Here is a 116,166-nt window from a genome sequence, read left to right on the forward strand (position 1 = left end):
TGACAGGTTGGGCACACATAACCAGATTATAGAGAAATCCCTGGTAAAGCATCACTTCAGGACAGGAGTGTTGCACTATTGGGTGGCTACGACAGCTGCAACTCATAGGTCTCCCACGCATGAGCAGAGGCGTTGGCGTCGACGTGGACTCTGCCGTGAGCAACACATGAACTAATCAGCACATCTAGAAAGGTCAACGTCCTGTGCTGTGTGTGGAAGTATCTAAATGCATTGTGAACACAGATTTGGGGAAAGTGCCCATAAATCACCTACAGGTGGGGATGGATGGACATGTGAAGACACAGTCATGGCATCCATTTTGGGGCGGATGAACTTTGAACTGGCAGTTGGTTTAGGTATGGGATGACAGTCTATGGTTTACCCAATCGTTGGTTTGTTTGGTTATAGGAAGGTTGGTTGGGATGGTCTGACAACACACAGCAAGCAAACAACCTCCCTCATTTTCATAGCTAACCAGAGGCGTGTTCCATATTTGCCTCAGCAGTGAATCACAGTACATCAGCGAGTCACCATTGTCAAACGTTCATGTACTCCATTGCTTCCTCCCTGCTCTCGATGAGCACTGAATTCAGACGATAAGAAAGAAAGTAGACAGGAGAAAATAATGCATCACACCTGTTTTCCTCCAGGGCAGAAAGTGCAACAAAAAAAGCAAGGTACTCTAGCCAGTCACGATCTGCTTCAGAGGAGAGTGTGGCTCAAACCTAATTACACAGATTAATGTCCCGTGGAAAGTGACATTACCTAAATGGACCCAGAAAAAGAGAGTGAGACTGCGCACATCAAAACCCCAACATTTTCAGTCTAAATGCTAATGGATGTCTCAAATCAGCCAGATTAAAATACACAGATATATCTTCGAGGTGCCTTGCTCTCTCCTGAGTCAGATAAGATTTTCGAGCACTCTTTAATTCCAGTGCACAGGCTACCTCAGTTGACAATGACTATAAGCCCTGATGACGTCCCCCTCCCTATAGGCTCCACTCTGTTTTAATTCGTATTGAGAAATATTTAGGGGCTGGCTGAGGCCACTTAATATCATGTTTACATTGCCTACGTTACCCTTCTCATATGTATATACTGTACTCTATACCATCTACTGCATCTTGCCATCTTTATGTAATACATGTATCACTAGCCACTTTAAACAATGCCACTTTTATATGTTTACATATACAGCATTACTCATCTCATATGTATATACTGTACTCGATACCATCTACTGCATCTTGCCTATGCCGTTCTGTACCATCACTCATTCATATATCTTTATGTACATATTCTTCATCCCTTTACACTTGTGTGCATAAGGTAGTTGTTGTGAATTGTTAGGTTAGATTACTCGTTGGTTATTACTGCATTGTCGGAACTAGAAGCACAAGCATTTCGCTACACTCGCATTAACATCTGCTAACCATGTGTATGTGACAAATAAAATTTGATTTGATTTGAGGCATGCATCAAAGCACAGGCATTGAAAAGTTCCCCCTCTCCCCCCCCCTCTCTCTTTAACCCTGACTCCTCCTCCATGGTCTTCCTATTCTTCGTCATTGTTTCTGCAGTCCACATTGATTAAATGGAAGGCTTAATCCTTCTGTAACCCCACACATTTATAGACAGTGGTGTCAGCCTATTGTAAATCTATGTGCAGTACATGGAGTGGCTGCAGATGCAATTCGATTGGTTGCCAGCGCCTGTGTTTACGGCTGCGTGTCAGAGCACGTGCTGGTCATCAGGCTGCAGGAACCGGCTTCTTAAAATAAGACCTTGTCGCCCTGGACAAGAAAGCGGGAACTGGAGTTGACAGGTAGTGTCGTGAGCCAGACACGGCCTTCAGCTGAGCCTGCCAGAGCTGAGGCACCCAACACCCCCACACACACACTTGCTTCCTGACGCGCACAGCAGGCGTGTACGCTCAAATACAAACACGCACACGCTGTTGCCAGGCGTTAGGGAGGCAGAGACAAACACCTTGTGAGCTCTGCCTATGCCATTCACAACGCCCTCGCAGCTTCACTTAAATGTGTTGACACTGAAATCCCTCCACTGCTTGGGGTACATTCGATTTTATGTTTCAGTCCCTGTAGAGGGACTCTGCTGGCTGTGGGATGTCTGGGTCTGAGAGCTGAGAGACATCCAATGCAGAATAACAAAAACTAAAGCCATTAATATGACACTGTTCAAAGCTCCCATCCCTTGTAGGTTGGCACTTAATTCATACTGTCTGTGATGGTGGCAGGTAGCCTAGCGGTTAATAGCGGTGGGCTGGTAACCGAAAGGTCAATGGTTCAAATCCCTGAGCCGACTAGATGAAAAATCTGTCGGTTGCCCTTGAGCAAGGCACTTAACCCTAATTGCTCCTTTTAAGTCATTCTGGATAGGAGTGTCTGCTAAATGACTAAAATGTAATGGTGTATCTGAATGGGTGTTATTTATGATCAAGCCCTTGAATGGCAAATATATCATTACCCTACACACACTTCATCAGAGGCGGCGAAAGCCTCTCCAGGCACAGACAGCTTTCCCTCTACCTGTCTGTGACATCCAAATGACATTGGGTTTCACTCACTCAGATAGCAGGTGAAAATAATGTATTCTCTGATTGGATCAGCCAGTGGTGGAGGGGAAGGAATGATGAAATATTTCAGGCACGTTGGCTCCAGCCTGCCTAAACTGGTCAGAGGCATGGCAAAGCCAGCCGTTCTAGCTGGTGATCCCACACAAAAGGCAAACACCCCACTCTGGGGCCAATTGGCCACGCCCAAAAGAACAGCTAACTTAGGGTTACTGGGGAGAGCCCACTGTGTTGTTGTTGTTGTTGTTGAGGAAGCATGGCTGGTCTGGGTAGACTAGAGTGTAGAAACTCCACCGAGTGTAACAGAGGAGCCATCCATCCACCCTCCCAAGCTAAGCCCGCCAAATGATTTATTGAGCAGAACTTTGGTGACATTCTGAATTCCTGCTTCAGTTAATGTATGCACCTTTCTTAAACCCCTTGATGCACCATGCAACACCCTCCCCCTCCATATAAGGAGATGATTTCCCATGGATTCATGCATGACACAGCTGCACTGTGGCCTCCTGTGCCCTTAATCATAAAACGGATGCCTAGCTGACTCAAAACCAGCGGTGTAGCCTAACCTGCTCAGACAGACACTCTGGCATCCTCCACAAGGAAATTAAGGCTCAGGGAGCGAAAGAGACCAAGTCCTAGCAGATGCACTGTCTTATGAAATATTAATCACACAGCAATGCTTTTCCAGTGCAGCACACAATTTACTCTATCCAGGGGACACATTTAGTCCAATATTAAAACTGAGAGGCACAGACAAATATGATGTTGGCATCCATATGTTGATGATGTAAAGAATATTTGCTGGTCTGTGGTGTGTAATGAGGAGCAACCAGACACTGCACTTGACACATTTATGAAATTGCTTATTCCATTTACTAATAAGTACACAACCATTAAGAAAATGACTGTAAAAAGAGTTAAATCCCCTTGGATTGATGAGGAATTGAAAAATTGTATGGTTGAGAGGGATGAGGCAAAAGGTATGACAATTAAGTCTGGCAGCCCAACTGATTGGCAAACATACTGCAAATTAAGAAATCATGTGACTAAGATAAATAAAAATAAAAATGTACTATACTATGAAACAAAGATAAACGATATAAAGAATGATAGTAAAAAAGGTTTGGAGCAGCTTAAATGAAATTTTTGGGAAAAAAGCCAACTCTGCTCCATCATTCTTTGAATCAGATGGTTCATTTATCACAAAACCCACTGATATTGCCAACTACTTTAATTACTTTTCATTGGCAAGATAACATGCCAGCAACAAACGCTGACACTACACATCCAAGTATATCTGACCAAATTATCAATTTTTGAATTCCGTGAAGTCTGTGTGGAAGAGGTGAAAAAATGATTGTTGTCTATCAACAATGACAAGCCACCGGGGTCTGACAATCTGGATGGAAAATTACCGAGGATAATATCGGATGATATTGCCACTCCTATTTGCCACATCTTCAATTTAAGCCTACTGGAAAGTGTGTTCCCTCATGCATGGAGGGAAGCTAAAGTCATTCCGCTTCCCAAGAATAGTAAAGCCCCCTTTACTTGCTCAAATAGCCGACCAATCAGCCTGTTACCAACCCTTAGTAAACTTCTAGAAAAAACTGTGTTTGACCAGATACAATGCTATTTCACAGTAAACAAATTGACAACAGACTTTCAGCACGCATGTAGGGAAGGATACTCAACAAGCACAGCACTTACACAAATGACCAATGATTGGCTGAGAGAAATTGATGATATGATTGTGGGGCCTGTTTTGTTAGAATTCAGTGCAGCTTTTGACATTATCGATCATAGTCTGCAGCTGGAAAAAACGTATGTGTTATGGCTTTACACCCTCTGCTATAACGTGGATAAAGAGTTACTTGTCTAACAGAACACAGAGGGTGTTCTTTAATGGAAGCCTCTCAAACATAATCCAGATAGAAGCAGGAATTCCCCAGGGTAGCTGTTTAGGCCCTTTGTTAAAAGCAATTGTTACAAACGACATGTCACTGGCTTTGAATAAGGCCAGTGTGCCTATGTGTAACAGTATAACTTTACACCGCCCCCTCGCCCAAACCAGGGACCCTCTGCACACATCAACAACAGTCACCCACGAAGCATCGTTACCCATCGCTCCACAAAGGCTGCAGCAGAGCAAGGGGAACCAATACTTCAAGGTCTCAGAGCAAGTGACGTCCCCAATTGAAACGCTATTTAGCGCGCACCACCGCTAACTAGCTAGCCATTTCACATCCGTTACACTCACCCCCCTTTTGACCTCCTCCTTTTCCGCGGCAACCAGTGATCCGGGTCGACAGCATCAATGTAACAGTATAACTTTAGACCGTCCCCTCGCCCATACCCGGGCGCGAACCAGGGACCCTCTGCACACATCAACAACAGTCACCCACGAAGCATCGTTACCCATCGCTCCACAAAAGCCACGGCCCTTGCAGAGCAAGGGGAACCACTACTTCAAGGTCTCAGAGCAAGTGACGCCACCGATTGAAACGCTATTTAGCGTGCTCCACCGCTAACTAGCTAGCTATTTCACTTCCGTTACATATGTATGCGGATGACTCAACACTATACATGTCAGCGACTGAAATGACTGCAACACTTAACAAAGAGCTGCAGTTTGTTTCGGAATGGGTAGCAAGGAATAAGTTAGTCCTAAATATTTCCTAAATGAAAAGCATTGTATTTGGGACAAATCATTCACTAAACCCTAAACCTCAACTACATCTCGTAATGTGGAAATTGAGCAAGTTGATGTGACTAAACTGCTTGGAGTAATTCTGGATTGTTAACTGTCATGGTAAAAACATGTTGATACAACAGTAGCTAAGATGGGGAGAAGTCTGTCCATAATAAAGCGCTGCTCTGCCTTCTTAACACTATCAACGAGGCAGGTCCTACAGGCCCTGGTTTTGTCGCACCTGGTCCACTGTTCAGTTGTGTGGTCAGGTACCACAAAGAGGGACTTGGGAAAATTGCAGTCGGCTCAGAACAGGGCAGCACAGCTGGCCCTTAAAAGTACATGGAGAGCTAACATTAATGACATGCATGTCAATCTCTCCTGGCTCAAAGTGGAAGAGAGACTGACTTCCTCACTACTTGTTCTTGTAAGAGGTGTTGATAAGCTGAAAGGTCTGTTTGAAATACTAGCACACAGCTCGGACACCCATGCATACCCCACAAGACATGCCACCAGAGGTCTCTTCACAGTCCCCAAGTCCAGAACAGACTACGGGAGGCGCAAAGTACTACATAGAGCCATGACTGCATGAAACTCTATTCCACATCAGGTAACTGATGCAAGCAGTAGAATCAGATTCAAAAAGCAGGTAAAAATACACCTTATGGAACAGCGGGGACTGTGAATTAACAAAAACATAGGCACAGACACATGTATACACACACATGATAACATACACACTATACACACGTACATATGGATTTTGCATTGTAGACATGTCGTAGTGGAGTATGGGCCTGAGGGCACACACTTAGTGTGTTGTGAATTCTGTAATGGATGTATTGTAAGGTTTTTTAAATTGTATAACTGCCTTAATTTTGCCGGACCCCAGGAAGAGTAGCTGATGGGGATCCATAATACATACAAATACAGACTGCCTGAGCACACAACATAAAGTTCCGCTGCATCCTCCCTCTGCTCTGGCGCCCCAGGCCCCCTGATGGAATATTTGTGATAGGCTATTTCTCTCCATACACCTTCATTTGTCTTCTGTTTTGCAGTCTCACTGTATGGCAAGCACATGGCCACTGGCTCTCCAACATGGCCGACTCACTGAATAACGCTGCTTGGTGAGATGAAGGCTGTCACATAGTGTGAAATCAAGAGGTGGTTTCCAGAAGAGAAAAAAAAGATGCTGTAATAAAAAGGGATTTTCCTCTGTGTATTTCATTGGTGGCAGACATTGTGTTAGATGAAATGCATTGGCATTTCAATGGACAGTCAATTGGTGGACAGTCAATTGGTGGACAGTCAATTGGTGGACAGTCAATTGGTGGACAGTCAATTGGTGGACAGTCAATTGGTGGACAGTCAATTGGTGGACAGTCAATTGGTGGACAGTCAATTGGTGGACAGTCAATTGGTGGACAGTCAGTTGGTGGACAGTCAATTGGTGGACAGTCAATTGGTGGACAGTCAATTGGTGGACAGTCAATTGGTGGAGACAGTCAATTGGTGGACAGTCAATTGGTGGACAGTCCTGGTGTCAATTCTTCTTCATGTGCTTGAAATGTCATTGTTGCCAAGTCACATGAGTTCAAGACAAAGATTCAAAACAATGGGCTTTAAATCGCACAGATTTACACAAATCAAATGCAAGTGGCTCTGAGCTCTGACTGGGCAAATTACTGCGGGAAACAATTTCCGAACCGTACTCTAACCCTCTTAGCAGTGGGGGTGGGGTGATATCCATGGTTGCTAAGGGCAACGGGGTGAGATAGATGGTGTGCATTTGCGGAGCCGCAGCTGCGCGTCTGTTAATACCAACGCGACCCTCACGTCCCCGCGCAATTCTCAACACTGGGTTGGCTGCTTCAAGGCATGAGGATGCAAGCGGGGATTTAGTTTCAGTGTCTTTTACCGTCTGGAGCAGATTATTACCTTTCTCCCGCACACAGAAACGGATTTAGACACACGAAACAAGGTTTGTATATATTATTCGTTTTTTTCTTGTAGTCTATTATAGTGTTTGTTAAACGCGGAATTAAATACATATAATGATTAACTCCTGTGATTTCCATTTACCGTTTAATTAACCTTTATAGTCATACAATATGGCTATTGTTGATGAAACTCTTGGATGGGGAGCTCATCTTGTTTTTTGTTGGAGGATCTCAACGTTAAGGGACTGAACAGGCTGTTGATGGCTGATACATGCTCGCTCTACGCATATCAACTCTGGGTACATAAGATAGCCTACATAAATTAAATGTTTTTTTTCTGACATTGCTTTGTTTCGATAACCATTTGTTTGGGAAGACAATTGTGCGCACAAAAACAATGTAATTTAGTCCCCGAGGCTCCTCATTCAATCAACTTCCACGCCATTCGCTAGACTGCCCCCTCACACATTATAAGACAGACTGCCCCCTCACACATTATAATTAAACGCATTCAAGTGTGAATTTAAACGGGGCTAAGTAGGACCTCAATTCCAACATACAAATGTAATCTCTCAGGAGAGGGAAAAACTGGCGCTTGGGATGGAGGTTTCGAGAATGTGTAGTCTAGTCTATCAGTTTCACCACAACAGACAAGCGCTGCATTTGCTGGGAATTTGGCGCTTGAGTTGTTTTCCTCTGAGGATTTCATATTATATTAATCACGTCTGTGTTGCTTCAAGAATTCTCTGAATGTAATATCGCTTCATTCATCGAAAAGATGGCTATAAATATTTTTTTTTCTCCCGACATGACTTTTGTCTATGATGATGCATTTACGCATTATAACGCGACCCAGCTTTCTCAATAGGCAAGCCCATCTATTGTTCTGAATGCGTCTTGGCAGCAACTTGGAAACCATTTCTGTAGTTGTGGTTTAATTAACATGTTGAATTCCCTTACATAGACTATATAGCTCAAACATTTCGAGAGGAAAATATCAGTAAAAACATTTCGATAGACGGGGGGGAGTTTTGAATCACGTTAGCAATGCAAATGAGCGTTTGAAAAGGACGGGCACCTGCTGTCTCGAGCATTTGCATTGGCTTTTTCACCAGTGGGTCGTCGACAACATTAGCGTGAGCAACAGTAGTGGAATCGGTGGTTCGCCTTCAAAATAAAAGTCCCCCAATTGAAACGTATTCAAGTTCGACTAGATACACAGCCGTGGGAAGTAGACTTGGAAAGTCATCTCCCAAGCTAGTTTGTTATGCGCAATACTAGCTCATATTTGTGTGAACTCTACATGGGTGTCACTGAGTAGGCTGATACCCCATTTCATGGGTACACAATCCATAGGTTAGGCTGTAGGGTGCATTATGAATATCCAATACTCATAATAAACTAGTTAAATAATGGTTTTTAAAAAATAGTAGGTGATTTTCCACAGTCAAAGTCCCTCAATAAGAGCTAAGATGCTAATATGTATGTAAACTCCACAGAGTTATGTTCTGCGGGTGTCACTGAGTAGGCAGATACCCCGTTTCATGGATGCACAATCAATAGGTTGTACAGTACAGTGTATATGGCGGTCGGTGCCATTTAAGATGAGGGAGGATACTTTTTTTGTAGCATGTCCTAATTTATATTACAGTATATTGGATGACTGTCATTCATATTCCATTCACCCAGCTCAATGTAACATTGATAGGTTTAGCCTACTACATGATACTCAACTTTTCCCTGTACCCATCATGAGGTTGCTACAACCTAGTCTATGAATGAAAGTTTACAATGTAGGTGCACATCTAGCTGATCTAGGGTGTAATCAATAGTCCAACAGTTGCAAATGAGTTTCTGTTGGACAAATTTAGCTATGTCCCGGTTTCCTTCCATTTGCTTCTGTTGAAGAAGCGTCTTTCAACAGAATCGGCAGAATGAATACACCCTTGATCACACGCAAACACAGATCACTTTCATAGAAGGGACATCAAAACATCATGATTACTTTGCTCGCTGAATACGGTTCCTATGGAAAGTATTTAAACCCCTTGACTTTTCCCACAGTTTGTTACATTACAGCCTTATTCTAAAAAATTTTTTTTTTTTTTTTAATATTCTCAGTTTTTAGATTTTTTAGGAAATGGATTAAAAAATAAAAAACACAGAAATACCTTATTTACATAAGTATTCTAACCCTTTGCTATGAGACTCGAAATTGAGCTCAGGTGCATCCTGTTTCCATTGATCATCCTTGAGATGTTTCTACAACTTCTTTGGAGTCCACCTGTGGTAAATTCAATTGATTGGACATGATTTGGAAAGGCACACACCTGTCTATATAAGGTCCCACAGTTGACAGTGCATGTCAGAGCAAAAACCAAGCCATGAGGTCTAAGGGATTGTCCGTAGAGCTCCAAGACAGGATTGTGTCGAGACACAGATCTGGGGAAGGGTACCAAAAAATGTCTGCATCATTGAAGGTCCCCAAGAATGCAGTGGCCACCATCATTCTTAAATGGAAGAAGCTTGGAACTACCAAGTCTCTTCCTGGAGCGGGCCACCCAATCAAACTGAGTCAGGGAGGTGATAAAGAACCCAACAGAGAGATCCTTGATGAAAACCTGCTCCAGAGCACTCAGGACTTCAGACTGGGGCCAAGGTTCACCTTCCAACAGGACAACAAACCTAAGCACATAGCCAAGACAAAGTAGGAGTGGCTTCTGGACAGGTCTAAATGTCCTTGAGGGGCCCGGACTTGAATCCGATCGAACATCTCTGGAGATACCTGACAATAGCTGTGCAGCAATGCTCCCCATCCAACCTGACAGAGCTTGAGAGGATCTGCAGAGAGGAATGGGAGAAACTCCCCAAATACAGGTGTGCCAAGCTTGTAGCGTCATACCCAAGAAGACTCAAGGCTGTAATTGCTGCCAAAGGTGCTTCAACAAAGTACTGAGTAAAGGGTCTAAATACTAATGTAAATGTCATATTTCCGTTTTTTGTTTTTAATACAGTTGCAGCTGTCTTTGACCAGGCGAGAGAACCTTTCCAAGCCAAACCTTCATGTCATGACTGCTAACCGCTACACACAGTCTACATCATGGTCACCATATTAGCTAACATGTAGTCAACATAGCTACGGGGACTAACGTGTTTGTAAACCTGCTACAATCATGCAGTACAGTATACAATCATTAAGCAGTTTAGCAGTTACGGGACCGGTGACAATAAATTAATTAAACCAAACGCTTACCTTGACTTGGAAGAGTTTCATTGTTGGATAGCCATGGCCAGCTAGCTAACATAGCATCCCTCTCTGTTTGAGCCAGGTTTTGAGTAGGTTAAACTAGCTAGCTGTATTCACTAGCTAAGTGAAAGTTTGAAAATACAACCGAATGTAGCTAGCTAGCTCCCTCTCTCTTGCTCTCTCTCACTGGCTTCTCCTTAATTTTGGAATCATTTAATTTGTTCAACACTATTCAATTATTGTCTTTCTCTCCCTTTGAGTCAACTACACACCACATTTTATGCACTGCAGTGCTAGCTAGCTGTAGCTTATGCTTTCAATACTAGATTCATTCTCTGATCCTTTGATTAGGTGGACAACATGTCAGTTCATGCTGCAACAGCTCTGATAGGTTGGAGGACGTCCTCCAGAAGTTGTCATAATTACTGGGTAAGTCTATGGAATGGGGTGAGAACCGTCAGCCTCCTAGGTTTTGTATTGAAGTCAATGTACCAGGAGGAGGACAGAAGCTAGCTGTCCTCCGGCTACACAATGGCACTATCCTATAGAGTGCTGCTTTTCTACTGTAGAATTTCATTGTAAAATTGTGTTTTAATCAATTATTTGGTGACGTGAATATATGTAGTATAGTTTTATCTAAAAATCCTAACTTTTTTCACTATTTTTATTTTTATGAAATTTACTGAGGAGGATGGTCCTCCCCTTCCTCCTCTAAGGAGCCTCCACTGAAGTAGCAATGGTGGAAAAAGTACTCAGTTGTCAAACCAAATGTCTTATATTAAGGAAACCAAATGTTTTTTTTAAATTAACGGACAGACAAGGGCTTACTCCAACATCCAGACATAATTTACAACAACAGTATTTGTATTTAGTGAGTCCGCCAGAACGGCGGCAGTATGGATGACAACACGTAAAGTAAAGTATAAATACACCACTGTTATAAGTAGGCTATGCAGTGCAATTTCAATATATATATAAAAATTAAAAAATTGGGGGGGGCAAATTAATAATTGCATTTTTGTTTACTTTATATAACAACATTCCTAAAAATAAAAACATTATCTAGTTCCAACTGTGGAATGATTCCACATTTTTTTAAATCCGTTTGCTTCATTTTATAATGGGGGACTTTTATTTTGAATGGGAACCTCCGATGCCACTATTGTTGCTCACTTTAATGTTGTTCACGACACACTGGTGGCACCCCACCCCCTCTCTCATTAGAATGATCTTCTATTTCGGCAGCGCATGATTGGAGCTCACAGCTGAACTCAATCGCAGCGTCTAAACCCCCTCGCGCTCACTGCTGGTTTAACGTAACAAAGGGAGAAGAGTGCTCAGATGAAAACGGGACAAAAAGGCTAAAGCGCGCGATTGTCCTTGTGGCAGGACATGTAAGCGTGGTCTCCACTCCCCCCACAGACGCTCGTTCCTTTTCACCCAGTAGTATCCTAACTCGGAAATCCGATTAAAATGTGTTATTGGCATCGTGCTTCTCTCAAAATACAAACAGTTGTATTACAATGTATGTTATTCTACTCATTTTACGTCACATGCATCCATAGGGTCCGTTTGATTAATCGAATATTCCAAAGTATGTGACTGGTTTACATCAGCAGGTGCCCCTCTGGTGTTTTAGATTGGAGACGAAATAGATTCGTTCAAATTCTCAGCTGGATGATTTATAGAAATCTGTACTAATCTATAAAAATAGTATAACCATGGATGACATAGCTACGTTACAAAATAACCCACTGCCGACTGGAAAACAAGGTCAGCACTCCACAGCACATGATGGGAGATAAAGGGGTTGTCTGTGGTTGAAAGGGGGGAGGGGGGACTCAAGTCTATAGAAAATCATGGCCAGAGAAAATAGGGCATTTGTTACTTTCTGTGTTGCCAATAACCTTTACTGATGTTATGATGCAATTATAAACAATTTCCCTGATAAACATTATCACGGTGGCTTATTATGTCTATAAATGTTAAAATTAGCTATGCCTCGTGTAGATTTTCGTAAAATAAAATACAAGAAATCCAAGCTCTGTTTCTTTGTCATTGTCCTTCATGGAGATTTGCTTTAGATGTTCTATTTTTCACTCGCCTCTGCTGTCATTGCATGTTATTGTTCAACCTTACTAGGATGTCAGCTTGTTTTTCCTGGATACTAAAGCCCAGACATAAACTCTTCAAATAGTGCTGAATTGTAAACAAAACCACAGATCCTATTTTCTAAACAGCAATGCTCTCTAGCATCTAGGTGACAGGAGTCAGACCCTTGTGGCAACATGAGATTATCTGGAGCATGTTATGCCATGTGTTTATTCCCCTATGACTGCTCTGGGCCATTCATGTCATTTCCTCATTCTTCAAAATGGCCATCACCCCTCACATAGCATTTGTCACGTTACATTATGTTGGTTTGTGCTTGGATGCATTGGCTTTAAAACCATTTGAGCAGGCCTTTACTGTTGTAGAGATGCACTGTGTATTCTATCAGCTCTGTCTGGAGTATCCAAGACTAAGTAATGGACTGTCTGTGTTGTTGATTTATACATTTAATCCCTTCTCATTTAATTTCCACCAGGTTAGTGGCCCTCATTCTCACTACAGAATATGATGCAGAGGCCCTCCTCTCCAAAGGGAAGTTGGATGGGAATACTGCCATACGTGTCAGCTCGTGATCAATGAACTCAGTCCATTCAATCACTAAAGGAACTAACCTGAACTACTGAAGAAAAAGTGGGGATATAACGACACAGACATCTTTTTGCGGATATGGCGGCGACAGATGCATGTTCAGCGCCTGTACAGGAAGATGGCACCACCACCACCGAGACTAAAACAGAGGTGGAGCCCAAAATCTCAGAGACTGTCACAGAGGCTGTCACGGAGGCTGTCACGTCTCCACCCGAAGAGGCACATCCAGCCGGGGAGACCAAACAGAGCACAGAGCAGCCGGCCGATGGCAAAGCTAAACAGGCCTCTGAGAATATTTTCTCTTCCTTCCTGAATAAGAGTGGGCTGGGAAAAGTCATGGGAGGGAAGAAGAAGAAGGAGCAGAGCACAGAGGCTGTGGAGGCTAATGGAGAGGGCAACACAGAGCAGAAAAAGGCCTCTGACCAAGCAGAGGAGCCGGCAGCCAATGGCACAGAGGCAGCGGCTGAGGACCAGGCTATTGAGAAAGCTCCGGAGAACCAGGTGAAGGTCCGATCCAAATCCTTGGACAGGTTAGAGGACCCTGGGGCCCTCAATGCCGCAGTGGACCAACTGGAAGATGCCCCGGCAGCAGAAGGATCAGAGAAGCCTGCATCTAGTGCAGCGACCAAACATATTAAACGCTGGCATTCCTTTAAGAAGCTTATGGCCCAGAAGAGTCACAAGAAGAGCACAGAAGAGTCTAAGGAGGCTGAAGGTAGCGAGGGTGCATCTGGGGGCACGCCTGGTGACTCAAGTACACTGGACTCCAAGGCTTCAGAATCCAGTGGCCAGAAACGGTGGAAACTGAAAAGGTCATGGACATTCCAGGGACTGAAAAGAGACCCGTCAGTCGTAGGCATCAGCAAAGCCGCTACGGGTGAGAAGGCGGAAGTTGAGGAAAATGCCACAGAAAACGATGAAGCAGCTGCGCCTGAAACAGACGAAGCCAAGGCACAGGTAGACGGCGAAACACAGGAGAAGACAAACACAGACGGAGAGGAGGAAAAGGGAGCCACCGCCGCCCCACACAAATCAATGAACCAACACGCAGATGACATTTGGACCTCCTTCAAGAAACGCGTGATCCCCAAGTCCAAGCGGTCAGCAGACACGGTGGCTGCCAGCGGGGAGGAGGAAGGTGCTGCCGCATCTGAACCGGCCGAGCAGACGGAAGAGGCAGGCAAAGAGCAGGCCAAGTCGGCCAAGGCCAAGCGAACACACTTTAACCGCGCCGTTTCGCTGAAAAACTTCATCATGCGAAAGGGGAAGAGCACCAGCGTGGAACAGGGAGACGGAGCTCCGAAGGAGGGTAAGGAGGCGGCAGATGGGGAGGCGAAAGACACAGAGGACGAGGCTGCCCCAGCTGGCACGTCTGACAGTCAGCAGGCGGCAGACGGGGAGGCGAACGACACAGAGGACGTGGCTGCCCCGGCTGGCACGTCAGACAGTCAGCAGGGGGAAGCTGACGCTGCCCAGGGCGAGAGCAACTACAAAGGAGAGGCTCAGGTGGCCAATGAGCACACAGTCGCCGATGGAGAGGCAAAGGAGCCCGCAACGAGCACACCGTCTGGTCCTGAGCCAGAGAAGGCCAACTCAGCTGAGCCTGCAGCACCGGCAGAGCCTGCGGCAGAAGTGAAAACCAACTGTGAGAATGGTTGCTCGAACGGCACGCCCGAAGAAGACGCCACACACAATCATGAAACGACCCTGAAAAAGGACGGACCAACAGACGAGGCCAAACAAGAAAACACCAACTCGTCGATGGACACCAAGATCCTGAACCTCGGCACAGGAAATGCAGTAGCCCAAAGCGGTGAGTTTGCAGCAGAAATAGACTGTGGTGATGATCTCCAGCAAAACGGAGCTAACATGATGACAGAGGGCAAATTAGAACTAGGGACTAGCTTTGAGTTAGAGGCCGGGGGGGAGGGACCTTCTCAAAATGGAGGGTCCCATTCTGAGTCAGGGAAGACCAATGCTGAGCCACATGACCAAGAGGAAGCGCGGAAGAGGATGCTCTATGAGGCGGCTGCATCCATCATACAGACAGTTATGTCAGCGGCCACTGAACAGTTAGAGAATGAGAAGAACTTCCTGGACAATGGTCTGACGTGTTCTCATTCTGCCAATAATGGGAATTACCCCAGATTTCGTCATTGAGCTTTTACTCATTGAGCAGGGTTCCCCCCCAGTTATGGTGCTGGGTGAAGCTTTAAGTGGAAGCGTAGTGTAGTTATGTGATACTGAAATCCATTCACCTACTTTGATGCAACACGCTGAAATCCCTTTAAGGACACTCAACGCTGCAGTAGGTAACATGAAGCATGTAAATAGTCAGCAAAAGAAACACTGAATTTAAGGATTATACTCATAGGTGTCCATGTCACAGCACACAATAGAAAGGTCACTGTGTATAACAAGGTCTCTTCAATCTTGTAGGGAAAGCGGGTCAACTGACATCAATGTTTTGTCAATCAAAGGATTAGTACGTTTTTAAAAAAAGTGTCACTTGGGCTGTCCAGGAACAAGATTAAGCACCTTTCTCCCTGAGGTACCAGTTTATCGATGAAAGTAGTTTTTACCTCACATGTTTGATTCACAGTTTTCAGTCAGCGACCATGTCTACAATATTGTTATTTACCCTATGGAGTAAGTAGAATATGCTGTGAATCTGTGTCCAATAGTCTTGAGTAATACTAACACTTAAAACCTAAGATTTATCTGTCAGCACCTTGTCTGCTACTAATTAAACGTTTTCTTTGAATGTTATGATTTAAATATATATTTTAATATATTCAATCTTTTCTGTTATCATTCACCAGAAAAAAAGGCGGGAAACGTGTGACGACACACAAAGAGGATTAGATCTGCATGGGATTCGTTCAGCGAGGAGCTTTGACCCCCCTCCCTTCCCCAAAACCGGAATAATCACATGTTTACGCCACAATTCACCTTGGTGAGAGCGATGCAATCCATATAGATGAAAAAAAATACTCCAAAGCAATAATTCAGTCATCAATCAGTGCAGTTCTTGCTTACCATTCCATTATCAATGTAAATGTTTTGCTTGTCCTCTACTAGTGAGATTTTATATTGTCAAAAAAAGGAAAACGTTACATCCTTGTCAAATGTTAATCTCTATGATCTCTCATTCCAGAATAAAAAAAAGACTTAGTTTTATATCAATTGCCATTTTATTTGTAGTTTTGTCAATAGATATTTCAAAGTGCACCCGAGAGAACACATTTGAAATGATTGCCCCCCAATGTGGATTAATGAAGTAATGTGTTCTAATCTCTTTCTGTGTTGTTTTTAGACTGTTGTGTACATGAATAAACCACCATAAAATATTAAGTCAATGTTTTTTTTTCTAAACACATCTTCTCACTGTAACGCAGTATTGATATGTTTTGTTGATCAATGATGTCACATGTTCGCTGGCAAATTGTCAAAAACTAGAACAATAAAAGATGAAAGTCGCACAACTAAAGAACCTTAATTGCGGAGGCTATTTATGCATAGAATGATGATGTACAATAAATGGCTGCTTATATATACTTAGGAAGGCATTATGGAAATGCTATTGGTCATTCATCTCTATGATAATCCTACATCCTTTTACCTAATAGCAGGTTTGTACATGATGTATTAGCTGGAGTACTTCAATTTCACATTGAATAGCGTCAAATGATGTGCTCACTCACAAGTAAATGACTTGTTTCAGAAAGTCATGTCTGCTATAGTCTTGTCACTGCCCTGGCAGTTGAGGGACATCTGTTACCGTTCTGTAAATGCACTCAACATAGAACTATCCATGAAATCACCACCATACTGTTGTCTGTAAAAAACGAAATCTCTGGGATTAAGTTATTAGAGAGATGACAGACAAGAGCATATTATAAAACAGACATTAATCCAAGATAATAGCTACATGTTATGTGACGTTATTGGCTAGCTAAACATACACGGAATGTGCATAAAATGGTAACATGCAGTGACAGACAAATACAGGGTGGCATCATTGACATGGGATGTTACCCACAAGCCACAGCCATCCAAGGAATGTAAGACCTCATTCACCTAAAAAGGTGTTCATGACATGGATCATTACATTCCTGTTCTGCCAAATGGCGAATCAATCAATCAGGACAAATAAAGGTGATATTGTTGTTTTCGTATGCGTGTTAGCGGTTCATTTATTAACAAACAAAAGCTCACAATATGACTTAAAGGTATTTTTGGCAATATAACTGATACAAAGTTGCAGCTGTAAGAAAAACACCATCATTATTGGATGTGCTGACCAGATAGTTGGTTGTTATCAGTGGGAATAGACACAATAAAACAGTCCTGCAGTGACGCTGCTCTGCCCTCAGGCAAGTCCACTGTGTGTTGACTATGTCTGGAGAATTACACCCGCTTAGATAACGGTCACTCTAAAAGGCTGCTGTATGAGGAAACAGAACAGTGAGATGTCACTAATGGAAGTAGAAGAACGAAAGAAAAAGGGTGAACCGGGGACTGTAGTGCAGTGTGTCTAACAGTGAAAGAGAGACAGACAGACAGTCAGAGAGATCAAAAGAATGAGTGTGTGTGGGGAGTGTGTATGATTGTGCTGCATATTGGAGAAAGAACATTGCGGAAATCACATTTAAATCACATTCTGCACTTTAGCTACGTAAACAGTGAAAGGCAAGATACCATTTGTAGTAAATAATCTCGAATGAAAAAAAAAACCCCAACACATATATCCATGAAAATATAAATAAAAAGGCATACAAAAAAAAGAGAAAGAAAAGTAGTCTGCTCATTACGTCATAGTTTATCCCATCGTATTTACAACCGCTGCTTACAAAGCTCATAAGGAAGGGATAACAATATCCTTCATACACAGACGTAAGGTTGTCCAACGTGCTGCACTGTCTGTCTGCAGTACGCATCGTCTCCCTTGCGTCTATTCCATTTTGGACATCTCAAATTTGGTTGTTATGGTCTCCTGTGGGGGAAATAACGGCATAGTTGGAATGACTTTCCAAAAAGGGACATGAGTGTTATCTTGTTATCTTCTCTAAAATATGAAATAATCATCATCGGAAAATATCCCTTCCATCAACACTCCTACTAGCTTTATTTGACGTGGGGGTGAAGAAAAAGCAAGACAGAAAAAGCTCCACCAAAACACCACCCTTTCCGCAACCTCTCATTGTTCAAGCCAGAAAGAAAACAGGGTGGAGGTATAAACAGGCTGATGTGAACATGACGAGCTACTACTCTTTAATAAGCACGGAGCTGGCACCCCCTGCAGTTCACGCCAGGAATAACACATTGTCTTACCTCATCAGAGTCCAGCAGAGGTGGGAGTGCACTGGAACAGAAAGGAAAACATGCTTGATTCATTTACAACATCTTCTCATCAGAAAATCAACTATCCTTTCTGTGCTTGTTTCACACATCGTCATAGAATGTAAACTGATTTCATAGCTTACCATGTAATAACCACCATGTAATACATTTATTGTCAAAATGATTATAATATCACTGTCAATAATGGTTAATGTTACTAACATTTCTGCAACTTCAATTTGCTTGCACTTACACATCTGACATTGAAGAGGGGATATTCTCTTCGACCCATTTCAGATCCTCATCCTGGGGAGGGAGCGGGGGAGAAGCATTTCCTATCACCAAGACAACTTTCTCTGAGCCATAAAATGTCATTTATATCCTATATTCTTAGCATGGGTGGTACCCTGTGGTACGAAGAAGGCCCTTACCACTTTGTTGGGCTTGGCTGTTCCATTTGCCTCGGACTTCAGACCCCTCATCTTCACCCCCTCTGGAAGTACACAAAATTAGGACAGGATCAGAATCACAGATTACCGTTGGCCGAATCAAATTGCGTTCTATCCAAAAATGGCTGCTGGGAGAGAGATCCAAGGTACATTCATTCATCCCATATATTATCAACACACTATGGAAGTGTCACAACTAGGCCAAAGAGCTCTAGCTAAGTATCAAGCCATAGAGTATGATACTGTATTTCCTCCTCCAATTAACCATACGCAGTATCAACTTGTGTTCCTGTGGGTGAAATACCAAAACAGCCTAATACAGCAGTGACCCTTACCAAATGTATCATTCATCAGCTGTTCCTTTTCCTCGTCGTCACTCTCATCGTCCACTAGGGGGCTGAAGGCATATCTAAAGGGGAACAGGACATGACATCACAGATCAGGGGCATGTTCAATAGGACACAACGTTGTTGGAACGTTCAGATAGCATATTTCTATGCAGAACAAACATTCTTCTCTGACATACAGAAGAAGGAATCACGTCGGCTCTATTCATGGGATTCCTATTGGCAACGTTCGACAACATGGTCCACTTGGGCTCAACTCCATCTCAATTCATTTGAGTTGATTTGGATCGGATTTCTCCATTCGATTGCAATTTCATGTCCTGAATTGAACCTAACTTTGCTACAGATGTCTCTGGTGACACACTGAAGGATCCTAGCCAGTGCCTCAATCCCTAGATTCGAAATCAAACACGACTTTGGTTTGTGACAGGGTTGAGAGGGTTTTGGCCATGTGTTGATTTGTTGAACTGTTTAGCTGTGACATCTAACCTCTGGTTGTTGGCCGAAGGCCTCCACAGGAACATGATGACCAGAAGGATGGTGGAGAAGAGGAACCGCCAGAAGGCATCTTCTATCCACAGCTCCTTCCAGTCCTAGAGAGAGAAGCAGAGAGAGTGAGTAAGAGAGAGATAGGAAGAGAAAGACGATCTTCCGAATGCCAAATACCAGTTCACTAGAGGTCAACTGTGTGTATGTACGCTAGCCTCTCGGATTTGCCATCAACTCGCTAAAGGGGCCGGATTTGGTCTACCAACGGGGCACAGAAAATTGGTTACAGTTCCTCGCCATCAAAATGTGCAAGAAAAAATATCATTTTCAATGCTCCCTGACTGTCTAGCTTTCATTTCAGTGATTGTTAGCGAGCTGGACAAAGTAGGTCCATTATCCTTTCTACCCAGTTTTGATTTTGGTTTTAGACATTTTTAAGTATATTTAGTTTGATTACTATTTTTACTGAAGCCACACACGGGCTGGATGCGGGCCTTATGTCAGACACCCGTGGCTTATTAAGGAATGTAGTAAACAAACACGACTCACCGACTGGCACTTTGAAAACTTGAAGGTCTTTGTCGTCCAGATAATGAAAATGACTGAGGCTGCAGAGTAAAACAGTGACAGGCCAAATATATTAGTGAATGTTTGTAATCATGGGCACACCAGGGTGTATAGTAAATGATGCATGAGATGTCTCTGTTAAGTGGTTGCAGTAGCACAGCCGCAGACAGCTCCTTACCAATAACGGCAAATATGAGGGTGTTGGTAAAGTGGCGATACAAGGAGAGCTTGACCACGTTTCTTCGGAGGCGAAGGAGCTTCATGGTCTGAGCCAGGCTGATAAAGATGTGATTGGCTGTCAAGGACTCCAACATAACCCCGGGACACACCCCACTAACAAACAGCCCACCTTTGAAATACAATTCTCAACAGAAACAGTTTACCCAATAATACCAGTCTTCTTCCATTGACTGTCAACATAACCAACACAGAAGAGTTTGCCTACCTTGTCAACTGAGCTGATATACCCTAACGTAACCCCAAGCTAATCAGGTTGTAAGGGTGTAAGTGTCTGAGGGTAGTCAGCCATTATCTCATTACTCAGGAGTTGAGCTCCCCTCTGCCCTCTATAGCCAGGTTAAGCACGGCTGGAAAACCTGGTATGGTCTTAGTCATCACTATACTAACTGGTTTTCTGGCTAACTAACTGAATCCACTAAAATACTGTTCTGTCAAACTGCAGGAGAAAATGATCGTCGGTGAGAATAAAATAATGAAGTTATTGATAGCCTTGATATAAGTGGCCCTGTAATTAAAAATGTAATTAATCCATGTGACTATGGCTCCCTCTGATGTCTAAATTAGTCTTTGTGAGGCGGAGCATATTTTGTGGAAATATTCCCTTCTGGGTTATTCCCTTCTTTGATACAAAGGCAGGCGAAAATAGAAGAAGAAGGGTTAACACCAACTACCACCAAGGCACTGGCGTGCACAGGGATTACAAGAAGTGAGAGTGCTGGGAGAGGAAGGCAGAGGGGGATGGAGAGAGCTGTGCAGAGGGGTACAGTACAGGATATCCACCAGCAGAGGGTAGTGTCGAGCACAGCCAAAGGAATAGCAGCCAGCAGCACCAGATCATCTTCAGCCTGAAAGGGACAGGGAGAGGAACGGAAACACACAGCGGGGCAGCAGAAAAGGAGGGAGTGGCAGAGGGAGGGATCACCGACACATACTCTTCAGGCAGCCATGCAGATAGATTAACACCAAAAGGTGTAGAACCAAACTGCTGCTCAGAGGGTTGGGATAAAACTGGTTTGATCAATTATGAGAGACACTGGTAAAAGGGAGGAGGATATCAGAGTAAGCTTTAGAAACACAACTCAATACAAGCATGCCCAGAGAGAGAGAAAAAAATATATATATAAAAAAAAAAAGAGTCTGAAAAAAAGAGCTCTTAATACTGACAGACTAACTACATACAGTGACTACTAGACTAACTAGCTGACTGCCAGACAGGCAAGACTGATGGCCTCCGGTAATGGCTGACCACTCCAAAAGGATATCCACCACACAACACACGAGTCAGTGAACGCCAGAACAATGTCACACAGTAGTCTGCTACTGCCCCCTTGACCCTGTGAGAAAGACAGGCAAACACTGACAGTGGAATGACGGTACTACTACACACACAAGATTCCTGGCATCCTTTGACCAAAGATGAAGATATTCAACAAAGGGCATCATGGCATTGTTTGGTTTAGCTCCATATCAAAAACTTACCAACGTGGTTGAAGAGTCTAGTTACAGATAGTGCAGGTGGACAATATATTTTGGGGGAATACTGGAGATAGCCTATTGATCAGAAAGGAGAGAGACCAGACTTACCGAATTGACCCTCAGGATTCCCTCGACAACAGAGAATATAAGGTAGAGCAGTCCCACCCCAACCACCCTGTGTAACAACGCACCAAGCCTTGGCCTAGGGAGAGGGAGAGGGAGAGGGAGAGGGAGAGGGAGAGGGAGAGGGAGAGGGAGAGAGAGAGAGAGAGGCAGGCAGGCAGGCAGAGAGAAAGAGACAGACAGACATAGACAGTGAGAGAGAAAGAGAGAGGGAGAGAATTGGCAATAGAGTTTAACACTCTCCATTGTCTTCTTGACCTGTTATGAAGAGACTGACTCACTTGACAATTCCATAACCAAGACTGGCGATGATGACGAGCACACGGGCCAGGGTCCTCTTCACTGCTGATAGGACCTCTGCAAACACTACTGCCCCCTGGACTGTTGGGAAGACACAGAACACAAATAATGCTTATTAACAGAGTACAACAGCACTTTTAGCACCACACTAGGATCTACTGCGCCTTACCCAATTCCAAACATGCCCACCAGGAGGATTTAGCTAGAAAAGCATAGATGTGTGCTTAGGTGTGTCCATGAAAAATGTGCACTTAAACCACACGTAGACTCCCTTAAAAGGCCCAGTACAGACAAATATGTCCCCCCCCTGCCCGTACAGAAAAACCACATTAATTTCACATGATCACGTGTGAAGTGACTTTTTTTCACGTGAAAACACTTTTTTCCACATGTGAAATCATGTGGGATTTTCTGTACGGGTGTGTCTCCTACTCCTGACCTGAGAGGCCGTCGTAGCGGATGCTCTGGAACTCGGCGTAGTACACGGCCTTCTCCAGCATCCCCAGGAAGATGACCCCGCCGATCCAGAACTGAATCCTGAGCAGCTCTCTCCAGTAGCAGGCTGACAGGCCCAACCACAGAAGGCCCAGCAACACATAGATGACACACATCACCATGTAGAACTGCAAAAGGGACAGTTAGTTGAGCTGGCAAGGAACTAGAGAGTCTGTAGTGTCTGATAAGCTATGTCCTACAGGCACACAGCTTAGATGCTATGTGTATGTATCATACTACATGTAATGAAGCTGTAATGTAGAGTGTTTTCCATGTAGACAACTTATCATGGCAGAATTTACTTACGATCATAAGAGGCCATTCCGAAGCTGAGATGTAGTCATGGGGTCCTTTCATACTGACTTGCACTGCAAGGGGTGAAGAACATAACAGTAACATTAGCCTATTAGCTAATGTAGTTTTAAAGTATTGGACTCAGGATTCATGTGAGTGGTGGAGATCCTTACGTTGGATGTTGCAGTTCTGTGTTGGGACAGAGTCAGTGGCAGCGCTGCTCTTCTTGATCTCTTGGATGTGGACGATGAACATGTAAGGGCCATCATCCCAGGTCTGGGCCACTGCATCAAAGTGCTGGGATGCAAACTGCTGAGGGCCCAAAAAACTAGACTTTTTTTTTGTTGCACTGAAACATGCACAAAAAAATCCCTGCTCGGGGGGAAATGCTGGTTTTAACTAATTAAATAACAAAATAATATGATCTACATGATCAGTCTCTGTGTGTAAAATAAATTTAAAAAGTGGTTCATGTGAACCTAACTCACAGCTAAAAAAATGTAAAGAAAGCAATCCAATGTTATCTGCTGCCTAGACTTTACTGCAAACAATACACTAATATTGCAGTTAGCCATGACAGCCTTTATAATAGAACGCTTGTGACCACACACATAAATATTGCACTTGGGGAAAAAAATATCTTAAAGTAGAAATAGCATGAAACAAACAGGCACTCTATTTTTGCTCTATCATAATGGCCACTATAGACATCGATCAAGTGCACAAGGCTACATGTGTGCAAAAGTAACATTTACTGAGTACAAAAAAGTATAATCCCCCTCACTCACACACACACACACACACACACACACGTTACTGTCATGTTCAACACAACAAAGACAATATATTTGGGCTACACTGTATATTATTACATTGTACACTTTCTGCCTGTGGACATCTGTTCTACAATGTGCCAGTAAAAGTGAGAAAGAAGGAAAGTGTGTGGTGTTCCTTCCACATCAACAGTGGCATCCAGCTTAAGCCAGGCCCAGCTCCAGCTACACTTGAATCCACTTGTCTACCAAGCGACGCCTCATTGTCACCTAATTCTCTCATTCTGAAAATTATCCATATTCTGTAGAGGGAAAACATTAGTTAATAGATAGTGGTTAGTTCGTTATCTAGTTAACTAGTCAATATTTCACACAGAGTGCCAGGGTCCAGTAAGCAACTAACGCGTTAAAACTTGAGGAGCGGCAAGGAGTCGTATACTAATGTTAGCTCATCTGATGTTGTAATGTTAGCTAGCTAACGTTAGTTGTCTGACTTTATTAGGAAGCACATTTTCACACCATAAACTCAATTTTGATCAGATAAGTTGGCTAATGTGGCTGGCTAACGGAAAATTCGATCCAGCTAGCGAGATACTTAACCATGCTAATAACGTTACTCTCTTGCGGGAATTCCACTACTGGTCCATATGTAGCTGCTGCTCATTCCGTTTGCTCGAAAATTGATAAATGGTTAAAAAAAAGCAAGAGACACATACCAGCTCTACTGGTACTGCTACTACCAGCAGTACTACACCTGCACCTGTCGACGACACAAGTTGCTCTGCTTCCACGAGCACATCCAATGCTAGCATCAGTAATTCTACATTGTTAGCCCAGCTAGCATGGACACTGACAGTTGTAAACCGGATGCAGCTGAAGAGCTACTGCCCCCTTACCCGGGAAAGCACTGAACGACAGATGTTGGACCATCGAAGAGGCGCAAATATGAGAACTACATTGTTTTGGGGTTCACTTATATTGGGAGTAACGTCTTTCCTCAGCCGCAGTGTGTTATATGTGCAAAAGTACAATCGTACAACTTTCACTCTTGCGCAGACATTTAAAAACAAAACATGCCAATTTGAAAAATAAACCATGGGAGTTTTTTGAGTGAGAATTAAGACGACTTTTGACTAGTAAGACATGTATAAAAGCAACAGATAACGTAAACTCGTACATCGCCTTGGTCCGTACAATTGCCCTTATTTTAGCGCCCCAAAAACGTAATACTTCCAGATCAACTGTAATGTCAATACCATTGTAAAGCAACATTTCTCCCCTTTCCAACAGAATCAATTACATGACATAAACGCTGCCCGTTTCTGCATAATTCAAGCAGGCAATGAGCCCGTCGGGTCTTTTCAAAAATGGCGGTGGGGAAGCTAAACTAATGCGTGATAGTGAGAAGGAGAGATGTTGTGTGGCAAAATTGTTTTTTTCCACTCGATCTGTCCAACTTACCACCTCTAAAATGTAAATAAAATACTATAAAGAGTTTATATAATGTGTCATTACATACCTATTTGAAGGTTTGTGTCAAATTTGAATCAGGTTTTTGGGGCGGTGCTAAAGTGATCTTATAAGTAAACAGGGGCTTTGAGAATGATGATCGCATGCAATGATGACAAAAAAAAATGACTAGGTATCCCGGTACCTGTCCATTTCTTGTTTTTAAAGGATGATAGAAGTGCTACACCTGTTGTAGAGAGATTGTAAGACAGAAATAGTTGCTTTATGCATGCTGTACGTTACGACATGACACGTCAAGATGTAACGGAGGGTCCGTTTTTTCAACTTTTCTCCAATACTATAGAGCCATTACCATATCGATCAACAATTGAATAGAAACCTAGTTCACACCCCCGATTTTGACGTCAACATAGTCGCTACAGTCCCATTAGTTTTCTTTGCAGCCTCGTTTGAATGTTGCGATTGCGCACATTTGTACGGAATGGGGTGAGTTGACTTTACTTGTTCCACCACACGTTCTCCCTCACCTCAAACTTTCCAAATGCCAGTTGTTTTTCAGTTACAGCTCATGAAGTAAGCTTCATCACCTTCTCACCCCTGTCTCTCTTCTCTCTTCAGTCGTGTGCTACATTCTGTTGTTATGTGAACGATTGGCTGAGCCTTGGATACAGCCAGTATTGCTCCAAATGCGTATCACTCGTTCGCTTACAGCTAGTAGTGATCAAACCCTCCCACAAAACTTTTCTCATCGGATCTACATGAACCACGTAAGTCACATACAGTGGGGCAAAAAAGTATTTAGTCAGCCACCAATTGTGCAAGTTCTCCCACTTAAAAAGATGACAGAGGCCTGTAATTTTCATCATAGGTACACTTCCACTATGACAGACAAAATTAGAAAAAAAATCCAGAAAATCACATTGTAGGATTTTTTATGAATTTATTTGCATAATATTATGGTGGAAAATAAGTATTTGGTCAATAACAAAAGTTTATCTCAATACTTTGTTATATACCCTTTGTTGGCAATGACAGAAGTCAAAAGTTTTCTGTAAGTCTTCACAAGGTTTTCACACACTGTTGCTGGTATTTTGGCCAATTCCTCCATGCAGATCTCCTCTAGAGCAGTGATGTTTTGGGGCTGTTGCTGGTCAACACGGACTTTCAACTCCCTCCAAAGATTTTCTATGGGGTTGAGATCTGGAGACTGGCTAGGCCACTCCAGGACCTTGAAATTCTTCTTACGAAGCCACTCCTTCGTTGCCCGGGCGGTGTGTTTGGGTTTATTGTCATGCTGAAAGACCCAGCCACGTTTCATCTTCAATGCCCTTGCTGATGGAAGGATGTTTTCACTCAAAATCTCACGATACATGGTCCCATTCCTTTTTTCCTTTACAAGGATCAGTCGTCCTGGTCCCTTTGCAGAAAAACAGCCCCAAAGCATGATGTTTCCACCCCATGCTTCACAGTAGGTATGGTGTTCTTTGGATGCAACTCAGCATTCTTTGTCCTCCAAACACGACGAGTTGAGTTTTTACCAAAAAGTTATATTATATGACATTCTCCCAATCTTCTTCTGGATCATCCAAATGCTCTCTAGCAAACTTCAGACGGGCCTGGACATGTACTGGCTTAAGCAGGGGGACACGTCTGGCACTGCAGGATTTGAGTCCCTGGCGGCGTAGTGTGTTACTGATGGTAGGCTTTGTTACTTTGGTCCCAGCTCTCTGCAGGTCATTCACTAGGTCCCTCCGTGTGGTTCTGGGATTTTTGCTCACCGTTCTTGTGATAATTTTGACCCCATGCGGTGAGATCTTGCGTGGAGCCCCAGATTGAGGGGGATTATCAGTGGTCTTGTATGTCTTCCATTTCCTAATAATTGCTCCCACAGTTGATTTCGTCAAACCAAGCTGCTTACCTATTGCAGATTCAGGCTTCCCAGCCTGGTGCAGGTCTACAATTTTGTTTCTGGTGTCCTTTGACAGCTCTTTGGTCTTGGCCATAGTGGAGTTTGGAGTGTGACTGTGAGGTTGTGGACAGGTGTCTTTTATACTGATAACAAGTTCAAACATGTGCCATTAATACAGGTAACGAGTGGAGGACAGAGGAGCCTCGTAAAGAAGAAGTTACAGGTCTGTGAGAGCCAGAAATCTTGCTTGTTTGTAGGTGACCAAATACTTATTTTCCACCATAATTTGCAAATAAATTCATTAAAAATCCTACAATGTGATTTTCTGGATTTTGTCTCTCTCATTTTGTCTGTCATAGTTTAAGTGTACCTATGATGAAAATTACAGGCCCGTCTCATCTTTTTAAGTGGGAGAACTTGCACAATTGGTGGCTGACTAAATATTTTTTTGCCCCACTGTATTTTGGATTTAAAACTATGAATTTCGCCGAAAGGTGACAAGTTTGCATCCCTGAAAGTGGTGCTGGGGAGTTTAGGAGCATAGAGTTACATTATAGGATTTCTATGTCTTGGAGAAACAGGCAGATGAGTCAAAGAACATTAGGAAATAGCTAGCTGAACAAATGTTTCCCCAGCGGTACAAGAAATTAAGAAAGACAATGAAAGAAAGTGTGTTAGTATATCAATATCCAGGCACGCTGTTTGTTTAGCCAACAGGTATGTAAGCCATACATATCTTCATTCTGGCATGGAAACACTCACCACTTCTTTCTTTGCAGCGGGGGCTGGGGCTTTCCCTGTGGCCACAGTTGCCTCTGCTTTGACAGGGGCATTTTTCTCAGCAAGTGCCTAAAAGAGAAAAATATAGTGGTTCACCTGATTTCCCCGATATGGAGGCCTTTTGCTAGGCTGAGAAATCACAGCACCCAATTGCCTTACTCAAATGCATCTACATTACATTTTCATACATTTTGTATATACACTGCTCAAAAAAATGAAGGGAACACATCCTAGATCTGAATGAATTAAATATTCTTATGAAATAATTTTTTCTTTACATAGTTGAATGTGCTGACAACAAAATCACACAAAAATTATCAATGGAAATCAAATTTATCAACCCATGGAGGTCTGGATTTGGAGTCACACTCAAAATTAAAGTGAAAAACCACACTACAGGCTGATCCAACTTTGATGTAATATCCTTAAAACAAGTCAAAATGAGGCTCGGTAGTGTGTGTGGCCTCCACGTGCCTGTATGAACTCCCTACAACGCCTGGGCATGCTCCTGATGAGGTGGCGGATGGTCTCCTGAGGGATCCCCTCCCAGACCTGGACTAATGCATCCACCAACTCCTGGAGAGTCTGTGGTGCAACGTGGTGTTGGTGGATGGAGCGAGACATGATGTCCCAGATGTGCTCAATTGGATTCAGGTCTGGGGAACGGGCGGGCCAGTCCATTGCATCAATGCCTTCCTCTTGCAGGAACTGCTGACACACTCCAGCCACATGAGGTCTAGCATTGTCTTGCATTAAGAGGAACCCAGGGCCAACCCCACCAGCATATGGTCTCACAAGGGGTCTGAGGATCTCATCTTGGTACCTAATGGCAGTCAGGCTACCTCTGGCGAGCACATGGAGGGCTGTGCGGCCCCCCAAAGAAATGCCACCCCACACCATGACTGACCCACCGCCAAACCGGTCATGCTGGAGGATGTTGCAGGCAGCAGAACGTTCTCCACGGCGTCTCCAGACTCTGTCACGTCTGTCACATGTGCTCAGTGTGAACCTGCTTTCATCTGTGAAGAGCACAGGGCGCCAGTGGCAAATTTGCCAATCTTGGTGTTATCTGGCAAATGCCAAACATCCTGCACGGTGTTGGGCTATAAGCACAACCCCCACCTGTGGCTGTCGGGCCCTCATACCACCCTCATGGAGTCTGTTTCTGACCGTTTGAGCAGACACATACACATTTGTGGCCTGCTGGAGGTCATTTTGCAGGGCTCTGGCAGTGCTCCTCCTGCTCCTCCTTGCACAAAAGCGGAGGTAGCGGTCCTGCTGCTGGGTTGTTGCCCTCCTACGGCCTCCTCCACATCTCCTGATGTACTGGCCTGTCTCCTGGTAGCGCCTCCATGCTCTGGACACTACGCCGACAGACACAGCAAACCTTCTTGCCACAGCTCGCATTGATGTGCCATCCTGGATGATCTGCACTACCTGAGCCACTTGTGTGGGTTGTAGACTCCGCCTCATGCTACCACTAGAGTGAAAGCACCGCCAGCATTCAAAAGTGACCAAAACATCAGCCAGGAAGCATAGGAACTGAGAAGTGGTCTGTGGTCACCACCTGCAGAACCACTCCTTTATTGGGGTGTCTTGCTAATTGCCTATAATTTCCACCTGTTGTCTATTCCATTTGCACAACAGTATGTGAAATGTATTGTCAATCAGTGTTGCTTCCTTAGTGGACAGTTTGATTTCACAGAAGTGTGATTGACTTGGAGTTACATTGTGTTGTTTAAGTGTTCCCTTTATTTTTTTGAGCAGTGTATTTGATTATGATTTCAGATTGTGTTTGAATTATGGATTTACCTCCTTTGGATCCTCATTGCTCCTTTTCCTCATCGCTTGGTCCTTGTCAGTGACAGGCTAAAACAGGGGGATACAGAGACAGTCATTCAAATGACGCCTTGGTGAATTACTGTGTTACTATATGCACCTGCATGCTCTATTTGTATGCAAAACCTGTCTAGCTTTAGCCCACTGACCTGTTTGTGAACTGGCTCAGTAAGCCTAGTCGGCTCCTCAAACTTGTTGAGAGAGAGCTGTTACAGAAAACAAAGCAGAGTAGCAACCATTAGACAATGATACGTCATGAACACCTCCATAATATAGCCTCGCCATGAGCTGCATTGTATACGAACATACTTACTCAGAATTACAAACACTTCCTAATGATCAGTTACAAGCTGCTATATTCAGGTCACACTTTAGTGAACAAACAAACTCAGGAAGACGACATGAAAGAGTGAGGTGGAACACATAATGAACACATAATGCTTTTTCCAACACTTTATTTCCCTGTACTGATTCCACTGGTTCTACCTGCCATTTAATATGAAGTTATTACCTAGCGAAGTGCTGTTATTTAGAAACAAATAATTAACGCATAGGTCATTAATGTGTTATTAATCTTGCAGAATGTAGACATGTAGCTCTGAATATTGCATTATGTGGCATTGCTGTAGAGTCTGGCTTTACTGTGTAAATAAAAATGTTACCATGTAAATGCCGGGATATTTCTGTAAGGTACTGTAAAATAAAGTGCCACCATGCTTTCTTATGAGACCCTCCATTGCCACATACTGTACCTCAATGTGGGTCATGGTCTGTTTGCACTCAATGACAGGGTACTGGTGGAACACATAGAACCCACTTCCTCCTTCCTGTTTCACATCTGTCGTCCTGAAGTAGCTCCCTGCCTTCAGAGGCTGCAAATCAAACAGGTATGATAAACTTAATAAGTTAATAAGTATTTGCACAAACCACACTGTCTATGCAGTCATAAAACAAATCATAAAAAGCAAATGACACCGCGCCGCCCGCCCCCCCCCCCCATCAAGACACTATTGCCGGTTGTTAAATTGAGAACATCAAACTAGCTGAAAAAAGGAAAAGCTGGAGAGTTTATGGAATACAACAGGTACATTTAGTCCAGCGTGAACGAGCCCATTCAGAGTGCAGTTAGTTTCCAAACGAGAGAGAGGAACTCACGTCGAGACCAAACACCTCGTCAAAGCAGCGGGAGCTCCTTAGGTACCAGGAGATGTTGAGTTTAACCGGAGGGTCACAGTGTTCCGTCAACCCTGAAACAGTAGACATGTTATGAAAACAACTTGGAGCTCTCTCCAGATCTGTTCCTGTCTGAGGGCCAGAGGCTACTACTTCCTCCCACTACTACTTCCTCCTCCAACAGGTTTTCCCACGCTCTTACTGTATACACAATAAAGTAGCATATTGTATACAGTAATGCTATCATACAAATATCCTGTATTGACAGAATACCATACTACAATACTAGTCAGAGGAAGGGCAATCATGTTCCTGCAATATGATATTCTAAAAGGTTCAGTAAATATCTGAGTTTTATCCTAACTTGCAGAACATAAGAGATTATAGCCTACTTACATTTCAGCTGAATGCTAGTATTGTTAAACATAGTCTTGGTGAAGAGGAAAAAGCTCTGCTTCTTTGTAGTTTCCTGTAACACAAGCGGTGACAAAATGTCAAACATCTGAGTACTGCAATAGATTTTGACAACATTTAGATAGTCAATATTCTGATTAAAAAAGCTGTTGGGTTTTAAATGATCTGAACAAAATAGCTGAATAGTTTATTAAGATATGTAGGTAGGCGTGATGGTGAGCCAATACGTCATATTTGCCCAGGGGCAGGTAGTCTATGAATCAATGGATCAGATCACTTATTAATACTTGTATTGACTAGTTCTAAACAACACCATGTTGACTAACACCGATAAGGTAAAATAATACGGATAATTTGACCGGCCTAATCAAGTGAGAATGATACAGTGTTGCATTGTTTATAATACAGTGGAAGCGGTTACAATGTTATAGTGTTGTAATCGCCGGAACCGTGCATAAAACATAAAACTGAGGCAAGCGTCGTCTCAATGCCTTCCGAAGATTGCGACAGTATATCAACTGTTGTAATAGTTTCATCTGGCTGAACTAAACAATGTTCTTAACAAGATATCATAGGGTATCTAGGCTACCGATAATGCTTTGATTGCATGATACTATACGCACAAGACAACTTACACTGTTGGCGGTCAAGGTCCATTTCCCCGGCTCTGACACTGCATTTAACGGGCGTGTAAAGTGAATACAAATGAATAAGAATAGCACTTTTGTCAAGTCCCATGTCAATAACCCTGTTTTCATGGCGCTCGCCATTTGTACCAGGAAGCAGCCACACGACAACTTCGCCCCTGCTTCCTCCTTCCTGCATCGGTCCTTGGTCTGACATAACCATGTAGGCGGTCTTCCGTGGACACCAAACGGGAGAACACAGTGTAGCTTATTTTTTACCCAAACGTTTCCCCTCGTTTCAGACATCTACATTGCATGCAATTTGTAGGTTATGCAAATCGGTCTATGTATCGAATGGAAAAATTCCATTCTAGCTAACATTTAATACGGCATGAAATCCTACATGAAAGATGTGTGTAAAACAGCATCAGTTAATGCACTGAACATTAGGCCGATGTACCGTCATTTCATCATTGTGTTACATCTATGTGAATCAAACATAAAAGTGTCCTTAAAATGTTCAGAATAAGTCTCATCCGTAATGTCATCAATAGGGAAATGACAGTAATTCTTGACATCGCCCTACGGGTTATAGGACCCAGAGCCATTCCCGACCTGTCTCTCCCTATGGTGCGCACTTCTCTACTGGGCAGGGGTGTGGAGTTCTGATGCATTGAAAAAGAACTCCTTGCAAAACAGTTTTTTTTTGTACCCAATAGGAGTGCCATCACGTCAGTCTCTGCCGACTTCAGCGAAGCATTTGATCCCTGTAAGTATTCTTCTCAAATTAAGGCAATCTGATTTCCTTCATACGTTTATCTGACTGTTTCATGTTGGTATGTTTTGTCTGTGTTTTGTCTGTTTGTGCTGCTCGCCAATACAGGCCAGTGAGAAAAGTTTTCAGAGGGAGCACCAAAACCAATAGCACATTTTTTTTCAGCCGGACATACTGTATTATAGCTTGCTTTCTCTGTTGGACCCGTTTTTTGTTTAATCGATCAGATGTTTGATGAAATTTTTCTCTCTTGACTATTGTAGATTTCCCCCGCTGTCCCTCATCAAGATGTTTCTGGCTAAAAAACTCATTGGTGGCATCCTGGATGTTGTGAGGTAGGCACTACAGGTTCTGTTGGCACTAACAAAACTCCTTTTGACCACACACACACACACACACACACACACACACACACACACACACACACACACACACACACACACAGTCAGCATACTGACTTCATTCATGACTTTGCACACAGTTTTCATTAAATAGAAATAGGTCCTTGTATTCTCCAACAGCAACATCGACCCCAGTCAATTTGTGCCATCAGACCCTGTGAGTAAAACCTTTTTAGCGCTTATTTTCTTTCATCACAAGTTCAGAACATCATAGTCTTATGAACATTTTAGAAGTAAAACTACTCTTTTGCTTTTGAACAAATTTGTGTGTGTGTGTGTGTGTGTGTTGGCTTGCATGCCAGACTGCAGTGAAGAGGGATGTGTGTTTGTGCTAACAGAACCCGTTCTGTGTTTGTGTCCTAGCCCCCACCACGCAGACCTCTGGCCTACGCGGAGCAGAATGAAAATGACGAGGAGAGACAGTTTCGCAAGGTCTTCCAGCAACTCGCTGGGGATGTAAGTACTTATTGTTTTTCAACATACTCCCTCCTACTACTCCCATATCTACTCACCTCTGAACCTACTGACCTTTCCTATCCTGTTCAGAGACAAGCTCAGATAAGTCAAGTCAACAATGCCTCTCATGCTTGATTCTAACTATGAGTCATTGAGAGATATTCATATTAGGCTTTTGGCCATCAAATACAGTGCTATACGTGTGTCATTTGTATAATTGGGCAACTTGTTGAGTGTTTTAAAGAGGCTGTTTTCATTATGTGGATATCCACAAGGACAACACACAGTTGTTAAAATAATGTCCATTAACCCACCGTTAGTGGTTTAGTGTAATGGAGTGCAGAACAACAACCAGTGGAAATGAAGTTACTGTATTGTGTGTGTGTGTGGTGTATTGTCTTTTGAAGTAGGCACAGCCAAATATCCATGGCATGGATGGTAATTTAATTTATTGGCTGATGGTACACTGGCACAATACGTGAAACCCTGTATCCCAGTTAAGTCTTGTTTGCATTCCAAACCCTTCCCTCCACCCGTTCACCCTGCTTCATCTGGAGCCGGTCTTCAGAATGTGATTCATCCATCTATTCAGACATGGTGAATTTCAGGCTTCAAATGTGCTCTCTGTCATTGCACTGCTGCCAACCAATAGAAGCCTTTTGGAAGAGTACAGTAAAGAGCTCCAGTTGGCTTAAATCATTGATTCCACCCCATTGGCTATGGTGATTTAAGCCCAGGGCTCCACAGACAATCCCCTTCTCTACAGCTATACTCACAATGATTCACTGCTGTTGGATCAGGCAGTGGGGGAGTTTTGATGACAACCCAACCCTGGTTTATTCCACGGACAGGAAGTGGGACTGGTTCCTCCTCTATGTGCCTCCTACCATTGTCTGACATGGCGGCTCTCCTGCCTGGTTAGTTTTGTGTGGATGGGGTGGGGTGTAGATTGTGTGAATCATAGACACGTTCTACTGGTATGGTCAGCTGGTAACGATTGACTTTTTAAATTGATGACTAGCCGACCTCATTGAGACCTTACTCATAAGGGGAGGGAACACACGCTGCATGTGGAATGAAACCTAAAGACATGCTGTACCTGCTGCAAATGTATCTGACAAAGTTTTGAAGTTGTTACCATCACTTTGGTTGTTCTGATATGTCACGTAAACACACAAATACAGAGAATTATGCATTTGGTCCATGATTGTACCCATAAAACACCTGTGGAAATGACTTATCATTTATTACTTCATGATAAAAATCTGTCTTTCTGCCCCTGAACAAGGCAGTTAACCCACTGATCCTAGGCCGTCGTTGTAAATAAGAATTTGTTCTTAACTGACTTGCCTAGTTAAATAAAGGTTCAATAAAAACATTTTGTTTCAGTGTCCTTTTGTGAGCTGAGTTGTGACGCAAATACATGTAGGCATGTTTACCTGTGGATCTCTTTGTGTATTATAGGACATGGAGGTGAGCCCCACTGAACTGATGAACATCCTCAACAGGATCATTGGCAAACGTGAGTCCTATTCTTACACAAACACCATGCGTGTCTACAGTATTCTTGTCATTGCATTCTTTATAGTATTTATACCTCTGTTTGCATGTACCTTTTGTTCGACAGCATGTCTATGCATGCCTTTTTGTATCTATGTGCTCTCTGTACACACACACACACACACACACACATTTTACTCATATCTAGATTCCTCTTGTACAAGACTGGTTCCATGGAATGGTTTACTTTGTTGTATTGAAGCAGTGGTCTGTCTGTGTTAATTTCAGGTTCTGACCTGAAGGCTGACGGCTTTAGCATCGAGTCATGCAGGGGCATGGTGGCTGTCATGGACGTATCCTTCCACATCTGTGTTTGTATTAGGATGGAGGACTATACTACACTATACTACACTATACTATCAGAGTAGTTGCATTTTTTTTTTACCTTAACCCTGAGCACACAGAGTGACAGCACAGGGAAGCTAGGTTTCCACGAGTTCAAGTTTTTATGGAACAACATCAAGAAATGGCAGGTGAGTTTCAGTTCTACTTTCGACAATCGGCACCTTGAACTACAATTGATTTACATGTATTTGCAAGGCGTTCATATAACACCCCATACAACTTCCAATAGTCCTCTTACTCCACTACTGTAAGAATGTTGTTTTTATAATGTCATGTTAAAACCCTCTTAATAAAAGGTGCTGCTAACTTTGACCTCTTGGTGTGACCTTACTTCCGCCTCTGTTGCAGGGCATCTACATATCAAATGACGCAGACTGCTCAGGGGTCATCTCCTCACGAGAGCTGTCCGCTGCCTTCAAATCTGCATGTGGGCTTTAGAAATCATGACAACTGGAACATGGAATTGCATATTTCGTTGTCATCATAAGGCCTTTATAACAGTGTCATAAGTGACGACAAATGCTGATGAAAGCTAGCTTTTTTCCTACATATACGTGTTTGGTCTCATTGGTGTCTCTCTCTCTCCTGTTATGTCCGTGAGCAGGTTTTCCTCTCAACGACCAGCTCTTCCAGTTGATCGTCCGCAGGTACAGTGACGAACAGGGCAACATGGACTTTGACAACTTCATTGGGTGCCTGGTCAGACTGGACGCCATGTGTCGTAAGTGAATCCTCAACATTCCCCTGCTCAGTCCGATTATGTTCTTGTTTTCAGACTATTTACTTTTCATTACCCTTCAGTAATAGTGTTTTGTGCATTTTCAGGAGCCTTCAAGACTCTGGACAAAGATAATAATGGAAAGATCAAAGTCAACATCCAGGAGGTAAATTAGTTTTCACTATTTCCTCTGCAATTAAACAGTGTGTTTTAGGGACCATTTTTATTATTCATGGATATAGACACTGAAATTAAACCTAAATAACCACACCTCTTATTGTTTTGCTTTCTTCGCAGTGGCTTCAGTTGACCATGCACTCATAAAGCATCAGGGGAAAGCCTACAAAAAGTCTGCATTCATTCATCTCTCTCTCTCAAGATTTTTTATTTCAAAGTACCATTGTTATTGTTTGCAAACATTCATTTGTCGTTCAGTCATGAATGTTAATTAAATTCATCACTAGATGGCAGCATTTGCAGCAACACCGGGAAAAGTACAAATCTAATTTCTCTCCCATTAGTCCAAATGAAAAAAAAATAAAAAGGTAGTTCAGTTTTGTTTTCCTTTTTGTCTGACAAGACATTTTTGGTCAAACATTCTGTACTGCTATGTAATATATACATTCTAGTGCTCAATAAAGGGCCAATGTTACGCAATACTTGCAGCTGTCTCATTACCATTTCTACATTTTCTGCTTTTGCTCATTAAAGAATTGACCTCTCATGTTTGAAGATTACTTTAATCTGTTTGTTGTATTGTGGTTATTTGACTGACTTTTGAAAACCAAGTCAATAATAAAGTTGATTGTTCGCAAGGACAACAACCACCGGAGCCACTGCAGAAGGAGAGGTCAGTACAGGTGCATCAAAGCTGGGACTGATGAGACTGGAAAAACAGCTTCTATCTCAAGGCCATCAGACTGTTAAACAGCCACTACTAACACAGAGTCTACAGCTTACATACAGACTCGAAATCATTGGCCACTTTAATAAAATGTATCACTAGTAACTTTAATGTTTACATATCTTGCACCACTGATCTCATTTGTATATACTGTATTTATTGCATCTTGCCTATGCCGCGCTATCATTGCACATCCAAATATTTATATATTCTTATTCCTTTACTTAGATTTGTGTGTATTAGGTAGTTGTTGTGGAATTGTTAGATTACATGTTAGATATTGCTGCACTGTCAGAACTAGAAGCACAAGCATTTCGCTACACTCGCAATAACATCTGCTAACCATGTGTATGTGAAAATAAAAGAGAGCCGCACACTCTAGGAGCTCGGATGCAAAAATGTAATTACCAACGTTTCGACAGCCAAGCTGTCTTCATCAGGGTATAATCACAAACACTGCGGGATGACTCGTTTATATAGTGTCAAAAGACACAGGTGTCTGTAATCATGGCCAAGACTGGCCTAATATCATTGGTTAATGATCAAATATTAAAATGGAATACAAACAACAAATGGATAGCATACGATCATAAATTCATTTTCGACTACACAAGCTTACAAACAATTACAATGGCTTCAGATCAAAGTCTACGTTGAGACCGAAAGGAGCAAGGGTCTTTAAGTTAGATCCAGGCAGCCTCTCGTTTTAACAATAAATTATCAAGGTCATCCCCTCTCTTAGGGAGGGTAACATGTTCGATGCCAATATAACGCAGAGACGAAATCGAGTGGCCTGCCTCCAAGAAGTGGGCCGCAACTGGGTAAGTGAAGTTAACACCTAATGGTGCTACGATGCTCTGAGATACGTACTTTTAATTTGCGCTTTGTTTTACCCACATAAGTTTTTACCACAAGGACAAGTTATAAGATAAATACGAAACTGCCTTAGTGGAGCACGTAATAACACCTTTAATTGGGATCGATTTCCCTGTTTGTGGGTGTTTGAAGGATCTACGTTTATAAGTGCCATTGCATTGAGCACAGCCATTACATTTGTCATTTCCATCCAGTAGGGGCGCAAATAGACGTTGTTCAGGAATATCTTGGGGTGGTAAATCAGAGTGTACCAATTGGTCTCTGAGATTTCTGCCCCGCGAGAATACGACCAAGGGAAGGTCCGAAAACACATTACCGAGACTTTCATCGGATTTTAGAATGTACCAATGTTTGTGAACGATTCCCTTAATTTGTTCAGAACGCTTTGAATAGCGGGTAGTTAGAACACAAGAATGCGTCTTTTTGCGAGACTGACCATGAAAAAGGTTATGTCTCGTTTTTTGAATTTTCTCAATGGCAATATTAATCTGATTATTTTTGTAGCCCCTCTCCTTGAACTTTCTTTTGGTCTCAGCCATATTTCTGTCGAAATCTGATTGTTTTTTGCAAATTATTTTGATTCGACAGAATTGGCTGTAAGGGCACACTATTTTTCAAGGGAAGTGGGTGACAACTATCGGCCCTTAACAAACTGTTACGATCAGTAGGCCTCCTGTAAAGATCAGTGTATAGAACATTATCTTCACACAAGATCAGAAGATCAAGAAACGTGATTTGACGTGTGTCAGATTGCATAGTAAATCTCAAATGATCAGAACAGGAGTAAAGAAAAGCATGGAATACCTGGAGATGTTTTGCATCACCCCTCCATAGAACAAAAATATCAATATACCGTTTCCAAATAATGATGTTAGGCAAGAAAACATTTTTGAGAGGATTGAAAATAGACTGTTTCTCAATGTAACCCACATACATTTAGCATAGTTAGGAGCCATGGGGGATCCCATAGCAGTACTCTTCGTCTGAATAAAGAAATAATTTAGAAACATGAAATAGTTCATTAGGGTCACGTTGCAGAAGAAAATGTTCCATAGCTTCAATACCGCCCTCGTGTGGAATATTTGTGTATAACGACTCAACATCAAAAGTAACTAACAAGGTATTCTCAGGGAGAGCATCAAGAGATTCAATGATAGAGATCATACTGCTTGTGTCCTTTACAAAGGAGGGGAGCTGTTCTCCGAGTGGTCTAATAAAAAAGTCAACAAAAGTAGATAGAGAGGCCGTTACTGCATCAATGCTCGCTACAATAGGGCGCCCTGGAGGTTTTGTAACATTCTTTTGTAATTTCGGCAAAGTGTAGAAAGTGGCAATTTTAGGGTATTTAATAGCCAGAAAGTCATATTCTTCTTTGGTTATCTGACCAGAACTTAAATACCCATCTAGGACAGTAAAGATATTATTCTGAAATTGGGAAGTAGGGTAACTTCTGAGTTTCTTGTAAAAGGTGTTGTCAAGCAGTTGTCTTCGACACTCATGTACATAAACTGTCCTATCCATGAGTACAACCGACCATCCTTATCAGCAGGACGAATAAGGACTGAGGTATCGGATTGTAAATCAAGCAAAGCTTGTTTTTCATCAGGTAACTTATGGAAAGATTTGGACCCCTGTTTATTCTTAAGGAGATGTCCAACATCTTTTTCCACAAGTCTGCAATATTTCTCGATAGAGTGATTGGGAATGGCTGGAGGTATAAAATAACTCTAGCTTCTAAAAGGAGTCGGAGTATGTGCAGGAGAGCAACCTACTGGTTCAATAGAAGTGTCAGAATTAGGGGAGCTAAAGTATTCCCTTAAACGGATGTTTCTAAAAAAAAAAAACTTAAACATGTCTACCTTAACATCAAAATCATTGCACTGGGTTGTAGGCACAAAAGATAACCCTTTATTAAGCAAAGAGACATGGGCAGGGCTCAATATCTTGCTTGATAAATTAAAGACTCTCAGTCCCGTGGGTTCTGCCTCTGATAGTCGTTCCTTCTTACGCCGTCGGGTGCGGCATCTCGTCGATGCGCGTGCCTGCGGCCTCCTCCGCCCTTCCGTCCATCCAGTCTCTGGTTGTATAAAAAAGTACCACTGGAAGCGGTTGAGGCGCTGGTTGTAGAGCGTCGGTCAGACGGGGGTGGATAGAAAGAAGTAAGCGGCATCCCTCCTGCGTCTGCCATGGAGAGGAGGAGCAGGACCTCGTCAGGGTTTCTCCAGAAGTAGACTTTATCCTCGGCCTTGTCTTTTTTTGTCTTGGTTGAATTCCTTGATTTTAAGTTCCTTTATTTCTGAAGACAACTTGTCCTGGAGCGCTTGGTTAGTTTATCAGTTCATTGAATATGCCATCATCATTAACAGCTATTTGTAAAGCTGTGCCTTTGTCTTTAATCGTATTAGCCATTTCAATAAAATCCTTCTTCAACTGGTCAACAATTAATGTCAACCATTTTATTTTCAAACCATGTGTATGTGACCAATAAAATTTGAGTTATTCATCAGCACCACTATTGACTTCCACCTCTGCGGACTAATAGCCTAATGTTGGCTGCCTAGTATATTTATTTGCGCACTGCATGGGAAAAAGGAGAAGCACAGTGAACAGCGACTGATGAAGTGAGAGCAACGAGAGAGCGGCTGTTCAAGGACAGGGCCACCAATTGGGTGAGGTGGTGGTGATCGGGGCATGTCATCGACTGGGAACAGAGCGGACCTTGAAAGACCATAAATCTCAACGATGATGCTGAGGGACCGGGGAGATCAATGAATTAAAAAGGTGACGGATGTGCTCTGTTCTTGAAGATTGGTGGGCAAAGTCAAGGCAAACCCAACCACTCATAAATTAAAGGTAAGTTTAGAGGGGAAATTAACTGGGTTTATCACTTTATAGATGTAGGCTTAAGTTCTGACTGCTAATTCTAAGCTTGACCCATCGCATCAACACTTATCTATTTATAGTGAACAAAAATATAAATGCAACATGCAACACTTTCAACAATTGTACCGAGTTACAGTTCATATAAGTCAATTGAAATAAAATAAATAAATCATTAGGCCCTGCTCTGGTGGACATTGCTGCAATCAGCATTCCAATTGCATGCTCCCTCAACTTGAGATACCTGTGGCATTGTGTTGTGTGACAAAAGGCACATTTTAAAGTGGCCTTTTTTAATTGTCCCCAGCACAAGGTACACAAGTGTAATGATCATACTGTTTAATCAGCTTCTTGATATGCCACACCTGTCAGGTGGATGGATTATCTTGGCAAAAGTGAAATGCAGATTTACAGTGATGTGAACAAATTTGTGCACACAATTTCAGCGAAATAAGCTTTTTGTGTGTATGGAACATTTCTGGGATCATTTATTTCAGTTCATGAAATGTGGGACCAACACTTTACATGTTGCGTTTATATTTTTGCTCAGTAAATTTGATATCAGAGGGTGTTTGAGTTGTTGATTTACCTCCTCGGTGCTTCTTACCTCATTCCAGAGACAGTCATTCAAATGACACCTTGGTGAATTACTGTGTTACTATACGCACACGCATGCTCTATTGTCAACTTATCTAACAAAACAGATCACCTGTATCTCATTTTTAATAAAAGATGTATGTATATAGAAGGATTTGTATGCAAAACCTGTCTTTCTTTAGCCCACTGACCTGTTCGTGAACTGGCTCAGTAAGCCTAGTCGACTCCTCAAACTTGTTGAGAGAGAGCTGTTACAGAAAACAAAGCAGAGTAGCAACCATTAAATCAAATCAAATCAAATGTATTTATATAGCCCTTCGTACATCAGCTGATATCTCAAAGTGCTGTACAGAAACCCAGCCTAAAACCCCAAACAGCAAGCAACGCAGGTGTAGAAGCACCTGCTTTGCACAGACAATGATACGCCATGAACACCTCCATAATATAGCCTCGCCATGAGCTGCATTGTACGAAAATACTTCAAATCATCACACTGAGGAAGACGACATGAAAGAGTGAGGTGGAACACAAAATGAACACATAATGAACACATAATGCTTTTTCCAACACTTTATTTCCCTGTACTGATTCCACTGGTTCTACCTGCCATTTAATATGAAGTTAGTTACTAGCGAAGTGCTGTTATTTAGAAACAAAGAAGTAATGCATAGGTCATTAATGTGTTATTAATCTTGCAGAACCAGACCTGTAGCTCTGAATATTGCATTATGTGGCATTGCTGTAGAGTCTGGCTTTACTGTGTAAATAAAATGTTACCATGTAAATGCCGGGATATTTCTGTAAGGTACTGTAAAATAAAGTGCCACCATGCTTTCTTATGAGACCCTCCATTGCCACATACTGTACCTCAATGTGGGTCATGGTCTGTTTGCACTCAATGACAGGGTACTGGTGGAACACATAGAACCCACTTCCTCCTTCCTGTTTCACATCTGTCGTCCTGAAGTAGCTCCCTGCCTTCAGAGGCTGCAAATCAAACAGGTATGATAAACTTAAGTATTTCACAAACAGTCATAAAACATGAATGACACTGCGCTCCCTATCGAGACCCAAAATCTTTCATTGCCCGTTGTTAAATTGACAAGGAACTAGCTGAAAAAGGGAAATGCTGGAGTTTATGGAATGCAACATGGACAGCGTGAATGTCCAGCATGAATGAGCCCATTCAGAGTGCAGTTAGTTTCCAAATGAGAGAGAGGAACTCACGTTGAGACCAAACACCTCGTCAAAGCAGCGGGAGCTCCTTAGGTACCAGGAGATGTTGAGTTTAACCGGAGGGTCACAGTGTTCCGTCAACCCTGGAACAGTAGACATGTTATGAAAACAACTTGGAGCTCTCTCCAGATCTGTTCCTGTCTGAGGGCCAGAGTCAGGGCCAGAGGCTACTACTTCTTCCTCCCCCAACAGGTTTTCCCATGCTATTACTGTCTACTCAATAAAGTAGCATCTTGTATACAGTAATGCTATCATACAAATATCCTGCACTGACAGTATACCATCCTACAATTCTTGTCAGAGGAAGGGTAATCATTGTCTTGCTATATGATATTCTACACGGTTCAGTAAATAACTGAATTTTATCCTAACTTGTAGAACATAAGAGAGGCCTACTTACATTGCAACTGAATGACAGTATTGTTAACATTGTCTTGATGAAGAGAGAAAAAACAGCTTCTTCTATAAGTTTCCTCTTACACAAGCTGTGGCAAAATGTCAAAGGTATTCATACTTGGGGCTCCCAAGTGGCGCAGTGGTCTAAAGGCACTGCAACTCAGTGCAAGATGTGACACTACAGTCCCGGGTTTGAATCCAGGCTAAATCCGGCTGTGATTGATAGTCAATATTCTGGTTTTAAAAAAACTGTTGGGTTTCAAATGATCTGAACAAAATAGCTCAATTGCTAATAAGGAATTTAGCTAGACATGAGGGCAGGTAGTGTATGAATGAATGGATTAGAATTACTTGTATTGTTTAGTCGTGAAACACAACCCCATTGCAAAACCCCCGATATGGTACAAGAATAAGGATACTTTGGCAGGCCTAATCAAGACAGAACGATAATGTTACATTGTTTATAATATAGTGGAAGCTGTTAAAATGTTACATTGTTGTTGTTACAGACCTTTCCAGAATGGTGCATAGGGTGTAAAACTAAAGAAAGGCAAGTGTTGCCTCAATGCCCCCTCCTGTAGATTGCAACAGCATATCAACTATTAAAATAGATTCATCTGGCTAAATAGAGAATGTTCTAAACAAGCTCTAAATATTTGATTATGTTTTGGTAGGACATGATGATGCGCACAAGACGATGATGATACACTGTTGACGTTTAAGATCCATTTTCCCGGCTCTGACTGCATGTAACGGGCGTGTAAAGTGAATTCAAACAAATACAAATAGCACTTTTGTCAAGTGCCCCGTCATTTGGATCAGCAGTCTTCTTCAGCAGGTTTGTGACCGTCTGAAAGGCTCGTTCAGCCTCCCCGTTGCTCTGGGGAAACCTTCCCGTTGCTCTGGGGAAACCTTCCCGTTGCTCTGGGGAAACCTCCCCGTTGCTCTGGGGAAACCGAGGGCTGCTCGTCACATGCTCAAAGCTCACTAACCTAGTGCCCTGTAACAGAAGAGCCTCATGGTCAGCCAACAAAAGCTCCCTCACTCTACTAGTGCTTTAGTGGCCCGTCCAGTCTGCTGCCATGCCTCTATTCAGTGTCTCATCACTTCTAAGCAGACGCTGTTGGCTATGTGCTGCTCCCTGAGCTCTCTCAGAGAGTGACCACTCGCAGATAAGTTCTCTATTATTGTGTCAACATAGATGTCTGTATCCTCCATCAGTTCCCCATCTGTTTTTATAATGCACACCAGATGTGCATTGAAGACTGCAAAAAAAGGCAGAATAACTTTCAACAGGTTATAGTGTATTACAGTGCAATAATTGTATCCTTTAATCCTTAATGAACATTTCAGACAGTGAGTGATCACCACGAGGTAGCCAAGCGTTACATTAAACTAACATTGCTTCTGTTCCATTCCCTTCAGTAAGCATTCAAATCATTGGTTTTTAAGTTTTAATTTCGGGAGTTTATATAGTCGGGGGCCAGAGACACACACACACACACACACACCTACCTGGCCTCTGCTTAATAAATTATCCTATGGATGTGGAACCTGACAGCTGCTTTTTTGACAATGGTCAGCTTTTCATGGATGGGAAGCTTTAAAAAAAAAGGGGGGAAAAAGCTTGTCCACATCCAGAGGGGCGTGGATAGGGTCCTGGGTGGGTGGTGTTGATGGTGGATGCTCCGATGCCTTCCTTGCTACAACAAGGACCCCATTTCTCGAAAATAGTAATTGGTTTCTGGGGTGGGACTCATCTCTTGACAGAGGCTTATGGCTCAGAACTGTGAGGGAGCACGGAGTTGCTTGTGGTTGATCACATCCCTCACCATCACTTCCTCACTCTGATGTTGCGGCTTCTCGACCGTCTCTCCCTCATTTTCTCTTTGCCCTGCCGCTCCTCCTCCTCCTGCTGCTCCTACTTCTCCTTCTCCTGCCGCTGTTACTGCTGCTCCTCCTCTCCCTGCCACTGCTACTGCTGCTCCTACTTCTCCTCCTGTTTCTGATACTGCTGCTCCTATCTCTCCTCCTCCAGCTACTGCTGCTCCTACCTCTCCCTGTCCATGCTACTGCTGCTCCTCCTCTCCCTGCCACTGCTGCTCCTACCTCTCCCTGCCCATGCTACTGCTGCTCCTCCTCTCTCCCTGCCACCTGCTCCACCTCTCCCTGCCACTGCTCCTACCTCTCCCTGCCCATGCTACTGCTGCTCCTCCTCCTCTCCCTGCCACTGCTGCTCCTACCTCTCCCTGCCACTGCTGCTCCTAACTCTCCCTGCCCATGCTACTGCTCCTCCTCCTCTCCCTGCCCATGCTACTGCTGCTCCTCCTCTCCCTGCCACTGCTACTCCTCCTCTCCCTGCCACTGCTACTCCTCCTCTCCCTGCCACTGCTACTGCTACTCCTCCTCCTCTCCCTGCTACTGCTGCTCCTAACACTCCCTGCCCATGCTGCTCCTCCTCCTCTCCCTGCCACTGCTACTGCTGCTCCTACCTCTCCCTGCCCATGCTACTGCTGCTCCTCCTCCTCTCCCTGCCACTGCTGCTCCTAACTCTCCCTGCCCATGCTACTGCTCCTCCCCCTCTCCCTGCCCATGCTACTGCTGCTCCTCCTCGCCATGCCACTGCTACTGCTACTCCTCCTCTCCCTGCAACTGCTACTCCTCCTCTCCCTGCCACTGCTACTGCTACTCCTCCTCTCCCTGCCACTGCTACTTCTACTCCTCCTCTCCCTGCCACTGCTGTTCCTCTCCCTGCCCATGCTACTGCTGCTCCTCCTCCTCTCCCTGCCCATGCTACTGCTGCTCCTAACTCTCCCTGCCCATGCTACTGCTGCTCCTCCTCTCCCTGCCCATGCTACTGCTACTCCTCCTCTCCCTGCCACTGCTACTCCTCCTCTCCCTGCCACTGCTACTCCTCTCCTCCACTCCCTGCTACTCCTCCTCTCCCTGCCACTGCTACTCCTCCTCTCCCTGCCCATGCTACTGCTACTCCTCCTCTCCCTGCCACTGCTACTCCTCCTCCTCCTCTCCCTGCCACTGCTCCTACTCCTCCTCTCCCTGCCACTGCTACTCCTCCTCCTCTCCCTGCCCATGCTACTGCTGCTCCTTCTCCTCTCCCTGCCCATGCTACTGCTGCTCCTACCTCTCCCTGCCCATGCTACTGCTGCTCCTCCTCCTCTCCCTGCCACTGCTGCTCCTCACTCTCCCTGCCACTGCTACTGCTACTCCTCCTCTCCCTGCCACTGCTACTGCTACTCCTCCTCTCCCTGACACTGCTACTCCTCCTCTCCCTGCCCATGCTACTGCTGCTCCTTCTCCTCTCCCTGCCCATGCTACTGCTGCTCCTCCTCTCGCTGCCCATGCTACTGCTGCTCCTCCTCCTCTCCCTGCCCATGCTGCTCCTACTCCTCCTCTCCCTGCCACTGCTACTCCTCCTCTCCCTGCCACTGCTACTCCTCCTCCTCTCCCTGCTACTGCTACTCCTCCTCCTCTCCCTGCTACTCCTCCTCTCCCTGCCACTGCTACTCCTACTCCTCCTCTCCCTGCCACTGCTACTCCTACTCCTCCTCTCCCTACCACTGCTACTCCTACTCCTCCTCTCCCTGCCACTGCTACTCCTACTCCTCCTCTCCCTGCCACTGCTACTCCTCCTCTCCCTGCCACTGCTACTCCTACTCCTCCTCTCCCTGCCACTGCTACTCCTACTCCTCTCTCCCTGCCCTGCTACTCCTACTCCTCCTCTCCCTGCCACTTCTCCTCTCCCTGCCACTGCTACTCCTCCTCTCCCTGCCACTGCTACTGCTACTCCTCCTCTCCCTGCCCATGCTACTGCTGCTCCTACTCTCCCTGCCCATACTCCTGCTGCTCCTACCTCCCTGCCCATACTCCTGCTGCTCCTACTCTCCCTGCCCATACTACTGCTACTCCTACTCTCCCTGCCCATACTACTGCTACTCCTACCTCTCCCTGCCACTGCTACCTCTCCCTGCCCATGCTACTGCTACCTCTCCTCCTCCTGCTGCTACTACCTCTCCTCCTCCTGCTGCTACTGCCACCGCTCCTCCTCCTGCTGCTACTGCTGCTTCTCCTCCTGCTACTGCTGCTTCTCCTCCTGCTACTGCTGCTCCTACCTCTCAAATCAAATTTATTTATATAGCCCTTCGTACATCAGCTGATATCTCAAAGTGCTGTACAGAAACCCAGCCTAAAACCCCAAACAACAAGCAATGCAGGTGTAGAAGCACGGTGGCTAGGAAAAACTCCCTAAAGTCCAAAACCTAGGAAGAAACCTAGAGAGGAACCAGGCTGTGTGGGGTGGCCAGTCCTCTTCTGGCTGTGCCGGGTGGAGATTTATAACAGAACATGGCCAAGATGTTCAAATGTTCATAAATGACCAGCATGGTCGTGTAATAATAAGGCAGAACAGTTGAAACTGGAGCAGCTGCACGGTCAGATGGACTGGGGACAGCAAGGAGTCATCATGTCAGGTAGTCCTGGGGCATGGTCCTAGGGCTCAGGTCCTCCGAGAGAGAGAGAGAGAGCATAAGTCCTCTTCTGGCTGTGCCGGGTGGAGATTATAACAGAACATGGCCAAGATGTTCAAATGTTCATAAATGATAGATTCACAGAACAGGACACCGAATGGACTGGGGACAGGAGAAGGTACATGGTCCAGATATAACAAACTGACCCCGAATAGCCCCCGACACATAAACTACTGCAGCATAAATACTGGAGGCTGAGACAGGAGGGGTCAGGAGACACTGTGGCCCCATCCGAGGACACCCCCGGACAGGGCCAAACAGGAAGGATATAACCCCACCCACTTTGCCAAAGCACAGCCCCCACACCACTAGAAGAAAGGTCTTTGTTTCTGGCCATTTTGAGCCTGTAATCGAACCCACAAATGCTGATTCTCCAGATACTCAACTAGTCTAAAGAAGGACAGTTTTATTGCTTCTTTAATCAGAACAACAGTTTTCAGCTGTGCTAACATAATTACCTCGTGAAGCTGGTTGAGAGAATGGCAAAATTGTGCAAAGCTGTCATTAAGGCAAAGGGTGGCTACTTTTAAGAATCTCAAAGATAACATATATTTTGACTTCTAAAAACACTTTTTTGGTTACTACATGATTCCATATGTGTAATTTCATAGTTTTTGATGTCTTCACTGTTATTCTACAATGTAGAAAATAGTTCAAATAAATAAATAAAAACCCTTGAATGAGTAGGTGTGTCCAAACTTTTGACTGGTACTGTACGTGTTTGGTCTCATTGGTTTTTCTCTCCTGTTATGTCCGTGTGCAGGTTTCCCTCTCAACGACCAGCTCTTCCAGTTGATCGTTCGCAGGTATAGTGACGAACAGGGCAACATGGACTTTGACAACTTCATTGGGTGCCTGGTCAGACTGGACGCCATGCGTCATAAATGACTCCTCCTCAATACTCCCCTCAGTCCGATTTATTTTCTTGTTTTCAGATGATTTACTTTTCATTACACTTCAGTAATAGTGTTTTGTGCATTTTCAGGAGCCTTCAAGACTCTGGACTAAGATGATAATGGAAGGATCAAAGTCAACATCCAGGAGGTAAATTCATTTTCACTATTTCCTCTATTTAAATGGTGTGTTTAGGTTTAGGGACCATTTTTAAGATTAATGACTGGATATAGGCACTGAAATTAAACCTAAATAACCACACCACTTATTCTGTTCTGCTTTCTCCGCAGTGGCTTCAGTTGACCATGCACACATAAAGCATCAGGGAAAGCCTACAAAAAGACTGCATTCATCTCTTCATTCATCTCTCTCTCTCATTTAAAATGTGTATTTCATATTACCATTGTTATTATTGTTTACGTCATTCAGTTGTAAGATGGCATCGATAGAGATGGCAGCTTCGCTTCAAGTCCTTTTGAAACTGTGCAGTATTTTTTTATTTTATGTATTATTTCTTACATTGTTAGCCCAGAAAACATTAACTGTTATTTCATACAGGTAGAAACTAAAACAGGAAGCGCCCGTGCCTAGGTCTATCCAACCCTGGTCTGACAAATCGGATTCCACGCTTCAAGATTGCTTCGATCACATGGACTGGGATATGTTACAGGGTAGCCTCAGACAATAACTTTGACATATATGCTGACTCGGTGAGCGAGTTTATAAGGAAGTGTATAGGAGATGTTGTACCCACTGTGACTATTAAAACCTTCCCTAACCAGAAACCGTGGATTGATGGCAGCATTTGCGCAAAACTGAAAGCACATACCGCATTTAATTATGGCAAGGCACCTGGTAAAATGGCAGAATACAAACAGTGTAATTATTCCCTCTGTTAGGCAATCAAACAAGCAAAGCGTCAGCATAGATACAAAGTGGAGTCGCAATTCAACAGCTCAAACACGAGACATATGTAGCAGGGTCTACAGACAATCACGGATTACAAAAGGAAAACCAGGCCTCTCGCAGACATTGACATCTTGCTCCCAGACAAATTAAACTTCTTTGCGCGCTTTGAGGACAATAAAGTGCCACCGACATAGCCCTCTACCAAAGACTGTGGGCTCTCCTTCTCAGTGGCTGACTTCAGTAAAGCATTTAAACGTGTTCACCCTCGCAAGGCTGCTGGCATAGGCGGCATCCCTTGCCGCGTCCTCAGAGCATGTACAGACCAGCTGGCTGGTGTGTTTACCAGCCCATCAATCCCAGCCAATCAATCCCTATCCCTGCTGTCCCCACATGCTTCAAGATGGTCACCATTGTTTCTGTTCCCAAGAAAGCAAAGGTAACTGAACTAAACGAATATCGCCCCTTAGCACTCACTTCTTCATTAAGTGATATCACCTCCACCCTACCGGTCACCCTAGACCCACTCCGAATTTGCTTACCGTCCGAATATATCCACAGATGATGCAATCGCCATCACACTGCACACTGCCCTATACCATCTGGACAAGAGGAATACCTATTTAAGAATGCTGTTCATTGACTACAGCTCAGCATTCAAAACCATGTACCCTCCAAACTCATCATTAAGCTTGAGACCCTGGGTCTCGACCCCGCCCTGTGCAACTGAGTCCTGGACTTCCTGACGGGCCGCCCCCAGGTGGTGAAGGTAGGAAACAACATCTCCACTCCGCTGATCCTCAACACTGGGGTCCCAGAATGTTTACATATCTCACATTACTCATCTCATATCTATATACTGTATACTGTATCCTTCACTATCTATTGCATCTTCACGGCTCTGTCACTGCCCATTCCTTTACTAGATTGTGTGTATTATGTTTTGTTGTAGAATTTGTTAGACATTACCTGTTAGATACTGCTGCACTGTCATTTCGCTACACTCGCAGTAACATCTGCTAACCGTGTGTATGTGACCAATAAGATTTGATTTGAATGTTAATTAAATTCATCACTAGATGGCAGAATTGTAGCAACACAGGGAAAACACAAAACGACTTTCTCTACAATAGGCCAAACTCAACTCCCTTTTTAAATTCCAAATATTTAAAAGTTTTGTGTTTTCCTTTTTTCCGGCAACACGTTTTTGGTCAAACATTCCATACTGCTATGTAAATGTAATGTAAGATATAAATTATAGTGCTCAATATTGGCATAATATTACCTAATACTTAAAGCTGTCATTTATTATAATTTAATAAAATAAATGTTCTGTCATATGTTTGTAAATAACTTTAATATTTCTGTTTTATTGTACTTATTTGATTGACTTTTACAAACCAAGTCAATAATAAAGCTGATTGTTATTCAGTTGTTCATCAGCACCACTCTTGACTTCCTCCTCTGCCGACTAAAAGCAAATCTTGGCTGCCTGTTAACTTTATTTACACACTGCATGGGAAAAAGGAGAAGGACACTGAAGAACAGCGGCTGATGATTTGCACAGGTACCAGGGCCGTTTCCAGAGCAACGAGAGAACGGCTGTTCAAAAGGGCGTGATCGAAGGAGGAGGACTTGGAGCAGAGCCAAGAGAATTAGAGAGTCCCTTGTCGGGGTGTAAAGTCGTAGACAGAGCCACCAATTGGGTGAGCGGATGGTAAATCGGGGCGTGTCATCGGACTTACCTCCGGGCAGAGCCGACTTGGAAGGAAGGAACAAAAACCTCAGAGATGATGCTGAGGGACCTTGTAGATCAATGAACAAACAGGTGACGGATGTTCCAGTTGATTGTTGGGCAAATTCGAGGCCAACACGACCTCTCATTTAAGTGAAAGGTAAGTTTAGAGGTGTGTTTAACTGTATTTATCACTTTATAGACGTAGGCCTAAGTTTTGCGTGATTTTTATATTATAATATAGGCTATGTGGAGGCTAAGCTTGACCCATCGCATTGACACTGTTTAGCTATTTATTTATAGCCTAAAATAGTTACAACAAAGTATGGCAAAATCTATTATTTGATAAGTTTGATAAAGGGAAAATCATATAGAAAATCAAAAATATCACTATCTAGTATTGATGTAAACAAACATGCAGGTTATTTGATACTATGTAAACATTACAGTAATAGGTCTTGCACAAGACAATGTGCTGAATCCTCCCATGCCTTGTAGCTGCACACCGTCCTGTTATCAATGCTCTTCCTGAAAAAACAGGTTTTGATAACATAATATTCTCTTATTAGTGTTTTAGTATAGGGGGTAGATTATTAGTCTAGTGGAGATGTACAATGAATGGTATTTACTCATCAGTGGTAATTACTGTGGCATAGCATTTTCAATGCGCCCTCCACTGGCAGTCCTCTTCAGTGGGTAACCATGATCCATGATGTCAGAAAACAGGTCATGCTGTGACCAATCATCTCTGCCCTTTTCAGGGGCCATGCAGGTTGACATTTACAGCAGGTTAACATTGGATGACTATATCTCTCTGAGCGTGTCGGCAAACACACATGTTGGCAAACAAACACACACGTTGTGATCAGAATCCGACACGGTATGATACTTTCACAAGTGTGTCAGCTGTTGAATTTGAGGGAAATCAAATATTCTGATACGTCCCTTCTGATAGGTTATGCGCTGGTTATGTAATGTTCATTGGCTATGCATCCATAGTTGTCACTCAGTTTATAGAGCATGGCTAGGGGTCTCCCTGGGTGTAGGTTACAGGAGGATGGTGGGTGGTATGACATCTTGCACTTCATCAAGCAACTGTGCACTCATGGAAGATAATAATACACGCTACACCAATGAATCAGCCTTTTAAAAGGCATCAAAAGTGTGCCCCCCGAATGGTACCAATTTTCCCCATGGCTAAGCTATGAATCGGCGTGCTTGTCTCATTTCAATACTTCTGTTTTATTCATTCGTCAAACGTGTTATGAGGACACGCTAACTTTACACACTGTGCTGTTGTCTGTGCCCAATAATGTTTGTACCGTGTTTTTTTTTGTTACCACGTTGTGCTGCTGCCATGTTGTCTTGCTACCATGTTGTTGTCATGTGTTGCTGCCATGCTATGTTGTTGTCTTAGGTCTCTCTATATATTTTTATTTTTAACCCCAGCCCCCGTCCCGCAGGAGGCCTGTTGCCCTTTGATAAGCCATCATTGTAAATAAGAATTTGATCTAGTTAAATAAGGTTAAATAAAAATAAAATTAAAATAACTACCTCTGCTTGTCATAACTGTGCTGCTTGCGACTGTGACTTTTCTTTTCATACAAAAACAGGCACGTTACACCCAATACTTCCCAGCTTATTTTATAGAGTAAGTTCTGTGTCTGAAAGATAGGCAACCCCGTTATGTCTCCTTCATGAGTTGTGGAAATGGCTGCCATTACCATCAACGATGTGATGCGTAGGTGGTGCAGTAGGAGTGCAACGGGAAAGCCTTTGGTTAAGATGTATTGTATGTCTCACTCTCATCTGTCTATCTGGTACAGCAGATAGCGTTCTCATTGAATCGTGGCAGGAGACGGGGTATCTGCGTCGAGATAAAAGAGCTCTGGTTTTTCTTTGGCAATGAAGATCTTAAAGTCTCATTCCAGGTGTGACTCCCCAGAAAACCAGCTTTTCCTGTGGGTCTCCTTATACAACAACTTCTAGCCGTCATCATATATACAGTACGTGTTGCAATCTTTACAGCCCTTCATTCCCAGACAAAACATACTGTTGTTAGTTCTGGTTGTCTCTTTTCTTTCCTTCGGTCTTTCTTCCTCCCCCACATCTCTCCCTCTTCTTCTCTCTCCATTTCTTTCCCTCCCTCTCCTCTTGCCTCTCAGCGTGTTGCCTGGGTGAGGCAGGTGGTGATTAATGGTAATTATAAGGATGCTGCTCCGTGGTGCACTGTCAACTCCCTCACAACAGAATGGAAGGAGTGTAGGTGGGATGCATGTAGGTGTGAGGGTCTGAGGAACAAGAGAGGTTTTGTGAAATGAGCAGTAATTATGTTCAGCAATGAATGGAATATGATCTGAAAGGATAGGCAATAGAGGCACAGGGTCGAGTGGGGATGGGAGGGGTGAGGAGAAAACAAGCAGGGTAGAAAATTCAGTAATCAAACTGACATGCCAGGTGAAAATGTTCAGGTTTTCAGAACTATGGGGCTCCAATTGCACCCGACAGAAAGACTGTGTAGCCACAGGGTTGAACCAACAGACCATGTTGAAATCATGATTGATCCCATGTGTCCTTAATAGTACTGTTCCATGTCCCCGAGCTCACTCAAAGAGCAATGGGTAATTAGAGGGCAAATTTCATTCAGTTAACGGCATTCCCTTCCTGAGTCAATGTTAAACCACATTACTGCGTGTAAGTTTCAGGATAATACTGCCTAGATCTTCTATTTACTGCACTCTGTACTGTTGCACTATTTTCATTGTCTTAACCAGGACTGTTGTCAAAGCCACCTGATGCACTAGCCTTGCCTCTTGGGAAAGAGGCTACTGAGCAAACCAGACTGTGCTGTCCTCCCGCGGCTGCTGTAGATGTCAGGCAAGATGGCTGCCGACTCACCCGTGAGGACAGAGCATGAGGAGCTGCAGAGGAGGGCCAACCAGGTGACAGATGAGGTACTGTCACATATCGTCTAAAGAGCACAAACTCATTTAACTTTGAAATATCAACAACAGAAGGTTCAGTTGAACTTTTAAGATCAATACACAATGTCTCCATAGCCGTTGGCTGTTGACCATTGGCCCCCACAATAAAGGGTAAATCATGCCAGGAGCTATAGAAAAGGTTACCTGCCATTACCGGGCATTGTTTTCAGAGTTGGAACATTCAGAGATTACACAGTGACATCACCCTAAGCCTCTCTCCCAGAGGGTTTCCCCTTGGGTAAAGGTTACATACTGCACGTCACAGCCATTTCCCAGTCCCATTACCTCAGCATCAGGAAATACCGTAGAGAAAGTCCCCAGCTATCTGTACAAACACATTCTTGGCACACAGACCACTGAAATGAGTCTGTTTGTTTATAGCCTAAGCCTTGTTGTGTGGAAACATAACAGGCCATTGGATCAGTACAGGATGTTTCAATCTCCATTGCAGTTCTATGAAAAACAGGGGAAGGGGCAGAATTCAATGAGATGATGTCACCGTGTGTCTTCTAAGATGGCTTACCACTGGAAATAGTTTCACAGAGAGAATAGTGTTGTAATTTGTTTACTGTTCCATATTTGGGCAATACAAATACTGTTGTACCTATAAAGACAGAGCCCTAAGACAGTGCAACATGTATAGTATTAAACATGACACACACGGAGTGATCTTGATTAGTGCCTTTCATCTGTGGAAGTGGACAGGTTTTCAGCCTCACCCTCAGGATTTGACATGTTTTCCGTCCTGTATCTAAGGTAACTCAATCCCCTAATGGTGTCCTGTCTCTCTGTCCCTTCTCATCCAGTCCCTGGAGAGTACCCGCCGTATGATGCAGCTAGTAGAGGAGGTATGGGAGTATCAGCACCTGCCACTCACTCTGCCTCTGTTGACCAAATCCCTAATAATGACACGTCATCGTCATTATAATCACATTATCTCTGGTTGATTTTTGTTGTTGTTGTTGTGGGGGGGGGGCTGCCTATTGATAATGAACTACATTTTAACTGAAGAGTCTTCATTTGATTCAGTTGAAATGCAAAATCATGAACAGCAACATTATGGTGAATCTAATGCCATTTCTGGTCTCAACAGAGCAAAGATTCAGGAATCCGGGCCCTGGTCATGCTGGACGAACAAGGAGGTAATGGAATGGACGTTATATAATCGTTTTCTCTCATTGGAAGATGTGGACATAACATCAAGGTCAATCGTACAACAGCAACCTTAGATGGTCCTTGTTCTTGTATATATATCCATAAGTGAGTGCTCATGTTTTTGTCAGTATACTAGATGTGTGTAAGCTATGTGTGTGTTTGCTTTTGTGTGTATGTACTGTATGTGTGTGTTCCCTTCTGTGTCTCTCCTATCCACCCTGCTCATGCTCCCCACCTTCCCCATATGGCCAGAGCAACTGGACCGCATCGATGAGGGAATGGATCAAATCAACAATGATATGAAAGAGGCTGAGAAAAACCTAACAGACATGGCCAAATGTTGTGTCCTGTGCATCTGGCCCCGCATCAAGTAGGTCTGGCCTGCTCTGAGGACATCTGTCATCTGTGTGTCACCTGAGTGCCCGCCAGGCCAACCCGGCAACTAGACTGTCTGTCTGTCCATCCATCCATCCGGCCTCTGCTCCAGGCCATGATTTATTTTGTTTTGTGTTTTGCTCCATTGTGAGATTGGGTGACTAGAAGTCTGCACCAAAGTTAACCACAGGAAAATGATGGTCATGTCCCAAAATATGTGTGTTTTACAAACGGTACATCTTCTACCCACACAATACCAGGCATTTTATGGACTTGTGCGGACCATTATTAAATCATTTGTGTCCTGTTCTCAGTTTTGGAGTTTGCACCATATTTGCTCAATTGCATTATATTTGACCGCCGGCTTTTGTCAGTTGGGGGCTTTGGTGATAGAACAGTTTTGTGTTATATTACATTCTCCCGACTTTCCTCCACCTCTCCCATTCCTACCCTTCCCTCACGTTTTGCGTTGTCCAGAGCAACTGGAGCGGATTGAGGAGGGCCTGGACCAGATCAACTCGGATATGAAGGAGGCTGAGAAGAACCTCACAGACCTGGGCCAATGCTGCGGTCTGTGCTCCTGTGATAAGTAGGTGTTGGCAGGTGGGAGGGGTCATGAGTGTCAGGAGCAGATTGTGAATCCATGGTTCTTTCCTCAAGTATTAATGCGCATGTTAGTGTGCCAGTTTTTACACTTTGTTTGCCAGTTGCCACGCATCAGACTCCTACTCGCTTTCCTTCCTCAACATGCCAGGGCTTAGGTCAAGAGTTTGTTTATTTCATGCAGGTGACCCTTTGTTGTACTCTGAGTTAACACAATGTACTGTGATATGAAGCTCTGTGTGATGTGCTCTATCCTGTCTGGCTCTGCCTCTGCATAGGCTGAAGGACTTTGAGGAGAGTGGGGCCTATAAGAAGGTGTGGGGGAACAACCAGGATGGGGTGGTGTCCGGCCAGCCGTCCTCACGCGTGGTGGATGAGAGAGAGCAGATGATCATGAGCGGAGGCTACATACGCAAGTAATAATGGTCAATGGCATGACAAACCCAATAGCAAGGCAACAAATCCCAACCAATGGAATATACTCAAAGACGTGCTCGTGCCCTCACAATTCCTAAGAGAACGACAGCTTATTATTGTTGTGCACACACAGTAGGCATATATCACACCATTATGGATATGGGCTAATAATTCCTGGGTTTCTTTGCATAGAAAAGTCTTGGGTGGGCCGCCTAAGCCTTTTTTGGGACGCTAATTCCTTTAAAACACCAAAATCCTTTCCGCCACAAAGATAGCCTAACAACAATTCTTGCTCAGGGCCTTAACCGATCGGCTGACCGCACCCATTGCCATGCCCCACCATACCCACCACCAAAGCCCCTTTTTGATGCAGAAAAAACCCTGAACTGTCTGCCTGCAGTCTGCACATATTTATTTGGTTTACAAATATTTTATGATGAATCTGGCCATTGCATTGATTTGAGATAATCCAGCTATGCCCAAAACAGGTTTGAATCTCTAAAACTACTACTTGCTCATTTTACTGTATAGCTTCAATGACTATGTACATAACAGAGGCTGTGTGTGGCAGCCAGGGGATATTTACTCTTGTCTATAACACATTGACATGTAGAACCAATCACTGGTCATGTTTTGTAGGAGCACCTGGCCAAACAGAGGACATTTATAAAAACCTAGCGCACCTCCCTGGATGCAGGGAGAATACTCCTTGCAAAAACAACAATGTGCCGTAAACTTCTGTTAAATGTACAAACTGATGACTGCAAATTATACATTCTGTTGATGTGTTTTCTCTTTATCTATATCTCTGTCTGTCTGTCTGTCTATCTATCTATCAGGGTGACAAATGATGCATGTGAGGGTGAGATGGAGGAGAATCTGGGACATGTAGGCAGCATCATAGGCAACCTGAAGAGCATGGCACTGGACATGGGCAATGAGATCGACACTCAGAATGTCCAGATTAACCGCATTCAGGGCAAGGTCAGTCCTATAGTACCTGCCATACAGCCATTTATTCAATAACAGTAGATGACCAATTCTGTATTGAACATTAATCTAATGTGTTGTTTTTACAGGCCATCCACAATGTATACCGCATTGATGCTGCCAATCAGAAAGCTAACAATCTAATGAAAAGATAAAGAGGAAGATTGTCCTTCTCTGCTGTGCGATCTTATCTACTCCCTGTCTGTCTTTCTGTGCCAATATGCGTCCAGTGACCATCCACCCACATAGAAAACCTGCCAAATGATTGTGTATGCCGTATCATAAATCCGGAGCAGCAGGGTACACATCATTATTCATACCTGGCTCTAGATTGACCCTAGCCTGTTTGCCAGTCTCTGCCACATGACGAAGAGTACAAGGAGTGGAATGCTACCGAGACTTGTACCCAGATAGCCTGGAGACCACACTGCTGCCATCTGTTGGCTAGATTGTTTTCTGAAAACTAGAAGCACACCCTCTCCGCTCTTTCACCATCCTCCGCTATCCTTCCTCCTTCATGCAGAATGGAGCACCAGTGGAATTGGGTTGCTATGCTTGTTGTCACCAGGAAGACTAAAGTAAATAGGAATAGGAATCAACATTCGGTGTCTGCTTCGCTTTTAACACGTGAATGAGGTTTGCCTGTCAATGATGACTATAGTTTTTAAAATGCACTTTATAGCTCAGTTTTCGTTTTTATTTATTTAACTCAACAGTTACATGACGGTAAACATATTCTCCCATGTAGGCTGTGTTGAGATTGTGAACTGGATTTAACATCTACATGTGTCTAGCAATTGATATGTTTTAGTTTTGATTAGACTATATTAGCGCTTCAATATAGCTGATGTCAAACTTGGTTTCCATCACACAATTTCCTAATTGTCATAACATCAAGTAGACTCACACCCCCTCCCCCTATTACATCCCTCTGATGTTGTGGTGTTCAACTATATAATTTTGTATACAAGATAAATATGGACTTATATTGTAATTCTGTACATAAAATATTAAAATGCATAATTATTTATGTTAACACAGGTATGTTTTTGTTACATAGCTAGCTAGCTACGGTTAATTTGAGAGTAAAGAAACCAGATTGCATAGACCGCGTGGCCTAATGGATAAGGCGTCTGACTTCGAATCAGAAGATTGAGGGTTCGAGTCCCTTCGTGGTCGTTTAATTTCTTAAATCTTACTTATTGAAACAGGTTCCCAATGTGATTACATAGGTAACGTGTCGTGTTTCTTGTAGCCCAGGAAAGGAAGTATCTCTGACATATAACGTATACTTTGTTTTAGATTGACTAGTATACGATTTCCGCTCCTGTACGCTATTTTCTTATAATAAAGTAGCCTAGTATTGAAAGCCTTCGTGTGTTTTAGTAGCAACATGACTTGGTTGAGAAATGTCACCACGTGTTGTGTACTCGTTCAACCCATGAATGTGCGTTATTCCGTAACAACTGTAGCAGTGATTGATGCACGTTGAACTGTAATGTGGCCATTCCTGGCGTCATACCAAATTCCTGTTCTGGTAAGAGTTCGTACATGTTGCGCTCGTGGCCGCCGTGGGTCATGGAAAAAGCGCGATCAGAGTCTGCGCAACTCAGCATTCTTCTCGTCGTCTGTGCGAAGTTTATGAAGCTACACTGCAAGAGGAGGAAAAAAAAAAACATTCGTCAATATTGGTAATTCCTGCTATATCCAATGAAACACAACTTCACACTTGTTATTGTTAATTACTAAGCTAGTTAAAGTTATAAATATATATATAAACAATCTACAAACAAACGCGGACGACCTAGCTAGCCAGCCAACGTTAGCTAGCTAGCGACCGACATTAGCCAACGTTCCTTCAAAATGTTAGCTACTATAGTTCGGTAGAATGCATAAAACGCTCGCAATTGTCTTATCAGTTTATCTATAACACATTGGTAAAGATCTGCGTTCGTTTTCTAATTTGTATTTTGTCCCCTTCGTTGCATGGCAGGATGCACGTTTAACGTGGTTGGAAACACTGGCCTTCGACGTTGTTCCGCAAAACATCAAAGCAAAATAGCTAACGTTACTGTAGCTGGTTAGAAGGGGGCTCAACAAAGAACCAGGAAGCATAATGCTCATTGGCCTAGCAAGAGAGTGTGAGATTGAAGCTACTAATTATACAAATGGTTAATTTAAAGACAAATAGACACATTTATTTCCCATGCAGAGTTTTATTTTTATTTTTTTTACAATGAACTGTTGTCAGGTATTCTCGTCGATAGTAAATCATGGTGTCCTCACTACTGAAATGTATGCCTAGCATAATTTTTTTAAATAAAGTGATTGATTCATTGCAGAAGTATTGTTTTCGGCACGGATCCCTGGAATACCCGTTGGATTACGGCATATTCTTTTCCCACATAATAAAATCTCCCCCAAACCATTCTATATATGCCATTCAGCAGATGCTTTTATCCTTAGCAACTTACAGTCATGCGTGCATACATTTTTACAAAGGCATGGTCCTGGGAATCAAACCCACAACCCTGGTGTTGCAAGCATCATGCTCTACCAACTGAGCTACATGGTCTTTTTATAACCATAACGTCTTTACACAGCGATTCCTATCAGTGGAGTGCAGTGTGGTTTACATTTTGTTCTCCTGCAGGCTGGCAGTGCCAGGGGTGGTGCCCTCACAGGTATAGGTGGCTATTTCTTGTGCATGTAAACAGGCCTAGGGGTGCAACATGAATTTCAAATTCACCTATAGCGAAATAGAGGAACTTGGGGGCAACTTGCCCATGAAGAAAAGGAAGTCGCGCTTCACCTTCGATGAAGTCCATCTGCTGCTGTCTGAGGTCAAAAGAAACAGGCACATCCTCGTAAGTAAGTACCTCCACTCAGTGTGTACTGTGTGCATGAAGCACTTAATAGACATATGTTCACTTTGCATTTGTTTCTCTTTTATTCTCTGCTTGCCTTTTATTCCTTGGAGTGCTATTATCTGCATTTTTCACCGCCACAGGCAAGTTCAACCAAGGCGCTTCGTCAGACCTGAGGAAGCGAACATGGGCGGACATCGCGATTTGCATCAACAAAATCAGCGAGTGCCAACGGGAGGTCATGGAGATCGTCAAGAAGTGGGCTGACCTAAAGTGTGACGCCAAGCGCAGGATGGTGGCCATGCGAGGGCCTAATGGTGTCCGTATCTCCCAGAACCTGTCGCCGGTGGAGAAAATGGTGCACGAAATACTAGCCATGTCCCCTCCGAACAAGGCCACTATGGGCAGTATGAATCATGAACCTGAGGAGAATGACTTTGGTGACATGTCAGAGATGTCGACTCGCTCCTCTGGCACCTCTAATGGTATGGCTGGCCTTCATCATATGGGTATGCCTGGCACCAGCCCCCACGCCATAGGCTCGTCTATGTCACCTTTCTCAACTCGAGATAAAGATATTGGCATGTTTTCTCGGATGCCATTTGGCCGTGAGTCTTTTCCTATATTCAGAACAACATTTCTCCTCTTCTCTTCGCACTCAACACAATATGTTGTATTGATTTTTATTATTTCCCTTGTCGTATTTTTTATTTATTTTTTGTCCTTTTAGGGGATCCTTCTCAGTCGTCTCATGATTTTTCATTCATGACACCAGTCGATGAAGGTAACTATTTTCTCTCTCGCTTTATTGTTGGTAAATGTGTTTGCACCCATGTTTCTGTGTGTATCACATTGTTTGTGTATTACCCGTAGACAACAGTCTGGGATTTGAGGACCTAGAAGAGGAGCCGCGGCACATGGGCTCCTTCCGCCCTCCTGCTGAGCCTCGTCGCACCTACTCCAGATTCGTCACCGCTGTGTCTTCCTCCATGGCTACTTCCTCATCCTCCCTCCCAGCTCCCTCCTCTTCATTTCTCCCTGCTCCTCCCTCTTCTTCTACCTCTCCAGGGTCAGTCATGGGACAGGGGGCAATCCGGAAGCAGCTAGCCCACAGTGCCTCCCTCAGTCTCAAGGAGCAGCAGGCCACTACTGCCCTGCTAGGGGCCGTGTCGGGGTCGCTGGGGGCCCTGGCCCAGTCCGTGCAGCAGCTGGTGGAGTCGCAGCAGGAGTTTGTACGCGACTCCCTGGAGATGCAGCGAGAGACTGTGAGCGTCCTGCGAGACTTCTCTACCAATGCCCTGGCTCTCCTGCGGGACAAGGTCAACGGCCACCCGCCTTCTTAACTCCCAGTTCACCTACAGAACCCAACACAACATACACACAGACCCTACCTGTGAAGTGCTTGCCTGTGGACTGAGATCATGTCATTAATACTGTTTGCAGATTCACATTGAGAATGAGTATGCTGCCACTAGTATAGAGTACTGAATAGCAGGAAGCCAAAATAAAATTATGAGTATCTTTATATACTGGAGATGAGCTTTCTAACTAGTGACTGTTTTGTGAAACTTTTGATGTTAAAGAGATCCACGTGTCATGGTTCCAGAACTATGGTAAATCACTTTTTTTTTTTTACTGAATGGAACAAGAGTAGACATTGCAAGGATGTCTGTCAAAGAAAAACTTGTGCAATACTCTAAAAATGATTTTTGAGGGTAAGCGAACTGTTTATCTGAGCCTGTTTTTAAAAAAATTATTTTACCTTTATTTAACCAGGCAAGTCAGTTAAGAACACTGACTTATTTTCAATGACAGCCTGGGAACAGTGGGTTAACTGCCTGTTCAGGGGCAGAATGACAGATTTGTACCTTGTCAGCTCAGGGGTTTGACCTCACAACCTCCCGGTTACTAGTCCAACACTCTAACCACTAGGCCACCCTTCCACCCTGGTCTCATTTGTAGGTTTCCTCTAACAAGTATGCAAAGACTGGTCATCCAAACACTTCAAGCATAACCAGTCACATTTCTAGATTAATTTGGGTCAAATCGATTAGATTACACACACAAAAAAAAGAGCAGCACATACATGTGGAAAGTATGAGTTTTCATCTGCCAACCTCATTACTATCCAAAGGTTAGGTGGTTTGTTTTTTAAACTGGCAATAAATCCCACTACAACTACGAGACGACTAAATAGAAACTGGCCATATTTGTAGCATTTGCACTTCAATTTAATGTATTTTCATTTTGTATTGAGTTTAAATTATATTGAGTGTCCAACTTTTTAGGAAAGTTTTGAGAATGTTTTGGATATATTTTGTCAATGCTGAAGAAATGTTTTTATGAAAAGTAACCTTTTCACTGAACTTCAATTAACTTTTGTTTTTCCAGACTGAATGATTTTTAAAACATTCTCTAGACTACTGTATTGTGACATGTAATATGTGACTCCTTCAACCAAATCTTAAGAATAAAACAACCTGTTTTGAACTTATTTGTTCCTGGAGGCAGTGAATGAATGTATGGGTTCTGTGATCAGTCAGTTCCCAAGCTAAACCAGGCAACAGCTTTAAGACTCAGGTAATGACGGCATTGAAACATGATCTTAGGTTTTAATAAATGATAGGACTCCCGGCTCATCATACAAGGTGCTGTCTGAAGAACATCAACACAAAGCATCTGTGAAAGGCCCAAGATAACAGGCATTCTGTTCACAGTTGTTTTTCTTTTACATTCTGCCCTCTGGATCCAGCTATCTGGTCATGAATCCTGAATAGTAAGTAGTGATGAGTTGTGAGTGACAATGGTGTTGTAGTATTATTTGTACAGTTGTCGAAGCATGATGTGTCATGTTTAAGTAGGCTATTGTCTTGGATAACATTGTAGCTACATTTAAAGGCCCTTTTAGGTTTGTGGGACAATAAAAGGCTCTCTGAATTTGGGACACATTTTCCCACTTAGAGCAATGGATGTGGTGCAATGGGAGTCAACCCAAACAAAAGTTTTATTTTGTTGCTTTGGAAAAGCACAAAGAAACTCTTCGGCCCTCGATAACTTGGCCGAACCAACCAATACTAAAGAGATGGGAGGCCGACAGCTGTGTGTGTGTGTTTCTGCAGAGCTTGTATGCAATAACAATAGTGCATCTTCCATTTATCAATGGTGTGTTTCTTTATCCTACTTGATGATATATAATCAACCTGAATAATAATGTAATGTATTCCTCAGCGACTACCTGTTCAAACTGCTTCTTATTGGAGACTCTGGTGTCGGCAAGTCTTGCCTGCTCTTGCGGTTTGCGGTAGGCAAAGCTTTTCGCTACACCCGCAATAACATCTGCCAAACGTGTATGTGACCACTAAAAATTGTATTTGATTGTGTTAAAACAGAATACACACAATCCTTTGTGTTGTCCCATATGGCAAGGAGTCTAGAGTAAACAGAAAGCGAAGGCCATTTCCTTTATGGAAAGGACACTGCAAAATGTCATCCAACCCACTAATTAACCACTGTTTGAAGGTTTGTTCAGCCATTCTCCCATTGTAAATAACACTGCTCAGTTGTCTCTACACCTCAGGATGACACCTACACAGAGAGCTACATCAGCACAATCGGGGTCGACTTTAAGATCAGAACCATTGAAAAGGATGGGAAGACTGTCAAACTACAAATTGTAAGTACATGTTTATACGACAAACTGCATAGCTCTGTAAAAATCAAATAAAATTTTATTTGTCACATACACATGGTTAGCAGATGTTAATGCGAAATGCTTGTGCTTCTAGTTCCGACAATGCAGTAATAACCAACAAGTAATCTAGCTAACAATTCCAAAACTACTACCTTATAGACACAAGTGTAAGGGGATAAAGAATATGTACATAAGATATATGAATGAGTGATGGTACAGAGCGGCATAGGCAAGATACAGTAGATGGTATTGAGTGCAGTATATACATATGAGATGAGTATGTAAACAAAGTGGCATAGTTAAAGTGGCTAGTGATACATGTATTACATAAAGATGCAGTAGATGATATAGAGTACAGTATATACATATACATATGAGATGAATAATGTAGGGTATGTAAACATTATATTAGGTAGCATTGTTTAAAGTGGCTCGTGATATATTTTACATCATTTCCCATCAATTCCCATTATTAAAGTGGCTGGAGTTGAGTCAGTGTGTTGGCAGCAGCCACTCAATGTTAGTGGTGGCTGTTTAACAGTCTGATGGCCTTGAGATAGAAGCTGTTTTTCAGTCTCTCGGTCCCAGCTTTGATGCACCTGTACTGACCTCGCCTTCTGAATGATAGCGGGGTGAACAGGCAGTGGCTCGGGTGGTTGTTGTCCTTGACGATCTTTATGGCCTTCCTGTGACATCGGGTGGTGTAGGTGTCCTGGAGGGCAGGTAGTTTGCCCCCGGTGATGCGTTGTGCAGACCTCACTACCCTCTGGAGAGCCTTATGGTTGTGGGCGGAGCAGTTGCCGTACCAGGTGGTGATACAGCCCGACAGGATGCTCTCGATTGTGCATCTGTAGAAGTTTGTGAGTGCTTTTGGTGACAAGCCAAATTTCTTCCGCCTCCTGAGGTTGAAGAGGCGCTGCTGCGCCTTCTTCACGATGCTGTCTGTGTGGGTGGACCAATTCAGTTTGTCTGTGATGTGTACGCCGAGGAACTTAAAACTTACTACCCTCTCCACTACTGTTCCATCGATGTGGATAGGGGGGTGTTCCCTCTGCTGTTTCCTGAAGTCCACAATCATCTCCTTAGTTTTGTTGACGTTGAGTGTGAGGTTATTTTCCTGACACCACAAAATGTATAGTTGTACATTTTGGTAATGGGGATGTGGTAAGGCTTGTTTGTAATTTCTATCTGTTTGATCTATCTCTCCTAGTGGGACACAGCCGGACAAGAGAGGTTCCGGACCATCACATCCAGCTACTACAGAGGAGCACATGGGATCATCATTGTGTATGATGTCACTGATCAGGTAATACAGTGTATTTGAACTCCTCCTGTCTATGGGCTGGATTGACCGTCTATTGCATCAAAATGTACTGGAGTTAGAGATAAAACTATATGTACGAGATTTAAACTATTTTGCCAGGAGTCCTTTAACAACGTGAAGCAGTGGTTGGAGGAGATTGACCGCTATGCGTGTGAAAATGTCTCCAAATTGCTTGTGGGAAACAAGTGTGACTTGGTCTCTAAAAAGGTAGTGGACTCTGCCACTGGTCAAGTAAGTGTCTGTTCTCACTCATAAAATACTTGTGCCACCAATGCACAATCGATTCTTCATCAACTACAAATCATTGTTAATCATAGATAGACATGCTAATCACACGTTATTGTGCTTTTGTTCTGGTGTGTCATGATAAATGTCATACAATTCTGCTCTCTTTTTTTCTTGGTACAATTGCTTCAGAAATTTGCTTCATCCCTGAAGATTCCATTCCTGGAGACCAGTGCGAAGAATGCTGATAATGTAGAGAAATCATTTTTAACCATGGCCTCTGAAATACAGAAGCGTGTTGGAAGTGATGGTGTTCAAAGTGAGGCTGCTAAAGTGGGCAACAAGATAAACAGTGCACCCCTTTGGCCCGGGGGGAAAGACGAGGCTGCTGCAGAGGAGGGGAATTCTTGTTGCTAGTGCCATACACAAATTACAGCATATGAGAATCAATTAGTTTGGCCACTATATGCATTTCCTTTTGTTTTGTTCAGAGATGGTAATTGATCCTTGTGAGAACAGCTATGCAATAGTTATGCTGTAGCCTGTTCCAACAGTGCAGAGAATGTGACCCGCTGAAAGGCACCCTTTGAATTAGTCTGGGTACTAGTCTATGTAACATTCCACTCCTTGTTATATTCCAAAGAGTGTTTGGCAAGGAGTGGAATGTAATATCTGAACAGAGACAGCAACCATGCTTTCTTTGAATGGCCTGGGTATCGGACATGTGACAAAAAACAACAGTTGATTTACCCATGTGGGGATCCAGGATAGGTGAATGTTTTTTTTTATGCTTTGAACTTGTAAGGTGAATGTAGGGTGTCATTTTATCTGTAACATTTGTGAAGAACTGATTGTTTTGGTTACCATCGGTGGTCAACAAGTAATTATTTCTTATGTTAAACACTTTTTGATTAACATTTGTTGTTTAATGATGACAATAAATTATATATTTGTGTCTTAATTTGTTTTCCTGATTGTTTTTATGCATAATGGATGCACTGTTGTTGCATGCAATTTAAAACTTGTTTATGTATATGAACAATTTGATCAACTGAACACTTAAAATAATATGATGAGTAAATGTGTAATGTCCGCAAATAGAGTGGTGCACAGGTACAACTGTGGCAAGTCACTGGTACCGTCGGTCCAACCGTAGAAATAGAATCGTTCTAGTCTAGCGGGTGCAACTCCCAAAATCTGAAGCAGATGCTGTGTGTTATGGCTGCCCTCTAGTGGTCATTAATATTAGATATAGAAAAGCAAAATAACCAACATGAAAGGATGAAATTATGATAATCATTGTTGCTATGCTCTACGAAAATCATCATTTATTTCATAGGGGCCTAAAGGTTTAACATTTGAAAGACAAATCAGTGCAAACTAAGTTTGCCATGTCTTATAAAATAACAAATTAATTTAATACAATTTAGACTGGTCGAAGTTGTGTCTATTAGGCTACGGTAAAAACCTACAGGGCAGGTGATATATTTTTAACATACTTTGGGCATTGCCATCAGTAATGATGGACATTTTGGGGTGCATTCGAAGGTCAATGAAATCTTAGTTTCGATTGGAGAAAAAGCTGCACGTACCGCCCTATTTTGTTCCACATGACCGTTAACGATTTTTATTGCACCTTATGGATGTTGCTCAGAGTAACATAAGCCAATCAGGCGCCTTTGTCCTTTTCACTCGCGCTATGTTCACCGGCTCTTTCCCATTCAAGATGTCGGCGACGTCGATGTTCTCCATGTGTGTCCGGGCGAGTAGGGGCCTCCTCACGCTCAGGAACTGGAGCAGACGTGGTTCAACCCCTGCAGTGGTGGACTTGATTCGGGCACTTTCTACGGAGAAGACAACAGGAGAGGGCAGTGCTACAGGTGGACTCGCTCAATCAATCTTGCAAGAGAGGCTTAATAAGCAGCAACAGAATAGTCAGGTGAGTCAAGCGGGCTAGGTAACGTTAACTAGCCAACTGACATTCCCCCCCCTGCCTGGTTGGGTAACGTTAACTAGACAGCCATAATCATGCAAGGCTACAGAAAAACAAAAGAGACATTCAATGAATCAGCTGGTTTGGTTTTCATGTTGTCATTTCTCTCACGAGACTCCATTTACACCCTATTATTTGGCTGAATGAATTAACTCGTCCGATTAGCACGTTGAGCTAGGCTAGTCTGTCATCCAGGTCAGTGCAGTCCGGGATCATTGACCATACCCTTTAGCTAAACCATTTGAATTTCACCTTCAATTGGCTAGTGACGTCCGGAGGATTCTGGATAGCACGGTCCCTGTCAGTCAACTAGCTAGCCAACTAGCAGTGTCTTTGCTACTCGCCGTAATAATTAGCTAACTGCATATCTTTTATCAATTGCCAGTGAGTTAGTGTTACCTAACTAGTTAGCTTACTTTCACATGTCACACACCGAGGCATATTTCAGTAGATGTACTAGCCAGCCAGCTACCAAGGAGTTAGATGATTCATCCCCTAGCCAAGTAGATAACTAGCTTTACCTAGATATCCAGCTATCTAGCACTTATACTCCCATGTTCAACCACCGTTTACTATTTATTAATTACACATCAAGGCTAACATTACATTATATATATGGTAACATTATCTGTCAAGGTTTTTCTAGATTTTTGAAGGTCAGGTAGACCCTCAACACCCTCAATGCATTTCCTGCAGACCCACTGATTAATCTTATTGTCACAGTTTAATAACAGTGCAGGCTATTTTACTTTAAATTGAATCTCAATCTTTTGAATCTATGAGCACGGTCTTACATCACTGAGTTTGTTTTTATTGATTTGGCAGTGTGGGTGTGTGTGCGCGTGTGCACGTAATCTCATTTCCCTTTAAATGATCTAAATTCCTTATTTTCCAATCTGTTCTGTATTATAGCTATGTATTCCCAAAGTAATGTCTAGCTGACTTGTGGTGAGGAAGTAAAAGGGAATCTGACCTGGCTATTTGCTCTGACAGGGCCAGCCCCCTCCAGAAGGGGATGGGGACTCGGAGCAGAAGCAGGACCAGGGAGAGGACAAGAAACAGAAGGAGAACACAGCCTATGCCAAGAAGATGGTGATGCGGTTAGCAGGCCTGATGGGGATAGGGGGTGCGGTCGGCATGGTGTACGTATTTGGTGAGTCCGCCTGGTCCCTCCAATCTGTCAGTGCTGCCGCGTGTCAAGGACTGACACTGAACCAGCAGCACTAGTGAAGGTCATACTGAAGATAGTGGAGTGATTTGGGGCACCCTCTCCTTGCTCGGTGGAAAATTTCCTTTTAGGAGGGCATTCTTGGTAACTTGTTTTGAGCTTCAGGTGAATGGGCAGATTTGTATATTTACTCGCCTTTCATCTCAATGGTGTAGAATTTTGATTGGCTGTTTCTTTGCACTCGCGTCATTCTCAAATGTGTTTTCTCAAAATATGTCAGACTGTCATTGCTGTCAGCCTAGATGGATGGTTGAATTGTAGAAGACATGACCGTACTTGTCAAAAGCAATGGTTGAATGTTTCATGAGAATGTCTCTTTTCTGAAACGCTTGACACTGCAGTGCCATATGCTTTTCAGAAGCAATTTGAATTGTGAATAATGATCTGATGCATGTAATGCAATAAATGTGCATGTTTTTTCAAAGCAAATAGATGTGTAATGTTTTTCTCCCTGTCTACAGGTAGCAATTCAGTGGATGAACAAGGAAACACGGTATGTTTTCATTAAAACATGTTTCGGTGCATGTGGTTTATTGCTTTGTAGGACCAATTTATTGAAAGTAGAGGTGAAAGATTGCCAGATGAAGTTCTGTACAACTTCTAAGCAGACTGTCTTGTGCCAGTGGGTTTTAAAGTGTGCAAAATGAAAGGGGGTTACTTCAAGTGACACTCTTATCACACTTCTCAGGTAGATGACATGTAGCTCTTTAATTGGTTCAAGCTAGTGCTTGCGGTGTGAATTGTTTCCCACAAGGCACATCGGGACAGGAGGTGTGAGTCTGGCAAGGTGGCTACTTAAAAGAGCACACTTCTTTAAACTTTCAGGTGTGGTCCTGTTGTCCACTTCAAAGGGCACACTTGTCAGCCTACTGTAAAGGGTCTGCTAACTACCAGGGGTTTAAGGTATGGGGTTGGGAAGGTGGGCATTTTGAAAAAGCACACTTCTCTCACTTCAAAGGGCACACTTGTCAGGCTGCTGTGAGTGGAGTGTGCCAGGCCTCTTGGTGCTGGATTCTACACTTGTCCCCCTCAGACTGGAGGAGCTGTGTTAATTTGAGGTGTTTGGGTGTCCCTGTGAGAGAAGGAGCTGGATCCTGTTCTCATCTCTATGGCTTCCCCTCGGGAACCCGAGGAGCCTAATGTCTGGAACACTTGTTTGAGGTTCGAGTGCAAAGGTAGATTAATGCAGCGACATTTCATGGCCAATTTTGTACATCAGCATATATTTTGTCTTTGAATTAATGCAGTTGCCTCAAGGTTCTAAGGCTGAACATCAAATCAAATTGTTTGTCACATACACATGGTCAGCAGATGTTAATGTGAGTGTAGTGAAATGCTTGTGTGTCTAGTTCCGACAATGCAGTAATAACCAACGAGTAATCTAACAATTCCACTACCTTATACACATACACAAGTGTATAGTAAAAGCATGACTAGACTAGTCATCTTCACTGAGTTTCTGGGGGGATAAAATAAGGAGGCACTAATTTTTGCACTGAGTGACATCAGTATCTCTAAAACCTTATCGTAGGTCAAGTAGCATTTCGATTGGGTTCTGTTTGGCTCCCTTGTTCCCCTGTTCAAATGACATTAAACTATTATCTTGGAATATGAGAACAATTTTGTCGTTCCAGGGCAGTGGTCACCAACCGGTCGATCACGTTCTTCAAGGCATTCCTTGTTTTAAAATAAATAAATAAAAATGATTATGATCCCTATTAGCCGAGGCCAATGACCAGAGATTGTCAAATACAGCAAAGAGCTGCTGTTTTAATGAGTGATTTCATGTCTAAGTTTTTATTCAGCACTGTCATCACTGTTTTTGTTCAACACTATTACAAAACATAAGTGCTTGTCCCTACTACAAGGGTATTGATAGCCCTGCAGTTTTTATTAATTGTAGCTCGTCGTGTCTTAATATCAAGGAATATTTCACTTTCTCTGGACATAGGAACAACATGAATTTGTGCATGAGGCTGATGTGGTGCGATTTGAGTTTCACCATCAGGTGGAAGACAGTGTCCCCTCTCTCTGGTCAGTCGACCTCTGTTTAGACTAATGCCATGTTCAAAACAACTGGGAAGTCGGAGATCTCCCACTTCAGTGCATTCAAGACAACTGGGTATTCCGAGGAAAGAAAAAAAGATCAAACTGGGGGGGGAAATCTTTTGGAACGGTCATCAAACTTCAAGTTTGAAACTCGCATCATTCTAGAGCTCTGATTTTCCGACCTGAAGATCACGGATGTCATGATTTGACCTAGGTTTTTGTTATATATTTTTCTTAAATCGTGTTCCCAGTTGTCTTGAAAGCACCATGACCATCAGCTGCAGGGACCATCAGCTGCAGGTACCATCAGTCCAGCAAATTATTTGCAGATTTCAATTTATCCTCCGCTGTGCCTCAAGTGCTATACCAACAGATCTACTTTATCAAAGCTTGAGTTTTGAAATATAATATGGTCTAAAATGAACAATATTGGTAGGCCAGGCATATAGCCAATATGCTGCAATCTATTAGGCTTACTGCACAAACCTCATTCCTACAGAACTGTTTATATTAGGTTCATGTTAAGTCATGTTTAAATAATAATTCTGAGCAGTAGATCTCTGCTTGCTTTTTGATTGCAAAATTAATCTTGACTTGGTTACCACTGCTCTAGAGGTTGGACTAGGTTGTGCTGCATTTCCAAAACAGATGAGTGCATTTTGGAACTTGGTAGTGACAACAAATTCTCATTAATTTCACTAGCTAGAGCAACATCTCTTATAATGGGATTTGCCCCTCACCAGTGTGTTGCTGTGAGGGTCTATGTTCTCATGCATCAATATTGTACACGGCTATCAGTGTGGGAACTATTTTCATCTCTCGGCGCAATGAGTGGCCACCTCTGTTTGGTGAGAGTTCCCGTGGCCAACCTGTAGCTGGTTTGGGAACAGGGCCTGCCCCTGGTCTCCAGGGCCTCTGCCCCATTGTTGTGACGAGGTGTGAATTACCCCTAAATGAGCATTCACACACCTCGTACCCTCTCAACCTCCTCTGAAAGACCAATTTGGAAGACCCAAGTCTTGTTATAAGTTAATTCACTGCTCTGTGTTGTAAGAAGTGGTTCTTGAGAGTGACGGTTTAATGGGCAAAACAATCTGTACTAGCAAGATTCTGTTTTTTTTATTTTTTGTAGTTCCATATTTAGTTCTTTGAGATTAACCATGACTATCATGCAATTATATTATCCGAGACAGGGCACTGAAATAAGATCAATTAATTCATGATTTGTTCATGAATTTCAACAAATTTCCTGAACTGACTCAAACCCTGACTAGCTTACGTGACACTATTGGTTTAGGAAAGGAGACCGGAGATGCTGGACGCTGTACTAGACACTACCGGCATAGGGGTTGATACGACTCAGTCATTTGCCTGCCTTCCTTTCCTAAGCATAAGCTTATGTCTGACTGAGATGTCTAGTGTTTTAAGAGGATAGCACCCGATTCCAAGGTTGGCTGCCAGCAAAGTACATCTTAATGGCTCTACACAGTCTACGCAAATGGCGCTGAATGAGACCCGTTTGCATCACATTTCAAAGATTCTGTCAGCAGCCAACCTTGGAATCCGGGGCAATCTTCTTAAAACAACTCTAGGCCTATTTCATTCTCCTTACACCGCCACAAGAGGGCACACTTGGCTGACTTTATGGCTGTGTTTACCTTTTCCCCACTGGCCCATCCCCTTACCTTTGCCCTAATATACAGGTTTACCTGGCACATTATGAAACTAATCTGATAGGCAGTGTGCTTTATCAGCTGTTATCTTTAGTTAATTTCACCTTTTTATTTAACTAGGCAAGTTACTTAAGGACATTCTTATTTACCAAAAGACCTCATGCGAGGACGGGGGCCTGGGATTAAAATAAATAACTAAATACAATATAAATATCGGACAAAACACACATCGCAACGAGAGACAACACTACATAGAGACCTAAGTCAACAACATAGCAAGGCAGCAACACATGACAACACAGCATGGTAGAAACACAACATGGTACAAACCTATTGTGCACAGTCAACAGCACAAAGGTCAAGAAGGTAAAGACAACAATACATCACACAAAGCAGCCACACCTGTCAGAATGTCTTTGAAAGAAGAGATTGAGATAAAACTGTCCAGTTTGAGTGTTGCAGCTCGTTCCAGTCACTAGCTGCAGTGAACTGAAAAAATGAGCGACCCAGGGATGTGTGTGCTTTGGGGACATTTAACAGAATGTGACTGGCAGAACGGGTGTTGTATGTGGAGGATGAGGGCTGCAGTAGATATCTCAGATAGGGGGGAGTGAGGCCTAAGAGGGTTTTAAAAATAAGCAACAACCAGTGGGTCTTGCAACGGCAATAAAGAGATGCCAGTTTACAGAGGCGAATAGAGTGCAGTGATGTGTCCTATAAGGAGCTTTGGTGGCAAATCTGATGGCCGAATGGTAAAGAACATCTAGCAGCTCGAGAGCACCCTTACCTGTCAATCTATAAATTATGATTCTGTAATCTAGCATGGGTAGGATGGTCATTTGAATCAGGGTTAGTTTGGCAGCTGGGGTGAAAGAGGAGCGATTTACGATAGAGGAAACCAAGTCTAGTTTTAATTTTATTCTGCAGCTTGGATATGTGCTGAGAGAAGAACAGTGCACTGTCTAGCCATACTCGAACAGTGCACCGTCTAGCCATACTCCCAAGTACTTGTATGAGGTGACTACCTCGAGGTCTAAACCCTCCGAGGTAGTAATGACTCCTGTAGGAAGAGGGGCATTCTTCTTACCAAACCATATGACCTTTGTTTTGGAGTTGTTCAGCACAAGGTAAAGGTTAGAGAGAGCCTTGTTGTAGAGCATTTAACACAACATCCTGGGAGGGGCCAGCTGAGTATAGACTATCATCTGCATATAAATGGATGAGAGCTTCCTACTGCCTGAGCTATGTTGTTGATGTAAATTGAGAAGATCGTGGGGCCTAGGATTGAGCCTTGGGGTACTGTGGCTGAGACAGCAGATTTTCTGACTTTATACACTGTACTCTTTTAGGTGTAGTTAGCAAACCAGGGCGAAACCCCTCAGACACCAATACTCCTTAGCCGGCCCACAAGAATGGAATGGTCTACCGTATCAAAAGCTTTGGCCAAGTCAATAGAAATAGCAGCACAATATTGCTTAGAATCAAGGGCAATTGTGACATCATTGAGGACCTTTAAGGTTGCAGTGATGCCTCCATAACCTGAGCGGAAACTAGATTGCATTCCGGAGAGAATACCATAAGCATCACGAAAGCAAGCGGGTTGATTATTGACCAGTTTTTCCAACACTTTTGATAAACGGGGCAAAATAGAAATGGGCCTATAACAGTTAGGATCATCTTGATCTCTCCTTTAAATAAAGGATGAACTGTGGCTGCCTTACAAGCAATGGGAACCTCCCTAGAAAGTAGAGGGGCTTGGCGATGATAGGGGCAGCAATCTTAAAGAAAGGATCTAAATCATCTGACCAATATGTTTTTTTTTGGGGGGGGTCAAGTTTTAATCTCTCTGGGATATGTGGGACGGTAGCGTCCCACCTCGCCAACAGCCAGTGAAAGTGCAGGGCGCCAAATTCAAAACCACAAACAAACAAAGAATCCTCAAGCATACAAGTATTTTACACCATTTTAAAGATAAAATCTCATTAATCCAGCCACAGTGTCTGATTTCAAAAAGGCTTTACAGCGAAAGCACCACAAATGATTATGTTAGGTCACCATCAAAGTCACAGAAAAACACAGCCATTTTTCCCAGCCAAAGAGAGGAGTCAAAGCACAGAGATCAAATTAATCACAAACCTTGGATGATCTTCATCAGATGACACTTATAGGACCTCATGTTACACAATACATGTATGTTTTGTTTGCTGAAGTGCATATTTGTATTAAAAAAAATCTCATTTTACATTGGCGCGTTACGTTCAGTAGTTCTAAAACATGTGGTGATTGTGCAGAGAGCCACATCAATTCACAGAAATACTCATAAATGTTGATGAAAATACAATTGTTATACATGGAATTAGAGAGATACTTCTCCTTAATGCAACCGCTGTGTCAGATTTCAAAAAACGTTGCGGAAAAAGCAAACCATGCAATAATCTGAGTACAGCATTCAGACAACAAAGCAGCCAAAAAGATATCCGCCATATTGTGTAGTCAACATTAGTCAGAAATAGCATTATAAATATTCACTTACCTTTGATCTTCATCAGAATGCACTCACAGGAATCCCAGTTCCACAAATGTTTGATTTGTTAGATAAATGATGAACTTTATGTCCAAATGGCTTCTTTTCTTAGGGCATTTAGTAAACAAATCCAAACGCGCGTTCAGGTCCAGCCGAACGTCAGACGAAAAGTTAGTTATATTACAGGTCTTAGAAACTTGTGAAACTAAGTATAGAATCTTTATGATGTTTTTATCATAAATCTTCAATAAAAAAAAGAAAAAGAGAAGCATCTGGGATAGTCGCATTAGAAGGGGTGGGAGATGAGGAAATGTTGGACGGGCACGGAGGCATGGCTGAGACAAATAGGAATCCTGACTTAATAAAGTGGTGATTTAAAGAGCACAGCCATGTGCTTCTTGTCAGTAACAACCACATCAACATTAAGGAACATGGGGTCCTCCCCCGGCCAAACCCTAACCCGGATGACGCTGGGCCAGTTGTGTGCAGCCCGATCACAGCCGGTTGTTATACAGCCTGGAATCGAACCAGGGTCTGTAGTGACACCTCTAGCACTGAATCTCAGTGCTAGAGGTGTCGGCCTTCCCCAACGCAGTAATGACCAACACAGTGAACTGTATCACTGGTCAAATGATCTACGTTATATAAAGAAAACTCATAACCTTGCACAGGCAGCAGGGGGTGGAGTTGTGCAGTGTTTCTTCAACCACTGCAACCCCCTCAGGACAGCCTTGATAGGGAGGGAGGGGTGTTGAGGAGGATGAAACAGCTCCAGCCTACCCCATCGGTTCCCATGTAGTGGCCCCAGCGTGCAGCATGTGGTGTCTCACTCGGCCCCCGGCTGGCTCTCTCTCTCTCCCTCTGTCTCTCTCTTTGGCAGGCAGACCCCCAGGTGGGCCAGGCCAGGGACCTGCTGGCAGATGCAGCTGAATATTCATCAGCTGGGAGATTAATTGGTGGGCTGGTGTGGGTCCGCTGCTGAAAGTTTCACCGCGAGGGAGGGGCCAGGTCTAACACTTAAGCGTGACGGCACGTAATGCACAGAGACGAGCAACAGGGGCTCCCGAGACGGGCAGCGGTCTAAGGCACTGAATCTCAGTGCTAGAGGTGTCACTACAGACCCTGGTTCGATTCCAGGCTGTATCACAACCGGCTGTGATCGGGCCGCGCACAATTGGCCCGGCGTCATCCGGGTTAGGCTGTCATTGTAAATAAGGATTTGTTACCTGACTTGCCTAGTTAAATAAAAAAAATATATATATATATATACTGGACACTACTACACAGTGCACGATGCCTGGACAGCCCAGTATCTGTGTGAAAAGTAGAACGTGAGTGGTTTGGATGGTCTTGGTGTCTGTGCTCTCAAGGAGAGAACTTGTTTTTAATTGAGGTAATCTGTTCCCAAGTATTCCACAAACAAAATGTGATCGTGTTTCAAGGTATGAAGTTATTATTTTCAAATACTCTCTATTTTGGCTTAGTTGTGGTCAATTTGCAGTGTACAAATGATTGTAATTTTCTGGCACCCTCGACCATTTGCCCTGAGAAATCGACCTGTGTCTGAATCTAGTTGCCTACCCCTGGTGTAGATGCATAGAGAGATGAAATGCTAACTAGCCTGGAAGGCTATCGACTTCAATAAAGGAATATTCTGTAGTATTTGAGAGGTGTCGTGGCTGTTTGGACCTAAACACCAACAGCTGAATTGGCTGACACTGACGTTTGAACGTAAACACAACCACAAAATGTCATGTTATTTACCTTATGCGTTAGGCCATAGTGTAATTCATGTTAAGTTCTGTCAACAGTGCCATCTGACATTGACCTTGCATTCACAAGTGTGTGACCTGGACTATTTCTCACCTTCCTTCTGTCTTTTACAGATTCCAGATGAGTTTGATAACGGTGAGTTGTTTTCCTTTTTCTGTTTGACACTACCTGTGGTATTTTGGGGAGGTTTTCTTTTCTCGAAGTTGAGTTAGCTTAGAGATGAGCGTTTTATTAATGTCCCCTTGTTCTCCGAGGCTTTTGGCACACCTCTGCCTTCCCATAAATCTGGTCATGGGCTGTAAATGGATCTCGATTCACATAACTGATGTAGTCTTTAATAGCTGATGTAAAGGCTACGTAAACATGGGAAAACAAGGTTCAGACAGCTGTTGGTGGTTAACTTGTGAAGTCTTCGCCTCATTTAGTTTGATCTTAGATTTGTCATTAAAAAGGTGTGATGTTGGCCTCCCGGGTGGCACAGTGGTTAAGGGCGCTGTACTGCAGCGCCAGCTGTGCCACCAGAGACTCTGCTCTGTCGCAACCGACCGCGACCGGGAGGTCCGTGGGGCGATGCACAATTGGCCCAGCGTCGTCCAGGTTAGGGAGGGCTTGGTCGGTAGGGATATCCTTGACTCATCGCACACCAGCGACTCCTGTGGCGGGCCGGTGCGCAGTGCGCGCTAACCAAGGTTGCCAGGTGCACGGTGTTTCCTCCGACACATTGGTGCGGCTGGATTCCGGGTTGTATGCGCGCTGTGTTAAGAAGCAGTGCGGCTTGGTTGGGTTGTGTATCGGCGGACACATGACTGTCAACCTTTGTCTCTCCCGAGCCCGTAGGTAGTTGTAGCGATGAGACAAGATAGTAGCTACTAAAACAATTGGATACCACGAAATTGGGGAGAAAAAGGGGTAAAATTCAACAACAAAAAAACAACAAAAAAGTGTGATGTTGAGTGCTGTTTGTTTGCACCCTCAGGCAGACCTCTAGCATTCTAATACCCATCCAGACCACGTTTACAACTTGACTACCCATTTTCACCCATTCACTGACAGTGGTCCAGATGAGTCTCTCCCCCCCACAATTCTGGGGGGCGTATGATCAATCAACCCACTGAGAAATGCCACTTTGCAGGCATCCTACACCCAACAATGCCCCCCCCCAATTCTGTGTGTGACTACCCCCCACCCCACCCCATATGCCTCTCAGCCATCAGTCATCCCTATAAACTGCCAGGCTGACAACCTGGTGAAAAGGGCCTCATAAGACCGACAAACAGGAAAGTTGACATTTTGCTTGTTTCTCTCCATTTTAATTTAATAGTATTTAAACACATTGGTTTCCCCAATAGATTGTTGTCCTAGCTGTGTGTTTCATTGGTGTTTTGATTGACATCTTCTCTCTCCCCTCTGAGTGCACGTTTGGCCAGTGTGGAGCTGAGCGGGAATGTGTTGTGTTCTAGAACTGGCTATGCTGTTGAAATGACAGAGGACTGAGTCGCGAGGTGCCTCCCCTCCCCGCTTCAAAGCTATGCTAATGCCAGGGACAGCTGTGGCCCTTTCCAGAAGTGTTGATTTTATAAACGCTTAACAATCACCCTGTTATACCAATAATTGCTTCATTAATTCTTCACGCTGTCACGCTCCCTAAAGGCCTCTATCTGGCACTGCTGCTGTGTCCCTTTATTTCCGTCAGTGTCCAGAGTGCTGCTTCGGCTGCTGCTGTTATTGGCCAGCCCTGATGCACCCACAGCGTTCAATATCCCTAATGAAGGCCATTGATGGTCTAAGGGGCTCACGGGGGAGCGTAGAGGGAGCATTCCAGCCCCCTGCCCACGCGCCCCTCCACCCCAAGTGGCAGAAGGCTAGTGGAGGGGATTGGGGGGGGGGCAGCCTGGACGCCTCCGCTGGATGGGTCCTCAGGGACCCGAGGCGATGAGGTCAGGCATGCTCGTCCAGATCCGTGTCGCCATGCCAAGTGATGGTATTCAGAGCCAGGGGCGTTATGCTGAGGAGGAGCGTTGGACGCTGTGGCAGTGATGACCTCCCCAAAGACCGCGCTGTTGAGGTCACACTGGGGTGTGACAAGTGCAGAACTGCTTTCAAAATACTTGCTGAGGTTGGAAGTTGTTGCTTTCTCCTAGTGTGTACTGTGGGTCTATGAAACGGTCTTGATGCAGTATGGAATCAATCAGTACACACACCAGATGTTTTGTGTTTAGGGGGAGAGAAAATACATTTTTATCTTCAAGCACTATTATTAGGCTTAAATAACTGACTTGTAATTTTGGGAGGCGTATCAAGACTTGGAAGACCTCATCTCTTTCGGTCCATTTTATCACATCATTCATCCTCCCATGTGTCCCAGTTAGTGTCCTGCAGCTAGGATCTTCAGAGCCCGTATTTGGCTTTGACTTGATGAGGGGCCGTTCCATGTTTGCTCGCTCTGACAGACTTATAGCCCCTAGGAGGATAGAGACCACCAGTACTCCAAACAAACAAGCTAACCAATCCAGCATGCCTCTTACACCTACCGGCCCAACCAATAGCCTATGTCCCTAAACAGATACTCCAATAGAACCCCCCTCTAGCCCCACCGCAAAGAGCGAGGCCGGACGACCGTTTGTCACGGACCAAGAAAGAAGCGATTGACAGCGCAGGCCAAAAGAAAAGCAAGAGCCCCCAAAAAAAAAAGAGAACAGGGAGAATAAAGGCAATTGAGTAATAATGGCCTTAAGCAAACTAACGGAGCATATGCCACCCCAGTTGTGGATTAAAGGAGGCCTTTGTTGTGTCCGGAGGCACCACCATCGATCTTTCTTGCCTTTCCTCCCTCGTTCCCTCCCTACTTCTCGCCTGTTTAAATGGACATCCCTTCCGAGAGCAACGTAGCCTTTCCACTGGCCGCAATGGCCTGCCTCTATTACACTGGCAAACAAGTTTAGGACAAGAGGCTGCCTGACCAGACTGCTGCTGCTGCTTGTCAAAGCCTTCTTTTCTGGGGGCCTTTGTTTTTCTTTAGTTTGTAATGGTTTTCCTTTCAGAGTCGATGTCAGTCCCAAATGTTTTTACCATAATGGGAGTTCTGCTTTTGATAAGACTGAATAAGCCAACAGTTACCAATGGAGAAAATGGAATGCCTATGTCCCTGACTATATGGCTAGATCCTTTGCCCCTTTAGTGGTAGCTTCCCTACCTCTCACATCATTGGAGGACCCACTGTGGCCTGGCTGACACATTAATCCCATCACCATCATTTACCTGTCATCCTCCTTTCGATCTCATCCCACCACTACCCAGCCCCTTTATTACCATAAAAGCGTGCCTTGATCCGTCCTATCCTCAGTGACTCTCACAGAGGCACAAACACAGGGGCACGCGCACAGACACGAACGTATTACACATTTTGCGCACACATACTCTCATGCATACACATACACACGCCTCGGCAACCCCCGTCCCTCTCCAGGGGGTTGTAACGATCACCACCCACCCCCAGCCTGGCTTGGCTCTGCTTTCCCAAGGGAGAGGTTTGTCAACAGGGCCGGTCACAGTCCCACGCTCTCTGGAAGAGTATGTTCCGCCCAGGCCTTATAAAACACACATACGCAGGCAGGCCGGAGGGGTAGGGGGTGTTTCACCAGCTCACCCACTCCCAGGCCTGCTATTACTGGGCTGGGGGACCCAAAGGGGCCTGCCTGGTTATACACACTGGCCGGACGCCATCCCATAGAGAGCCACTCCATCTCTCTCACTCCGTCTCTGTCCCAAAGGACTTCACATCCCAGAGGCCCCTGGCTGCATGCTTTATCTGAGTGGAGAACTAGCCTAGGAGCATCTGCCATCAAATTGCTGAGATGTTATCTGTTGGGACCAATGCTGCGGTTCCCTACAGAGATGCCTCTCTTAAAGCGGCAATCAGCTGTATAAACAATAAAGCGGTCTCCCTGGTTCGTTTAAAAAGCTGGAGAAATTTAACTACTCTCAAATTCAGCTATGGATGCGAGGACTAATCATCCATGATATTAAAATGATAGTTTTATCCATGTTTTGAGGCTATGTCGTTTTAGATTTTGTTTACAAACATTGGAGTAAAACAAGCTTATTTTAGATTCTGATGGGAAATGACTGAACTTAGCTCATGATGTATATATGTTATATTCCAAAGAATCAATGGGTATATATAATTCATGTCTAAAAATGTATACTGAACAAATATGAACGCAACAATTTCAGACTTTTACTGGGTTTCAGTTCATATGAGGAAATCAGTCAATTTTAAATAAATTCATTATGCCCTAATCTATGGATTTCACATGACAGGGTAACACCCCCTGGGCTCCCGCATGGTGCAGCGGTCTAAGGCTCTGCATCTCTGTGCTAGATGCGTCGTTACAGACACCCAGGTTCGAATCCAGGATGTATCACAACCGGCCGTGATTGGAAGTCCCATAAGGTGGTTCAGCGTTGTCCGGGTTTGGCCAGTGTAGGCCGTCATTATAAATAAGAATTTGTTCTTAACTGACTTGCCTAGTTAAATAAAGGTAAATAAATAAATAAAAATCTGTTGGTCACAGATACTTAAAAGAAATGGGCCTCAGGGTCTCGTCACTGTATTTTTATGCATTCAAATTGCCATTGATCAAATGCTATTGTGTTCGTTGTCCATAGCTTATGCCTGCCAATACCATAACCCCACTTGCCATCATGGGGCACTCTGTTCACAACATTGACATCAGCAAACCGCTCGCACACACGTGGTCTGCAGTTGTGAGGCCGGTTGGATGTACTGCCAAATTCTCTAAAATGACAGAGGCGGCTTATGGCAGAGAAATGAACTTTCAATTCTCTAGCAATAGCTCTGGTGGACATTCCTGCAATCAGCATGCCAAATGCACGCTCCCTCAACTTGAGACATCTGTGTCATTGTTTTGTGACATGCACATTTTAGTGGCCTTTTATTGTCCCCAGCTCAAGGTGCACTTGTGTAATGATCATGCTGTCTACTTCTTGATATGCCACATCTGTCAGGTGGGTGGATTATCTTGGCAAAGGAGACATGCTCATTACCAGGGATGTAATCAAATTTGTGCATCAAATTTCAGAGAGATAAGCTTTTTGTGTGTATGGAACATTTTCTTAGATTTATTTTGTATTTCTGTGCATGAAACATGGGACCAACACTTTATATTTTGGTTCCGTGTATGTAGAAACTGCTGATTGCCCCCTTTTAAAATTAAAATAAAAAAGTCATCCATTAGGACTACAGCCATGTACATTCTACCAGCACCGGAGTTGGCTTGAGATGCTCAGTAACTCCTATATCCTATACATTCATGTACCACAACTCCCCTTAGGCTAAGTGTTCAGTCTTGAGTATGGCGTTTTGAGAAACGATACTCGCTCCACACTGTTTATAGCTGATCTCTCTTACAGACGCACCGGTTATCCAGCAGTTGAGAAGGACGTTGAAGTATTTCCAGGACTACAGACAGGTGGGTGATAAGAAACGAACACGAGACGGTTAAAACGGCCTTTGCCACTCCCACTGTTCAATGTAACCTGATCAATGGATGGCTCCACTCTACAGTTGGTAGTATTTGCTATGTGGTTGATCTAGTCAGCATTTTCCTCCTGTGGCTGGTTCAGGGTGGTAGAATAGAAGGTCCTTGTCCACTAAACCCCTGGGTTAACCACTGGATTGGGATATTTACACTGGGAGCCATGTTAGGCTGCTTGTCTGTCTTTACTGAAGCAGAGGCAGGTGCAGCCAGACTGCTTTGAGCAGGAAGGCCTCTCTGCATGGGCCTGCAGCTGCCGTTCAGTTAGACCCCCTCCACCCACACACACACCAAAATCCATATCCCTCTTAGCGCTTTGATCTCTTCAATGGAGTGTGAACAGCCCCCTGTCTCCTTCGTGTGTATACACACGAGCGCACACCCCTTTTCCACCCTGCATATTGACAACACACACCCTCTCCTCCCTGGTCTCTTGAACATGTCAGTTCTCTCTTCCATGCGTTCCATCTCCCTCTTGCAGCTGGTTCTTACAGGATTCTTTTTTTTTTTTTTTTTTTTTTTTGAGTTTGCCGTGATGAGGCCAGCTAAGAGCAAACAAATGAAATAAGGAAGCGGACCACCATCTTTTCACGCTCCTGCATTCCCACATAAGCAGCCAAATACAATTCCCTCCAGTTTTACTCCTGCGAGCCTGGAGTGATGGCCTCCGTGTGTTTTACTGCCACTTGAGTCTTCAAGTCTTAGGAAATCACCTTTATGAAGGACCTCAAGTATTAAAGGGATAGGCCTCGTTCACCACAAAATACAAATTGCATACTTGTTTTTATTGGAGTTTGGCTGTTGTCAGTTGACCCACAATAGTTCTGATGTGCCACTTGTTCCTCCCTACTGCAGCATCGTGTTTTTGTGTAGTTGTGTGACGATGTCATATCTGTGCGTCCCCAGATGATCATTGAGCCCACGAGCCCCAAGCTGCTTCCTGACCCCCTGAGGGAGCCTTACTACCAGCCTCCCTACACCCTGGTCCTGGAGCTCACAGACGTCCTGCTGCACCCCGAGTGGTCGGTACGTACCACCTTCCTCTCACCCAGCACCTCACCCTGGTCTTCTGGTACCAGTATCCTGCTGGGTGGCCTGGATGCCTTCTCTCAGTATAGCCAAGAACACAACAAGAGAAAAGCTGTATCGTCTCATTCCTTGGGTTTGATAGTACATTAATCATTCATAAGTAGAATCGTTTTTTAAAATTTGTTTACTTAGGATTTTACGTCAGCCTCCCCCGTCCCTCTGTGGGTGGCCATCTGGCCTGTGGGTCGCTGGGGGCCCACCACCTGTTTACCTCCACTATCTGTAAAGACCCTCCCATTACCCGTGGCTTCCACCTGGCCCCCTCGAAGCCTGTCCCAACCCCTACTCTAACACCACCTGCCCCTCCTACCTGAGATCCTACCTACTTGTCCTTACCTGAGTGGTATCATGCTCCCTCCCCCTATGACTCCCCCCTACGAGTGGCGCGTGCATAGACAGGTGAGGTGTGGACGTAACCCGACACCAGCCCTCAGCAGACAGCCACCTGGCGGCCCTGCTCAGGCTTTGATTTCTGAAGAAAAGACTACAAGTGGTCCAGGAGGTCATCCAAACGCTTCATCTGCCATAAGCTGCTCCGTTTAGGCTGTGGAAAAAGCAAAAATGTATGCCAGTGAATATACCACTTTATAACGTGATCACAAACTAATGAATCAATCGATCACTGGTTATTTGTGCATTTATGTGGTTTGGATAGTGGCTGTCATGAGATGCTCTATAACATGATAAACTGATTTTTAAATTGATTATTCACTGACTATATTTGTGGATAGCTTTCAGTGAGAATTCTAGCCAGAATACATGTGAAGTGGACTGGTTTGTTCTCCCCACAGCTGGCTACAGGCTGGCGCTTCAAGAAGAGGCCAGGCATCGACTACCTGTTCCAGCAGCTAGCCCCTCTCTACGAGATAGTCATCTTCACTGCAGAAACAGGCATGGTGAGTGACATCTCTGCAACACAAGGGGTTGAGCGCTGTTCTGGCCCGGGCCAATGAGGACTTTTACAACATCTTGTCACAGTGTTATTGTACCATCATTGTTTCAAGTAAAACTTTGCAAGTCCTATGTTGACGAATAGTCTTCTTTGAGCCAGAATTTCCCTTAAATCCCCCACTCACCCTTTTGTACCTTTTCTGAACTTGTCTCGTGCCAATCAACACTGCAATTCTATAGGTGTCGCAACGGACAAATCATTAACTGCTACCATATGGCACATTTCAGTGAAGAAGCATTTTGGATTGGTTAAGGCTTAGACCTGCCTGCCTCACTTACCTACCAGACACCTGCCACAGCCTCTCTCCACCACAGCCAATCAGGGCCACTCTTACCGCTGGGTGTAGCTTAGAATGTTTGTTGTGACTGCACCTGTCACCTCCACGATTCCCCTGTAGACCTTTGTTCTAATGGTCACTTCAAAACAAATCCATGACATTTGAATGTGTTATGCCACTCCAGACTTGATCTCAAACAACATCCCTAGTGTTGTTGTTTTTACTTTGTTTTGTTTTGGCACCAATATGCCTCGCCCCTATTGTTTGTCCTAATAACCTACGTCATGGCCGACAGGCAAGCTCAGAATGGGTTTCCTTTTGGGCTCCAAAGGCCCCTTTTTTATTCATGCCGACATGTATATGCAAATGAGGGGTCTAATTGGCCCCTTGTTTAGATGTGGGACTGTGTTTTGTTTTCTCTGGGTGAAGGTCAGCCTCAGTGTTGTGTTGACCTGCAGCAGTGACCGTGCCAAGTCAAACTGAAGCCTGGTCTGTACCTCCGCTAGCTGCAGGTTGCCCTCTGGAGTATGGATCATTAACCCATCAAGGTTTCCTGTGCTTCACATTGGCACATGTCTTCTCCACCTGCCCACTGCATTAGTGCTGACTAAACCATGTGGTTCAATGAGAAGCTGTTAGTTCAGATTTTCTAATGCGAAGAGATTTTAAGTGGGCTTTTATGAGCCGTAACCAGGAAGCTAGACCCCATACTAAACTAAAGTCTGTCCCAGTCCTCAGCCCAACTCTAGCCATGTAACCGATGGCCATCATGCATATGCAGAAGCATCTAGCATGTCAATGCTGTGTGAGGTTGTGATGCGGGTTTTCTCTCACCAGACGGCATACCCTCTGATTGACAGCATCGACCCCCAGGGCTTTGTCATGTACCGCCTCTTCAGGGACGCCACGCGTTACGTGGAGGGACATCACGTCAAGGTAAACAAATCATCAGGCTGACATTCCACCATGGCCAACCGTGTGTGTGTACACAGTTTAATGTACACTGCATAAGCCTCCAATAACACAGCATTCTGTGAATTGAATGTTTTCCATATTTCTGAATTTAAACAAATGTCATGTTAGTGTATAAAATCCATCATTTTTCAGACAAATGCCCTGTTTATTGTTTGATTTGCTTTAGTTTGGCTAGATCAGTGTATGCGCTTTCACTTTCTCTCACTCTTTCACTGTCTCCGTTTCTTTGTTTAAGACGTGAGTTGAGTTTAAGACTCTGAGACGTTAGTGTGCTCCTTTTCAACCCCGCTCCTCTTGGGCCAAGCCCCCAGCCCAGATCCCCCGGTGCTCCCCTCTCCACTGTGACCCAGTCGGCACAATGGCGCCATACCCCCCGTGTCTCCACTGCATAGCCGCCTTCTGCTCCAGCATTGATTCTCCTATGCTCCGACTCCATCCCTCTTTCTTTCTCTCGTCCTCGCCCCCTGACAATAGGGGTCCCCCCCCCCCACCTTTCTGGGCCTCATTAACCTTATGCCTGCCTCTCTCCAACAGCCAGAGTCTGTCTCCATGCATGGCTGAAGTACAGCAGCGTTAATGACTTTGCTAACCTAAGTTAACCTAATTTGTCATCTGAGGGAACTTCTAACGCAATGCTTTCTAAGATGGCAACTGTTGCTTTACTCCTATCCAGCATCTATTAAATGGTTGTATATTACTGGCTGTATCAGACCATAACCTGGCTAGCCTACATCACCATGTTTCAGTGGAGTACTTAATGTAATGCATGGGGAAACTAGATTGGCTTGGTAGTGAAAGTGGTTATCCTAGGTGGCCTAGCTGTTGTGATGTGTATGACTGAAGTGGTGGGTGGGTTTAAAGGTGTTCCTTTTCTATGTGATGATGCATGGACATGGGTCATTCATCGGGGTCAGTTCTTTCCATGTTATTCACTCACTACTAAAACTCGTATTCACTAACTACTAAAACTCATATTCATCGGGAAACATGAAGAGTTGATGAAGGTAACCTGCTACCCCCTGCTATACGGAACTTGAATGTATTTATTTGGAGATTTAGTCATCCTGATTCTAACGTTACGTAGAGGATCTTCTTCTCCTGTGTACTCACCTGAATTCACGTGCCTCCTGTCCTCATCCCCTTCCTTTGGTGACCTTCTGCTCATCTCTGTCTTTCTTCACCCCCTCTCTCCTCTCCCCTCCTTCGCCTCCCATCTGGCCCTCTGAAGAGCAACAGGGAGGCAGAAAGAGAGTGAGGGAGCGAGAGAAAGGGAGGTCTGAATAGAGAGCCGAGTCCCCTGAGGCCCCAGGCGTCTGTCCAATGGTGAATTTCGATGGTGTTTTTTTCTCCCCCAAAAAAGTTTTCAAACAATGTGGAGCCACAGATGCGAGGTGCCAATAAAATCAGCGGGCTTATCTGACGACTCACATTATCGGCCGGTCTGTCTAATTAACTGTGATAGAACCAGGCTGCGGTAGAATCAGCCATTGATGTTGATGACAAGTTCAACTTTGAGGGAACCCTTGAAGACCGAGGGCAGTTAGTGGAGGGCACGACCTTCTGTCACAGGTGGACCGACTGGATGGAGTTGAACAAGACTGAGTGCTCGCCTGCCCCGCCAAATTTGCGTTTCGGAGATCTGTTTTTTTTAAATGTATTTATTTTCAGTTCAAATTGTCGTTCCATTCTCCACGGGAGAGTCAGATTTAAGTTGTCATACTAGTGCACAGTGTGTTTATCTGCACACCAAACATAGGAGTGTGTAGGAGTGTGTCACCCTGTGAGAGGGTGTGTGGGGGTTGGACACATGCCTACTCTGGCTTACAGCCTGTTGCTTTGTTATGGGATCACAGAGCACGGCTGGCTGTGAAACCGGAGCCCTACAATGCCTTTAGAAAGTATTCATACCCCTTGACTTACTCCAAATGTTGTTTTACAGGCTGAATTCAAAATGTAAAAAAAATAGCACTCATTTAAACACACTATCCCATAATGACAAAGTGAAAACAAACATGTTTTTAGAGGGGGTTTTTTGTGCTAATTTATTGAAAAATGGAATACAGAAATGTATATTACCGGTCAAAAGTTTTAGAACATCTACTCATTCAAGGGTTTTTCTTTTCTTTTACTATTTTCTACATTGTAGAATAATAGTGAAGATATATAAACTATAAAAACACATATAATCATGTAGTAACCAAAATATACACTGCTCAAAAAAATAAAGGGAACACTAAAATAACACATCCTAGACCTGAATGAATGAAATATTTTTATTAAATACTTTTTTCTTTACATAGTTGAATGTGCTGACAACAAAATCACACAAATTATCAATGGAAATCAAATTTATCAACCCATGGAGGTCTGGATTTGGAGTCACACTCAAAATTAATGTGGAAAACCACACTACAGGCTGATCCAACTTTGATGTAATGTCCTTAAAACAAGTCAAAATGAGGCTCAGTAGTGTGTGTGGCCTCCACGTGCCTGTATGACTTCCCTACAACGCCTGGGCATGCTCCTGATGAGGTGGCGGATGGTCTCCTGAGGGATCTCCTCCCAGACCTGGACTAAAGCATTGGTGCAACGTGGCGTTGGTGGATGGAACGAGAAATGATGTCCCAGATGTGCTCAATTGGATTCAGGTCTGGAGAACGGGCGGGCCAGTCCATAGCATCAATGCCTTCCTCTTGCAGGAACTGCTGACACACTCCAGCCACATGATGTCTAGCATTGTCTTGCATTAGGAGGAACCCAGGGCCAACCTTACCAGCATATGCTCTCACAAGAGATCCTCAGAACCCATCTCGGTACCTAATGGCAGTCAGGCTACCTCTGGCGAGCACATGGAGGGCTGTGCGGCCCCCCCAAAGAAAGGCTACCCCACACCATGACTGACCAACCGCCAAACCGGTCATGCTGGAGGATGTTGCAGGCAGCAGAACGTTCTCCACGGTGTCTCCAGACTGTCACGTCTATCACATGTGCTTATCTGTGAAGAGCACACCACGTGCCCGTGGTGAATTTGCCAATCTTGGTGTTCTCTGGCAAATTCCAAACGTCCTGCACAGTATTGGGCTGTAAGGACAACCCCCACCTGTGGACGTCGGGCCCTCATACCACCCTCATGGAGTCTGTTTCTGACCGTTTGAGCAGACACATGCACATTTGTGGCCTGCTGGAGGTCATTTTGCAGGGCTCTGGCAGTGCTCCTCCTGCTCCTCCTTGCACAAAGGCGGAGGTAGCGGTCCTGCTGCTGGGTTGTTGCCCTCCTATGGCCTCCTCCACGTCTCCTGATGTACTGGCCTGTCTCCTGGTAGCGCCTCCATGCTCTGGACACTACGCTGACAGACACAGCAAACCTTGTTGCCACAGCTCGCATTGATGTTCCATCCTGGATGAGCTGCACTACCTGAGCCATTTGTGTGGGTTGTAGACTCATCTCATGCTACCACTATAGTGAAAGCACCGCCAGCATTCAAAAGTGACCAAAACATCAGCCAGGAATCATAGGAACTGAGAAGTGGTCTGTGGTCACCACCTGCAGAACCACTCCTTTATTGGGGGTGTCTTGCTAATTGCCTATTTCCACCTGTTGTCTATTCCATTTGCACAACAGCATGTGAAATTTATTGTCAATCAGTGTTGCTTCCTGTGTTCCCTTTATTTTTTTGAGCAGTGTATTTTATCTTTGAGATTCTTCAAATAGCCACCCTTTTCCTTGATGACAGCTTGGCATTCTCTCAACCAGTGTTATGAGGTAGTCACCTGGAATGCATTTCAATTAACAGGTGTGCTTCTTTTTTTTTTAAGTTCATTTTGTGGGATTTCTTTCCTTCTTCGGGATCATTGTCCTTTCCATGGGACGGTTGAGCTAACATAGGCTAATGCGATTAGCATGAGGTTGTAAGTAACAAGAACATTTCCCAGGACATAGATATATCTGATATTGGCAGAAAGCTTACATTCTTGTTAATCTAACTGCACTGTCCAATTTAGAGTAGTTATTACAGTGAAAGAATACCATGCTATTGCTTGAGGTGAGTGCACAATTTTGAACATGAAAAGTTATTAATAAACAAATTCGGCACATTTGGGCAGTCTTGACAACAACAAAAAACATACATGCAAAGGTTAACTGGGTCAGTCTAAAACGTTGCACATACACTGATGCCATCTAGTGGCCAAAATCTAAATTGCACCTGGCCTGGAAAAATACATTATGGCCTCTTGCATTTCAAAGATGGTACAAAAAAAATACAAAAGAACGGTTGTTTTATCTTTTACCAGATCTAGTGTGTTATATTCTACTTAATTCCTTTCACATTTCCATGAACTTCAAAGTGTTTCCTTTCAAATGGTACCGCTAATATGCATATCCTTGCTTCAGGGCCTGAGCTATAGGCCGTTAGATATGGGTATGTCATTTTAGGCGAAAATTGGGGGGGTAAAGGGGCTAATCCTTAAGAGGTGTTTTTATTAGATTCAAACGTCACAACACAACTGATAATGCAAGGTAGGGGGGTATACAGAATATAGCCCTATTTGGTAAAATACCAAATAGACATGAAGATCAGTCAATATAGGGCATTTCAAGAACTTTGAAAGTTTCTTCAAGTGCAGTCGCAAAAACCAAGCGCTATGATGAAACTGGCTCTCATGAAGACCACAGGAATGGAAGACCCAGTTACCTCTGCTGCAGAGTATAAATTCATTAGTTACCAGCCTCAGAAATTGCAGCCCAAATAAATGCTTCACAGAGTTCAAGTAACAGACATCTCAACAAACTGTTCAGAGGAGACTGTGTGAGTCAGGCCTTCATGGTCTAATTGCTGCAAAGAAACCACTATTAAAGGACACCAATAAGAACAGACCTACCTGGGCCAAGAAACACAAGCTAAGGATACTAGACCGGTGGAAATTTGTCCTTTGGTCTGGTCCAAATGTGAGATTTTTGGTTCCAACCTCTGTGTCTTTGTCAGATGTGGTGTGGGTGAACAGATGATCTGCGCATGTGCAATTCCCACCGTAAAGCATGGAGGAGGTGATGTTATAGTGTCAGCAGCAAAGCGCCCCCACACTGTCTGATTTATTTTTGATTTCAAGGCACACTTAACCAGCATGGCTTCCACAGCATTCTGCAGCGATACACCATCCCATCTGGTTTGGGCTTAGTGGGACTCATTTGTTTTTCAACAGGACAATGACCCAACACTCCTCCAGGCTGTGTAAGGGCTATTTTACCAAGGAGAAAGATGAAGTTATGCATCAGATGACCTGGCCTAAAAAATCGCATTCTTTTTCTGAAGCCATTCCAGTGTTAATTTGGCTGTATGCTTGGGGTCATTGTCCTGTTGGAACATAAATCTTTGCCCCAGTCTATGGTCGTTTGCAATCCGAAGCTGGTCCTCATCAAGGATTTACCTGTATTTGTCGCCATTTATTGTTCCCTCTATCCTTACCAGTCGCCCCGTACCTGCCGCTGAAAAGCATCCCCGTAGCATGATGATGCCACAACCATGCTTCACGGTAAGGAAGATGAGCTGTGTCTGGGTTTTCTCCAGACATGGCGCTTTGCATTCAGGACATTTTTTGTGTTCTCAAACCACACTCTTTTGGCTTGTGATCTGTCTTTCACGTTCCTTTTTGCAAACTCCAGGTGTGTTGTCATGCCTTTTTCTCAGGAGTGACTTCAGTCTGGTCACTCTCCCAGATGGTGAAGTGCTGTAGAGACTTGTCCTGGCAGGTTCTCTCATCTTGGAACTCTGTATTTCTGTCAGAGTGGTCATTAGGTTCTTGGTCACCTCCCTGACCAAGGTCCTTCTTGCCCAGTTGCTCAATTTGGTCAGACGGCCAGCTCTAGACAGAGTCTGGGTAGTTCGATTTTATTTATTTTTTATTTCCCAATGATGGAGAATACTGCGCTCTTGGAAACATTCAACACTCTAGAAGTTTTTTTTTTTAACCCTTCCCCAAATACAGTGGGGCAAAAAAGTATTTAGTCAGCCACCAATTGTGCAAGTTCTTCCACTTAAAGATGCTACGGGCCTGTAATTTTCATCATAGGTACACTCCAACTATGACAGACAAAATGAGAAAAAAAATCCAGAAAATCACATTGTAGGAATTTTAATTAATTTATTTGCAAATTATGGTGGAAAATAAGTATTTGGTCACCTACAAACAAGCAAGATTTCTGGCTCTCACAGACCTGTAACTTCTTCTTTAAGAGGCTCCTCTGTCCCCCACTTGTTACCTGTATTAATGGCACCTGTTTGAACTTGTTATCAGTATAAAAGACACCTGTCCACAACCTCAAACAGTCACACTCCAAATTCCTCTATGGCCAAGACCAAAGAGCTGTCAAAGGACACCAGAAACAAAATTGTAGATCTGCACCAGGCTGGGAAGACTGAATCTGCAATAGGTAAGCAGCTTGGTTTGAAGAAATCAACTGTGGGAGCAATTATTAGGAAATAGAAGACATACAAGATCACTGATAATCTCCCTCAATCTGGGGCTCCACGCAAGATTTCACCCCGTGGGGTCAAAATGATCACATGAACGGTGAGCAAAAATCCCAGAACCACACGGGGGGACCTAGTGAATGACCTGCAGAGAGCTGGGACCAAAGTAACAAAGCCTACCATCAGTATCACACTACGTCGCCAGGGACTCAAATCCTGCAGTGCCAGACGTGTCCCCCTGCTTAAGCCAGTACATGTCCAGGCCCGTCTGAAGTTTGCTAGAGAGCATTTGGATGATCCAGAAGAAGATTGGGAGAATGTCATATGGTCAGATGAAACCAAAATATAACTTTTTGGTAAAAACTCAACTCGTTGTGTTTGGAGGACAAAGAATGCTGAGTTGCATCCAAAGAACACCATACCTACTGTGAAGCATGGGGGTGGAAACATCATGCTTTGGGGCTGTTTTTCTGCAAAGGGACCAGGACGACTGATCCGTGTAAAGGAAAGAATGAATGGGGCCATGTATCATGAGATTTTGAGTGAAAACCTCCTTCCATCAGCAAGGGCATTGAAGATGAAATGTGGCTGGGCCTTTCAGCATGACAATGATCCCAAACACACCACCCGGGCAACGAAGGAGTGGCTTCATAAGAAGCATTTCAAGGTCCTGGAGTGGCCTAGCCCGTCTCCAAATCTCAACCCCATAGAAAATCTTTGGAGGGAGTTGAAAGTCTGTGTTGCCCAGCAACAGCCCCAAAACATCACTGCTCTAGAGGAGATCTGCATGGAGGAATGGGCCAAACTACCAGCAACAGTGTGAAAACCTTGTGAAGACTTACAGAAAAGATTTGACCTCTGTCATTGCCAACAAAGGGTATATAACAAAGTATTGAGAAACTTTTGTTATTGACCAAATACTTATTTTCCACCATAATTTGCAAATAAATTCATTAAAAATCCTACAGTGTGATTTTTCTGGATTTTTTTTCTTCTCATTTTGTCTGTCATAGTTGAAGTGTACCTATGATAAATTACAGGCCTCTCTCATCTTTTTAAGTGGGAGAACTTGCACAATTGGTGGCTGACTAAATAATTTATTGCCCCACTGTATATGCCTCATCACAATTCTTTCTCTGAAATCCAGACAGTTCCTTGGACTTCATGGTCTAGTTTCTGCTCTGACATACATTGTCATTGTTATTTTAACTTAATATAATACATCAATAAAATCTATTTAGCCTCAAATAAATAATGAAACATGTTCCATTTGGTTTAAATAATGCAAGAAGAAAGTAAAAGTGCAATATGTGCTAACGTTCCTTGCTCAGAACATGAGAACATATGAAAGCCGGTGGTTCCTTTTAACATGAGTCTTCAATATTCCCAGGTAAAAAAGTTTTAGGTTGTAGTTATTATAGGACTATTTCCTTCTATACCATTTGTATTTCATTAACCTTTGACTATTGGATGTTCTTATAGGCACTTTAGTATTGCCAGTGTAACAGTATAGCGTCCTTCCCTCTCCTCGCTCCTCCCTGGGCACGAACCAGCAACACAACGACAACAGCCACCATCGAAGCAGCGTTACCCATGCAGAGCAAGGGGAACAACTACTAGAAGGCTCCGAGCAAGTGACGTTTGAAACGCTATTAGCGCGCGCTAACTAGCTAGCCATTTCACTTCGGTTACACCAGCCTCATCTCGGGAGTTGATAGGCTTGAAGTCATAAACGGCGCAATGCTTGACGCACAACGAAGACCTGCTGGTAAAACGCAAAGAAAGTGCTCTTTGAATGAATGTTTATGTGCCTGCTTCTGCTTACCACCGCTCAGTCAGATACTTAGATAGTTGTATGCTCAGTCAGATTATATGTAACGCAGGACACTCTAGATAATATCTAGTAATATCATCAAGCATGTGTAGTTAACTAGTGATTTATGATTGATTGTTTTTTATAAGATAAGGTAATGCTAGCTAAACTTACCTTGGCTTACTGCATTCTCGTATAACAGGCAGTCTCCTTGTGGAGTGCAACGAAAGAGAGGCAGGTCATTATTGCATTGGACTAGTTAACTGTAAGGTTGCAAGATTGGAGCCCCGAGCTGACAAGGTGAAAATCTGTCGTTCTGCCCCTGAACGAGGCAGTTAACCCACCGTTCCTAGGGCGTCATTGAAAATAAGAATTTGTTCTTAACTGACTTGCCTAGTTTAGTAAAGGTATAAAAAAAAAAAATCTGTGCCCAAAAATAGAGATCTCCGATTGTTATGAAAACTTGAAATCGGCCCTAAGTAATCGGCCATTCCGATTACTCGGTCGACCTCGAATCCACACACATTCTCTTGGGGATTGGGCCCCATCACAGAAAGCAGGTAGATGCCGATTTATTTATTGGGAGTAAGGAGAGTGTGCTGGTTCTTTCCTATACCTCTCGAGACACACACACACTGCGGGTGCCTCCCACTGCTCTGCCAGGCTAGTCAGCAGCACCTCAGGGGGATCCAGAATACCTCAGTGAGATGGAGAGCGTTCCTCCTCCATCTGCTCCCCAGGTCCACCACTGAGACTGACTGCACAGGGCATGCCAGCGGAAGTGGGTGTGTTCTCCCCTCTACAATGTGTGTACAGTGCATTTGGAAAGTATTCAGACCCCTTGACTTTTTCCACATTTTTGGTATGTTACAGCCTCATTCTAAAATGGATTAAATTGTTTATTTCCCTCATCAGACTACACACTACCCCCATAATGACAAAGCAAAAACAGGTTTTTAAAGTTACATTTACATAAGTATTCAGACCTTTTACTATGTGCTTTGTTGAAGCACCTTTGGCAGAGATTACAGCCTCCAGTCTAATTGGGGAGTTTCTCCCATTCTTCTCTGCAGATCCTCCATTTCTGTCAGGTTGAATGAGGAGTGTTGCTACACAGTTTTCAGGTCTCCCAGAGATGTTCGATCGAGTTCAAGTCCGAGCTTTGGCTTGGTGACTCAAGGACATTCGGAGACTTGTCCCGACGCCACTGCTGCGTTGTCTTGGCTGTGTGCTTATGGTCGTTGTCCTGTTGTAAGTTGAACCTTCGCCCCAGTCCGAGATCCTGAGCACTCTTCATCAAGGATCTCTCTGTACTTTGCTCCGTTCATCTTTCCCTCGATCCTGATTAGTCTCCCAGTCCCTGCTGCTGAATAACATCCCCACAGCATAATGCTTCCACCACCATGCTTCATCGTAGGGATAGTGCCAGGTTTCCTCCAGACGTGATGCTTGGCATTCAGGCCAAAGAGTTAAATCTTGGTTTCATCAGACCAAAGAATCTTGTTTATGGTCTGAGTCCTTTAGGTGCCTTTTGGCAAACTCCAACGGGCTGTCATGCTTTTTACTGAGGAGTGGTTTCCGTCTGGCCTGATTTGGTAGAGTATTGCAAAGATGGTTGTCCTTCTGGAAGGTTCTCCTATCTCTACAGAGGAACTCTAGAGCTCTGTCAGAGTGACCATTGGGTTCTTGGTCACCTCTCTGACCAAGGCCCTTCTCCCCTGATTGCTCAGTTTGGCCAGGCGGCCAACTCTATGAAGAGTCTTGGTGGTTCCAAACTTCTTCCATTCAAGAATGGAGGCCACGATGTTCTTGGGGACCTTCAATGCTGTAGAAATATATTGGCACCCTTCCCCAGAACTGTGCCTCGACACCATCCTGTCTCGGAGCTCTATGGACAATTCCTTCAACCTCATGGCTTTGTTTTTGCTCTGACATGCACTGTGTCTGCCTTTCCAAATCCTGTCCAATCAATTGAATTTATCACCAGTGGACTCCAATTTGTAGAAACATTTCAAGGACGATCAATGGAAACAGGATGCACCTGAGCTCAATTTCGAGTATCAAGGGTCTAAATGCTTATGTAAATAAGGTATTTCTGTTATTTTTAATACGTTTGCAAATATGTCTAAACCTGTTTCACTTTGTCGTTATTGTGTGTAGATTGATGGGGAAGAAATGTTTTAATACATTTTAGAATAAGGCTGTAACGTAACACATTTTGGGGGGGAAAAGTCAAGGCTCCTGAATACTTTCCAAATGCTCTGAATCATCTTTTTTCATCAATATACAATATATGCAAATATTACATTCATTGATACAAATGGCTTGCAATCATCTTTTTTTATTTCTTCCAATTGTCACAATTACCATTTTTAAACAATGAAAGGGATAGATTTAATTTTTAAATCAAATTTATTTGTCACATACACATGGTTAGCAGATGTTAATGCGAGTGTAGCGAAATGCTTGTGCTTCTAGTTCCGACAATGCAGTAATAACCAACGAGTAATCTAACATAACAATTCCAAAACTACTACCTTATACACACAAGTGTAAAGGGATAAAGAATATGTACATAAAGATATATGAATGAGTGATGGTAAAGAATGGCATAGATGGTATCGAGTACAGTATATACATATGAGATGAGTAATGTAGGGTATGTAAACATTATATTAAGTAGCATTGTTTAAAGTGGCTAGTGATATATTTTCCATCAATTCCCATTGTTAAAGTGGCTGGAGTTGAGTCAGTGTGTTGGCAGCAGCCACTCAATGTTAGTGGTGGCTGTTTAACTGACTGATGGCCTTGAGATAGAAGCTGTTTTTCAGTCTCTCGGTCCCTGCTTTGATGCACCTGTACTGACCTCGCCTTCTGGATGATAGCGGGGTGAACAGGCAGTGGCTCGGGTGGTTGTTGTCTTTGATCTTTATGGCCTTCCTGTGACATCGGGTGGTGTAGGTGTCCTGGAGGGCAGGTAGTTTGGCCCCGGTGAAATCGAAACTTTAGATAAATTCCTCAGTGTCTTTTAACTCAACTCTTCCACCCCCTGTAGGACGTGTCGTGTCTCAACCGCGACACTTCCAAGGTGATAGTGGTGGACTGTAAGAGGGAAGCCTTCAGCCTGCAGCCTTTCAACGGCATGGCTCTGACGAAATGGGACGGCAACTCAGAGGACCGAACACTCTACGACCTAGCTCATTTTCTCAAGAGTAAGTGTGTGTGTGCGCACGCAGTGGCGTGTGTGTCGACCAACCTGTTCCTTCCCAGACACCCTATTCACTCGTGTTTCTCTCTGGCAGCCATTGCTCTCAGTGGAGTGGATGACGTCCGCTCTGTCCTGGAGAACTATGCACTGGAAGATGACCCCGTAGAGGCCTTCAAACGCAGACAAGCGCAGCTAGCACAGGTACAGTCTAAACAAACCCAATGTATATGGAGGACGACTCACAAATACATTAACATTATTAACATAAGAGAAGTGTCCTCATCCTCAACAAACATGACATTTTCTGTAGGAAAAACGTTTTTACTGTTGATAGCTTGATGCCCTTTCGCCAACTGTTTTGCGAGCGCTTTGGTGCAATAGTCCATTGTACTGATGTAAATGTAGATACTGTTTGTGTGTGGGGACAGGAGGAGGAGCAGAGGTTGGCAGAGCTGACCAAGCAGAAGAAGCAGGGCATGTCCTTAGGCTCCATTGCCGGAAGGTTCTGGCGTTCCAAACAAGAGTGAGTGGCGCTCTCACTCGCACCCACCAATCGCAGCCCACCCCTCCACAGTGACAGGCCAAAAGGATGGTGGGCCACAGTCACTCGGTGGGGTGGGCGGCGGGCATCTCTGGACACGTGGGCGAGGAGACAAGGAGGAGAGACCATCCAATCAGCTGGACTTTTGACTGTTGCAAGCATGTCTTTGGGGGGGGGGAGATCACTTCCTGGATCTCAGATGCTCTGGTGTAGGCAGTGTAGCACCCCCCCCATCGAATCGTCTGTTGGCACTGACGTATACAAAATGGTGCTGAGTGGTTAGACATTATTGATTGAACCATTTCAGTCCACATTAGTTCATCCACTTCTACCCACCAGCCGGTCATACAGGGAACAGACCAGAGAACAGTGCTCTTATCTACAACTTCCATGCACTTGGATTTGGTGCTCTGGAAGGGAGTTTGATCAGCTTTGAGCAACAGTGAGTGATAGGTTTTGCTTTGTGCATATCTAAGACTGAGCTGGTCAGGGTAAAGGATATTAATGTTGCACTCTGAGACTCTCTAAGCTTCTCTCCACCAATGAGAAGTCATGCCTTGGACAGGTACTGCCGATGCCAACGGGACTGTGTGCAACAGAGGCTTGTGCTGTAGGAATGAGTGGGAGAGGCATTTTCAGCAAATCAAGCCAAGGCAAGCCATGTGAAATTGGGCTGATGCCAGACACTGAGTGAAAATGGATCGACATGTCTGAATATATGCTTATTGAATGTTCTATTAGATTCACAAAGTCCCAAATTAAAGAAAATAAAAATAAATCTAGCATCTTGTGTGATTTGGCACAAACGAACATGTCATGTGCACTACGTCAGTTTAGGTGTTTTCATGGCAATGTGTTGAATATCCTCTAAATACCCTGGAATCTATACTGAACAAAAATATAAACACAACATGTAAAGTGTTGGTTTCATGAGCTGAAATAAAAGATCCAAGAAATGTTCCATACGCACAAAAAGCTTTTCTCTCAAATTTTGTGCACAAATTTGTTTACATCCCTGTTAGTGAGCATTTTATCCTTTGCCAAGATAATCCATCCACCTGACAGGTGTGGGATATCAAGAAGCTGATTAAATGGCATGATCATTACATAGGTGCACCTTGTGCTATGGCCAATAAAAGGCCACTAAAATGTGTTTTGTCACAAAACACAATGCTGCAGATGTCTCAAGTTTTGAGGGCGTGTTAAATTATCATGCTGACTGCAGGAATACAACAAAACTGCCGCCAGATAATTGAATGTTTGCTTGACTAAGTGTATTGTTTTATTGTATCAAAACATATTTTCTGTAGCCTGTAAAATAGCATTGTGCATAGTGTGGGCAATTAATAGAAAATTCAAGAGGGAGAAAAATTCGTTTGACTAGATTTTACAGAAACACATGACTTTGATGCCAATTGGAATAAAACTAGACGATAAAGCCACCGTTTGAGAGTAAAGTGTGAAGGGAGCAGCATGTGATGGCTCAATTCACAAATGCCTGCAAATTGTGAGGTGTTGGGGATTTCTCGTCCCCCCAGACAGACGCACACGTGCCAACATACAAATGGCCACAGGCTTTCTTGTGAAAATTAAGTTAATCTTTATTTTAATACCATGGTTATTTAGTTATATATGTCACGAATTATTGATTTAATCTGCATATTGTATAGAATAATATCTTAATAATTTGTAGAATTATCAGAAGTAGGCTACTTGGGTTGGAAAACGAAATTCGATTGAATGTGTCACATTTTAAATTGAATTACTTTCCCATGCGTTATAGTTCAAGTAATAAAGAACTAGTACTACCACTGAAATGACTATAGTGACATATTGTTTTGTTGTTTACTAAGCGTGTGACAAATACAATTTAATTTGAAGTGACAATTACGTAATGCACTAGGTAGGTTATTTACATAGATCTGGACAAAAGTGAGTTTTTTTGTCTGTCTGCTTTAGTGAGGTCATTTTTATTACCGGCAGAGTTTGGCCTTATTTGAGTAGGCTGGGACAAGTTGGGGGTTAAGAAATGAATAGGTGTCCTGCAAAGGGCAATGTGCCATTTCATTTGGACCAAGCAAAATCTGCTCGTGGAAAGGTGCGACCAAACTCTACGAACAAAGTGCCACCTTAAACTGCTATTTAATGAACATGCACGCGGCAGAAAGCCTGGGAATCGGCCTGTGGTGTTGCACTTGACACCTCTACAGAATGAGCAAATTCTCATTTATTGTCGCCCTACGCCTTCTGCCACCGAGTAACACCTCTCCAAATGTTCAAGGAGTGCGTCTTTCCGCTCCTCCTGGTTGTTCCCTCTTTTTTTCTCCGCCCAGTTTTAGCACCACAGGTCAGACACACGCCACACTATGGCAAAAGCGACGAGTCCTACACCATTTGGACATTGGGCACGTGTGGCGAGTTGAGTGGCAAGTGCTAGAACATTTGCCCAAAAGCTGTTCCAATATGGTTGAAGAAATAGCACAACATTTAGATGCAAATCGACCAAATATTTTTAATTTCGTAACATTCACATTTCTGACAAGCTCGTTCCACGGACATTATGCATGCTAAATACTTGTTAAATGCGTGCTGTGTCATGTCCTGTCGAATATCTGCCTCTGCAAACACAGGCAAATTACAATTATGCACATTCGATCGTGGCATCTGGTCATCGACTTCTTTCTCCCTTCGTCGAATTCCTCTCATTACAAGCCACGCGGCGACACCTGCGTAGGCCTATCCCTAACAATTGTATCTGATATTAATTTGTATAATACTAGTGCTTGACTTGGGATGGAAGAAGTGCAGGAGTCTTTCCAAGTCGGTCCATTTGTTCACCGAAATTCACAAATTACATTATGGTATAGAGAGAGAAACCTCTGATTATTCAATGTTAACGGTTTATACACATTTTCCATGACCTCCATGGCTTTTACCCAAATGTCCATGACTATTATTATTATAGCCTACATGAAAGGTAAGAATTATTGATACTGGAAAGCTGCTGTGTCTGATCCCATGTAGTCCTATTACCTCCTGCCGTTGTGTCCTTGATCAAGGCACTTTAGTCCCCCACAGAACTGCACAGTTATAGTCACATGTTGTTAACCTGTGGTCAACCCTCCATCTAGAGAGCTCCTGGGTGTGCAGGATTTTTCAACATTAAGGTAGGCTATTTCAAATCAAGGTATCTATCTAGACATATTTATGTATAAGGCTCAAATATTAATGTTTCAGGGAAGATATATGCACAGCAGGTTTTGTCCATTAGGCTATTCTTAGAATATGTTTAACGTTGCCGCAATTGCATGGCTACTGTTTAATCTTGGGAATCCCAGTTTTCCAACGGTGCAGATTTATTTAGGCTCTACAGTGCTGGTGGAAAGGCAACAACAAAATGAATGCTTAATTAGCTATAGTTATCTACCGCGATAACTGCTACAAATTATGTTTTGAATTTATTTTTTAAAAATGGATTGATCGTATTTGAAAGTGTGCTTTTATGAATGACACTTATAAAACTAATTTCCTTGACTTTTCATGACCTTACAAACCCTCAATTGGCAATTTGTAACGGCGCATCATGGTCATTCATGCTGGTACATTTTCAATCTGCGCAATCTCGAACAGCCTATACTCAGTCACTCACACATTCACAGAATAGCGGCAAATAAACTTGAAACAAAGCGGAATCAGGAAATTAATATCCATCCTCCATTGCTATTCCATGAAGAGCCAGTACTCAATACCCCCAAAAAGGGAAGTGCCGATACGACGTTCCGGACAGTTTCCGCCGAAGTCAAGCACTGCAACAAAATCAATAAGTGTCAAGAATTGGGCGCAAAAGTGTTTGACGCATTTGACTATAGGTCCCATGAGAGCGTAAATACGCCAAACAAAATGTGCATTGGATGTTACATATGTTGTCATTGTTTCAGGCAATTATCTGCTTTCACTGACTCAAATATGTATTGGATAGAAGGCTTAGTGCCATGGACCTAATAAAAAGGTCATAGTTGACATTCATATCCTATCAAACGTGTCATAACACAACATGCTGTCGTGTTAAAACCACACAACTTGCATTGTTGTTTTGGTTAAAACAATCTCATACAAAGGAAGCGTTCCGTCCGGTTGTGGATACGCATGATGGCGACTTTTATTGTTTACAGAGAACAGTTCATATTTATTTATCCAGTCTTTTGTCCCGAGTTGGAACTCAAGCCGCGAAAGCATCCAGTCTGGATAATTATCCAACAAAATAATGACAATAGAGGTTCATCGTTACCCTCTTTTTTTTTTTTTTTTTTTTTGACGCGCTTCAGCTGAAGCGTGCCCGGGGTAGTCAGGGCCAGCCGAGGCACGCGCGGCCCTCATTAGAATTACAATAGACGAGCGCCGAAGATGAGCAACAGTTTGCAAAGCTGCCCATTGTCTCTGTAGATCCCCGCAACAGCAAGCACACGCAGTCTACTGACACACATTAGATTGTAGGCTACAGATAATGTCGCTGTCGTGTGGAATTCAGATTTATGGTTATTTTTGTTATTCCTTTACGTTTTTAATTGCGCCTTTAAATGTTCATTGTCATTTTTTGTTTATTTATTTAAGCTTTATTTAACTAGGCAATACAGCACCAACAAGGAAATGTTCTAGGCTAAAGCTATTAGACTACACTCCCTTCATCCGTTTTAGTAGTTATTCCATTGCCATAGCCTTCCTTCAGAGGTTTGGATAGAACGAACGACCGGGCAATTGCTCATGTTTTCGCAGAGAGAATATGGCGGACACGCTCCACTTGACTGGAAGCCACTCGAGGGCCATCGGCATCATTACAGAGATACATAAACAGACAGCCGTACCAAAAACGGTATAACACAGATTCTATATGCCTACCTGCTATGTGTAGTTGAAGCTGAAACAGTTATAATAAAATGTATTGGTCACATACAATATATACAGTACCAGTCAAAAGTTTGGACACACCTACTCATTCCAAGGTTTTTCTTTATTTTTACAATTTTCTACATTGTAGAATAGTGAAAACATCAAAACGAAGAAATTACACATATGGAATCATGTCGTAAACAAAAAATATATTTTATATTTGAGATTCTTCAAAGTAGCCACCCTTTGCCTTGATGAAAGCTTCCCATACTCTTGACATTTTGTTAACCAGCTTCATGAGGTAGTCACCTGAAATTAATTTAAATTAACAGGTGTGCCTTGTTAAAAGTTAATTTTGTGGAATTTCTTTCCTTAATGCATTTGAGCCAATCAGTTGTGTTGTGACAAGGTAAGGGTGGTATACAGAAGATAGCCCTATTTGGTAAAAGACCAGGTCCATTTTATGGCACGAACAGCTCAAATAAGCAAAGAGAAACGACAGTCCATCACTACTTTCAGACATGAAGGTCAGTCAATCCAGAAAATGTCAAGAACTTTGAAAGTTTCTTCAAGTGCAATTGCAAAAACCATCAAGTGCTATGATGAAACTGGCTCTCATGAAGACCACCACAGGAAACTTCTGCTGTATAGGATAAGTTCATTAGAGTTAACTGCACCTCAGACTGCAGCCCAAATAAATGCTTCACCGAGTTCAAGTAACAGACACATCTCAACATAAACTGTTCAGAGGAGACTGTGTGAATCAGGCCTTAATGTTCGAATTGCTGCAAAGAAACCACTATTAAAGGACACCAATAAGAAGAAGAGACTTGCTTGGGCCAGGAAAAAAGAGCAATGAACAGTAGACCGGTGTATATACAGTATATACAGTACCAGTCAAAAGTTTAGACACCTTTATTTTTAGGAATGTTTGCAAATTTAGTCAAAATAAAAACCAGAAATACCTTATCTACATAAGTATCCAGACCTTTTGCTATGATACTCGAAATTGAGTTCAGGTGCATCCTGATTACATTCATCATCCTTGATGTTTCTACAACTTGATTGGAGTCCACCTGTGGTAAATTCAATTGATTGGACATGATTTGGAAAGGCACACACCTGTCTATATAAGGTCCCACGATTGACAGTGCATGTCAGAGCAAAAACCAAGGCATGAGGTTGAAGGAATTGCCTTCTAGAGCGCCGAGACAGAATTGTGTCAGTCACAGATCTGGGGAAGGGCACCAAAAAATGTCCGCAGCACCAAAGGTTGCCAAGAACACAGTGGCCTCCATCATTCTTAAATGGAAGAAGTCTGGAACCACCAAGACTCTTCCTAGAGCTAGCAGCCCCGCCAAACTGTGCAATCAGGGAGAAGGGCCTTGGTCAGGGAGGTGACCAAGAACCCAATGGTCACTCTGACAGAGCTCCAGAGTTCCTCTGTGGAGAAGGGAGAACCTTCCATGACACCCATCTCTGCAGCGCCGCCAATCAGGCCTTTATGGTAGAGTGGCCAGACGGAAGCAACTCCGTGAATGCACATGACAGCCCGGTTAGAGTTTGCCAAAAGGCACCTAAAGGACTCTCAGACCATGAGAAACAAGAGTCTTTGGTCTGATGAAATCAAGATTGAACTCTTTGGCCTGAATGCTAAGCGCCACGCCTGGAGGAAACCTGGCACCATCCCTACGGTGAAGCATGGTGGTGGCAGCAAGCTGTGGGGATGATTTTCAGCGGCAGGGACTGGGAGACTAATCAGGATTGAGTGAAGGATAAACGGAGCAAGTACATAGACCGTTGATGAAAACCTGCTCCGTAGCACTCAGGACCTCAGACTGGGGTGAAGGTTCACCTTCCAACAGGACAACGACCCTAAGCACACAGCCAAGACAATGCAGAAGTGGCTTCGGGAAAAGTCTCTGAATGTCCTTGAGTGGCCCAACCAGAGCCCGGACTTGAACCATCTCTGGAGAAAATAGCTCTGCAGCAACGCTCCCCATCCAATCTGACAGAGATTGAGAGGATCTGCAGAGAGGAATGGGAGAAACTCCACAAATACAGTATATACATATGAAGTGGGTAAAACACTATGTAAACATTATTTAAAGTGACCAGTGTTTCATGAATATGTACATAGGGCAGCAGCCTCAACGGTGCCGGGTGGTAGTCATCTAGTGACAGTAACTAAAGTTCAAGACAGGGTACTGGGCAGGGGCCGGCTAGTGTCGACTATTTAACTGTCTGGTGGCCTTGAGATAGACGCTGTTTTTCAGTCTCTCGGTCCCAGCTTTGGTGCACCTGTACTGACCTAATGAGGGACAGGATTTATTCATATTGACTGATATCATGCTCATCTCCTGCCTGCACGCACGCGCGTAGACATGATTGTGGCGATATTTATGGGCCTACATTTTAAATAAACAAAAGTGGAATGGATTGTATGCTACTTACTCTGCCTGGACCCGAGCAGCATGAGATATGGTAGCCTATCCTACATCATTAGCTGTGTTGTGGTGTAGGATAGGCTATCCCCTAATCTGTCCAGTCAAAACAATGCTATTTAGACTATTAAAATGCCTTCCTATGGAAATGATTCACTTTTCCCTTCTCTGACATTGGGGGCTTTATTGCGTGCTTAATACGCAGCGAAGACGTTGTGTAGCCCAGCCTATGGAAGGAGAAGGTGGGTTGCACAGCCAGGTGCCGTTGATTATCATACAGCTGTAGTCATGACCCCCCTCCTCATACAAAAGCAATTATCTGACATTTCCAGTGCTGCTACTCCGAATCTTTCGATGACACAATAAAATATCTCGCTCCGAAGTCTGCCGGTTTGAGGCCTCACACGCGTCAGAACAATTACAATTCTGGGGCTGAATTATAGTGGTGTGCGCGAAGCCCCCTCCTCCGTACACGGTCATTGTCCTCCCTCCCAGGAGAAAAGGATGAAAACATCCATGAAGAATAGGGTGGCACGCTGCAGAAAACAAAAAGAAGAGAAAACTAACCACTGCTTAATAATAGAAGTAAAGTCACTGGGGATGTTTCATGGCCAATCACATTATGACCCCATCACGCTTACACAGCAAACCTACATTTCCCCATCGATAAAGTGTATTCAACATTGCATGTATCCAGTCATGTAATTTACTACGTCTTGAAATGAATGTCTAATCATAGATCAACATATGTTTGTTTTTTTAAATCACACGAGTGTAGGTTAGGTCTCTTCGCAATCAAGGTGCGCAGTTCTTTCAACGTGTGTATATATATAGCTTATTTCTTTACATTTTCGTTCAGGTATGTGGCTGAAGTATCCATAGAGCCTTAAACTTTGCATTTTGTTATATTACCCTATCCAATTTGGTGACACAGAATCAAAGCACATCGTAAACAGTCCCCAAATTGCATCCAAGTCTGCACAGCCTTTGACACACTCCCCTCATTCGCGCCCACTTCCTCCCCCCTCTGATGCTAGAAGGCGGTATAAAATCCCTTGTGCACGTTCCACTTCACGTAACTAAAGGTAGAAGTCCAGAGTGCAACTGCTCCGCAGAGCAAAGGGATTTTATTTTCGTTGTGAGCTCCATTTCTATTAAGTATCGTCTGAAGACTAAACAAATCTGACAAGAAGTGCGCTCTATTTTTACATTTCGCACATGATATTTCTCTTCCTGTTTTGGGATACAATACATTTCCCCTCTATATTGGATATCTGGCGCTGTCTGCTAAAATTTCATAGCAGACGAAGAAATACTTCCCAGAATGGCTCGTTTGTTATTAACGTGTTTTTTGGCGTTGATATCAACGCAACTGGTGAGTACACATAAAAGATTCATAGAGTTGTGTTATGAGTTGGTAACCTGTGCAGTCGCGCCTTTTACGCACTGATATGTACTTATTCTTTCCTGTAGGTCGAGTCGTCCGGTGTGTTTGAGTTGAAAGTACACTCCTTCAGTAGTACCCGTAGTGTCTGTAAACGGTCTAGGGACTGCCAGATATTCTTCCGAGTCTGTCTTAAACATTCCCAAGATGTCATCTCACCTGAGCCCCCTTGCACTTATGGCATGGGACTGACCGAAATCTTCAGTGTCGACCCGAGCTCCATCTCCAGTAGCGCACCCATCAGAGTGCCTTTCCATTTCAAGTGGCCGGTAAGTAGCCTACTGTACACATACTCAATATACCATAGAGCTGATGGGAAATTAAAGGTGCAATGCAGTCGTTTTTATCTCAATATCAAATCCTTTCTGGGTAACAATTAAGTGCCTTCCTGTGATTGTTTTCAAATAAATGGCCAAGAAGAAACAAAAAATGGCTTCTTAGTAAAGAGCAATTTCGCATGTGAGAATTTTACTAGGACTGACTGAGTGGGGAACTCTCTTAACTAATGTACCACCTGGTGATGTCGTCAGGCAGGCCAAAGCTCCATCTCACCAATACAGGTGGAAATTTCAGGCAGTCTTTACGAACACCTCTTACACAAATAATTTTCACAATGTCACTGTATTATGGAAATATATTTAAAACATAGGGAAATCACGTTTTTTACTGCACTGGGCCTTTAATGGTTAATGCCTGGTGGTACATTTCATAGATTGGGTAATGGCATATAGATTTTCATGAAGAGTTTACACATTAAATAATCTCGCCTTTTACAGCTTTTTGACAAAGTATATATTTTTTCCTGTGTGGCTTGTAGGGTACATTCTCGCTCATTGTTGAAGCCTGGAACGCAGAGTCCTCCGACGGCCAGTCCACAGGTAGGTGGCCTTCAGTGCACACTACCTCTAGGGGGCGGAAAGTGGCTTGGATATTCCTCTAACAGTCATTCCCAGCACAAGCGTTTGAGTATAGACACGTTTTACTTATTTGCAAAAATGCGATAATATTCTATTAGAAAATACATATAGATTTTTAAAAAGTGATTACCTCCCAAGATTGGATTTTAGGAATGTATTTTATTTTTCGTCTGCTCAATGTCTCTCTCTTTAATAGAAAACCAGAATAACTTGATCAGCCGCTTGGCCACCCGTAGACGACTCGACATTGGCGAGGATTGGTCACAGGATGTGCATTTTGAAGAGCAAAGTGAACTTCGTTTTTCTTACCACGTTGTCTGTGATGAACATTACCACGGTGACAGCTGCTCAGACTACTGCCGTCCCCGTGACGACCCATTCGGACACTATACTTGTGATGCCGCGGGCACCAGAATGTGCCTGTCGGGTTGGAAAGGAGAATACTGCTCAGAACGTAAGTGTACAGAAGGACTACAACGTTTTTATTAAATGACAAGGCCAAATCTTTTTAAAGTTGTTCTTCAGAATTCTCGAAATAGTTAATTCAGACATTTCAACGAAATATTCTGGTTAAAAAAAACAACTGCTTCTGTCTATTCAAATATAGAGTTTGCATCCTTTGTTCGGGCCAACAATGGGAGCTGAGTGTATGGTTTAACAGGGACACGCGTTGGAACTTAATGTGCGCTCCCTTGCGTGAACAAATATGGCATGTGTTCCTTTTGTGTGCGTACCAGCTGCTTAGTTTAGTACTTAACAAATACTTGATGTGTCTGAGCTCAGTGAAGGGGTGGTTGTTTTGTGATTAGAAAGGGGAACACTCATTCAACTTTTCCCCCCTATCTCTAAAGCCATCTGCTGGTCTGGCTGTAGTGAGAAGCATGGTTATTGTGAGGCCCCTGGCGAGTGCAAGTGCCGCCTTGGGTGGCAGGGACCCCTCTGTGATGAGTGTGTCCGCTATCCTGGCTGCTTGCATGGCACCTGCGGCCAGCCGTGGCAGTGCGACTGTAAAGAGGGCTGGGGAGGACTGTTCTGCAACCAGGACCTCAACTACTGCACCAACCACAAGCCCTGCATGAACGATGCTCCCTGCACCAACACAGGCCAGGGCAGCTACACCTGTACATGCAGGCCGGGCTTCAGTGGGAACAATTGTGAGATCGAAACCAACGAGTGTGACAGCAACCCCTGCAAGAACGGAGGCAGCTGCAATGTAAGTTCCGTGTTGCATTTATCTCTCAGGATTAAATGTTGCTACCCACAGTCCAAGTCTTTTATTGTCCAATATGAAACGCCACCTTTTTAAATTACCAGGATCGGGAGAATGACTACACCTGCACCTGCCCCCAAGGCTTCTACGGGAAGAACTGTGAGATCAGTGCGATGACCTGTGCCGACGGGCCCTGCTTCAACGGTGGCACCTGCATGGAGCAGGTGACCGGTGGTTACTCCTGCCGCTGTCCTGCCGGCTACATGGGTTCCAACTGCGAGAAGAAGATTGACCGCTGCAGCAACAACCCCTGTGCTAACGGTAAGCATCCCCCTCACAGCACATCCACTGTCTTGGTGAGGGGAAACCTACCAGGACTTCTGATTGTTATGTTGGAGCCGCTCACAAACTCTTATCTGTCCGCCTGACAACAAAACTCAACCGACTGTGCTGCGGACACATTCTTTGGCAGTTACCATCATGAGTTTTTAGAAATGATTTTCTTTGCACAATCTCAGTTTTGTTTTGACATGCATCCAGTCCGAGCTTAAAATGTAAAAAATGCAGCATAGGCATGGTACAAAAGAATCTTGGCTCAGACTGATATAAGGGGTGAGATATAGCTGTCATTATGAGGTGGAAAAAAACCTAGTCTTAGAATGTTGTGTGCTATTTTGCCCCCCTGGATCCTCATTAGCTATACTGTAACTGTACATCATGTGGGAGTGAGCACAAGCTTATCTGTAATTGGCTAAATTCCTGTTGGTGTAGGAAGAAAGTATACACAGTATATATTTGCCTTCCATAAGAAGCTTTGCCACTCATACCTGCACTTCAAGTTTTGATAAACATGCTGAGTGTGCGTCTGTCTCTGTAATAGGTGGCCAGTGCCTGGATCTGGGCCACAGCCTGATGTGCCGTTGTCGTCCTGGCTTCACTGGGCCGCGCTGCGAGATCAACATCGATGACTGCGCCCGCAACCCCTGTCACAACGCTGGGACCTGCGTGGACGGCGTCAACGACTTTACCTGCACCTGCACCCTGGGCTTCACCAGGAAGGACTGCAGCGTCCGCGCCGACGCCTGCTCCGTCTTCCCCTGCCAGAATGGAGGCACCTGCTACACACACTTCTCCGGACCTGTGTGCCAGTGCCCGGCCGGCTTCATGGGCTCCCGATGTGAGTTTAGCCTCAAACCCACCGCCAAGCCCAAGGCTGACGGCTTGCCCGCAGTCCTGGTTGTCTCCTTCGCCCTGGGCCTGGTCACCCTCACCCTGGTGGTGTGTGCTGCCATCGTGGTCCTAAGCCAGATAAGGCGCGGGCGGAAGGCCATGGCGTCTTCTGTCCGTAACGACCTGGAGACGGTCAACAACCGTCCCATAGGTGGTTCCAACCCCTTGTCCAGCCTCCGAGAGAAGGAAGCCTTCCTCATCCCTGGCGGCCATTACAAGGTGTCCAATAAGGACGCAGCGCTGACCTCTGGCCCCGCAGACAAAAACGGAGGCAAGGCCTACAAGCAGAAGATGATTGACTACAACTTGGCCAAGGAGGAGGACCGTCATCCCAAGAACAAATTTGACCAGTAAGTATACCTCGTCAAACTCAAACAGCGTTGTGCCAATGAGGCAGAGAGTCACCAGTGCCCTTGTATTGAACCCAGCAAGATGTTACAACTTGATTTCTCACTATGTGACGCTCAGGCTTTATCAGATTTTTGAAACCCTCAACTTTGTATTGGAGATCATGGGATCCACTGTTTTTGCTGTTGCATGATTCCATTGTGCCTATGGAACCTGACCTCTTTTCCCTCCCTCTATCTCTTTTCAACAGGAAATCAGAAGGCAGCATATTGGTTCCACCAATGAGCTTCCCTAAAGAAGGCTTGTACCACCCAGTTTTCATCATCCAGACAGAACAGCAAGCTGAACAGTGTGTCTTTGCTACTGAGGTAAGCAGCTCCTCCTATTCAAACTGGTTATTATTAAGAGTTTTGGAAGTTTGTCAACTAACTTTTTCAACATTTGATTGGTAACTTTCTCCCTCTCTCTATAATTTTCCCACCTTTAGGTTTAACATAGTATTCTGACACCAAGAGTACGGTGACCAACAAGGGCTTTGCCTGATCATGTTTACAATCTTTCAAAGACAATTCAAAGAATTGAAGAGGATATATTAAATCAACATGTATTATTTAATATTTATTCATGCTGCTCATTAAAAATGAACTTTTTGACAACATTGACAATTTTGGATACAATACGTGAAAAGTGGGGGTGGAGAGTAGAAAGAATGTTCCGGCATAATTTGCACAACATTTTTAATTCTAATATAATTTGCTTTCTGTTAAATTTTAACAAAAAGAAAACTTTCTTTGGAAGAGTGCCAAGGGTTCACCAATCTCAGAGAAGCAGGACCTTTTTCTCTCCTGATGCCTTATTGAAAAGAAAACGACATCTCAAATAATCTAGAGGCCTTTTTTTTTTACAAACTATGAATAAGATATCACTGCAATCCACTTGAGAATCAAAATGAACACCAAGGACATTTTCGTGGCCTATCTGGGCTAGTTTTTTTTGGTGTTCCCCACCTTGACAATGTTGAAGCTATCAAAGAACTGAAGATGAAGGTTTTCTGAAAGCTTAGCTAGACAGTTGTCTATTAATATCTGTGAGTTTGTAGTGGCCGTATGTAATATCTAGGCCTTCTGGTCCCTAAACTGGACCCCCTTTCCCTATGGAAATAAATCACCAATGTGCCCTATCTTTCAGAGCATTACATGTACAGTATACTTAGGAAACTCAATCTTATCAAGTGCCTGATCTTTAAATTATGCTATGACTTAAGGAAAAATGGTACTGATCTTACACACTGACATTTTGTATGTGTTCTTTTATGTTTGTTTGATGCTGTATATGTTTTTTTCCGTCTCTTTCGGTGTGTATATATATATTTTTTTACAAACACACCAGAAAGTCTTATTCGAAACAGTTGAAAGTCGTAGTACAGTTTGATTTTCTCACTGTCTTTCAATTTACAGCTTCCATCTTGCCAAACACCCAGTGATTTATTTTTATGGCATTCCCTTGACTTGAATGAAGTGCATAAAGTCTGCTTCCCCGATTGTAAAAATATCCTTTTTTTTTTTTTTTTTAAACCGACAGTGCTGGATCTTTAAATTTTTTTATTTTTTACAGAGTGAAGGACTCCAAAGAGATTGTTCTTTTTAATTTGAAACCAAATAGTTTTTTTGTTTTAATATTTGTATTATTGTCCTCTTTAATTTAACAATGCAATGTGTACATAACCATGAGATATTCTTTTCTATTTAATTTTTTTGTACATCATTTGTATTTATGAAGAGAATTGTATATATGTCTATGTCCCAAAAAATATATTTTTTTCATAATAAATCAGAGAACAGTAATTCATGTGTTGTCTTCCACTGGGGGTTGGGGTCTTTGGGCTGCTCGTTTGATATTTATGGTAAGTAGCTGGGACATGGGGCTCAAGTCGATGGGGCCCATTTACTTTTGTTGCTGGGCCCCCTGAACCCTCCTAGATAGGCCAACCCCTGCTATCACAGAAAGGGAATCACGTGGATGACACTAGCTAGCAGATTGTTGCCTAGGAGGAGGCCGCGGTGCTGTTTGGAGATATATCATCTAGGGATTCATATGCCAGGCTAGAAAAGGGAGAGATCCTACAGGGTCTAAAGCCTGGGGCGTAGTTCCCACAGCATACATTATCTGGCTCTAAAGACCAGTTCTAATCCATCTCACTGATGCCTGTATATATATGCTAATTCTCTATCACTTTCACCCCCCTCCCCCTTCAATGAGACCCTGTGTTGTGCAAAATAGATTCAAGGAGAAGCGTATGTTAACAAATCTGCACCACTGCTCCTAGTGTCGTGTGCACACCTGCTGACCTCATGACATCGGAGTTCTGAAATCTGTTTTATTTTCTGTATTTTACTTAAGCAATAAGCATCATGAGAAACTGAAATTGAGTGTTCCTGTGTTGGAGGAAGATCCGTTGAGAATAACCTGCCTCTCAAGTACCACCTCCCTCTCTTTCAGAAAAAAGTGATGGTTAGGGAGAAATGGTATAAATGGGGGGAGGGGAGCACTTCTGCTGAGAGCTGGGAGGGCCACTGGCCCCCCATCGGGAGTATGGGTCCCACTCAGCACCTGACCCTGTGGGCCCCTATCCTACCCCTACTCTGTCTGGTTCTGCTAGCCTCCATGTGCCAGCCCAAACATCCAAACCAGGATGCTAAGCTATGCTAGTTCATGCTAGTCCACCGCTCTGAACCTTAGACTTGGGGGATACATCCCCATTGTCCATGCTGTTTATCAAATGTGAAGGATCTCAACCCACTGGGAACAAACTGGTTAAATCAACATATGTCAACCTATTGTGATGTGGAAAATACACTGACTATGAAAAAGTCATCAACATAAACTGTTTTTGAGAGTGAAATTTCAATCTCAGGATTATGTCAGTGTAACCCATTTTCAATATAGACAAACCTTGTATAAAATATGTTGAATTTGTGCCTTTGAAACAATGTCAGATCTTCAACGTTCGGAAAGTATTCTAACCCCTTGACTTTTTCCACATTTTGTTACTTTACAGCCTTATTTTAAAATTGATTTTGTTTTTTAATCATCAATTTACACGCAATACCCCATAATGCAAAAGCAAAAACAGGTTTGTAGAAAACTTTGCAAATGTATTAAAAATGTAAAACAGAAACACCTTATTTGCATAAGTATTCAGACCCTTTGCTATGAGACTGGAAATTGAGCACCTTCTACAAAGGTTCTTCAACAAAGTACTGACTAAAGGGTCGGGAATACTTATGTAAATGTGATATTTCAGTCGCAGGTCTGTGGAGATCTTCACAATTGCTATAATAATCTGCACAGAATCTTGCTTTTGAGAAATTTAGCAAAGTGGTTCCCAAACTTTTTCCCTCAGTCTCTTTCGGCATTGGGGAACATCCCACACCCTACGTCTACTTATACGGGCACTATTTATGACAAACTGTTCACACCCTTCCTGTTGGTGGAGAGAACATTTTGCAGGTTTAAAGGTTATTTCCTGAAATTCTACACATTTTGTCATGGGGTGCAGAGAATTTTTCAATTTGAAAGCAAATTTTTGTGAAATTCTGTCCCATCTTGCCATGTCTAATTTGTGTGACATTTGAGTAACTCAAACGTTACAACAAAGTCTATGGGCTAAAAAACGTTAGCTGACATGGGCTAGTTGATCTGACAAGTCATAAATAGTGCTCTAAGGTATGCAATGACTGACATGTCAAGAGGAAAACTGACTATTTTGAAATTGCACCTTGTGGATTCTACTACTACAACTTTCTTTTGAAAGCTGGACTGAGCCCCCCAAAAAAAAACTCTGCTCGCCCCACTGATTTAGCAGATGCTCTTATCCAGAGATTTACAGGAGCAAGTTGGGTTAAGTGCCTTGCTCAAGCGCACATCAACAGATCTTTCACCTAGTTGGCTCAGGAATTCGAGCCAGCGAATCAACCGCTAGGCTGCCTGATCACTTGCAGTATGTACAATGTAGTCTAAACTGCCATCCAGGTCATTTGGCTGTGCTATTAGAGGAAGTGCAGCGATAGCACATAAACAAATAAATAATCTGACCTTGTGTTCCCATTTGAACTTTGTTGTGTGTTTTAAATGGTTGAAAACGCAGTGATAACCCATTTGGATGACAACTCAACCAAAATTCGGACATAGTTTTTCTGTTGGAACTTGGTTGTGCTTTCAGATGGTTGAAAGCACAGTGAAAACACATTGAGTATACAACAAACTTCTGGCTGTCTTTTTGAGTGGGTGAATAAAGGTTGAAATCTCATTGATCAGCGTCTCAACCAAATATGACCCAAATTTCCACGTTGAAATGACGTGGTGTGCCCGGGGGGAAATAACCAGATCTAAACATGGTCCAATGAACTATTACTGATCTGAAGCCTGATACTCTCCTTCTCTGTCTTTTATCACAACACCCCTCCCCTCCTTTTTCTTCCTCTTCCTGCAGCTGTCCAGCCTGAGTAAAATCTTAACAAATCCTCTTGTTCGTTGGTGCTAAAAGTGTGGGTTAAGATGAGCAAGCTGCTAAGCTCGTTGGACATGGTGTTGTTGAGTACACTCTGAACTGTGAGCGAGTGTGTGTGTGTGTGTTTGTGTGTGTGTCATGGGCGAGGGTGGTATTGCAAAGGGGCGTGTGGCTCCTTTCATCGCACTCTGCGAGCGGAACCAAAACAGAAAGCAACATGACTGTGTATCAAAATGACAGCAAGTCGCAGTCATGCCACTAAACTTCAGACCTCAGGCCTACCCGCTGTTCAACTGACTTTATTTTTTTTAAACAATCTTGCACTCAACTTTGAACTTTGAGCATTTGTCATGTCATCTGGGGAGCGAGGAAGACCAACCAACTCTTTCCCATTGACACTGCCTGCCCCTGGAGTGGAAGAGAGAGGGTTTGACTGAGTGGTGGCCGTCTGAAGATGGCTGCTCTGGATTGGCCAGAGTGCTGGGTCAAAACAGGATGTGGTTGTATACACAGGTCTGGGAGTGGCTGAGACGCGCAGCTGGAGTCACAGAGTAACTCTGCGTCCTGTTTACCCCGCCAAGCAGAGGCTGCAGAGAGGGGGCCTGCCTGCGCCCCTCAAAAGTGTCCTTCCCTAGTTTCCTGTGGCTGATTGCGCCCTGTGCCAACTGATTGTGGCGCTACTTGTCAAAAGCCATCTCTTCAGAAAACAAACAGAGCCCTCTGCTTGTGATTCTCTACTTCCCTTATGTTCATCTTGGGATGGGGCAAATGCTGTCAATGGGCTACTCAAGCTCCTTCCTATCAATTAAATGGAGATGTTTTCTAGGCAGGTGCTAAGATAATCAGCGATTCCTATCAACATACTAAAAGCTCTTTCGATTTCACCCTGTTTTTAGCCATCTATTTATTTAGTG

The 116,166-nt window shown here is 43.6% G+C and overlaps 8 protein-coding genes and 1 non-coding gene across 24 annotated transcripts; 8 read left to right on the forward strand and 1 right to left on the reverse strand.

Annotated features, from left to right (window-relative positions):
* The first annotated feature begins 7,045 nt into the window (after positions 1-7,045).
* LOC112266788 (A-kinase anchor protein 12) lies at positions 7,046-16,087 on the forward strand. Its single transcript, XM_024444585.2, has 3 exons — positions 7,046-7,272; positions 13,066-14,991; positions 16,001-16,087. Exons 2-3 carry the CDS (start codon positions 13,257-13,259, stop codon positions 16,021-16,023), a joined length of 1,758 nt encoding a protein of 585 aa, XP_024300353.1. The 5' UTR covers positions 7,046-7,272; positions 13,066-13,256; the 3' UTR covers positions 16,024-16,087.
* Positions 16,088-17,356: 1,269 nt separating this feature from the next.
* On the reverse strand, positions 17,357-32,495 carry LOC112267364 (transmembrane protein 87A). 3 transcript variants are annotated; one of them, XM_042297157.1, is made up of 21 exons: positions 32,295-32,495; positions 31,642-31,714; positions 31,228-31,319; positions 30,825-30,944; positions 30,222-30,278; positions 30,046-30,102; positions 28,216-28,302; positions 23,475-23,613; positions 23,314-23,375; positions 22,952-23,135; positions 22,494-22,593; positions 22,198-22,291; positions 21,390-21,458; positions 20,552-20,660; positions 20,356-20,414; positions 19,807-19,910; positions 19,306-19,379; positions 18,953-19,014; positions 18,775-18,827; positions 18,513-18,543; positions 17,357-18,174 (listed from the first exon to the last, which is right to left on the reverse strand). In XM_042297157.1, exons 1-21 carry the CDS (start codon positions 32,427-32,429, stop codon positions 18,133-18,135), a joined length of 1,803 nt encoding a protein of 600 aa, XP_042153091.1. In that variant the 5' UTR covers positions 32,430-32,495; the 3' UTR covers positions 17,357-18,132. The 3 variants fall into 3 exon arrangements, with proteins under 3 accessions (XP_042153091.1, XP_042153092.1, XP_042153090.1); XM_042297158.1 differs by lacking the exon at positions 21,390-21,458 and adding an exon at positions 21,876-21,947 and having other exon boundaries at positions 23,475-23,610; positions 32,295-32,493; XM_042297156.1 differs by lacking the exon at positions 21,390-21,458 and adding an exon at positions 21,876-21,947 and having other exon boundaries at positions 32,295-32,493.
* A 419-nt stretch (positions 32,496-32,914) lies between these two features.
* Positions 32,915-37,283, forward strand: LOC112266789 (calpain small subunit 1). Of its 3 annotated transcripts, XM_024444586.2 has the most exons (11): positions 32,915-33,054; positions 33,324-33,395; positions 33,582-33,618; positions 33,825-33,917; positions 35,382-35,439; positions 35,706-35,770; positions 35,882-35,950; positions 36,171-36,249; positions 36,427-36,543; positions 36,648-36,706; positions 36,838-37,283. In XM_024444586.2, exons 2-11 carry the CDS (start codon positions 33,349-33,351, stop codon positions 36,862-36,864), a joined length of 651 nt encoding a protein of 216 aa, XP_024300354.1. In that variant the 5' UTR covers positions 32,915-33,054; positions 33,324-33,348; the 3' UTR covers positions 36,865-37,283. The 3 variants fall into 3 exon arrangements, with proteins under 3 accessions (XP_024300354.1, XP_042153093.1, XP_024300355.1); XM_042297159.1 differs by lacking the exon at positions 32,915-33,054 and having other exon boundaries at positions 33,562-33,618; XM_024444587.1 differs by lacking the exons at positions 32,915-33,054; positions 33,582-33,618.
* Positions 37,284-51,317: 14,034 nt separating this feature from the next.
* On the forward strand, positions 51,318-59,748 carry LOC112266792 (synaptosomal-associated protein 25). Of its 11 annotated transcripts, none has more exons than XM_024444601.2 (9): positions 51,319-51,668; positions 53,429-53,514; positions 54,283-54,462; positions 55,299-55,340; positions 55,586-55,634; positions 56,500-56,611; positions 56,904-57,041; positions 57,882-58,026; positions 58,122-59,748. In XM_024444601.2, exons 3-9 carry the CDS (start codon positions 54,379-54,381, stop codon positions 58,185-58,187), a joined length of 636 nt encoding a protein of 211 aa, XP_024300369.1. In that variant the 5' UTR covers positions 51,319-51,668; positions 53,429-53,514; positions 54,283-54,378; the 3' UTR covers positions 58,188-59,748. The 11 variants fall into 11 exon arrangements, with proteins under 11 accessions (XP_042153096.1, XP_024300369.1, XP_024300368.1 ...); XM_024444600.2 differs by having other exon boundaries at positions 53,440-53,514; XM_042297161.1 differs by having other exon boundaries at positions 51,331-51,668; positions 53,440-53,514; positions 55,900-56,611.
* Positions 59,139-59,211, forward strand: trnar-ucg. The gene has a single exon. It is a non-coding gene; the product is annotated as a tRNA-Arg (tRNA).
* On the forward strand, positions 59,595-63,393 carry LOC112266791. Of its 2 annotated transcripts, XM_024444590.2 has the most exons (5): positions 59,595-59,723; positions 60,686-60,903; positions 61,043-61,507; positions 61,630-61,683; positions 61,773-63,393. In XM_024444590.2, the coding sequence occupies exons 2-5, from the start codon at positions 60,765-60,767 to the stop codon at positions 62,240-62,242; spliced, it is 1,128 nt and encodes a 375-aa protein (XP_024300358.1). In that variant the 5' UTR covers positions 59,595-59,723; positions 60,686-60,764; the 3' UTR covers positions 62,243-63,393. The 2 variants fall into 2 exon arrangements, with proteins under 2 accessions (XP_024300358.1, XP_024300359.1); XM_024444591.2 differs by lacking the exon at positions 59,595-59,723 and having other exon boundaries at positions 60,504-60,903.
* Positions 63,394-64,449: 1,056 nt separating this feature from the next.
* On the forward strand, positions 64,450-67,094 carry LOC112267365 (ras-related protein Rab-1A-like; the record flags this gene model as incomplete). The annotated part of the gene is made up of 4 exons (XM_024445646.2): positions 64,450-64,572; positions 65,801-65,896; positions 66,014-66,145; positions 66,332-67,094. Coding segments are annotated over 4 exons (576 nt in total), but the record flags the coding sequence as incomplete, so codon positions are not given.
* A 720-nt stretch (positions 67,095-67,814) lies between these two features.
* LOC112267366 (mitochondrial import inner membrane translocase subunit TIM50-like) lies at positions 67,815-98,520 on the forward strand. The gene is made up of 11 exons (XM_042297163.1): positions 67,815-68,078; positions 69,126-69,285; positions 69,822-69,853; positions 77,493-77,514; positions 82,813-82,871; positions 83,844-83,963; positions 84,818-84,922; positions 86,093-86,191; positions 97,569-97,725; positions 97,816-97,922; positions 98,150-98,520. The coding sequence occupies exons 1-11, from the start codon at positions 67,839-67,841 to the stop codon at positions 98,246-98,248; spliced, it is 1,200 nt and encodes a 399-aa protein (XP_042153097.1). The 5' UTR covers positions 67,815-67,838; the 3' UTR covers positions 98,249-98,520.
* Positions 98,521-106,658: 8,138 nt separating this feature from the next.
* On the forward strand, positions 106,659-112,586 carry dlc (deltaC). The gene is made up of 9 exons (XM_024444602.2): positions 106,659-106,968; positions 107,067-107,306; positions 107,855-107,915; positions 108,151-108,408; positions 108,806-109,167; positions 109,269-109,485; positions 110,045-110,744; positions 110,993-111,110; positions 111,230-112,586. Exons 1-9 carry the CDS (start codon positions 106,918-106,920, stop codon positions 111,233-111,235), a joined length of 2,013 nt encoding a protein of 670 aa, XP_024300370.1. The 5' UTR covers positions 106,659-106,917; the 3' UTR covers positions 111,236-112,586.
* The last annotated feature ends 3,580 nt before the right edge of the window (positions 112,587-116,166 follow it).

Source organism: Oncorhynchus tshawytscha, linkage group LG14, assembly GCF_018296145.1.
Source record: "Oncorhynchus tshawytscha isolate Ot180627B linkage group LG14, Otsh_v2.0, whole genome shotgun sequence".
NCBI classification, from domain to species: domain Eukaryota; kingdom Metazoa; phylum Chordata; class Actinopteri; order Salmoniformes; family Salmonidae; genus Oncorhynchus; species Oncorhynchus tshawytscha.

Bases quoted from the DNA above. Each gene is read 5' to 3' on its own strand.
- LOC112266791 (XM_024444590.2), top strand. From the start codon at position 60,765: ATGAATTTCAAATTCACCTATAGCGAAATAGAGGAACTTGGGGGCAAC. The intron at 60,904-61,042 runs GTAAGTACCTCC...TCACCGCCACAG, and splicing joins AAACAGGCACATCCTCGTAA to GCAAGTTCAACCAAGGCGCT. The intron at 61,508-61,629 runs GTGAGTCTTTTC...TTGTCCTTTTAG, and splicing joins TTCTCGGATGCCATTTGGCC to GGGATCCTTCTCAGTCGTCT.
- LOC112266789 (XM_024444586.2), top strand. From the start codon at position 33,349: ATGTTTCTGGCTAAAAAACTCATTGGTGGCATCCTGGATGTTGTGAG. The intron at 36,250-36,426 runs GTGGGCTTTAGA...GTCCGTGAGCAG, and splicing joins CGCTGCCTTCAAATCTGCAT to GTTTTCCTCTCAACGACCAG. The intron at 36,707-36,837 runs GTAAATTAGTTT...CTTTCTTCGCAG, and splicing joins TCAAAGTCAACATCCAGGAG to TGGCTTCAGTTGACCATGCA.
- LOC112266792 (XM_042297160.1), top strand. From the start codon at position 56,217: ATGATGGTCATGTCCCAAAATATGTGTGTTTTACAAACGGTACATCTT. The intron at 56,612-56,903 runs GTAGGTGTTGGC...GCCTCTGCATAG, and splicing joins GGTCTGTGCTCCTGTGATAA to GCTGAAGGACTTTGAGGAGA. The intron at 58,027-58,121 runs GTCAGTCCTATA...TTGTTTTTACAG, and splicing joins TTAACCGCATTCAGGGCAAG to GCCATCCACAATGTATACCG.
- dlc (XM_024444602.2), top strand. From the start codon at position 106,918: ATGGCTCGTTTGTTATTAACGTGTTTTTTGGCGTTGATATCAACGCAA. The intron at 106,969-107,066 runs GTGAGTACACAT...TCTTTCCTGTAG, and splicing joins CGTTGATATCAACGCAACTG to GTCGAGTCGTCCGGTGTGTT. The intron at 110,745-110,992 runs GTAAGTATACCT...TCTTTTCAACAG, and splicing joins CCCAAGAACAAATTTGACCA to GAAATCAGAAGGCAGCATAT.
- LOC112267366 (XM_042297163.1), top strand. From the start codon at position 67,839: ATGTTCACCGGCTCTTTCCCATTCAAGATGTCGGCGACGTCGATGTTC. The intron at 69,854-77,492 runs GTATGTTTTCAT...TGTCTTTTACAG, and splicing joins TGGATGAACAAGGAAACACG to ATTCCAGATGAGTTTGATAA. The intron at 97,923-98,149 runs GTACAGTCTAAA...GTGTGGGGACAG, and splicing joins GACAAGCGCAGCTAGCACAG to GAGGAGGAGCAGAGGTTGGC.
- LOC112266788 (XM_024444585.2), top strand. From the start codon at position 13,257: ATGGCGGCGACAGATGCATGTTCAGCGCCTGTACAGGAAGATGGCACC. The intron at 14,992-16,000 runs GTGAGTTTGCAG...ATCATTCACCAG, and splicing joins AAATGCAGTAGCCCAAAGCG to AAAAAAAGGCGGGAAACGTG.
- LOC112267364 (XM_042297156.1), bottom strand. From the start codon at position 32,429: ATGGCGAGCGCCATGAAAACAGGGTTATTGACATGGGACTTGACAAAA. The intron at 30,945-31,227 runs GTGAGTTCCTCT...TTTGATTTGCAG, and splicing joins ACGAGGTGTTTGGTCTCGAC to CCTCTGAAGGCAGGGAGCTA. The intron at 19,380-19,806 runs GTTAGATGTCAC...GTTCCCCTTTAG, and splicing joins CCTTCGGCCAACAACCAGAG to ATATGCCTTCAGCCCCCTAG.